The sequence below is a fragment of the Carassius auratus genome, chromosome 13, assembly GCF_003368295.1.
Source record: "Carassius auratus strain Wakin chromosome 13, ASM336829v1, whole genome shotgun sequence".
Taxonomy (NCBI): Eukaryota; Metazoa; Chordata; class Actinopteri; order Cypriniformes; family Cyprinidae; genus Carassius; species Carassius auratus.
In genome coordinates this window covers 9,462,080-9,606,258 of record NC_039255.1, presented here as the reverse complement: position 1 = coordinate 9,606,258, position 144,179 = coordinate 9,462,080, and the positions used below count along the sequence as shown (strand labels likewise).

At 37.6% G+C, this 144,179-nt stretch overlaps 9 protein-coding genes and 2 pseudogenes across 18 annotated transcripts; 6 read left to right on the top strand and 5 right to left on the bottom strand.

Moving 5' to 3' along the window:
* Positions 1-9,543: 9,543 nt before the first annotated feature.
* On the bottom strand, positions 9,544-10,791 carry LOC113112571 (homeobox protein SIX6-like). The gene is made up of 2 exons (XM_026278265.1): positions 10,133-10,791; positions 9,544-9,877 (listed from the first exon to the last, which is right to left on the bottom strand). Exons 1-2 carry the CDS (start codon positions 10,702-10,704, stop codon positions 9,721-9,723), a joined length of 729 nt encoding a protein of 242 aa, XP_026134050.1. The 5' UTR covers positions 10,705-10,791; the 3' UTR covers positions 9,544-9,720.
* An 18,533-nt stretch (positions 10,792-29,324) lies between these two features.
* On the bottom strand, positions 29,325-39,778 carry LOC113112569 (protein phosphatase 1A). Of its 2 annotated transcripts, none has more exons than XM_026278263.1 (6): positions 39,439-39,778; positions 36,829-37,701; positions 35,165-35,282; positions 34,960-35,071; positions 33,996-34,053; positions 29,325-32,644 (listed from the first exon to the last, which is right to left on the bottom strand). In XM_026278263.1, the coding sequence occupies exons 2-6, from the start codon at positions 37,681-37,683 to the stop codon at positions 32,570-32,572; spliced, it is 1,218 nt and encodes a 405-aa protein (XP_026134048.1). In that variant the 5' UTR covers positions 37,684-37,701; positions 39,439-39,778; the 3' UTR covers positions 29,325-32,569. The 2 variants fall into 2 exon arrangements, with proteins under 2 accessions (XP_026134048.1, XP_026134049.1); XM_026278264.1 differs by having other exon boundaries at positions 30,569-32,599; positions 39,439-39,777.
* Positions 39,779-40,471: 693 nt separating this feature from the next.
* Positions 40,472-45,337, top strand: LOC113112568 (dehydrogenase/reductase SDR family member 7-like; annotated as a pseudogene).
* Positions 45,338-51,729: 6,392 nt separating this feature from the next.
* On the top strand, positions 51,730-76,499 carry LOC113112567 (reticulon-1-A-like). 4 transcript variants are annotated; one of them, XM_026278259.1, is made up of 10 exons: positions 51,730-52,176; positions 60,363-61,133; positions 61,392-62,288; positions 70,400-70,414; positions 73,331-73,538; positions 73,622-73,760; positions 74,217-74,286; positions 74,774-74,820; positions 75,491-75,549; positions 75,644-76,499. In XM_026278259.1, the coding sequence occupies exons 1-10, from the start codon at positions 51,987-51,989 to the stop codon at positions 75,681-75,683; spliced, it is 2,436 nt and encodes an 811-aa protein (XP_026134044.1). In that variant the 5' UTR covers positions 51,730-51,986; the 3' UTR covers positions 75,684-76,499. The 4 variants fall into 4 exon arrangements, with proteins under 4 accessions (XP_026134044.1, XP_026134045.1, XP_026134046.1 ...); XM_026278260.1 differs by lacking the exon at positions 70,400-70,414 and having other exon boundaries at positions 51,987-52,176; XM_026278261.1 differs by lacking the exons at positions 51,730-52,176; positions 60,363-61,133; positions 61,392-62,288 and adding an exon at positions 66,226-66,578.
* Positions 76,500-81,890: 5,391 nt separating this feature from the next.
* On the top strand, positions 81,891-84,784 carry LOC113112566 (phosphoglycerate mutase 1-like). The gene is made up of 4 exons (XM_026278257.1): positions 81,891-82,157; positions 82,837-83,111; positions 83,709-83,889; positions 84,273-84,784. Exons 1-4 carry the CDS (start codon positions 82,019-82,021, stop codon positions 84,440-84,442), a joined length of 765 nt encoding a protein of 254 aa, XP_026134042.1. The 5' UTR covers positions 81,891-82,018; the 3' UTR covers positions 84,443-84,784.
* A 91-nt stretch (positions 84,785-84,875) lies between these two features.
* On the bottom strand, positions 84,876-86,401 carry LOC113112565 (histidine protein methyltransferase 1 homolog). Its single transcript, XM_026278256.1, has 2 exons — positions 86,215-86,401; positions 84,876-85,973 (listed from the first exon to the last, which is right to left on the bottom strand). Exons 1-2 carry the CDS (start codon positions 86,314-86,316, stop codon positions 85,107-85,109), a joined length of 969 nt encoding a protein of 322 aa, XP_026134041.1. The 5' UTR covers positions 86,317-86,401; the 3' UTR covers positions 84,876-85,106.
* On the top strand, positions 85,926-92,851 carry LOC113112563 (palmitoyltransferase ZDHHC16A-like). 5 transcript variants are annotated; one of them, XR_003293450.1, is made up of 11 exons: positions 85,926-86,028; positions 88,421-88,669; positions 88,765-88,959; positions 89,061-89,152; positions 89,262-89,290; positions 90,162-90,295; positions 90,586-90,681; positions 91,433-91,506; positions 91,603-91,721; positions 91,894-91,964; positions 92,054-92,120. XR_003293450.1 is itself a non-coding variant. In XM_026278253.1 (11 exons), exons 1-11 carry the CDS (start codon positions 86,011-86,013, stop codon positions 92,154-92,156), a joined length of 1,194 nt encoding a protein of 397 aa, XP_026134038.1. In that variant the 5' UTR covers positions 85,929-86,010; the 3' UTR covers positions 92,157-92,851. The 5 variants fall into 5 exon arrangements, 3 of the variants coding, with proteins under 3 accessions (XP_026134038.1, XP_026134039.1, XP_026134040.1); XR_003293449.1 differs by having other exon boundaries at positions 90,586-90,690; XM_026278253.1 differs by having other exon boundaries at positions 85,929-86,028; positions 90,586-90,690; positions 91,598-91,721; positions 92,054-92,851.
* A 3,608-nt stretch (positions 92,852-96,459) lies between these two features.
* LOC113112561 (RRP12-like protein) lies at positions 96,460-106,812 on the top strand. The gene is made up of 34 exons (XM_026278249.1): positions 96,460-96,684; positions 96,939-97,144; positions 98,216-98,299; positions 98,418-98,494; positions 98,596-98,701; positions 99,348-99,464; positions 99,661-99,799; positions 100,214-100,341; positions 100,440-100,538; positions 100,648-100,739; positions 100,804-100,915; positions 101,005-101,105; positions 101,194-101,308; positions 101,393-101,535; positions 101,631-101,752; positions 101,892-101,956; positions 102,189-102,351; positions 102,498-102,652; positions 102,781-102,848; positions 103,066-103,159; positions 103,237-103,395; positions 103,491-103,571; positions 103,651-103,756; positions 103,861-103,968; positions 104,353-104,510; positions 104,616-104,704; positions 104,812-104,970; positions 105,109-105,272; positions 105,374-105,478; positions 105,552-105,595; positions 105,695-105,770; positions 106,114-106,181; positions 106,270-106,352; positions 106,434-106,812. The coding sequence occupies exons 1-34, from the start codon at positions 96,546-96,548 to the stop codon at positions 106,531-106,533; spliced, it is 3,825 nt and encodes a 1,274-aa protein (XP_026134034.1). The 5' UTR covers positions 96,460-96,545; the 3' UTR covers positions 106,534-106,812.
* Positions 106,813-107,736: 924 nt separating this feature from the next.
* On the bottom strand, positions 107,737-127,983 carry LOC113113235 (anthrax toxin receptor 1-like; annotated as a pseudogene).
* LOC113112562 (PR domain zinc finger protein 8-like) lies at positions 127,862-132,509 on the top strand. Of its 2 annotated transcripts, none has more exons than XM_026278251.1 (4): positions 127,862-128,793; positions 129,148-129,380; positions 129,629-129,860; positions 130,422-132,509. In XM_026278251.1, exons 2-4 carry the CDS (start codon positions 129,165-129,167, stop codon positions 131,471-131,473), a joined length of 1,500 nt encoding a protein of 499 aa, XP_026134036.1. In that variant the 5' UTR covers positions 127,862-128,793; positions 129,148-129,164; the 3' UTR covers positions 131,474-132,509. The 2 variants fall into 2 exon arrangements, with proteins under 2 accessions (XP_026134036.1, XP_026134037.1); XM_026278252.1 differs by having other exon boundaries at positions 127,862-128,797.
* Positions 132,510-136,072: 3,563 nt separating this feature from the next.
* LOC113112560 (growth/differentiation factor 10-like) lies at positions 136,073-139,214 on the bottom strand. The gene is made up of 3 exons (XM_026278248.1): positions 138,734-139,214; positions 136,954-137,861; positions 136,073-136,561 (listed from the first exon to the last, which is right to left on the bottom strand). The coding sequence occupies exons 1-3, from the start codon at positions 138,957-138,959 to the stop codon at positions 136,370-136,372; spliced, it is 1,326 nt and encodes a 441-aa protein (XP_026134033.1). The 5' UTR covers positions 138,960-139,214; the 3' UTR covers positions 136,073-136,369.
* Between the last annotated feature and the right edge of the window lie 4,965 nt (positions 139,215-144,179).

Below are 144,179 nucleotides of genomic sequence, written 5' to 3'. Positions count from 1 at the left end.
CTATACAAACAGAAATAGACAAAATGTGTATGTACAGCTGTGGTTATATTGATAGAATAGAATAGGATAGCATCTATAATATATGGGATAAGATAGGTAGTATTTTGTAAACAAAAGTGGTATTATACTTCTTTTTATTGAATAGTAGGGGAGAGCTTTTAACTGTTTTAACTGTTTAAAAACTTTTCTTGTGCCTGGCAGCCCTGGCATTCGGAGCTCTTTAGCACCGGCCAGATGAGAAGAGCTCAAAAAAGAGAAGGCTTGGATGTGAGGAATTCAGAGTAATTTTCTTGAAGATTGAGCAGGGCAGCACCAATAATCGTTTCATTGTCTCAGTGACAGCTGAGTAGAACTGTGTGAGCAGTTCCAGTGTCAGGTTGAACTTATTCAGCTGGAGAAGGAAGTACAACCTTTGTTGGGCCTTTTTAACAATGTGATATGGTGGTTCCCAGGAACCTGAATGACTCCACTGCAGCCACAGTGCTGTTCATGATGGTGAGTAGGGGGAGTGCAGGGGGGTTCCTCCTGAAGTCCACTATCATCTCCACTGTTTTGAGCGTGTTCAGCTCCTGGTAGTTGATACAGCAACAGACAGCCAACTCATCAGCCTCGCTTCTATATGCAGACTCATCATCATCCTGGATAAGGCCAATAACTGTAGTGTCGTCTGGAAACTTCAGGAGCTTGACTAAGGGGACAGTAGAAGTGTAGTCATTGGTGTAAAGGGAGAAGAGCAGTGGAGAGAGAACACATCCATGAGGGGCACCAGTGCTGATGGTGCAGCTGTTTGACATTAATTTCTCCAGTCTCACTAGCTGTTGCCTATCTGTCAGAAAGCTGTGAACCACTGACAGCTAGGAACAGAGAGCTGGGTTAGTTTGTTCTGTAAGAGTGCTGGGATGATTGTATTGAAAGCTGAACTGAAGTCCACAAACAGGATCCTCACATAAATCCCGGGTTTGTCTAGATGTTGTCTAGGTGTTGTAGAATATAATGCATCATCCACACACCTCTTTGCTCCACAAGCAAACTGCAGGGGGTCAAGAAATAAGGAAAGTAAAACACCTTAGAGATAGAAACATTATAGGAGGTGTCTGTGTATAAATTCAAAGCTTAAAAGTTGAGATATTAGTCCATGAACTGTAGACAGGTATTTGTATTTGTCTCCCTCTAGCGACTAATTGGAGTTATTGCATTATAAAAAACATTACACATTTGACAACACTCTCAGACTCATTCGATAGTTTTATTCAACATTCAGCTAACTAATCCGTCGTCATATCATTAACGTAATTTGAATGACAATGATGTGATCTCAACATTTTTTTCAACAGGGCGTGGTGAACCCGTAAAATGCTCACAGTCCTGCCCGAGAAACTCTAGTGTATTGAAAAGCTGTCAACATCCGAGGCTAAAACTTCAGATTGAGCACAGTTATCGCTTTTCAATAACGCTCGTGCTAATTTTCTTCTGACAGCTTTTATGTTACATTATTTATCTACTTAATTTTGTATGACTACAAGTGACAACAACCATCTGTCAAAACAATATGAATGGTCTCCAACATGGAGACCATTCATTGCGCATTCGTTTTCTTTAAGGAAGGTCTTGATGGAGTTGTTACGAAACCGCGGTCGAAAGGCAATTTTGAATCTTGCCAAACTGAGATAGACAACAAGTTAACACACTCTGATTAAGTGTTTGTCTGTAAATGTCAGACAAGAAACATAGATTTTAACTTTCATTTTTGCTGTAGGGCACTTAAGAACCTTAAATGAATAGACCTATAATTATGAAATATTCAGGAACATTGTGTGACGTGGAAAAACGTATTTACATTTGGCAAACGCTTTTATCCAAAGCTACAAGTAATTAATTAAATACATTAGGACGCTATCTTGAATCGCCAATCTCACAGGCTACCGTCAGTAGGACGATTTGAGTAGTATGGAGCATAAATAGACTATCGCCCAACACTATGACAGAATTTTTTTTTTTTTTTTTTTTTTTACAGATTTTTAACAGATTTAGTCTTACAATTTTGCTTTGAATAGCTTAAAATATGACAAAAGGTTGTTTTAATTTGATTAATAGTGGTTTAAATGAGTATATACAACGCAAGGCTTAAGGCTAGAAAAGTGTTAATTGTGGTCGAGAGGATCGTTCCTGTCGTGTAGCTGTCCACGGTGCTGAATGGCGCCTCTTTCACTGAGTGCGATTTTGTTAATGAATTAAAAAGAAGAACATTTATTTGTGTGAAGATTTCAGACACATTCAGAGTCTGATACTGTAAGTTCAGACCACGATTTTAATCTGTCTGTCTACCTGTCTGTATAGCTAGACCAGCGCAGAGGCAGCTCCTCCGTGCACACTTTAACCATAACTTACTCACACACATTTATAGTTTATTACAATTTTACAGTGCCAAGTTGTGATTTTTGATTTGTGGTTTCTGTTTTAGTATGATGATGTAGGCAAATCATGGCTTAAAAGGCCACTGAGCAGCTGGAAGTCATACCATAGCCCTACCACATTTGGCCACCAGAGGGCGCAGCCAAAAGGCAAATAACAAAATATAAAAACAGAAAGTAAAGGTGTATATAAGATACATTCTATGCATGTATTTATGACAAAGACAAAAATACGAAAACATACGAACCATATACATTTCGAAGAGTTTCGTATATGTTTTAAAGATTGTGCTTGTTTTATATTTATTCGTTTAGCAGTCGCTTTATGTATGACTTACAAATGAGAATACACGAAGGAGCAATTCATTCATATTATGATTAACCCATACCATATAAAAGCAGTGGCGTAGCGGACGGGCCCGCAGGGCACGCACTGCGGGGGGGCCACGCGTTGTGGGGGGCCCCCAAAAATTGACTCGAATAAATAATTCAAGCGTTTTTATAACGTGAACGTATAGGACTTTTATTTTGGTAGTAATTGCAGCCTACCGTGTTTGGCGATTATGACCATATGTTGTCCTTGTTATCCAATCACGATTAAGAATTTCCGCAACTGTTTAGAGAGTGAAGCTTATGAGCGCAAAATGAGTAAAAGAAAATATGTCAGCGGAGCTCAAAAACGGACTAACGGAGATCTTTTTCTAAACTAAAACTAATAAAAACCTGCATGAGAAGCACAATGAGCCACGACAGACTTTCTGAACTTGCAATACTCAGCATTGAAAGCCAGCACGCCCGTCAGATGGACATAACAGACATTGTCAAGGACTTTGCGCAAAAAAAATGCTAAGAGAAAGGAGCGCTTTGGAGGATTTTAAAGGTAATATTACTTTTATTGAATGTTAAACGTCATGAATCTTTGTTGTATACTGCAGATAGAATAATATTTTGATGTGCTCATCAAAATCATGTGCTCATCATGTGCTTCCTTGCATTTTAACAAGTTAATGTAATTGCTGTTTTATTGTTGATGTTTCTTTTATTCTTTTTTTTTTTTTTGTGAAAAGTTCTTAATAAATAAATACGAAATAATCACATACTATTAAATTCCACAGTAGGTACTAATTCACGATTTTGAATGAAAAGGTGAATCCCCCCATCTAATTATGCGGTGAGGGGCCCCGCCTCCACCCTTGCGGGTGGGCCAACGCAGTTTGCGCTACGCCACTGTATAAAAGTACCACATTTCACTGCACATTTGCCTTTAAAAGCACACATGAATATGTGTATATAACACATCATTTTCTCGGCCCATGGCTTTCACCAAACACTTAATTAAACATTTAGTAAAATAATATAATTGAAGGCTTATTTTAAGCATTTTCTCTCCACTTGCCAAAGGATAAACCTATTCTTTGTTCAGTTCCCGAGTAACTTTTCATGCTCTTTGTTCATCAAAATAAATAAATCTATGTCTATTTATGATGTAAAATTTAGGTTTATTATTGTCTTATTGTTATTATTTTAGGCCCACACTTTTAGACAGAGAACTCCTCAAATAAACATCCCAGAACGTCACACACTGACTCAAGCAAATTAAAAAAGTCAGGGTTTCTGTATAAGTCTGGCAACCAGGGAGGTGGGTATTCATGCTTAGGCTTTGGGGAGGGGGAGGCGGGGTGCTTCTTTGTTAGCTCGGCCCTCTCCAACTCGTCATTAGTGCTGATTACCGTTGACCAATTTGACAACCTTATTGACTGCTAAAAAGACTTTTTAATCGTCCCATCCTGCACTCCCCAGAGCTCAAAAGAAACGGAAATTTTTCATCATCCTCTATCCAGTGTTTAAATAAAGCCGTGCTCTCTTCCTTTCCCTTGCTTTGGCTCATATTTTCTCCTTTTTCTCGGAAGGAACACTTGGTTTGCCCCCGCCGTTGTTCAGGCTGAAAGAAAATAGAAAAATACAGCTTGTACTTTTTATTGAGAGCGTACCCAGGTGCGCGACCTGAACCCTGCAGGCAGTTGGGAAACAGAAGCTCTGTGTTTTTGCGCCTGGTCCTTCACTCATTGCGACATAAAAACCTTTTGTAAATTTGAACGCTAAGAAGAGCGTGACCACTTTTAAGCTATTCTGAAATATTTACAAACATTTATTATTTATCAAAATAAAAATAAATATCTGGCTCTTGAAAATGTGAACAAATCACTGGTTTTGAAAATGAGAAATTACAAAAACGATATGCTTAAGGGAGAAAAACTGCTTTGTTGTGACTATAGCATAATAGTCGAATATTTAAAGCCACAAGGCATTAACCCACTAGATTAGCCACGTATGAATTATAGCCATCTTGTGAATTACATATTAAATTAATACTAAACAATCTATGAATTGACAAGAAAATCATTGTAAAATTATTATTATTATTATTATTTTGCAATTAGCAGCATTGCCAAGCATCTTTGATAAACACATTTTCTGCAGCTTGCTTGGGCCACTAGTGCATTCTATTTAAACAGCAGATCACAGCTTGGGTTGTGCTGACATCCGGGAGAGCGTCTCGGCCTTTCGCTGACCCTGTGCTGTCAGAGCGCATTAGGGGAGAGCGGGGTATGTTGTCACACTTTTCACACTGTCTAACATTTACTGAGCACCATACATCAAAATGGTATAAATCTCATACCAAATGAAAGAAGGAAGTCTTGGGCACATATTTTGTATTCATAACATCTTTATATCTTATCTCATTACAGAGTTGTAGACTGTTGAATAGTGAGTGTGCACTTGTGACAATTTGCCCCATCGGAGGGTAAGTTGTCACACTAGGGCGGGTAAGTTGTCACAATAGATTATCTAAAAATAAGAACACAACTACTTAATTATGAATATTGATTTTAATTTTTAAACTCAAAACAAACTGGAAATTTAAACATCCGTGCCTGGAGAATCTGGAAAAACAATTATTTCAATCCAAATAATGCACATTTCAAGACCACTTTACTTTGAACTTTAAACTCAAATGTTCTATGGCTTTCACATAAAACCAGATAACTGAATGAAATGCTGCAGATAACTTGCTTAACTTAACATGTTTAACCTCTGAACAAAACAGATGCCCTGTATCTGACTAATAGGACTCATCTCCAGAATCACAATTCTGACACACATAAATTGCCTGGCCTGAAGTGCAAGCATCATGGGCCCAATTGTTGCATTTTACACATTTTACCCAGGTCTCCTTTGGACGACTCTTTGAAAATGGCTCTACACAGACCAGGCAGAAGCACTCTTCATCATCTGATGATGACTCTTGCATGATTTTTCTTCTTTTAGCTGCCTTGTTTTTCATAGGTCCAGATTTCTGCTTCGCTTTCTTTTGAAACAGCGTTTTGCTAGATTGAGGCTTATTCTTTTCTATTTCTAGTTGCTGCTTCACTGGCGTGTCAGTAAGTATTGCTGTTTTGCGTCGTTTTCTTCCTTTGCTGGCTGGTTTTCGAGGGCCGGCTTTTGGATATGGCCGAATGTCCTCTGGAGTTGGTAGCCCACTGTCAGCAATAGCATTGCTGGGTAAGGGTGAGCTGGTGATAGCAGAAGCATAACTCGGTGTGCTCGGCACTGCAAAGTTGGTGCTGGAGCCTGACATGGAAGGGTTGGTGCTGGAGCCTGGCAGGGCAGAATTGGTGCTGGAGCCTGGCATGGAAGGGTTGGTGCTGGGGCCTGGCAGGGCAGAGTTGGTGCTGGAGCCTGGCATGGAAGGGTTGGTGCTGGAGCCTGGCAGGGCAGAATTGGTGCTGGAGCCTGGCATGGAAGGGTTGGTGCTGGGGCCTGGCATGGAAGGGTTGGTGCTGGAGCCTGGCATGGAAGGGTTGGTGCTGGAGCCTGGCAGGGCAGAATTGGTGCTGGAGCCTGGCATGGAAGGGTTGGTGCTGGGGCCTGGCATGGAAGGGTTGGTGCTGGAGCCTGGCATGGAAGGGTTGGTGCTGGAGCCTGGCAGGGTTGAGTTGGTGCTGCAGCCTGGCATGGAAGGGTTGGTGCTGGGGCCTGGCAGGGCAGAGTTGGTGCTGGAGCCTGGCATGGAAGGGTTGGTGCTGGAGCCTGGCAGGGCCGAGTTGGTGCTGGAGCCTGGCATGGAAGGGTTGGTGCTGGAGCCTGGCAGGGCCGAGTTGGTGCTGCAGCCTGGCATGGAAGGGTTGGTGCTGGAGCCTGGCAGGGCCGAGTTGGTGCTGCAGCCTGGCATGGAAGGGTTGGTGCTGGAGCCTGGCAGGGCAGAATTGGTGCTGGAGCCTGGCATGGAAGGGTTGGTGCTGGGGCCTGGCAGGGCAGAGTTGGTGCTGGAGCCTGGCATGGAAGGGTTGGTGCTGGGGCCTGGCAGGGCCGAGTTGGTGCTGCAGCCTGGCATGGAAGGGTTGGTGCTGGAGCCTGGCAGGGCCGAGTTGGTGCTGCAGCCTGGCATGGAAGGGTTGGTGCTGGAGCCTGGCAGGGCCGAGTTGGTGCTGCAGCCTGGCATGGAAGGGTTGGTGCTGGAGCCTGGCAGGGCCGAGTTGGTGCTGCAGCCTGGCATGGAAGGGTTGGTGCTGGAGCCTGGCAGGGCAGAATTGGTGCTGGAGCCTGGCATGGAAGGGTTGGTGCTGGGGCCTGGCAGGGCAGAGTTGGTGCTGGAGCCTGGCATGGAAGGGTTGGTGCTGGGGCCTGGCAGGGCCGAGTTGGTGCTGCAGCTTGACAGCGCAGGGTTCTGAATGGGGCGATCTGTGGCGTAGGATGGTGCAAACTCGGTTTCCATAAATACATCTCTGTTGTAAGGTTGAACCCCAGCCACCCTAAAGCCAGCCTGAATGTTTAAGGGGGTTGCAGCCACAGGATAGGCAATTGCCACAATCCTAGGTATGTCATAAATCGACATTGTCTTCCCAGGGTTGTTCCTCATCCAGGCATCACATGCGCTGTTGATGTGCCTCTTTAGTGGCCCGTAGACAGACCTGTCTAATGGTTGGAGCCGATGTGAGCAGTGCGGTGGGAATGACAGCATGATTATGCCATTTTCTTTGGCATAATTGAGTCCATCAATGGACAGATGAGACTCGTGGTTGTCCAAAAGGAGTAAACAGGGCTTCTCCTTTGAGCACTTTGTTTGTTCACTGAAATGTTTCAGGAAGTCAACAAAGTGTGTGTCTTTCATCCATCCAGAGGAATTTGCCCCTCCTTTGCTGCCAGGTGGCCCGTTGATCAGGAAATGAGCACGGAAGTTGACACGGGGGAAAATAAAGTATGGAGGTATACTATTCCCTGTGGCTGAGACAGCACAGGCCAGTGTGACAAGGGTTCCTCTTTCCGCTGAGGTCAGTGACCCTATTTGTTTGAATCCACGTCTGGCCACCACTTTGTCTGGTTTATGTACAGTGGTGACCCCAGTTTCATCAACATTCCAAATGTCTCCTGGTCCAAATTCATATTTGCGTAACACAATCTCTAAGTTGTCAAAGAAAGCATTAACATTCTTTCTGTTGAAGCTACTTGCCCTGGCAAGGCTAGTTGCCTCTGGCTTTCTCAGTGACAGCGTTGTATGCCGCTTTAAGAAGCCTGTAAACCACTCTTTGCTGGCCTTTTCTTTTTCTGACCACAAAGGTGCAAAATTCAGCTGGTGTGCCACAGCAAACTGGTAAGCAAGCTTTCTGACCTCACTTGGCGACAGACCAAAATAAATGTCAGCTGACCTGGTAATATACTCAACAAGCTGCTTTTCCAAATCAGGTGAAAAAATCTTCCGTGGCGTTGTATAACCAACTATTGTTGTTGGCATGTCTGTCTGACTTTCAGTTTCTTCTCTGGTAATCTTTTGACAATACCGAGTCAGAGTACGGTAATTTATGTTAAAATCCTTTGCTGTACTTCTGATGGATTTGTTCTGCAACTTTACCTGCCTGACTGCCTTTAACATTATGTCAGGTGGTGTACTGCCATGCTCTGTCTTTCTTTTATAATTTCAAACCATCTTCCTTCCTGTCTTTCCTTCCTTAATTCCTGATTTTCCTTCCTTCCTTTCTTCCTTCCTTCCTCCCTTCAAACAACTTATTGCAATTAGAAATAAATTACAATATCACTATTTATCATGTTTTCTGAGCATGTTCGATGTGTTTGTTTGTACAGGGGCAAGTTGTCACATGTGACAACTTGCCCCAAAGTCATTGAGACAACTTGCCCCATACTTACTTGTGTGCTAATGTGGTCTTAATCTCAAGTTTAGCTCATCATATCACTTTAGCTAAAGTATCAAAAGACACGTTGCTGTCTCCTCTATTTTGTGCAAAATAATCATTTTAAACATTCACACCTAACAAAGTTGTATTACATAAAATGTAAAGTGATTTTTTTTTACTTTTTATGCAGAAAAATAAGAAAATTGTGCTAACCTCAGATTACAGTGATCTTGACCACATGTGAACAGGAAGTTGACTATAGAAGAAGAAGTCACATAAAGTGGCTATTTGATTTTTGAGATAGAGCCTCTAGTGTTGGAGTTATGAACAGTGTGACAACTTACCCGTGTGACAACTTACCCCGCTCTCCCCTACACCACGCGAAGCATTTTAGCCAATTACTGCTCGAGTGTGAGAGAGATTGAGCTCGCAGAGAGGCATTAAAACATGCAACATATTTGATCCCCGTCTGTTCTAAATCTGTTCTTCAGCATATAACATTTTGAACAGCATATGTTTACTTTCGGGTAGACATGGGTTACAATAAAAATAAACATGAAATAAAACATATTTCATGGCCAAACTTCACAACGGAAACACTGGAATAAAAAAAAAATACCCTTTTTACTTTTCGATCGTTACTTCAACAGTTTAACAGTGATTTTATTTTTTTTAATCATGGTTATTTTTTCCCCAGAAATTTCACGACGCGCAGCAATATGCACAACAAAAGTAATAATAAAAAAGCACACAAATAAAAGGCCTAGTGGAAAATGATATTTAAATAAGTAAATAAACATATTTATATATTAAAAAAGACATGTGAACATTAACATATTATTCAGTCTTTCATGATAAAGCACGCACACATTACAATAGCCTACCAGGTTCGGCCCACATACATTTTTTTTTTTTTTTTCTTTAAACTCCCACCTCTCTTCGTGAGAAGTACTGCGCCTGTTTGTTGATCACATCAAAGAATGGAAAATGAAGTTGTGTGACTTTTTTCCATCCTTCATTTAGGCCTCTCTCTGGCCGGTTGCAGGCACTCAAGTTTTTGTCGTTGTTGTTAGATTGTATCTACAGTTCTCCTGTTTGCTCTTTTGAAGCCTGTCACGTTAGACGTCACATTCACTGTCGCTGGAGGTGACGGAGATGGCGGCCTTGCTCGAGAGACTGACATCTGGGCTTGAGGCAGGATCCAGTCGGTCTACTGTGGTGTCATCGTCCCCCAGCGATCGGTCTGAGCCAACGGACATAACCTGCTGCTGTAGCCTGCAGGGGCGAAAAAAGTACAAAATATCAGTGAGGATTACAGCTTACAGTGGAGACAATGGAGGCAATCAGAAATAAATGTCCTCAGCTGTCACATTTGAAAGTTAAATTACGCAAGAAACGAAATTGAATGTTTTATTTTGTTTGTTTAATTTATTTTTATTTTTTAAGAACCATGATTATGACAGTAAAGTAATAAATAATAATAAAGCGCATGATTAGCGCCTTTATGCAGTTCAGTGGAAATCTCTCCACCTGTTCTTGGCTGCTGCAGCGCGGTCTCTCTGCCTTCGGTTTTTGAACCAGTTACCCACTTGTGTGGGCGTGAGTCCAGTCGCCTGCGCCAGCTCTCTTTTTTTGCTCGGGTTCGGGTAAGGGTCCTGCAGGTACCAATCTCTCAATCGATGCCGCGTCCTCTCCTTGAAGCAGTGCGTTTTCTGTTCGCCGTCCCATATCGTCCGAGGCAGTGGAAACTTCTTTCGGACGCGGTACTTGTCCACTGGTCCTAACGGACGCCCACGGAGTTTCTCAGCCTCCTGGTAGTGCGCCTCGAGCCAGAGCGCCTGCAGCTTCGCGTGTGAGTCCTTGGTGAATTTGTGGTTCTCTAGTATGTGGTAGAGCTCGCTGAAGTTACCTCCGTGAAAGGCCACGACAGCGCGCGCGCGCAGGACAGACTCGTTCTTCCCGAGGACTTCGCAGGCGGACGGCGCCACCGGGAGTGACCAGAGGAAGCGACCGAGCCTCTCCACGTCGCCGCTCTCCTCGAGCGTCTCGCATACCCCCGCGACCTGCTGGGGGCTGAAATTCAAGATGGGCAGCTGGAACATGGAGACTGTAATCTCTCTCTTCTTTTGGTCCTTCTGTCTGGTGCTGCTCCTCGTCTGTCCCGTCCGTCTTTTTGTTCAGGGTGTCTGTCAGAAAACGGCAAAAGTTGCAAGGAAGCAAGGTGTTTTCTGGGGAGCAAAATAAAAGAACATTTAGCCCCTGCTGCCGATATTCTATTGGACTTGACAGATTGGCTGCCTGGTTGCCATGAACACACGTCAATCACTGTCAGGTTTGCCAATCACGCGTGAAGCTGCACTAGATTTCAGCACCACCCAGCGCGCAACAGCGCCTTTCACTGACAACATCAAAGCGTAATTTTGACCTTTACGATTGTGCTCAGAGACGCTGAATGTAATGTTGTCATCTGCTGGAAATCTGGAAGCAACCCGCTCTGAGGCGTCGATAAAACGATAGGAAGGGGTGTCTGTTAAAATACAGTATGGGCTGAAAGACATTACTATGACTTTAAAGCATATGCAGTATAAATAATTACAAATTATTGTATTTTAAAGAAGTTAAATTTTTTTAAACGAAAATCACGCAGTTCGTCTTGTGCTCGCTTAAGATAGGTGGTTGTAAGTGTCTGGTAAAATTAAGGCATGCCTCGTTTCAGAGGTAAAGTTCAGTCTGACGGAAGTGTGTGATATCATTTTCACAGATACACAAGTTCAAACAAATGAGCTTTAGCATGTTTTATTATGAAGGAGGATCCAGGCAGGCAGGGTTAGGCATGAACTTGTTTTTCTTTTGCCGTCTGCACTATAGAGAGCTGTCATCATGATGTCTCTCGCGCAGAATAATCAGAATGCCAATTAGATTTCAATGCACCTCATTTATTAAAATAAAATATGCATGTATGAATTTAACGTGTTTAGACTGGCATCCTGACCTCACATCGTATATGACAGGATACTTTCGCACAACGTAAAATGTAAATTATATAACAACTTTGTCTGCAATAACTGGTTACCATATATATTTACGTGATGTATAAAGGATTCTGGGTTAAAATTCTATTGCTTTTTTTTAATCAGGAGTAACATTCAACTAGGTTGAAAAAGTGCAAGGTTTCGATATTAGTTTCTTCATTATAAAATGATTGAATACAGTCACATCAGGATGACAGATTGTCAAAAATAGACCACACAAAAGTATCCATATAATCTAGGCTGATGATCCTCGGTTGTTTGGCAACAGTGTTAATCAATTATCCATAACCTATAGGCCCGAGCAGGTTAACGCCATAACGGTGTAACAGTTGGCCATAATGAGAGGCAGACACAGTAAGATGATTAAAGCGTCAGTTTAATCCATTTCATTACAGTTTTTAAAGCCGAACAGTAAAGTCACTAAAAACAAATGATTTGCGACCCCATGCGTATGGAGGCAGGCACTGGGAAAACCATTGGATGAGCAGCAGTGCTAAAATATTCAGAGTTCTGTAAATATTTTATGCATTATGACAAACCGTAACCTCCATATAGGGAATATTTTTCTACTAAGTTAAGCACTAAATTACACATGGCTTTTGATATGGGAGGGGTTGGTGAGTCAAAAGATTTTTATTTGTTGTCCAACTGGTTTCATAAAACTATTGTCCCTGCTTAAAAACAAAATGAGATATTTAGGCATGGTAGTTATAGCGGAAATAAAATGAGGAGACTCTGCTCCCCGCTTTTGCTTGTGCACCATAGCTTTAGCGGCGAAATGACACTGTACGTCAGGGCAAAGCGCGAGCCCGCGATGGAGCGCGCACGAGCTGAATAATAAGGATTGCACACATAATGTAATGCCTGACTCCGCTATCATTGAACGACTGAGAGAGAGAGAGGGAGAGATTGAGTAAATATAAAAAGTGAAAGGAATAGACTAAGGAGAAGAAGAACTGGACTGTTGCTCAGTGGTCCAAAGTCCTCTTTTCAGATGAGAGCAAGTTTTTTTTATTTCATTTGGAAAGCAAGGTCCTAGAGTCTGGAAGAAGGGTGGAGACAATGGACAATGTAATTTGCTTGAAGTCCAGAGTTAGGTTTCCACCGTCTGTGATGATTTGGGGTGCAATGTCATCTGCTAGTGGTGGTCCATTTGTGTTTTTCGAAAACCAAAGTCACTGCACCTGTTTATCAAGAAATTTTGGAGCACTTCATGCTTCCTTCTGCTGACCAGCTTTTTGAAGATGCTGATTTAATTTTCCAGCAGCATTTGGCACCTGCCAACACTGCCAAAAACACCAAAAGTTTGTTAAATGACCATGGTGTTGCTGTGCCAGCAAACTCACCAGACCTGAACCCCATACATAATCTATGGGGTATTGTCAAGAGGAAAATGAGAAACAAGAAACCAAAAAAGTCAGATGAGCTGAAGGCCGCTGTCAAAGAAACCTGGGCTTCCATACCACCTCAGCAGTGCCACAAACTGATCACCTCCATGCCATGCTGAATTGAGGAAGTAATTAAAGCAAAAGGAGCCCCTACCAGTTATTGAATACATGTACAGTAAATGAATATAATTTCCAGAAGACCAACAATTCACAAAAACAGTTTTTTTTTATTGGTCTTTTTTTTTACTGTTCCTCATTCAAGATGCATCAGCTCTGAAAGGAAACCTCTATTGGATTATATATACTGTACAGACCAAAGGTTTGGACACATCTTCTCATTCAAAGAGTTTTCTTTATTTTCATGACTATCAATGGACTACTGAAGGCATCAAGGGCTATTTGACCAAGAAGGAGAGTGATGGGGTGCTGCGCCAGATGACCTGGCCTCCACAGTCGCCGGACCTGAACCCAATCGAGATGGTTTAGAGGTGAGCTGGACCGAAGACAGAAGGCAAAAGGGCCAACAAGTGCTAAGCATCTCTCGGGGAACTCCTTCAAGACTGTTGGAAGACCATTTCAGGTGACTACCTCTTGAAGCTCATCAACAGAATGCCAAGAGTGTGCAAAGCAGTAATCAAAGCAAAAGGTGGCTACTTTGAAGAACCTAGAATATGACATATTTTCAGTTGTTTCACACTTTTTTGTTATGTATATAATTCCTTATATAATTCCACATGTGTTAATTTAATTCATAGTTTTGATGCCTTCAGTGTGAATCTACAATTTTCATAGTCATGAAAATAAAGAAAACTCTTTGAATGAGAAGGTGTGTCCAAACTTTTGGTCTGTACTGTATGTATATACTTTTATTTAACTTTATTTTTATTTAGCAAGAATGCATTGGGTCGATCTGAAGTGACAATAAAGACATGTATAATATTAGAAAATATTAACATTTAAAATGCTGTTCTTTTAAACTTTCTATTAATCAAATTCAATTCAATTCAATTCAATTCAAGTTTATCTGTATAGCACTTTTTACAATACAAATCGTTACAAAGCAACTTTACAGAAAATTACGTTTCTACAATATTTAGTAGTAGCTTATAAGTGGTGACTGTCAGTGTCTGCACGTATGACAGGATTTTTCAGAAAAATTAATACAAGACGTAGTCAGCCAGATGATGGACATTATTAACAGCAAATATTATATGATGCAGTCACACTTGTAGCAATATTTGTTAGTTCTGTTGTTTCTGACCAAATCAGAATATTAGAATGATTTCTGAAGGATTACTGAAGACTGAAATAATGGCTACTGAAATTTCAGCTTTGTCATCACAGGAATAAATTAAATTTTAGTACATGGTACATGTTATTACTGACACCATTCTGCATACCAGAGGTCTTTTGAAACCATGTTTTCACTGTCAAACTTTGGTTTGATTTAGACAGAATGCAAGCACAAACATTATAGAAATGCCATCCGCTTTGTTGTCCTGTCAGCTGGTTGAGGCCGAATGCTGGATGACTCCTAAATAACAGGGATTTACTTTCTAATTAAGATATCATGTCCGGCAGAGCTGGAGTGACTTGCTAATACTCCACTGGCCCAGATAATAGTAAAGGAATGAGGGATTCAATTAAATATAGTCTTTGCTAGCTTTAGTACATAAACAAATCAGATGAGTTGCAGACCTCTGTGAGTGGGTGGGCATGTCCTTATGACAGATCAGTGTCCAGCCATGGTATTGTCCCGTTTGGATGTAATCTGGGATTTAAGGTAACAGAGAAGACCTCTTATCCTATGACCTTTCTGGCTTATCCTGCTCCCTCTCTCTCTCTGTGATCCAGCAGCAGGACATGGATAAGCAACATCCATTTCCGAACACAACAGGATCCCTCAGACATCTGCTTTTTTTTTTTTTTCTTTGTTATTCGGTTTGTCATTTTTTACTGTGTTATGCTATAAAATATATTGTGACTACATAATTGCTAAATAATGTAGTCATGTGACTACATAACAACATTCTCCAATCTGCACCTCTCAATGCAGACATGAACCCATACTCTTTCATGTACATAAATGATTCAGATTGGGTACAAAAAAGTGTCACGAACAATAGACAGCAGTCGCTAATGTTACTAACTACTACTGGAATCCCCCATTAGCATTTTGATTTGCATTAGAGAAATTAAACACCAACAAAAAAACAACCCTTGGCTTTCAAACCCTACAATGCAATATCTAGTCCATCACAGACACAAATGAGACAGCCATTTTTTTGTCTATATTAACTGTTACCTAGCAACCAGACACACCAGCACTGGAGAAGCTCCGCTTACCTCCGATCTGAAAACCACTACTCAATCACAACACTTGACGTATGGGGTCCTCATATCTTTGCCTATGTTTTGAAATATGAAATATGTTGTTTTTTATCCTAATGGACAAAAGTTTATGATTAACTTCATTAAGAGTTAATGAAGTTAATGAATTTAGACAAGCTTGCAACAATACATATGCATCTAATTATGCAATAACAGACCATCTGATGCATACATAATCTGTAAATATTTTCTGATATGTTTGGATATCTTCTATATAATTGTTCATAGGGACTGCTGCAACATTATTTGAATGTTTTTCCCCATGGCTGTCTATTATTGTAGTCTTCCTATACCAAAAATGTAAAACAAATACATATAAAATACAACTGCTAATGATAAATGATACTATTAAAATACTAATGACAATATGAAAAATGTTGGCAGCCAGCTCTTTTTCTGAGACTTTTGGATAGATCTTCTCCTAAAACAGCAAATACAAATGAAATGAATAAAAAATAAAAAGTATAACAGTTTGTTTGAAAACCACCTTGTGAAATAGAAAACATTATTACATTGTCCAAAGCATTTATATTTTCTTAGATGAGAGGTGAAAACTTTGCAGATAAGTGACTGCACTGAATAATCTCTAAAAAAAGGAATTTGATTAAACAGGGCAACATAACATTCAGATATATGGATGTCTGATGGTGCTGTGCTTTTCAGAGAAATAAATAATCTCTGCCACTGACGCCATACATGCTGAAAGCCTAGTGGATAAACATACTTTTCTGTTGCTGAATGAACTCAGTTTACAAACAGATAACATGTGTGTGGGTGTGATCTCTGTACTCGGGGCGTATGTCAAATGCCAACCTGACACTTTTGATTTTCATGAGAAAGATCTGGGAACTACATGTGTGTGTGCAGGAGAGCGACTCAGACTTGGCTGTCTTTAGGCAGATAGTTCACTGGTCATTGGTGACAGGTATGCTTCCAAGTTACTGAGCTAAAGGAGAAGAGACAACTAGAAACAGGTCAGCTCTCTAAGAAATTACTACATGTGTGTGTGGCAGTGTTGATGTAGTGATTCTGACAACTAGTGACAGCCGGGACTTGTCTCACTTTGACTCCCAGCAGGCACTCACACACAGCACTGAGTAAATGTGGCGTTTGGCTGCACTAGGTCTTCCGATCGTCTACTCTCTGTCCTCTGAGATCAGTCAGGGGATGGTGCTGTGCTGTGATACTCATAAATCTGAGATCAAGCCTTAAGCCCCGGAGCAAGAGAACAATATACTAGATTGAGCTATTCTCTGTCTCACTCTAAGTATCTCACCTGTACATAAAGTTAGTTAAGTAAGTTTGTCCGAGACAGTTTATCCTTGTAAAGATACACAGGTTAATCTTTTTAGCCAATCAGCTAAAAAGACAAAGCCACCTGTTATAGGGTTATTTTAAAGTTTAGCAACCACTTAACAATGCCATGACCCACACACATGCATGTTTGTTTTTCTTTCATGGCGGAGACTTTCCATTGACTGCTACTGAACCGATGATATTATCTCCTAAACTGACTTTACCATAAAAAGCAAGAAAGTAAATGATGGTGAGAAACTGAAGTTACATGTGATTGCAATATTATGGACACATTTCACAAAAAATAAAAAAATAAAAATCCAAACCTATCAAAGTGAATAATAAATAAATCTAACCCCCTCTTGCTTGGGCCCCATCTGCCTCATACGTACACAGTTTGAATGTTTTTGGTCAGTAAGATAATTCAATTAATACTTTTATTCAGAAAGGTGACAGTAAAGCCAAGATTGTTTAAAAAATAATCTATTTAGAATAAATGCTTTTATTTTTACATTTATATTCATCAAAGGATCTTGAATTTTTTTTATCACTTTACACAAAAATATTAAGCAGTACAACTGTTTTCAACACTGATAATAATAAAAAATGTTTTTTTTTTTTAGCAGCAAATCAGTTCATTGATTTCTGAAGAATCATGTGACACTGAAGACATGAAGGAGTAATGGATGACTGATGAAAACTTCAACTTCAAACACAAATACATTTATCTGTTTTTATGCAAAGCTCCATATAAGCGTGCTGATCTATTTAACCTTTGTTTAGTGCCATTAGTGTTATAACTATATTCAACACTAGCAGGAAAAAAGATTCATGTATAACAAATCTACAAAAAAGTACACAACCAAAATTCATAAAGAATTTGGAGATGTGAAACTAGCACATCTATAGAGATACTAGTTTAACTGGGTCAAAGGTGAGCTCTATAAAAATTTGTGAAGAGTCATTGAGCTTTCATTCAGAATCAAGTGTTAACAAACAATGTACAGTTTGGTGGCAATGACCCTAACATTATTCTGGCTCTGTTTTCCTGTACATTTATTCAGTCAGTATCAGAAAGACAGATTTTAGCTTTAGAAACTGCTGTCTCTCACCCAACTCCCCGGCCTGCTGAGAAGGGTCTGAATCTGTGTGTGTGTGTGTGTGTGTGTGTGTGTGTGTGTGTGTGTGTGGAGTGTTTTAGGGGCTGTCAAGTTCAGGGTACTCTACTCCCTATTGACCAGGAAGTCCTTTCTCTGAGCAACGCACAATACCAACACAGACAAAGCAGTCAGGAAAGAGGACAGTCCCTGAAAAACACACACACAGAGTCTCTCACAATAATACGCACACTCTCGCGAAAGAGGCATATCCCAAGGAAACACACGCACAAACAGCAGACCTCCCTAAAAACAAGGGGGGCTCTTCCTTTGTCTGGCAGATAAATGAAAATGATGTTCTTTTTCTATTTGGAGCTTGTTAAGGCTCACAGACTCTTTCACTTTGCTCCGCTCTCAGTCTCCCCACCTGCCCTCCGTGAACGGAGGTGAAGGCAAATACTGCGGAACAGATGAGGACGCTTCCTTATGTGTGTGTGGGTGATATTTTAGTGATAAAGTGTTCTGTGAAAAGAAAAGGGGAAATATATACACACCTCGAGATCACAATTTAGCAGAGTGCGCCTATAATCTCGTGCACATAAACAGACACTTCAAGAATGTCAACGATAGGCCTACATTTAGTTTCAGAAGGAACAAATATTTTTTTTAATGGGCTATATGATTCATATCTAACACATACAATTGCAACAGCTCTCTTAGTCTCTTGAAGATGCGTCTCTTTCCATTATGGTGAGAGTATCAGGAGCGTGGAGAGCTTTCAATGCATAAGGAATATCAGTGGCCTGTATAAAAGCACGCTTTATTCAAGAAAAAAAAAGTCTGTCTGGATTTTTACTACAGATTTTTCTGAGATTATTTCTGAGGCATCTATGGGCACAAATCTGTTGGGCAGCTCTGCGTTGGTGATAAGATGATTTTAACACGTTTAGGGTCACAAATGGGAAGATTTAGTCATCTGGGTATTCCGAGACAGATTTAATCCCTATAACATTCCCGTCATGCAGTTTCAGAGCTCACTGGCTTTACCAAAACCGCTTAATTAGAGAGATAGATGTGAACCTGCTTCTTCAGTGCTAACAACACCTGACAGTGTGACAACCCTATCTTCAGGGTAAAATAGGCTACATCAGGGTAAGCTAAACCACCGGGTAAAATGTAGCCTACGTCAAGGTAACCAATACATCAGAATTTGTAGGATAATATTCATCAGTGAGTCCTAAAACTGACAAGCTGACTTCTGGATTCTATAGCCCTAATTTAATTCATTTTGCGCATTCAAATAAACAGGCCTAGGCTTTTTTTTAAAGAAATCTGGAAAATCTTGGTAATTCATAAGTTGTATAAAATGTAGCCTACATAATTTGGTCAAATTAGTGTAATTTACTAATACTTTTAAATTACCTATTAATAAAAGTAGTTTGAATCATCGCCAAAACGATTCAGTCGAGCAGACTAAAGTGTATTTAATGTGGAGAAGCGGATATTGGCGAGTTTTGGAGATGGCAATCAAAACGAGGCTTATCCTGTTTACCATTTCTAGCACATGATTCTACTGGTCAGGCCAGAAAGATCAGCTGAATAATAAAAAAAAGGCCTACATGTTCATCTACGATCTAATTAAATGATATAGGCCTAACTAAATTATTATGCAACAAAATGTATTGTCTAAAATATAATTTCTTACCATACTGTAAAGTTCTTTGAATGTGCATTTCTGCTTCACTCAGAATGGTAACTGAAGGCGGTTGAACTGCGAGCCGTAAATCAACAACCTTCAAGTAGAAAAACGTCCTCATCATAATTGGGCACCAAGCTATTGTGAGCCGCGGGGGTCTGTCAGACCACCCAAAGCAGCGCCTCCTGCCTCCGGGCTGCTGTGGGACAATAGAGGGCCACTCAAACCGGCCACGCACGGGAACACTGTAATGGGGCCTGACAAGAAACAAGAAGTCTTTGCCACTTATGAGTCGTGTTGTGAGCGGCAGAGATTTCTTTTATTTCCTCCATTTAAAATGTCGCCTATGTTTTACACTATAATTTAATGATTGCGGATAGTAAACACAAATAAAACAAACAAACAAAAGTAAAACTTTCTGAATTTTAGTTCGGTTTTTTCAACTTTGGTGTTTCAGGAAAAGTTTTTTTTTTTTTTTAAACCACATTATGTCTAAAAGAGTAAATGTCAGAGTGATTTATACCAAAGTATTCAACTAATTATCAACAAACGTTGATTTTTTAAAAAGACTTTCTGGTAAAAGGTTTTTAATTTGAAATACATCATTTTCTTAATGAATAATTAATCTGCTTTTTCATGAATATAGGCGACCCCAAAAATGTTAAATATTCTGAAAGATGTAAGGTGATTTTTTTCAATAATCTGGCCTCACCAAACATTCCAAAGTGTAAAGCAGAAGCGTTGCTGTGAATTATTCCCAGCAGGCAAATTAAATCACCTTTGACATTGAGGACATTTTCTAAAACTTCACATTTAAAGTTGGTGAATTGAAGGTGAATTTGTGTTCACCTCCTCTTATCTAGCGGTCTTTGCTCTGTGAATCTAGATCCATTAAAGACAACCCGAAATAATATTTGCCCTTTTCTATTGAATTTTAGTTTTATAGTATTTGCCTACCGATTAAAACAAAACAGCGCTTTGAAGAGACAGCTTCAAAAGACATACAGTACTGAAATGTACATTTAATAAGGAATTGACAGCGTAGTTAAATCTATAGAGCAATGCAAACAGTGCACGTGTCAGATTCATGAATGTGTGTCCTTCACCTTCATGCAGGAGAAACAGAGATGACAAGAAAAAAAAAAAACGTTGGGCTTTACTGGTTCATGTGACCAGCTGTGTAAACTACATATGGACAGCATTCAGAAAATTATATTAACCTGAAATAAAACTTATAACATACATGAGATATGATAAGCTACTTCTCAAAAAAGTTGGCAGTGACACAACTTGCCCCACAAGCCGTCACATACAAAATGGGGAAAACGTTTGACTTCTCAAATTTGTAATTGAATAATTTATGGTTATTGTTAGACAAAATTATTCAAGATTTTATAAACTTCTTACCAATATGCATGACATATTTCAGATCCATACAAATTTGCTTTAACAACTTATTTTAGCTTCTATGTAGGGAGCTTATTGACATGGGAAAAAGTTTACCCTTTTTCTTATCTGTCTCTCTGTCACAGGAAGTGGTGAATGATGATTTCTTCTTAAATATTATTTTATGCAGTAGATCACAGGGCCACAATACCCACTGACTCACCTTTTTACTCCATTCTTTCCTAACAGGTTCTCCTTTTCAGTGATTTAATGTCTATTTTATTATCCATAGTATAAATCATAAAGTAGTCAGAAACTTGATTAATATTACAAATTATATCTTGAACACCAAACATAAGTGGATTTTTAATATCACTACAAATGTATTTTAATTCAGACTTTCACTTCTGTTAGTTGCTATGTGCCTTTAGAAAACCCATCAGCATCAGCTAAAAGACTAATTAATAATTCTAGCTTATATTAGAAATCTAGCAGGGTTCACTTTTGTGAATTATGAGAAAATTAACTGTATAATAAGTATAATACAAATACAAATTATATCTATGTGATCTTTTTGTCATTTGCTTTACCAACATTTTATCTCCAATCCGTTTTGTCCATACAGTGCCATTAAGCTGTAAATGTTGCCCTCTCTTCTTAGTTTTTACTTCCATGCAGTTATTTTCTGAATTATGTCTTTGTGTCTCAGTTGGCTCAAGAATCGTGCAAAGCAGGATGTCATCACAGTGCACAGTGCACAATTTACATATTTACCAACAAGCCCTTACGCTCTCTTGTATAACGCTAAATCAACAAGGGTGATGTGCCAAATGATCTCTCCTATTTTTTCCCTTCCCTCTAACCTATTCCTTCTTCCAAATGGCAAACGGAAGCAGGAGATACCCCACGTGTAACTGAAAGACACACTTAAAGCACCATTGTAGCTGGTCAAAGTGGCACCTGTTCAACAAAGGAAAAAAACACAGAAGCAGAGAGAGGTAGGTAGTCTCATACAAAATACAGCAATATGAATGAATCGAGAGGCATTATGATTCAAATCAAAATCTCTGAAAGTTCATTTAATAACACAGTCTGACAGGACCTCATATCCTGTCTGTGTTCTTGTGAGAAGCACTTTCCAACAGCTATCAAGAATGACACACCACTGTAATCTACATCTGAGAGCTCATATATGGAGTCTATGTGTGTATCTGCCATGGAATGCCACGATGAGGGAACTTCACACCTCAGGGTGTCAGTAGCACTGAACAGTGACCTTTACTGAGAACCACATCCACCCTGAGAGTGAGTGAGTGTGTGATTATACTGTAAAAAAGAAAATATGTGCAGTTGTTACCTTAAGGATCTCTGTCTATATACCTAATATGACTCCTAGAATGACTTTGTGTCAATATAGTCAGGAAGATGTCTAATAAATAATATTGTGACAGGATTATGTTTTTAAATATTTTATTATTATAATTATCTTTATATATTCAGCACCAAAAGGAAGGGATACAGTCTAAACAGCTCTGACAATCTACAGTTGCATCTAAAAAAATGAATATCATGGAAAAGGTCTTATTTTATTTAATTAAAAAAAGCAAACTTTCTTATATTCTAGATTCATTGCACTTAAAGCTTATGAAAATGTAAAATTCAGTATCTCAAAAAAATTGAATATTGCATTTTGAGCTTGATTAGTTTGATTAATTTTGAGTATAATACTGGGTACCTCTTGGGATAGTTTAGAACATGCAACCACAATTATGGGAAAGACTTTTGACTTGACAGTTTTCCAGAAGACAATCATCAACACCCTCCACAAGGAGGGTAAGCCACAGAAGGTCATTGCTGAAAGGGCACTGTATCAAAGAGCGCTGTATCAAAATATTTGACTGGAAGGAAAAAGTGTGGTAGGAAAAGGTGCACAAGCAACAGGGATGACCACAACCTTGGGAAGATTGTCAGGAAAAGCTAATTCAAGAACTTCACAAGGAGTGGACTGAAGCCGGAGTCAGCGCATCAAGAGTCACCACACTCAGACGTCTTCAGGAAAAGAGCTAGCATTGTCACATTCCTAGAACCAAGCCACAACTGAACCAGAAAAAAAAATGTTAGAAGATTTTCACCTGGAGTAAGGAGAAAAAGAACTCGACTGTTGCTCAGTGCTCCAAAGTCCTTAAAGATGAAGACTTGAGAGGCACAGAATCCAAGCTGCTTGTGGAGTCCAGTGTGAAGTTTCCGAAGTCAATGATGCTTTGGGTGCCGTGACGTCTGCTGGTGTTGCTCCATTGTGTTTTATCTAGTCCAAAGTCAATGCTGCCATCTTCCTGGAGATTTTGGAGCACTTTATGCTTCCGTCTGCTGCCAAGCTTCATGGAGACGCTGATCTTATTTTGCAGCAGGACTTTAGCACCTACCCACAGTACCAAAGCCACTTCCAAGTGGTTCAATGACCATGATATTACTGTGCTTGATTGGCCAGCCAGCTCTCCTGACCTGAATCTCACAGAGAATCTATGGGGTTGTGAAGAGGAAGATAAGTAACATCTGACAAACAATACAGGGGAGCTGAAGGCTGCTATCAAATCAACCTGGGCTTCAATAACACCTCAGCAGTGCCACAGGCTTATCGCCTCCATGCCACGCCGAATTGAAGCAGTAATCCGTGCAAAAGGAGCCCCAACAAAGTATTGAGTGCATAATTAAACCTGCTTTGGATATTTTGAACATTTCTGTTTGTAATTATTATTATTATTATTATTGATCTTTGAGAAAATATTCTAATTCTCTTAGATTCTGAATTTTTATTTTCCTAAGCTGTAAGTCATAACCATCAGAATTAAAACAAAAAACTCTTGAAATATTTCTGTTTGTGTGCAATGAATCTAGAATATAAGGAAGTTTACTTTTTAAAACTTTTCCATGATATTCAAATTTTTTTTTTAAATGCACCTGTAAATTGAAGTCATGCATTGACCGATTCTTGAGACATGGGAGGAAAAATTAAATGGTTAAATTTTGTTCAACATGTTTAGAAGTATTATATGTGCAATCTCCTGCATCTCACAAATAATTTTTTTTTTCTGTCACATAAGATGGATCAAGATTTCTAGATAAAAAGGTAAATATTGTCAAATATTATCCTAAATATTTATAAATCTACCTTTTACTTCAATAATCTGAAGAATTGAGACTATTCTTACAAGCAGTGAGACAAAGGCACCATATTTTGTTTATTACACATTAATAAATGTATTAAAAACAGGAGACAGTTTTTCCGGTGTTACAAAATATTAAGGAACGTTTAAAATGAAAGAAATTATTTTTAAAAATCCCAAACAATTATCACTTTACAATTTCTGAGATAGTTGTGACAGAAAATTTGTGAAATATGAGAATGACTTAAAATATATCAAAGACAACAAGCCTCTGTGATGTTGGTTTAACATGCCAATGTTTTTTTCTTTGTAATCTAATGGCAGGTCAAGTATGTTTTGTCCCATGTCTTAAAAATCAGTGGCCTTTAAATTATAATATGACTTAAAAGAGAAACTGGAAGTGTCTCCATCTGCACTAACAAAAAAACTGAATCAACATGACAGCCATCCACTGCTCTAGCTGAGTTATAAAATCACAGAGCTGGATCCATCTGTGGCCACCCTGGTTTGTGGTAAAGTATATAAATTGCTCTGAGCTAATCAGTACCATCAGCACCATTGAAAAGCTCTCTAAAGAGTTTCCCTGTGGACCGGTCCCTTCAGAAGCCCCACGTCTCTTCTCTGTTGAACTGTGGTGCCGTGTGTTCTAATTACAACTACACGAGACAACATCACACCAACCTCCTGCTATCAAACATGGCAGTACTCTGCCTGTCCAACCTTGTTTCATTGGTCTATGCATCATTGTTCCCAGATTTATGTATATTGGATGTTAGATGCAATAAGACAGCTGTTCCACACTTCATAAAGAGGGTAAATCATTTATTTTGTTTTCATGGTACAAATAGTATGTGTACCATGAAATAATAAGCAAAAAACTAACGAAATGTTGGCACACTGATCAAATTACTGATATAATAAACAATTAAAAATCTACCTGAGCAAAAATCTCCCCCCCCCCCCCCCTAGATTTTTGAGAGGTATAATCTATTTCCATTTTGCTAGAGCAATTTAGTTTGTTCTAAGCTGGCTGACTTTGTTTTTGACAGTGGCTTCACTGTCCTTTTATCCAACTCACACTGCCCCCACCTGGCTGCTTAAAGATTCTTTTCAGATCTTCAGAGATTCTCATCATTAAAAGAAAAGCAAAGTGCAAAATATGTTGCACAAAAGATGTACATTAACTTTCCCATTTCAAGACTGATGTCAAAATGAAACATCAATACTCGCAATTCATGAACACATGAAAGGTACATCAAAATCTGTTAAATAGAGAGCAGCCATTCAGGTGTAAAACTAAAGGGTTTTAAAAACTTCTCAAGGACACTGTGGTCAGGCTATAACAAATCACACTGCTGGTTCCTATAAATAAAAAGAGGAAAATACCTCTTTGTGAATAAAATGCTGCCAGCCATATCACTCATATTTAGGATCTGTTACTCTGAAATTAAAATAAATAGTATATTTTTTATAAATTGGACCCCTTTTTCCTACACCTGAATCTCATCTGAAGCTAATTTCTTTATTGGCCTCTGCCTTCAGAAACAAGAGGCCACATCCACTTTAAATCTCAGAACAAATAAAGAAGGCCACATTACAGCTGCTTTTACATTTACTTTAGATTATGGGCCTCAGAATCCCATAAGCTAGTTATAGATGACAGAATTAAGTGCAGCTTCTAAGCACAAACCTTGGGTCAAACTGGTGCTCAATGCAAAGATTTGAAAGACAGAATAACGTTTTTTTTTTGCCCTGGAGATGTGAATCAAGGCTTACATTTATTTGACCAAAATGCAGTTAAAACAATAATATTGTGAAATTTGATTACAGTGAAGAATAATAGTGGTATATTTAAAAAATATATGAAAATTTAAATTTATTCATGTAAAGGCTTCAGTGTCGCATGATACTTCAGAAATGATTCTAACAATAACCATTTATTATTTTCACCTGAAAACAGTTGTGCGACTTAATATTTTTTTGTGGAACCATGCTACATTTCATTTTTCAGGATTCTTTGATAAATATAAAGTGGAAAAACTATTTTAAAGTCTTTTACATTTCTTTACTATCAATTTTGATCAATTGCATTGATAATTTTTTATGCATCCTTGAATTTTGATGTTATATATATATATATATATATATATATATATATATATATATATATATATATATATATATATATAAATAAATTAAACCCTGCAGTGAATATTTCCCAGTCACTGCTTTTAAAATATAAACACAAACCTTTTGCAGAAATTCTATTAAGCATATCCTTCTTTCATTGAGAGCTGTAATTTCATAATATTTAATTGTGACATCAAAACAACATACAACAAGAGCCCTTCTTGTAGAAAAGGCAACAAAATTAAAATACAAAAAACTTTACACAATTTTTTTTTTTTCCAAATAAAATAGGTTTATTTCCAGTCTGAAAAGATTAAAACAACAAAAATGGACAGTGGAACAGTTAGAGGATGACCAGTGGGTCACAGTGGGTCACAGGGAGGAGAGATTATCCTTGATTATTCACTTCATTTTGTGTACATATTTATAAATGAATACAAATATACATATCAATTGTTTAACAAAAATATCTTAGCTTATGAGGACAGCAGATGACTGAAATCAGCAAAAATAATCCTGTTGGTATAGGAGGTGGGATTTCACTAGGGTAAAACACCATACAAGTGTCTATGAGAATGTGTGAGGCCAAACCACTGAATTACACACCGTGCTATAACATTTTGTTCCCTTTAGCACAAAATTGTGGTGTAATTCAGAACAAAACTCTGTAATATAAAAGCCCAAGGGTTTGGGAGTGGGGTTTCGCAGGAGCCATTAGGGCTGCATCAATCACTGGGTTTATACATAGTCAGGTCTGAATAAATCAACTGAAATGACCTACCAAGTTAACACTACAGAGCTAGAGACCACGGAAATAGGATTTCAGAGCTAAACATAAAATATGGGGCATCACACGGTTTGTGATGCATATTTAGCAAAAGATAGCAAGTCTATGCGCAATTACCAAATGCAATGGTTCATGCGTCATTTAAATTCCTTGCAAAATGCCCTTGTCAACTTCAGTGACAAGACATAAATTAGTAAAAACACATTCATAAACATATCTATGATCTATAACTGGGCTTGTATGTTCCAGTGTAAATCATTACATAACCTCTCCCCACTTGATAGACCTGTTGTTATGGCCATCTTGCAACTACAAATTCTGTATTTCTGATACAAAAAGCATCTGGACGTCTTGCAAACAAAGGAGAATCTGTATAATAGCAGTCCATGAATCTCAAAACTGCATACACAACAAAATGCTTTTTTTCAAAATGAGTCACATAATTTGTTAATAATTTAATAATATTTTTTAAGCCCATATAAAACCAAACTGGGGGTTAAGCAATTCAACAGTATCCTATTAAGAGTCGTAGTTCCTCGTGTCTACATTCCTAAAGTGATTCCACACAGCTTTGCGGATGCAAAAAGAACCCCTTCAAGACACATGAACATATCCTGGCCTCTAAGACCATCCTAAATTATCCTGTTATTTTAGATTCATTTCGTAAACCCTCCTGTTATACACGACATTCCAGTTTTCACTGAGGAAAACACACAGCTCACAATTCCACAAACAAACACAATGATCTTTATGCCCGTGTTATAACACAAGCTGAAAGCAGAGAGGATAAAGGGAGATTTTTCCTTTTACATTAGCTAAACACTGTTAGATTGTCATTTAGTTACAATATTATCTTAATAAATCACCCTGTGAGGTTCACGAAAATGAAGTGATCATTTTACCTACCCTTTTTTTAGTACACAAATATACAGATTTAGACTGAAAAAAATGCATTTAAAACTCATTTATATTTATCAGATGCAAGGGAACTCCTGTTGATATAATCTATTCCACAGTCTGGGAAAGTAAGCACAAAAGGGGGTGATTTTACCATTTCACGTTTCAGACAACAGTTCAAATGAATTTAGAACTACGTTACATACAGCACTGGGGGAAAAGGTGCAGGAGAATATAAACTAAGAGCATTCAAATGAATGAAAGAATGATTCGATCACACACTTTAGCAGCAAACAGTACTCTGTTGCGCTCCCTATTGGTCAGAGGAACACATGCAGGCTCTGGCCTAAACCAGGCCAGCTTACTGCATCACACTGTATTTGTTCTTTGAAGAGAAAAAAAAAAAATCACCACATCCAAAAAATAAGAAACGGATAACATTTAAATCAGCACGAGATGAAGTGAATGGTTTATGTCAAAGAAAAATCTGAGAGAGGAGTGTTAATTTCAGAAAGCATTCACTCATCACTCTCCCAGCAGTGCAGATGGGTGATTGAGCACTATAGCTAAAGCCTTATATATTTGTGTCAAAAGCCTAAATATCCCCATTAAACCCACATCATTTTAAACACAACAAACATGCAATCTCACACACCCGTTCAGACCATATGCACTGACAACCAAGCACATACATAAACGCACTTAATTGGGCTTGTCCCAGTTCTGAGTACTTCTTAACAATTCCTTTTTTTCCAGCAAGTGCAGGAGATCCTTTAAGATGCTCCCAGACCAACTTAATCTTAAAAAATAAAATAAAATCAAGAGCTGCGGTAGTGCAGAACACTGTAGAGAATAGTCCTAGTGTTGATGATAAGAGAGATATTCAGAGTTAGCACGTCAGGTAATAGACTCTCACTCACTCACTCACTCACACACACACACACACACACACACACACAAAACCATTGATTCTCATTCACACAAACAATTTCAGCTTAGATTAAGTAAATTAAAGCGGTTTCCTCAAATATAAAAAAAATATTTTTTTGTGGAACCATGCAACATTTCATTTTTCAGGATTCTTTGATAAATATAAAGTGGAAAAACAATTTTAAAGTCTTTTACATTTCTTTACTATCAATTTTGATCAATTGCATTGATAATTTTTTATGCATCCTTGAATTTTGATTTTATATATATATATATATATATATATATATATATATATATATATATATATATATATATATATATAAATTAAACCCTGCAGTGAATATTTCCCAGTCACTGCTTTTAAAATAGAAACACAAACCTTTTGCAGAAATTCTATTAAGCATATCCTTCTTTCATTGTGAGCTGTAATTTCATAATATTTAATTGTGACATCAAAACAACATACAACAAGATCCCTTCTTGTAGAAAAGGCAACAAAATTAAAATACAAAAAACTTTACACCATTTTTTTTTTTCAAATAAAATAGGTTTATTTCCAGTCTGAAAAGATTAAAACAACAAAAATGGACAGTGGAACAGTTAGAGGATGACCAGTGGGTCACAGTAGGTCACAGGGAGGAGAGATTATCCTTGATTATTCACTTCATTTTGTGTACATATTTATAAATGAATACAAATATACATATCAATTGTTTAACAAAAATATCTTAGCTTATGAGGACAGCAGATGACTGAAATCAGCAAAAATAATCCTGTTGGTATAGGAGGTGGGATTTCACTAGGGTAAAACACCATACAAGTGTCTATGAGAATGTGTGAGGCCAAACCACTGAATTACACACCGTGCTATAACATTTTGTTCCCTTTAGCACAAAATTGTGGTGTAATTCAGAACAGAACTCTGTAATATAAAAGCCCAAGGGTTTGGGAGTGGGGTTTCGCAGGAGCCATTAGGGCTGCATCAATCACTGGGTTTATACATAGTCAGGTCTGAATAAATCAACTGAAATGACCTACCAAGTTAACACTACAGAGCTAGAGACCACGGAAATAGGATTTCAGAGCTAAACCTAAAATATGGGGCATCACACGGTTTGTGACGCATATTTAGCAAAAGATAGCAAGTCTATGCGCAATTACCAAATGCAATGGTTCATGCGTCATTTAAATTCCTTGCAAAATGCCCTTGTCAACTTCAGTGACAAGACATAAATTAGTAAAAACACATTCATAAACATATCTATGATCTATAACTGGGCTTGTATGTTCCAGTGTAAATCATTACATAACCTCTCCCCACTTGATAGACCTGTTGTTATGGCCATCTTGCAACTACAAATTCTGTATTTCTGATACAAAAAGCATCTGGACGTCTTGCAAACAAAGGAGAATCTGTATAATAGCAGTCCATGAATCTCAAAACTGCATACACAACAAAATGCTTTTTTTCAAAATGAGTCACATAATTTGTTAATAATTTAATAATATTTTTTAAGCCCATATAAAACCAAACTGGGGGTTAAGCAATTCAACAGTATCCTATTAAGAGTCGTAGTTCCTCGTGTCTACATTCCTAAAGTGATTCCACACAGCTTTGCGGATGCAAAAAGAACCCCTTCAAGACACATGAACATATCCTGGCCTCTAAGACCATCCTAAATTATCCTGTTATTTTTAGATTCATTTCGTAAATCCTCCTGTTATACACGACATTCCAGTTTTCACTGAGGAAAACACACAGCTCACAATTCCACAAACAAACACAATGATCTTTATGCCCGTGTTATAACACAAGCTGAAAGCAGAGAGGATAAAGGGAGATTTTTCCTTTTACATTAGCTAAACACTGTTAGATTGTCATTTAGTTACAATATTATCTTAATAAATCACCCTGTGAGGTTCACGAAAATGAAGTGATCATTTTACCTACCCTTTTTTTAGTACGCAAATATACAGATTTAGACTGAAAAAAATGCATTTAAAACTCATTTATATTTATCAGATGCAAGGGAACTCCTGTTCATATAATCTATTCAATAGTCTGGGAAAGTAAGCACAAAAGGGGGTGATTTTACCATTTCACGTTTCAGACAACAGTTCAAATGAATTTAGAACTACGTTACATACAGCACTGGGGGAAAAGGTGCAGGAGAATATAAACTAAGAGCATTCAAATGAATGAAAGAATGATTCGATCACACACTTTAGCAGCAAACAGTACTCTGTTGCGCTCCCTATTGGTCAGAGGAACACATGCAGGCTCTGGCCTAAACCAGGCCAGCTTACTGCATCACACTGTATTTGTTCTTTGAAGAGAAAAAAAAAAAATCACCACATCCAAAAAATAAGAAACGGATAACATTTAAATCAGCACGAGATGAAGTGAATGGTTTATGTCAAAGAAAAATCTGAGAGAGGAGTGTTAATTTCAGAAAGCATTCACTCATCACTCTCTCAGCAGTGCAGATGGGTGATTGAGCACTATAGCTAAAGCCTTATATATTTGTGTCAAAAGCCTAAATATCCCCATTAAACCCACATCATTTTAAACACAACAAACATGCAATCTCACACACCCGTTCAGACCATATGCACTGACAACCAAGCACATACATAAACGCACTTAATTGGGCCTATCTCAGTTCTGAGTACTTCTTAACAATTCCTTTTTTTCCAGCAAGTGCAGGAGATCTTTTAAGAAGCTCCCAGACCAACTTAATCTTAAAAAATAAAATAAAATCAAGAGCTGCGGTAGTGCAGAACACTGTAGAGAATAGTCCTAGTGTTGATGATAAGAGAGATATTCAGAGTTAGCACGTCAGGTAATAGACTCTCACTCACTCACTCACTCACACACACACACACACACACACACACACAAAACCATTGATTCTCATTCACACAAACAATTTCAGCTTAGATTAAGTAAATTAAAGCGGTTTCCTCAAAAAAGTAAAATAATAAAAAAAATAAAAAATAAAATACCCACCCCACCATAAAAAGAAAAACAGTAGTACTGAGAGAACATACCGATTACTGTCATCTGTGCTGTGAGATTTACGAAAAAGCTTACTGTACTGTGCTGTGAGCCCATATCATTTACCCGTTTCACTTAAAAAGTAACAATACAAAAAGTTATATTTAGTTTAAAAAAAAAAAAAAAAGAAAGAAGTGAAAGGAAATAGGGAGGCAGATCAGTTGGGCTTCAGCTGTTGGAGAGGAAACTAAAGCAGGCAGGGCATAAAGGTGTGCCATTTTTGTCTTTTTTCTATAAACTACAAAATCAAGCTGCATTTAATACAGGCTTTTCTTTGTACAAGACAATTGCACTTCACAGAAATAAAAGCTGAAATATACAAACACAAAAGGAAACGTGAATCAAATTAATTACACCAAAAAAAATACAAATTAAATGTGTTGGATTTTTTTAAGAGGGTGACGTTAAAGTTAAAAGGATTTGAGGAAAAGATTGATTCAGGACAGAAGAGTATGCAGAAAATTTCCAGAAGGTACCATTGCCTAGCACTGAGAGGGAACATTATATGAACAAGGGGAGGGAGCCCTCATTCCCTTCCTCTTCTTCCTCCGAACAATCCAGAGCAGCTGAGCTGGGCTGTGGTAGGGTTCTTGTGATGGTCCTGTAGTAGTTGAGGGTTCTTGTGCAGGGTTCTGGTGCCGGGTCCTGTAGGAAAGCTTGTTGTGCAGGGTTCTGGAGGGTTGTAAACTGTGCAGTGTTTAAAGGGGCAGGGCTACCACATGTCATCCGTGGATGCAGAGTCCTTGAATGGAGAGAGGAGGAGAGCAGCTTGTGAGATCCCGCCAAGCTCCAAACGCCAACCAATCAGGAAAACGCATGTTAGTGTGAGACACAGAATGAAACACAGGTGCTAAATCAAGAATGATTCTAAGAAATGTTGATGGAAATGATGGAGGGATCCAAATCTTGGGTTAAAATGGCCAAACTGATGCGCTGATTGCAAATGACAGAAATTACAGCACTTGAAGTTGTTTGTGTGCCAACTATCCCCTATTTGGGGATTTTGAGGCGCATCGCTAATTTGGTTAGAATGGCGACCTCCAGAGATAAAGTATGAGCTGTAAGTATGAACAGACTTCAGACATATTACAGATAAACAAGAAGAATGCAGGATTAGTTTTTTTTAAATGTTAAATAATAAAGATAGTGTCTGTGATGCCTAAAGGAAGGAAATCTATAACATAAAATTAGGGTTGAGCAATAAATTGCATAGTTATGATTAGCGAAAATTTAACTGATTCTATAAACTACCATTTAAAAGTTTAGAGTAAGCATGTTTTTTTGGAAAGTTGTTGTTCAGAAAGGCTGTATTTATTTGATCGTTTGAAAAAATAATAAAGTGTCATTATTAAAAAAAATTGTGTTTTATGTTTTATTGTAATTCATTCCTGTGGTAGTGAAGCTGAAATTTTCAGTCATGACTATGCACACGATCCTTTAGAAATAATTTTAATATGCTGATTTGGTGCTCAAGAATAACATTTAAATCATAATTTTTTTTGGATGAATGGATTATTTTATTAACAGAATTTTAAAAAGAACAACATTTATTCATGTCTTTCTTTTAAATCTAGCTGATTCCAAACTTTTGAATGGTACCATTTAACTAGTCAAATACTGCTGTTTATTACTTTTACTCGAAAGAATGGTTCCTTTGATTGAGGCTGAACTGCCCCTTATAAATATAAATATAACATGAATATGACATGAAAATATGACAAATATACAAAAACAAAACAATGCTTTAAAATGCCACATTGTAAAGAGCAAATCACAAGTCATGGCAAAATGCAGGTATGTTCATAAAAATTGGAAATTGAATCAAGAGAGCTATTGTCATCCAATCAATCCATGACAAATTATTCAATCACCATTAAAAATTTTCTTTTTATATGCAAAATCAGTTTGCTCAACAAACTTAAGGGGTTCCACCCTGCACTAAACCAAAACCCTTTTCAGAGCACAGCTCAGCCTATCCAGCACTGTCAGATGAGAACAGATAATATGGAACAGAATGGAAACATGCACAAATGAAAAAACTAAAGTTTGGAACACATAAGAAGGTGACAAACAACAAAAACCATGCAAACAAAATTCCCAGCATTTATATCCACACAGGGTCAAGCTGATGTACTCACTGTATCCTCGTTCCTGTATGGGTTAAGTTTGTTGTATACTGCTTCAATTACACTGCGCCTATGACAAACACAGAGACAGGTATGAGCTTCTGAGAGAAGAAACAGAGGGAAAGAAGCATCACCTCTTTTGCAAAACCTACTGAGCTGCCTCAATTAAAGCAAAATGGAACTTTATTTGCAATTATACAAGAGTAGCAACAAGAGCAATGTTATGTAAAAAATAAAACCTTCTTTTGGTTACAAATGGTAGCCGATGGTGTCTAATGTTGCTATAATAACATCTACAACTGTAGCCTAGTGCTGTGTGGTGCAGAAATGTCAACAAAAGACTAAACTAGTATGATAAGTCTATCTACTGGCACCTTCTAAATTTTTTCATTCTGTTATAGAAACTACTGGTCTTGCTACTTGCTTGTCATTGGTCATAAAGGGGCTGGACATAGGGCTTTTTTTTTTTTTTTTTTGAAAAGTTGAACTTTTTTCAAGGTGCAGAAAAAGATGTCAGCAGTGCAGTTAAAAAAAAAAATCGCTCAGGATTTTACTCCATAAAATTATAAAGTAAACGGATGCTGGCTGCTTCAAAAAAGATGCGAAGTTGCATTAAGTTGATTAAAACTGATAGTAAAGATTTTTAGAATGTTACAAAATAATTCTATTTCAAATAAATGTTTTTAATTTTTTATCAATACATCATGATTTCCACAAAAACATTGTACTGTTTTCAACATAAATATAGAAAACTAATACATAAATATGAACTAATATAATAATATTAACAATGCCATGCAATTTGTTCACATATCTTTGTTTTATTCTTTTGAGAGATGGTAAATTTTTTGGGGCTTGGAACTGATAGAAAATTGGCAGGCTTGTGCTGCAGTTCTGTGAATGTTTTGCACACCAAGACTTCGAGCCAGGATGCAACTTTAAGTAAAGAGAGAGGCAGAAATTTTGTGGTACTCACTTGCTGGCCAGTTCTCCTCCAGGTGGAAGGTTGGGGATGCTCTCAGATGCTAACGTACGCATCACATGTAACAGGTCGGGCACACCTTCATCCCCCTGCCTCTTCAGGATCTCTGTTATATCAACAATTAAGATCAATTTAGTTTGGATCAGCTGAATTACAAATTCCATTTAATAGCAGAAGGTTTGTAAAGGTTAGCGCATACCTTCAACTCGGCCCTCTAGGTATTTATCAAGCTCTGCTTCCCTTTTGACAGCTTCAGGGGAAACCTTCGGTGCACTGACGAAACACACCAACACAACACTCATGTTGTCACGACTTCCCTGTCCAAACACAGAAGGTGGGAGGGTTTCATCAAAATTTAAACCAAATCAAAATCTTATACCAATGAAACACTGTGGGAGAATGGGAGGTAACATTTTTAAATCGAAGACTGTTATGAACACTTTCTCAGTGTACAAATTTAAACAACTTGTGTTCAGCAGAGAGCTCTACATATGTTCATTGCACACTAGTGAAATAGTAAAGCTTCTAAAAAATTATATGAAAAAAACAACTAAATACCTTACATTACTCTAGACACCATTTGCTTTTATCATGTTAAACTTCACAAATTTTCCTCATCTTAAATTGAAAAAAAAACAATGAGATGCCTCAATAAAAGATCAAATAATATTGTGATTTTTTATTTATTTTTATTAATGGTCTTCTATTAAACATATTTACAAAATCAGTTCTGTGATGGTAAAGTTAGATTTTAAGGAAGCATTACTCCAGTCCTGAGTGTCACATGATCCTTCAGAAACCATTATAATATGTTGATTTTGTACTCAAGAAACATTTCTTATCAATGCAACCCTCTACGAACACCTTGGCAAATGAATCGCCATTGGCTAGAAAATATTTTAGTTTACTCGCCAGACTGATAGATATATATATTTGTAAAATGGAGCAGTTTTTTTTTAATATTTAGTCAAGCTTTATAATAGCCAAGTATTATTTAATAATAGATCTATAGTAATTAGAAGTAAACTCGATAGCCATGTTCAAATACATATTAGTCATTTTAACTGAACATTTTAACTGGACTGGTGGTGGTGCTGCTTTTTTGGTCATTCAGTGTTTCTGTTAATTAATGATGGATAGGAATATCGTTATTTTGACAGGAAAATACAACAAAGAATATTGTTTAAATGTAGTGCGTCAATTCTCTCTCTCTCTCTCTCTCTTTCTGCCTGTATGTGAGAGAAAGTGACAGATTTTTTCACCTTCACCCTAGAGTTTACAGTACATTAAATACAAGGGCGTTGCGCATCCATTGAGATGAACTGAAAAAAAAAGCACAGATCGCCTGATAGAGAGTGAAACTCTGAAGACCTCAGTCAGAGAGTGTTCGCGAGTGAAAATATATCTTTGCTAAACTTAGCCTCCAACTCACATACTGGCAAGTAAAATCTAAGAATTTATTATCCATTGGCTAATATTAGACATCATTTAGTCGCCAGAATGGAGATTTTGTCACATATGCGAGTGATTTACTAGCAATGTTGAGGGTTGCAATGTTGAAAATGTGGAAGAGATGCTTTTCTTTTTCAAGATGCTTTGATTTAAAAAAGTTGTTACAAATTATCATTTTTATAGCAAGTCACTTTACGGTCACTGTTGATCAATGCATCCTTGCTGAATAAAAAAAAATTATAATAATAAATAAAAATCTTACTGACCCCAATTTTTGAATAAACTTTTTGAACTATCAACAAGTGTGATTTATCTCCAGACTGTGACTTTTTTATTGTATTTGTAATAGACAAAATTTAATTTTAAGTTGCATTTAAGCCAACTATCTTGTAAAAGCCTGTTTATACTCACCTTATACAAACAGGTATCCACAATTTCATTGCAGACCCTCTCCAGATCATCAGTCACCTCCAGTCTTGAACGAACAAAATCGCACAGCTCCTCATTGGCCATCACATCCCAGATCCCGTCACAAGCAAGGACAATAAACTCATCCTCCGCCTCCGACCGCTCGATAGCATACACCTCAGGCTCCGGCGACACCAGCTGCTCCGTGGGACCCTTACCATGCACACACTTATAGTCAAAATCCCCCAGAGCCCTAGACACTGCCAGGGACCCATTGACACGCTGGATCATCACAGATCCTCCAGCATTCTGGATCCTTTCCTTCTCCAAGGGGTTGCTGGGTTTGTGGTCCTGTGTGAAGAAGTGCACAGCCCCTCCACGGCTCAGCACACCCCGCGAGTCTCCACAGTTGATAAAGTAGATGTGGCGGGGTGAGATCATCACACCGACGGCGGTCGAGCCGCTGCGGTCAGCACCACCGTGTTTCTTCTCCGAGATCTGCCGCATGTGATCGTCGATCTGCAGGAAACCAGTCCGGATTCCAGATTTCACGCTGTCCACGCTGGGCTCCACGGCTGGACCCCCTCCTCCGCCCCCAGCCTGGAAGTCAGGGTTGCTGGTGATGTGCTCCAGGAGGTGCTCGCAGCAGTAACGTGCCACCTGCGATCCTGCGTGCCCGTCGTAAACAGCGAAGAATGACCAGGGGTCCAAGCCGTTGGGCAGGCCGATGATAGCAGTATGTGCATCTTCCATCTCTACACGCCAGCCCTGCATGCTGCTCAGGCCATAACATAGGCCATTGCCTTCACCATGAGCGTTGTGCTTCTCCATCTTTGGCTTATCCAGAAATGCACCCATCTTTGTCGGCTTAGAAATCTAGTACAAAAAAGTTTGAGAATGATGAGCAATAAAAAAAATAGTATTTAATTTATATGCCACTTGCAGCACCAAAATATTTCCTATTTGCATCCCAGCTTGGACAGATATATGGCTGCACTATCAATCAAAAAATTTACCAAATTTCAGTAGACAATACCACTAAAAACTTCACAATTCTCAAAAAACCTTCAAATTAGATACGTTACCTACCAACTGTTTTAAAAAACTTCTTTATTTACAAAGTTAAATATCAATATAAATACGACTACAGCTACTACTAATAAAAATAATTCACATTTTTCAGATAACTACAACAACGTTAATAATAATTACTGTTATACTAATTTACAAAAAAAAAATCAAAATATTTAGCCAAATTGTGCATGCGAGCAAGCAAGCACAGTAAACTTCAGGTTGTTGTTTGTTTGTTTTTTTGGGGGGGTAAATAACATTTGAAATTACTAATTATATTTTAAAAATTACCATACATTTCCTACTCATCTCATTTTAACATTAAAGTTACAACGAAACAGGGGTAGTAACAGAGTTTAGGCCATTAATAATTTGCAGTGAAATTGATTACAGAAAAATATGTAGGGGGGATTGATTTATTCACTGGATGTTGATTGACGTTGTATCTGAATGCCAGCATGCAATCAGTTGTACAAACGAGGCGGGGTTTCAGCGGACTAAATGATTGGAGAAGCCTGGCATACGTCACCAGAGACAAGTCTGTCGTTCGCCCGATTAAGGGTTCATTTTAATTTCATGTCGACTTAAAATTATTGTATACTTGAACGTGTAAAACCTTTAATGGTAAATTTAAGGCTTACCCGAATCGAGCGTAAACACGCACACAGCACAAGGCCACTCCTTATAATTAATAACGACCGAAACTACAGAAGTCTTGTCATGCTAGTGGTCACTTCAGAAATAAACTATGGCATGCCAACACGCAAAAGAAACAAATTTAAACACACACACACACACACCACAAAGGCAGGCAGACACACGTACAACGGGTTCTCAGCCATGTATGGCTGTCAGCATACGCATACTACACACTCGTATACTAAAAATAGACAAGTACTGAACCATTCGACCATTGTTCACCACTCACATCTTTCACACTCTGAACACAAAACCAGTGCAATTTATAAAAAACCCAAACACTGAACCTTGTATTCGTTTGCAGCGGACTGGGTTTAACGTTACTGCTAAAGTACATTCGCGTTTTACAGTGAGATATCAGCAATTCATGTTATTTGCCCTTGTTAGTGCTGAAGAGCAGTGAACTAAAAGTCTGCGGGTGCAGACTTGCCGCATGTTCACGCGCCTTTATTCCGCATTACGTCACGGTGTCGCGAGCCTGTTAGCACGTTAGCTCCATGCTAACATTGACGTTTGGGTCCCTTCGGTTTGACTGAAACATTCAGACAACGTGAAATGGGGTAGTGGATGTTACCGGGAAATATAATGAGTTAATAGTCTGGAAGATACACACTGTTAATGTTTGAGGTCAGACAATGTAACGAGCTAAATGCTAACAAGAGGCCCATGTGAAGCATCGGGCTTGTGTAATGAGACCCCCTGTCCTCAGCGCACCATGCGACGGCCACAGACGACAAATCAACCCGCCCAGCGCACACAACACCCGCCTACTCCCTTAGCCTGCATGCTAACAAGCTAGCTCTATCATTCACATAGGCATATTACAAGAGCACAGAAACTTACCCACTAAAAAATGAGCCCTGGAGAGTTCTGTAGTGGAGGAGGTAAAAACAAGATAAAAGAGAAGGACGAAAAGAAAGAAAAATATATAAACTGAGCGCGGCGGTAGTGAGAGAGAGACAGGCTGGTGGATTGTTTTGATCTGCATTCAGTCTGTGAAAGAGCGGATCACCCTTATCTGTTTAAACCAGGGATGCATCATTCCCATTTATTCAGCGTCCTGAACGTGGAAAGTGTCAGGTTTGACCGCTGTTTTGGTCCGCTGTGTTCGGGACCGAATGTCTGCACACCAGCAGCAGCACAGGACCCGGATGTGAATTCAGCAGGGCTGCGCACTTAGAAGAATGACATCATCATCGTCTCTCCCATAGACATCATATAGTCTCTCCACCAACATCTTCATTCTGTCATTATCATCGCATCATTCCCTCACCTTCGTTCATTCATCATCCCTCTGGTCTGTACATAATTATTTTACCACTATGCCTCCATCACCCGTCCTGCACCCTTTATCTCTAAGCACTGGTCATTTTTTAACTCTAACGTGTGAGACTGAACAAAATGTCACATAATAACAGAAACCCCTTTTATACACACTTAAATGGAAGCCAGTGTTAAGTGGGTAAAATGAGAACATATGTCAAATAGTTAGTATAGTAGTCTATATTATATTATATCTGTAATACCATATGAACGTCTAATAACACAATACGACCTTTGATTTGACATATATCTATCTGTCTATCTATCTATCCATCCATCCATCCATCCACCCACCCACCGACCCATCCATCCATCCATCCATTTAAAGCTATTGTAAACGAGTCTGAATATACATATGTGTGTGTGTGTGTGTGTGTGTGTGTGTGTGTGTGTGTGTGTGTGTGTGTGTGTGTGTGTAGATAGATAGATAGATAGATAGATAGATAGATAGATAGATAGATAGATAGATAGATAGATTAAAATAAAAGTGGAACTGTTGGAGTGTGTTGCATTAAGACAGAGGATTACCCCGGAAGGCTTTGACTCATACAGTAGCTCCCGCCGGGTCGTCTGTTGAACTCGATGTTGTTGGTGCACTAGAAGCAGTTACAGCATGTTGTAACACAGACGGATCTGTCAAGCGTTCAGCTTGCGCAAGATTCACCACTGCGTTCAGACACTACTATGTAAAATAGCTACTTTTTACGAAATTTCTCAGCTTTTGTGCAGAAATGATGGATATATGCTGGCTGTGTGTGGTTCTTGCTGGGATCGCAGTTTATTTACTAACGCAGTTTGTACGCTTCATTTTCGCCGACGCTGATTTGACTTTATTATGGGCGGCCAGGTTCGGCAACAAACCAGGTAATATGAATCAGAATCTATAGGCATATACATTAACCCACTGAAATAGGCTTGTAATGTAAAATGTTCTACTTTATTGATCGGGCCATTTATACAACAAAGTCAAGTGTGACACATTCCTCCAAGAATGTGGAATTTGCACTCTATGGTTAATTATGACTGTCAGTCTTCTAACAATCTGTAGGTGTGCGGAGGTCAACATCGCAATATGTGACACGTAGCCTGCTACAATATAGTAAACTATTTATATTTTTAATATGAAAAAATGATAAACGAAAGTCTGTATGAAAAGTGATATTTAGAATCTAATGTAATATTTCATATGGCGTTGACTTACAGCTGATGCCAAATTTTATTTCAGTGTGCAAAAATGTTGAGTTTTCATGCTTTATGACGATTTTCCATAGATATAAGTATTTTTGTACCAACTCTATATTATATACCCTACCCCTAAACCTAATTCTAACCTTCACAGAAAAATACAATCTCATGGAAAAAAAGCTGTCACTTATTAACTGCTGAAGTTATTAACCCATAAAGGGTGCATTTTAGTATTTTATATGTACATATTAGTATACCTTTTAAAAAAGGATACTGCCTCAGTGACTGCTTCTGTAGCATTCAATTTTTTTTCTATGTGTTGGAACCAAAATAAATAAATAAATAAAACAAGCACCTTGTAGTTGTAGTTGCAAGCAAGCCAGGTTTAATATCAAATTAAATGTAGAACTGTAGAAATGTTACATGAACCATTACTGAAGTCACAATTATACCAGCATAATATTTAAATGTATTGATTTAGCTTGAGATTGCACAAACAATTATTATCACCTAAACATATTTAACTTATATAATGTTTAAACCTTTACAAAAGTGTACTTCTCCTTGAAAATGCACCTTTTCTTATACTGTCCGGGTTCTTATCTACACTGTTTTTCATAACTTATAACTTAATTATTCATTAAATAATAGGGTTTTGTTGTAGACTTATTATTATTATTATTATTATTATTCACTTTGTAGAGTCAAAGTTGAAAGGCAAAGTGGTGTGGATTACCGGAGCCTCGAGTGGCATCGGGGAGGAGATGTCTTATCAGCTTGCGGCACTCGGTGCTCGGCTAGTGCTGTCTGCCCGCAGAGAGAATGAGCTGGAGAGGGTGAAGCACATATGTTTAGGTATGAACAGTCCTGAGACATGTTTGACAGACAGGAATAAACTAGGGATGCACGATAATATCGGCACAACATAATTGACCTGTTTTTCAGATGTGAATGTCTGTCTACATTTGTAAAATAATTAATTTATGGTAGAATCAGTACAGAAGACATACATGGATTTCTCTTCAGTAAAATTAAAGTTTAAATATATCAGTATATATTTGTATATATATCGATATCGGTATCGGCATCGGCCAAAATTATTTAGAAAATATTGGCATATCGATATCGGCCAAAATCCAATATCGTGCATCCCTAGAATAAACACTTAATACATTTCACTGTTATGCATGTTATGCTCTTCCCTCAGAGCTGCAGACTGTGACCCTGAATGTGTTTTCACAACTATCGCTGCTGTCTTTACCTAACAGATATTTAAAAGCATCCACACCATGACCCACTGACACAAATTACACTCTTTCTCTCCTTCTATTAGAGCGCTCCTCTCTAAAGGCTGAGGATATTCTTGTTCTTCCACTTGATTTGATGGACCGTGCATCACATCAAGAAAAAACTGCTACAGCTCTGAAGCACTTTGGTGATGTAAATCCCACCTGTATTTCATATGCAATCTTCAGAGAGTTTCTGTTATTCGTTTTATGGATTTTTTGGATTCTATTTCAGTAATGTTGCTGACACCAAGAAGGATAATTTTCAGAATACTGACTTTGATGGAATTTTCCTATTTTTAACACCTAAAAAATAAATGCACTGGTTAAAGGAATAGGTCACCCAAAAATGAACATTTACTGAAATGTATGTTTTCATCAGAACAGATTTGGATAAATTTAGCATTACATCACTTACTCACCGATGAATCCTCTGCAGTGAATGGGTGCTGCCAAAATGAGGGTTCAGACCAATAAAAAAATCAAAATAATCCATTATTTATCCACACAATTCCAGTGTATCTATTTATGTCTTGTACAGTGAGAAGTGGGATGTTTGTAACAAACTCATTTACATATTGGATGGGTAAATATTCAGCAAATTTTCTTTTTTTTTTGTAAACTATTCAAAATAAAATGAACCAGTGAGCCAAATTTCCTACTTAACATGACAATAAAACATGAAAGTCTAAGACTTGTGCAGAAACCTGTAAATAATCATCTTAAAAGCCTGCAAATGCTAGCATTACGTAGCACAGTTTAGAATTTCTCTGCTGACATTGGAACAGCTGCAACAGACTAGCAATGCCATATTGTTTCTTTATACTGCATGTCATCATCTGAGTATCAATCAATTTAATGCTAGTTAGAATGATATAATGCTAGCTCAATAGATCATTCAGTAGGATTCCCACTAAAAATGTCGTAATTTTTTGTGTCTGTATCTGCATTTTCAGATAGACGTGTTGATAAACAACGGAGGCCGGACGCAGCGTTCTCTGTGCATAGAAGCTGATTTGGAAGTGTACCAAGCACTTATGGAGCTCAACTACCTTGGCACAGTATCTGTCACGAAGCAGCTGCTGCCCCCACATGATCCGCCGTGGTAGTGGTATCATAGCAACCGTCAGCAGCGTTGCAGGGTTTGTCGGGGCGCCCCTGGCAACAGGCTATGCTGCAAGCAAGCATGCTGTGCAGGTGATAGCAAATAGTAGACAGAATTCCCCGAGAATCTACCTTAACCTTATGCAGCATTGTCTGGTAAAGGATAATAGTCCTAAAATATAGAAAAAGCTCCTGATTTGTTGTGTGTCTGCAGGGGTTCTTCAACTCTCTGAGAACAGAACTCACTGATTATCCAAACATCACCATCAGTACCATCTGCCCCGGACCAGTAATATCTAGCATCGTTCAGAGTGCGTTCACAGAGGAGCTTGGCAAGGTACCTGCTGAATGTTTTATTAGGAAAAACATAAGACTAAAAGAATGAATGCTGTTTGAAGATGAAGTTCACAGTTTCTGCACTACTAATGTCACCTAGCGGAATTACAAAAATACATTTCAAACACAATCTTTACATGCCCTTAAGATTATCCTTAACATTACAGTATCTCACCATTTTTTTCTGTGGCTTGACTGTAAAGAGCTGAAATGTGTGGCAAAAACTTGACTTTAGCTCTCCTGTCGAGAAGAAACTCTTCAAATTTGGCAAAGTGTAAAAGCATCACAAGTCTTTTGGCAAGTCGTCCAATTTTGGCTTGCACTTCTATTACAATCTGAATTTCTTTCCCATGTAACCAGTCAGCTTAACACCATCTGGCTCAGCCTTCTACAGTAGCCACGCCCCAAATGCTCACTATTGGTTGATCTGAGTGTAAAACTCATGTTTTGAAGGTGCATTTGATGCTGAATGTTTAAACTATAGGGGGAGATAAAACCATGAATGGCATACTTATAGAAGTCAATTAACAATAAAGTGGGCTACAGACAATGTATTTCAACAAAAAAATCTTCACCTTTAAATTGAAGTATTAAATAAAGTACTCAAACTAAAAAGCTCAAAAATGTAACTCAAGGACAAACATTTTAACTATTTAGCAATAGAAAATAAAACATAAAAAGAAATAAAATGACAAAGTTTAAATCAAAAAAGCTAACTCCAAATATTAATACAAACTAAAACAGTATATAAATAATACTTAACAACTATATGCACTCAGTAAACAAAACATCAAATCAAAATACTTTTGCAATTGCTTAACTAAAAAGTCCTTGTTGTTTCTCTTTAGCCTGTGGATACAGCTGGTGATCAAACACATAAGATGTCCACAGAGCGCTGCGTTCACCTCACCCTGGTAGGTCTGGCCAATCATGTGAAAGAGATGTGGATCGCTGAGCAGCCCTTTCTACTCTTCTGCTACTTGTGGCAGTACACTCCCACTCTGGCCTGGTACTTGACTAATGTTCTGGGTAAAAAACGTGTGCAGAACTTCAAAGCTGGACTGGTGAGTAGTGGGACTTTGGGTGTAAACAGATCCCTGAACTCGTTTATTTATGCTACAGTAGCACTAATATTTTTTTCTTACTCATCTAGGATGCAGATTCTGCATACTTCAGCAAGCCCAAAGTCAAGACAACTTGAAAATCGAATTTCAAGAAACACTGATTTGTGAATTTCTTGCCAGAAGGAACCGGGAAGTCACACAAAGTAAAATGTCACACGATTTCAAAACGTCATCAAGTAAATATTTAACACCATTTTGCACGCTGTATCAATATGACGACAAATGGCAAATCTTAAAAAAAAATAAAATCAAAAATGGCTATGCAGTTGATTTATGTATTCTTTGTGTTTAAATGTACATTAGTTATAAATAGGGATTAATATTCTATAATAACAAACATTTTAAGTTTGTGTAAACAAAAAAAGACAGTAAAAAGATTTATACAAAACTTTTGAATTTCTTCTATATGTAGCAGAGCGAGAGAAAATTAATATAGGACCCTAGGAATACTAAAACCCTAAGTTGATGTATGAATGCGGACTACACCACCCCTTTAAAGTGAGGGGAACTAATAAACTGACAGAGTTTTAGACACACAGGTTCGTTACCAGGTAGGGCAGATACTAGAATGTATTAATGCACATGTTTATTAGGTTTACAATAATCAGAACACTTAAGACTAAAAATATAGCTCAATAGAGCTAAACAACTACGACTCAATACAATACACACAAAATGAATAAAACTTACCCGTGGCCAGGTAGGCTAGCTGTAAAGTGATTTATTCTTAACACCTGACACACATCCCTGCATGAGACACATCAACCAATCACGTAAAGAGGAATGTTCCTGCTGCTCAGACTATCTCTATATTCCTTTACACAGTGCTTGGACAACACAATGTGCTCTGTGTTATTTCCACAGCAGGTCCACCATTAAATTCAACAGCATTCATTCTGGCCTTCCCTTCCAAATTTTTATGTATTTTATTCTGTCAGATTTGGTTCCCTCTCTGTGTCTCTCTCTTTTTTTTTTGCAACCCCCCACAATTACACTCCAGAGGAAAACAGGAAGAGAAGTACCCTGAGCGGTGATAACAGGTTTTTACTGGACACATTATGTGTGTGATTGCTTTGGATTTCACCAGACATGTTCAGGTGTGCTGCATATCTGCTCTCACAATACAGCCCACTGAAAATAAACACATCAGACTAAAACCTCTGCTCTCTGTACAGTGTAACAGTCTGACACAAACCACTGTTTGCCATAGCTGTAACGAGAACTATTCCATCCCAGAGAGGGCTTTTATTTCTGATAGTATAACACTGATCCATGTGAGATTTTTGCAGAAGTGCAAAGCTGGCAATAGTTGAAAGCATGTATGTGTGAGTATTATAAATTAACAGGAAATGGTTTTCACTAGTGATCAATTACAAATGTACAAATTACATTATTCTATAAAAAATAAGATTTTTATTATTATGCTTGTGTACAATTATGTACAGACTGTATTATACCCTAAAATAACAACAATAACAACAAAACTGTCATTTCTTTTATTCTATTAGAATGATATTAATATTAATAATGTAAATGTACTATTATCAGAATCAGAATCAGAAAGAGCTTTGTCTTGGTGTCAGGAGCTTCCAGTACAGAAAGTACAAACATAGTGCAGACATATAATTTAAGGTAATACAAAACACTAATAATAAAGAGAATAGGCAATAAGCTACAGTACAAATAACAATATATTATTAAATATTGAGTAAAATAAAATGTCAGTAGACAAAAATGTGAGTGCATATGTACTAAATATACTATGTATATTTTATAGCACATATCTTTTTTTTTTTATTATTATTATTATCTGTGTGTTGTTGTTGTCTCTGTGTACTGGAAGCTTCTGTCACCAAAACAAATTCCTTGTATGTGCAAACATAATTCTGAAATATTAAAAAATTTGTACTGTAATCAGTTAAAAAACAAACCATCCCTCTGGGACCCCTCAATGGACAAGTTTTGCAACTACAGTTTTTCAAGAAAAATGTTTTTGACAAATGTTTCAGTGAACTTTTATATTTGAAGTGACTTCATAACTATCAAATACATTAAAAATAAAACCAAACCACACGGAGAGTGAAAATGTTACATGAACAAAGACTCCACTCTTGAATAACTTAACATAATTTAATAGAATATATACATTCAATATCTTTGATATTGACACAATTCCAAATGATGAATAACAACATGCAAGACCAAAGCTAAAATACAGGACACACACACTGCATCAGTGCGCAGGACACAAGAAACATCAAACTAAAGGTTTTTGTTAACATGTCATGATTTCCACAGAGATAAAGGAATGAGGAGGTAATTCAAAAAAAGATCAGTGAGTCTCATAAACACACACACACACACACACACACACACATTTCTGACCTTCAATCAATGTAAAGTCTGCTTAATTGACCTCTTGGGCTGCAGTTCTGGTGCAGTAATGGCTGTCTGTAATTACTAAATATTCAGGGGCAGGCAAAAGGCAGAGCTCTCACTGGGCCCAACAACACTAATACAAACACACTAAGTGACTGAATTACTCTAATTTAGCAATTACAGTAAAACTACAGCTACACACCTACAGATAGATGAGAATTGAGAAGTGAATAATGAAAGCAAGGCTCAAGTACTCAAACACACACACACACACACACACATCAGGGTTTAAAATAACAGTGTTCCTAAGTTTCTTGGTTACTATATATGCAGCTAATAAAATCACGTGTAGCTCTGACCTACAACACTTAATTAATACAGTAAATTATACCTATCATGAGATTAACTATATCTGACAGAATTTCCTGTCTAACTAATGAATGTTAACCAAACTGTTTGCTTGTATTTCGTTTAGAAATATGCCATGACTCAAATACCAAATGTTAAATTAAATTACTAATTAAACTGATAGTTTGCAGCTTTTTCCAGCATATAACTAATTATAGTCTGTTTCCCACAAGAAGCTTACAAAAGTCTGTTTTTGTCCTTGTACCTGTTTTCATGTAAGTTGTTGAGTATTTTGTGTAGGTGTTATTGTGTCCATCCAGTCCATCTACCTGACTGATATTATTCCCTTAGAGAAAGAGAGGAGGTGCTTAGAGAAGAATAAACAGTATATACACCATTGTTCAAATGTTTGTGCTCGAAAAGATTTTTGGTAACACTTTACAATATGGGTGCAGTAATAAGCATTAATTATTTCCTAATGAAGGCACAGATGATCCTGAATTAATGCATGACTAATTAAAGGGTTAGTTCACCCAATAATCAAAATTATGTAATTAATAACTTATCCTCATGTTTTTTCAAACCCGTGAGACCTCCGTTTATCTTCGGAACACAGTTTAAGATATTTCAGATTTAGTCCAAGAGCTCTCAGTCCCTCCATTGAAGCTGTGTGTACGGTCTACTGTCCATGTCCAGAAAGGTAAGAAAAACATCATCAAAGTAGTCCATGTGACATCAGAGGGTCAGTTAGAATTTTTTGAAGCATCGAAAATATATTTTGGTCCAAAACTAGCAAAAATTATGACTTTATTCAGCATTGTCTTCTCTTCCGTGTCTGTTGTGAGAGAGAGTTCAAAACATTGTAGTTTAGTGATATCTGGTTCGTGAACGAATCATTCGATGTAACCGGATCTTCTTGAACCAGTTCACCAAATCGAACTGAATCGTTTTAAACAGTCCGCGTCTCCAATAAGCATTAATCCACAAATGACTTAAGCTGTTAACTTTTTTAATGTGGCTGACACTCCCTCCGAGTTAAAACAAACCAATATCCCGGAGTAATTCATTTACTCAAACAGTACACTGACTGAACTGCTGTGAAGAGAGAACTGAAGAAGAGCCGAGTCAGATAATGACTCGTTCACAAGTTCACTAATTTTGCTGCAACGCTACGCGACACAATTAATCCCTGACAGTAAACTTATGCCCATTTCTATTTCTGACTCTCTCCAGGTGCTTTCGCTACTTCCAATATGAAGGGCGAATGGATTTGGAATTGTCTATCATGTCCAATAGTTCAGATTCTGTTGCACTAATATTCTTGTGCAGCTAAACTTACCCATCCTTAAAAATATTCTCTGACATTATGTTTACTGTGCACCTGTCCAAACAGTCCCACAGACCTCAAACTTTGGTGGGGATAGCAAAACCCCTAACCATAATGACAATTACTTAACAATGTGTTTACTGTCATGTGCCTCAACAAGTAAAGTCATAACATAATGATCTCTTTGCAAATCATTAGCTAATGATTCATTAAAACTACATATCATTAAAACTTCTCCACTTATACCACTGCCCTGCTTTGCTGCAGCACTGTGGCCCAGGAACACTTTGAACATACACAAATGCATGAAAGCAAAACACTTAAATATCAGTGACATTACTGAGATATTCATAATGTATGTATACTACCGCTGAGTTTAGGGGCAGCATTTTTTTTAAACAGAAAATCCTAGCATGGACGCATTAAATTAATTTATAACGTTACACAGGATAACTGTTTCAAGTAAACGCTGTTCTTTCATGCTTTGTATTCATAAAAAGTCTTTAAAAAATCTATAAGAACATTATCATCATTGATAATAATAAAAAATGTTTCTTGAGCATCACATCATCACATTAGTATGATTTCTGCAGGATCATGTGATACTGTAGACTGGAGTAATGACTTTGGAGATTGATGTTGGGATCCAGATTATGACCTTAGACATAAACATGTTAAATATTAGAGTATATTGTAACATATTTAAATGCCCATGTATATTCTAATATTATAGTACAACAATTAAATGCAAAAATGGCGAAAATGTGGTGTATTACAGTGGACCTACCAAAAGTCTCAATACCATTATCAGCAAGATTCAACTCCTTAAGGTTTAAAAAGGGAAAAAAGGGGTATAGACACAAAAATAATATAACACAAATTTCATTTAGAGTATCTCCAGACATAAACATATGCTATACCTGTATGTCAGAGATCTGGTTCTTATTAAGCCACAGAATGTGAAAGTCGAACATCTCTAGATTCGTGATCTGCTGGATGTGGTTTTCGTACAGAAATAATTTCTGCAGATTCACACAGTTATGTAGGCCACAGATTTCTTACAACACATAAACAAAACCAAACAGATCAAAACATATTAGATTTATTTGCTGATTTTCATCTTAATTAGAGTAAACAAGTCAAAGAAAATAAGCATTTTAACTGAACAATCTTGGCAAAATGGCAGGAAACCCTGTAATCATACTGAAATCTAATCTGGAAAACATTTTTGGAAAATTAAACTAGAAACAAACCAGATCTTTGCATTAGACACACACTGAGGAAATAAACAATCCAAAGAAACTTCAGCACAGACCAGTACACGTGGCTTAGATTAGAAAACCACACAAAGGCAAATTGCACATTAACTTCATTCATTTTAACTAAAAAAATAAAGAAAAAAGAAAAAACTCACCAGCTCTTTTAAATTCTTCATCTCCAGTTAGTCTCTGCTTTTCATTGTCATGATCCCCATAAAACAACATTTTTGAAGGCTTATGGGAATTCAATAAATAAAACATAGTCACTAATTCTTTACTAAAAATACTACACCTGTAGCTTCTAAACATACTAATAAAATGTATCTACATTTCTATCCTAGTTAATGTTGAACAACAAATATAAAAAAACATATTTTACATATACCTTATACTATAATGTATATCACAAAATACACATTTCTAATGTTTTACTAATTTTTACTAAAGCGTATATGTATATATTGTATATGCATATATATATATATTGTATATGTCCAACTGTATACTAGTCCAGAGACCATGAAGTGACAAGTGAAATTCCTTCATATTACTACAACAAATCAGTTATCTACTCACTATACCTTTCAACAGTGAAACATTTCAAGACTCCAGTACCGAGCCGCACTTGTGATTTTACTCTTTATTTTGCTCACTGAAAAGTTTACATCAGACTGTTGCTAAAGAAGCCCTGTTGGATTGTGTTGTTGTCCGCCAGCAGATGGTGCTCAAATACCGGATCATCCACAAGTAAAACTATATCCATTGTGAATGTGTTTCAAGGCAATGTGCATATTGAACGAGGTTTAAATGGAAGCTTCTCGTAGCATGGCGATTTTAGAATTATTCCGTGTTTAAATATTTTAATTTAGGAGGAGTAAAATCTTTAATTAAACTTTTTTTTTAAATTATTTATACAAAAGAAAAACGTACAGCCAATATAATATAGAAAGAAAAAACACCTTAATAGTGATTCCCAACACAAATTAAAACAAACGGAAGACAGAAAATACAGAAAACACCTTAGAACATAACACAACAATGCTAGCCACTGGTAATGGTGGAGCAAAATGAAAAAGAAAACTAATAATCACAGTTCTGAAGAAAAAAGATCAATGAAAAACAATCAAAATTCAACCAATTTTATCTATTTTTTGCTAATATGTTAAATTAAACTGGGCAGAGTATAAATACTAGCAAACAGCTCCTATAAAATATTTAAATAATATAAAATAATGTAATGACTAATCAGTTTAGTCAAAAACACTCTTTCTGCAAGTGCAGACAACTAAATGTAGTCATTTCAGGCCGCAAAAATAAGGAAAAAGTCATGTTAAAAGACTGTTTCCTTCATCGCTGGATGTATTTTTGTAATTTGCGCCGAAGTCTATTTAAAAAGCTTAAATGTGGCTAGCGGGTTTTGTGTACTGTGAGGTATCATGAACCACGCCCGTGGGGTGGAGGCGCGCGCACACGGACCGTCCTCCAACCGGAATGTCGCTCTCCGTCCTAAATCCGTGCCAACCGCGAGCCGCACAGAAACAGTGACGTCAGCGCCGAGACACTGAACCAAACGCATCGAGCCCACTGGCTCCGCTGCCGCGAGACGGGAAGCATCGGTCAGGATCGGCCATATTAAGCGTCACGTCTTTGAATTTCTTCTGCGATCTCACAGAATCGTTCTCGCTTCGAAACAAACTCCCTGCGTGCGATTACTGCAAGCATGTCCGCCAGTTCGAGCGAGGGGCCGGGTTTGGATGGGAAATGGTTCGAAGAGGAGGAGGAGGAGAAGAACGGGATGTTTAGCAGCGCAGGGCCCCGTTTTGATGAGATGCGGGACGATCTGCACGCGCCCAAGCAACAATTCCATCCCTTTGGAGGAAGCGACGTTGCCATGGAAACTGCATCTACAGGTAAATTGGGGCTTTTTATAATTACGCATTGTGTGTGTCTGTGTGTGTGTGTGTGTGTGTGTGTGTTTAGCGGCGACATCAGATAAAAGAAAAGAAGAAGCAAAAGCTGATGATGATGATGAATCTGAGATGAAGAGAGCCAGACCAGGCCATGGGTGTGACAGCGACTGGATGTCTCTGCATACACAGACGCACAGTATGCTTCCAGGCAACTGTGGTAGTTCAAACAACATGATCAAACAAACGACACACACAATAAAACAAACAAAACATTCTTCTGTTGCTCTCTAATGGTATTAGAGTTAAGCAATCATGAAGAGAGAACTCTTAGGATCATGATGTGTGTTCATAAAGCCACAATAATGTAATCATCATTTCTTTGTCTTTGTGCTCGGCCTGTCTCACTGCCCTCTTTCTCCTCGGCCTGTCTCGCTGTTCTAAATCACAGGGCATGGCTCAATAATTGAGCATTGTCCACCCCTCTAATAAACCTCTTCATGTAGCACAGCTAGGCTATTAACACTTCTCATTTTAACAGCTTATACAGTATTGACAACAGCGGCACAACCTTAAAATTCACAGTCAGACTCAACCCAATCTAATGAGAAAATGTAACTCTTTTACACAATGGCGAATGTTTTTTTGTAAGGAAAAGGTCCACCCCAAACCTATCTTGTCAGTGGGGCGTAAGCAAGCATACGAATTAAGGAAACAGTATAATTACAAATTGCCATGAGAGTGTGTTGTCAGCCCTCCTGAGTCGACCTGCTGTAGTATACTAAGCTTTTAGAAAAGACATTAGAACTCAAATTAGTGTTATATTTTAATATAGACTAACTGTAATCTGGATAGTTATATCTGGTTTGCTGAGTGCACTTAAAAGTGCACTTAGTTTTTTTCACTTAAAGTTTTTAAGAATAAATAAATGAAGTAGCACTTGAAAATTATATCCAACGAAATTATGACTCCAGTAACATCAGTAGCCTAATCTATTTTACATGGAGCACCATTTTAGGGGGGCCACCATGTCGAGATCACATGACCAGCCAAATAGTGTTCATGTTGTCTTGGTAAACCCCTGTTATTGGACACATTTGCATACTGAATAAATTAATTATGGCTGGCTGTGTGAACTGCACATTTCTTTCCAGGCCTCTGTAACAAAACTATTGTTGCTTACATGTTAAACGTGTCAGGTATTGGTAAGGGAGGAACTCAGGTGCAGACAGGGATTCTCAAACAAAGGGTTTATTACCAAAAAGGGGAAAACAAAACCCACGAGGGGTAAAACACGGAGCAAGGTAGAGACTAAATAACTAAAACAGGACTGGACTGACAAGATAAACAAGGACTCTAAATACTAACTATAAACAAACACTCACGGTAATACAAACACTTCTTAAGGAACAGTCACAGAGTGGAACAATCACAGGTACAATGAACCGACGCAAGACAGAGCACACTAGGAGATCTAAATAGGGGTACTAATCAAGACGCGACAGGTGTTACAGATAGGACAATCAAGACACGACTAGGTTAACAAGGGGGGCGGGGCAAGGGAACGAGACAACACAAGCACATGGCCCAAAGACAAGGCCATGCGCTTGTACACAAAACATGGGTCTGTCATGATCCTGCCTCAAGACTAGGAAAAATCAAGGACACGAGGGCAGAATCATGACAGAACCCCTCCCTTAAGGAGCGGCTTCCAGACGCTCCTCAAGGGAACATCAAACACGGGACACGACTGACATGACAGACTGGGACACAGACACAAACCAACAGGACATGACAAATAATAACAATGGCAAACATGAATACACAACAGCAGGGTTGGGGTGACAAATCAAAAAAAACAAACAGGGAAGGGGAGGGGGTGGGACCACAAAGTTCATGGGGGACAGACCAGGGCGGGTGGGAGGGGTAGGAATCTTAGGAGGACAGGACAAAGGCTGACGACGGGGGGTACGGGCAGGTCTGGGTGGTGAGGGGCGGGGAGGGGTCTCGGGACAACTGACAGGGGACATGATAGGAGCAGACAAGGGACGCGGGGCAACACTTACGGGACGCGGGGAAACGACAGCTGGACACGGGGGGACAACATCTACTGGACATGGGACGACAACATCTACTGGACACGGGACATCTACGGGACACGGGGCAACATCTACTGGACACGGGGGGACAACAGGACACGGGACATCTACGGGACACGGGGCCACATCAACAGGATACATGACTTCATCAGCAGGACACGGGGCAACACTCACGGGACACGGGGAGACGACATCTACGGGACACGGGGAGACGACATCAGGACACTCGGGATTTCTGGGGACAGGGTCTGAGGACAAGACAGGACTGACGGGGACTTCTAGGATACGGACAAGACTAGACAAATAATCAGAAAAGGCTTTAGCCGCTAAGACAATTGGCATCTCCTTACGAGATGAGATACACTGAACTAAAGTCTTTGCTGCAGAGTCGGCCGCGGCACTCTCCTGCGCTCTCACGACTGCCGACTTGCATACTGCCCTCTTCTTTGCCGGCTCGGGCACGCCAGCGCTCACCGCTGCTGGCTCGGACACGCTCACCGCTGCTGGCTCGGGCACGCCAGCGCTCACCGCTGCTGGCACGGGCACGCCAGCGCTCACCGCTGCTGGCACGGGCACGCCCACCGCTGCTGGCACGGGCACGCCAGCGCTCTCCGCTGCTGGCACGGGCACGCCAGCGCTCTCCGCTGCTGGCACGGGCACGCCAGCGCTCTCCGCTGCTGGCACGGGCACGCCAGCGCTCTCCGCTGCTGGCACGGGCACGCCAGCGCTCTCCGCTGCTGGCACGGGCACGCCAGCGCTCTCCGCTGCTGGCACGGGCACGCCAGCGCTCTCCGCTGCTGGCACTGGAGGAGACAGGGTCACAGGACCGGCAGGCCCCCTCTTCCTCCTCTTCCTCCCTGGGCGCGGTGCAGAGGCCACAGCTGGGTCAGAGGCGGGTTGGGGGAGTTTGGTCTCGGGCAGGGCAGTCTCGGACGCCGAAGACTCAGAAGTTGACTCCCATGAAAACCGTCTCCCTCGTTTCATGGGGAGACTGCTGGCTGAGGAGGGCACCTCAGGACTCTGGGAGGGGCTTGCCTGACCCCCCAGGGTTGCCACGGCCAGGACACGACCCTCCGGGATCGCCGGCAGCTGGGTAGGTGGGAACCTCTGGGGCTCCTCCTCTCGCCCGCTCACTCCGGAACGACCTCCCCTGGTCCCCCGGAACACCACAAGGCGAGAGCCCTCAAAACAATCTCGCTGGCTGGCTGATGCCATCCAGCATTGCCTCCTGTCTGCTGAGTTCCTTGGTGGTCGGTTCATTCTGTCAGGTATTGGTAAGGGAGGAACTCAGGTGCAGACAGGGATTCTCAAACAAAGGGTTTATTACCAAAAAGGGGAAAACAAAACCCACGAGGGGTAAAACACGGAGCAAGGTAGAGACTAAATAACTAAAACAGGACTGGACTGACAAGATAAACAAGGACTCTAAATACTAACTATAAACAAACACTCACGGTAATACAAACACTTCTTAAGGAACAGTCACAGAGTGGAACAATCACAGGTACAATGAACCGACGCAAGACAGAGCACACTAGGAGATCTAAATAGGGGTACTAATCAAGACGCGACAGGTGTTACAGATAGGACAATCAAGACACGACTAGGTTAACAAGGGGGGCGGGGCAAGGGAACGAGACAACACAAGCACATGGCCCAAAGACAAGGCCATGCGCTTGTACACAAAACATGGGTCTGTCATGATCCTGCCTCAAGACTAGGAAAAATCAAGGACACGAGGGCAGAATCATGACAAAACGTGACCATATAAGCCAGTGCTAATGTATAACCAAAAAAAAAAAAAACGACTGAGTTTGCCATAAACCTTTTTAGAGATCAGTATATTAGAAAGTACATGAGAGATTTCTTGTGTATTGTGTGATTATTAAAACAAAGAGGAGTTGAAGAAAAGGATCCCAGACTTATTAGTTCAGGATGCCAGTATTTATAGAAGCATGTTGGGTAAAGTTTGTGTTATTGCTATAAATGATGTTGATTCAAAATTTGAAGCAGTAGCTGTTTTGATGCTATGAACAACATCTGATCAGGAAATGAATATCCTGCATCATAAAGCTAGATTGTTTCTCTTTTTTTCTGTGAACTCTTTCTTTCTGAGTATTTCTGAGCTGCTAAACTAAATCCTCACTGACTGTAACAAAAATAACAGTGAGTTTATTAGATGAGACGGTCCGGTGTTCGCCTGATTCCTAAACCTTAGACAATAATGTGGATTTAGTACCGGACAATAATAAAACATAAAACTACCTTATATCAAGAAGGAAGTGTACATGTGAGGTAGACATCCAAGCACTCATAGTGCTACTTTAATTGTACCACATGCTGCAGCGTTTAATGTGCTTTTAGTGTTTCTATGGATCAATGTGACACATAGAGTAGCAATGTTTCTATAGAAACCATTTCAGAGTGGAGATAAGTGACTACAGCCTATCACACACATATTGCATTTATAATACATAAGGTAAAATACAGACACATGCTTTTAAACTTTCATATGGAAAGCCATCGCAGCTTACTTTCATGGCTTTTTCCTGTTGCTAATTGTCAGATTTTGCTTTTGGAGGTGCTCCTCGGTCCAATAAGAGTGTGATTGAGCCCCCATTATGGCTCAGATTGCTATTATTAGCTGGGGAAACTGCATGCACACATACGCCCATGCATAGTCTCTCTCACATGCTCAAATATTCATGAGCCAGCGCCTGAAATCCCTCAGCTACCACTGGTTAGCTCTAACACACACATACTTGCACATACACAAAAACACACAGTCTTTCCTCCTCTCATGGACAAAAGAATTAATATGCATATTCTCTTAAATACATTCAAATGCACTCACACAAAGAGTCTTTCACACTCTGGTTATGGTAAGGTTCTTTTTTATTCCCTTCCTCTCCTTCTCCCTCTCCCTCTCTCTTTCTCTCTCTCTCTCTCTCTCTTTCTCTCTCTCTCATACAATGTCGGTTAGGGCTGTAGTTGGCTCAATCTTTAGCATTCTCTGTTTTTAAATAAACAGAGGGAGGTCTATTTATAGGCCGAGTAAGAACGATCCAATGCACATCACCATCATCTTTTTACAGTAGCCAAGCCAGTGATCTCTCAGCTCTTTAAAAGACAGGCTGGAAAAAGATCTGTCCACGTGGTTTAGGAGCTCAACACAACAGAAATCCTGTAACTCTGATCGCACCATCATAACATCACTCACACATGTCAATATGTCCACCATAATCCACTTCTGACTGTCTCTCTCTCCCTAGCTGTCTCTCTCTCTGTCTGCCTGTCTGATATGCTCAAGGGAAAGGCCTAGACGAGGAGGAATGCTGGTGTGTGTGGACTGTCTGTCTGCATTCACAAAGTCACTCGGGCATGAGAGAGAGAGGCTGAGCGAGATCAACAAGCAGTGCTGGGTGTATGTGAAAAGACCGATCCTTCTGTCACTTTCAGCCAAAGGCGGTCAGCATGCAAGGACCACTCGAATAGAGCACAACACTAGGGGCCTTTGTAGAGAAATTGATTGTATAAACCTTTCCAGACAGACCTACTTAGAAGTTTGAGGTTGTAAAATGGTGGAAGACAATTCAGCGTGACATCAGCTTAATTCTAAAATAATGTTGTTGTTTTTTCCCTATCAAAACTCTGTCATTTACTCATGTCATTCTAAACCTGTATGACTTTATTTATTCTAGAGAACACAAAAGAAGTCTAAACAACATTGTGCCCAATTACTTTCTATTTATGGACAACAAAACAGTGTAATTTTTCACAGTATCAATTTTATTCCACAGAACAAAGTCATTTAGGTTTGGCATGGGGGTCAGTAAATTACATTTTTGAGCTTACTATCCCCTTTATTTCTGGCTAAGAACTACACTACCCCTAATTCTCCAACAATCAGAGAAGTCACTGTTACCATGGAAACGTGAGTCTTGTCATAAGAGCTCAGCAGTTTACGCCTACTCCCAGCATGCATTGCAAATGACGTGATCGAGACACTGGCTGGATTCATACTAGCATTCTACTTTTAAAGATATGATAAATGGTAAATTTAGGATGCTACACCGAATTCAACCACACCCATAAAACAAATTTTGTATTTGTCAAAGAAGTTTTTAACTTGTGGCCATTTTGGTCTGTAGCTTAGAATTCTGTTTAGAAAAGAAAATGTCTATGGCAGAAATTAATGTGAAAAATACCATAAGCAGGGCGGCAGTCATTGTTTGGTATTGGCATTTATTTATTTTTTCACACATTTAGTCCTCAAATAAGTAATAAAGGCAACCCTTTAATGCACTTTCCAGTGTAAAAAAATCCATCAAATATGGTGGTGGAAGCAGGATAAATATTGAAAATAAATATTATACTGAAAAGGATTTTTAATTAAACTGTTTGGTCTGACTGGTTTTCCCAATATTTCTATGTGCAATATTTTGTATATTTTAGTATTGGCTTGTTAGCAACATATTAATGGTAGAGCCAATTACTTTTATTTTTCATTTTAATTTTAGTTTATGTTTTGATAATTTTGTGTGTGTTTGCTTTTATATATATATATATATATATATATATATATATATATATATATATATATATATATATATATATATATATATTTCTATTTAGCTTTACTTTTTATTTTATTTACTCAGTTCAATTTGTCATAAGGCAGCATTTCTAATGGTAATTGAAATTGTTTTATGTTTTTCATCTATTATTTATATTTTAATTCATCTTTATTTCAGTTACCAAAGATGATTTGTAATATTTTTATTGATAGGTGCCATGATAAGTTTTGGAATCACATCGTTCATTTCCACAAAATGCAGTTGATCCATTACGATGTTATTTCCTACCGTAAATTTTAGCACAGGCCGGTGTGCATGTGTAATTGGAGATGTAGCAGTCACAGGATTCCTTGTCCAACTTTCATTAATCCTCTTAAGACTCAACTGATTTCACAGAGACGGAGCAGATGTTTCCAACTGTGTCTCAGAGGGCTGTGTAGTGTTCACAGTACCCAACCGGTCTGAATGTCACCACATGCTAATCTGCTTTTCCTCTCAGTCCAGTGGGAATCAGATTTACATCACTTCTGGAAAAAGAATTGACTTTCATGTTGATTCTCTGCATGGATTCTTATTCAGCTCTATTACTTTGAGTCTCTGTCTATTTTCTGTTTCTTCAACTCACATTATTGAGTGCAGATGCCCAACACTAAAATGTGTAATCTTCTAACATATTTTATCTATTATTGCCATTATTGCCTTGGTCATCACAACAGAACAGATTATGAGGAAACCCAAATTTTTTGTAAGGGTAGGTTTAGGATTAGGGTTAGTGTGTGTATGTGTGTGTGTGTGTGTGTGTTCCTACTTAACCATATTTTGGGGACAAATTGGAAGAGGGCAAAACCTGAGAAAATCACCAAAAAACTCCTTCTGAGGACATCCTTATATATAAAAAAATCTGTTTTGCAATTTGTAAACACTCAACAGGATACAAGGGAGAGGAATTGATCATAAATGTATCAGAAAAAGGGAGTGTATTTTCAAACATCACAGATATTGCCTGTATTACTGTAATTATTTCAGCAACAAGGGTAATTTGAAACATGTATCTTGTATTGTTTGCTCTTCAATGAACTGATTCTTAAAAGTACTAAATTGAAAGAAGTTCAAACTGTTATGTTTTGGGGATTAAATCAAATGTTCTCGATATATATTACAATAATCTTGTAATACAAAATGATTATGTTGATTGAAAACGTATAATTGTAATGAAAGCATGAGATCAGTTTTTAAAAGAATGATTAGCGATGTCACAAGTGTGATCAGTTTGGATTTTTGTACTAAGAGATTTGGAAATATACACCTTACTTGTAGAACTAAAGCAGGCATGGGGGTAGACTTTAATCACAGAGCCATTTCCTGATTTCTAGGGCCAATCACAATGACCTCAGTTTTATCATCCTTTAAAAAAAGAAATAAACCCATATTAAAAAAGAAGAAGAATTTGTTTTCTATTAACATTTTTTTCTACATGTTGATGTTCATTACTTCTCTCTCTCTCTCTCTCCAGGTGACTCATTATCCGACATGTTTATGAAGTCATCATCAGGAGAGGGTGATCTATACACTTCTCTCCTTTCCTCAAAATCCTCCTCCAATCCTTTCAATGATGGTGCCTCTCTCTTCTCCACGGAGGGCAACCGCTCTCCACCTGCTCCCACTGGGACCGACTCCGGCATTGGCATGACCCCAGGTGACCCCTCAGACCATCAGACGACCCTGCAGGGCTCACACAAGACTGACCATTATAGCTACATGGACATGGGGGATGACCTCTGTGATTTTGGCAGTGTGGGCAATACCAAGGACAAGCAGCAGCCTCCCATATCTGGCTATGGAGATGACGAAGACGATGAAGAAGATGAAGATGACATTCAGGATTTGAAGCCCAAGATCCAAGAAAAGGAATCCAGCCAAGACCCCTTCGATCTGGGTCGCTATTTGGAAAAGAGTCCTCTTGGATCTGAAGATACAGAGGTGAAGACTCCGGGATCAGCCGGTGGGCAGCACACATTTCCGTACGTGGAGGACCCTTCAGATGAAGAGATGGCAGATTACCGATCTTACCATAGGATGGAAACGCCACAGAGTGCCAGTCCTGTAAAGATCACGGTTACAACAGAATCCCAGCCAGTGAAAGTGTCTCCACAAGGGGGCATGTCCGAGAGAGAGAGCGTGCTCGGTTTCGGTCAGCAGAGTCTTCCCACAGTAACACTGTCAGAACCAGAGGATGATAGTGCAGCCTCCTCAGCTAGCCACTCCCCTAACCACTCCCCTACAGGTAGATCCCTCCCACTCGTGAGGCACTTGCTGCACTGTTCAGAACTAAATTCAGAATGCCTTCTGTTTTCAAGTAGATTGATGGATAGAAAATACTGTTCCATAGTCTTGATCTTATTGTCTTGCCACTAATCGTTTAAATCATTTCAAATTGTGCTATTTATTTCAATACATAATTTAGAATAACATGTTATAATCTTTCGCGCATAGTTTAGGCTTTTTAAAATTCTGACATTTCCATTTCTTACCACTTTTCCAGGGCGAGAGTCTCCATCTGATGTGCTGTTCAAGCCTGCAGGAATGAAGTCTGTGAGCTCCACTCAAGATTCCAGTGGCATCAGCTCTCATCCCAGTCTTCCTGAAGCCGAGGACATCAAGAGTTCACCCAAACCCACCTCCCCATGGGCTCAAGACCTTCAAGGCAGTGGAGATGAGTCTGGAGATTCAGAAATTGAGCAAGTGACCGAAGAATCTGATTCGCCAGTATATGACCTGACATCTAAGACCCCGCCCGCAAAAGGCGGATTCAGCCAAGCAAGCAACCCGTTTGAGCAGACCAGCTACTCATCTGCCACTGATAAGGCTAGTAACCCATTTGATAAGCAACAAACCAACAAGGTCAGTGCTAGTAACCCATTTGAGTTGTCTGGTGGTATCAAGGTGGGCTTTGGTCAAGCCAGCAACCCACCACTCTACAGTCTGTTGAGAGAGGAAAGGGAGGCGGAGCTTGACAGCGACCTGCTAATCGAATCAGCTTCTGAGGAGAGTCCCAAGAGGGAGCAGGAACATTCCACCCCAAAACCTCCTGAAATATCTTCTCCCCTGACCACAGGCATCACGTCTTCTAAGCCCATTACGACTTCCTGCACCACACCCTCTCCCTTCATCGACCCCCCAGCTAGCACCTTGAAAGTAACAGAGAAAGAAAAAGAGAAGGAAAATGAGAAAGCAGCACCTGTTGAGAAGCCCAAGCCACAGCCAGAGGACAACTGGTCCACCGAACCCAGGCCTGTAGTAATGGGAACGTCAACAGTGACTCCGGAGCAGAATTCCAGTCAGGAGAAGGAGAATAAAAGCAAAAGCACTATCGTGAGTTCCACTACAGAGGAAGAGGCTGATCTGTCCTTGCTGCTACAAAGCATCAACAAACAGAAAGGTAAGAGTCATTGCTGTTAGTCTTCCTACAAGCAGCATTATTTTTTAACTAAAACTGAATCTGATTAAAAAGCATTTTTGTTCATTTAAATAAAGTGGAAATAAAAGAAAATATAAATAGTAGATAAAAAACTTTTACTTAAGCTAATTAGAATATATATATATATATATATATATATATATATATATATATATATATATATATATATATATATATATATATATATATATATATATATATATATATATATATGGAAGAACTATAACATGATTGTTTAGATCAAACAGTAAAAAACGATTTACCCTAATAAGTTTATCTAGGATGCCTAAGGTTTATCTTATTTATTGATTGATTGTCTTTTGGGAACATATATGAGTTTTTCCTCATATTAAGCCACAAAAATGAAAATTCAAGGGAAAAATGGCTTTGGGTCTACTTTACATAGTGACAGGTAAAATGACTGTCATAGAAACAGAAACAACTAATTTTTAAATAAAACAGTGATGAAATTAATAGATGATACAGTTTTATATCAGAAATATTTATGGACACTAACTTTTTTCAATTAGACGGTACACAAAATTGATTTGAAATCCTAACGTAGATTTGTAAGCATAGCTGTTCTTAATGCAACAGCCAGAGTTCAGGACTAGAGAAGTGGTTCTCACCCAAGGCTCAGCAAACTTCCCATTAATCTAACAAACTCATTAAAATGCTGAAAACACCCACACACAAATTCAGACGTAAACTGACATCATATTTATTTTTCCCCTTAATAACTATTATTTCTGTTGAAAACCATACAGAATCAGAATGTTGAATTTTATAGAATCACAAAATAAATTATGTTTAATTAACTTAATATATTAACATTCCCAGTGGCAACAAGCAAAATGCAAGAGGAAATATCTCTAATAGCCAAAGGGGACTTTGGAATATTGTGTTGGACAAAGTGGGGGCCTTGGAGACAAAAAGTTTGAGAGCCACTGTTCTAGATGATTGTAGGTTTGGAACCCAGCTAACATTAGCCCACATGAGTTTGTGGCCTATTTTGAATGTGAAGCAATGAAAATCATGAACCACAAAATAATGGCAAGAAATTGATTTCTGTTGGGTTTTGTACTAGTTCAGACTCACACACAAATGACTCTTATGAGCCATCTCTTATTAGTGAATCAAACACATAGAGTATAACACAGATACTCTATAGCCTGACCCCCAAAATGAATGACATTTATATTTCAATACAACAAGTTATACTCTGAATCAATCAGAAACGCTGTATGGTTTACAGCATAAGAGACCATTTCTTTAATATGTTATCAAAACAAACCAGATTTTTTTATTGTGTTGAACCCAAAATATTAATTTAAATCATGAGTATCCTGGATTTCCTTTGTAATCCAGCTCACTGATCTCATTCTTTATCATCTGTTCTTTGAACACGTAGTCATGCCACTTCATAATTCTGCAACGCTCAGAGGATGCAGTGCTGAGGAGATTATTGTCACAGCTGGTGTTTTCCATGAAAGTTTAATTAGAAAAGCCTACTTATGTTGCAAGGACTATTTTGATTCAGTGGTGGGGACTCGGAGAGACAATGACCGTGTCCGAAAGCACTGCCTTTATGTAAAGAGCATCCCATTTTTGTGCAACATCCTGTCTACTAAGATGCCTTCATCTGTAATTATTTTGAAAGCAGCATAGATTCAAGATTCGATGCATATTATTTGGAGTAAATGAATGCATAAATGTTAACATTTCTACCAATAAATGCATACTTTAGTCATTAAATGCTTTTTTATGACTAAAGCTCACTTTATTAGTTTATTAAACCATGACATCATGGTCCCTTGAATGCTGGTATGAAATCAGTTTCATTGTGAAGTACCTTCATGCTGCTTGTGATGTCATTGACTCACCAGGCACACAGCCACAGACAGATCCACTCTATTCTGGGGTCGATTGAGGCTGAATTAAGGGGATAATCTCCCTCTAGTGGTGGGTTTAAACAACTGCACTGTGTCTTATTTTTACATAACTTCACAATACTAACACAGAAACAGCAGGAAGGCTCAAGTAATGGTGTACACTGACCCAAAAGACATCGAAGGTCTTTAAAATTGTGCAGTTTATTGTTTTTCAAACCCTTTATGATTTAAGTTAAGGCACATTTAAACAACATTTAAATGAGTGCCTGAGTGCCTTGAAATCGTGATAGAAGTGGAAGAAATGAACATTTGAACATAGCCTAGGCTACTAACTGTTTGGCATGAAGTGGTTCTCACTAGAGAAGCAGATTCTCTTGTTGCGAACAGTATTTTTATATAATTCTGTTTTAAAATGAGGCAGTGCAGATATGATACTTCAAGCACTGTGAAATTATTTTATTATTATTTTTTCTGAAGGAACAGCAGTTGATTATATATTAATTAATTTGCTATTTTGCTTCCTTTATTCATTAGTTTTTAATATTACAAAAAATTGCAGGCAACTACAGATAAACTGACGGATAGGCTGTGTGTAAAGCTAATGTTTTGAATTGCATTTTACCAGACATATATTCCATTCATTGTCTGGTGATTGAAACTGAAGGTTCTAGAATGTAAGAAAAAGAGGTCAACGCCTTTTCAGTAGCGCTACCGTCTATCCACCTGCAGAGGGCGATAGAGACCGCCGGTTTATGTACACAGCTTTTGGTTTTTATAAATGAAAAAAAAAAACACTTCATTAAACCATTACCAACAGATCACAATAGCGATAAAGTATATCTTCGTGTGAACAGTTCGGGTGTTTCTAATGTTGTGATGTTAAAACAACTGCGCTCTACATCACATGCATTTCTGAGACAATCTGGATCAGCACAGATCAGCCTGTTGCCATAGTAACACGGGAGCGAGGGAGCCCTTAGAGAGAAGATGCTGAGGGAAACAGAACAGAAGAAGATGATGAAAATGAATAAGCCAAGACGGAAACCATCGAATTCCAGTCCTACTCACACGTACCGACGCATGAAAGCATGCATGCATCTGAGTCGGCTCTTGTTGTTGAAATACCTTTGAACAGTGTTTATTTATTTAGAAACATTATGTTGCAAAATCATCATCATCATCATTATGATTATTTAACAACATAAAAAACAATACTACATTAATTTACAAACGACTGTGAAGCGTCCAAACAGTGTTATTAATATCCATTACAACACAGAAACTAAAGACAAAAATAAGAAAAAGGCAAAATAATTCAATAAAAAAAATTATTTGTATGTAATTATATTGATTTATTTTGCTTTTTGTTTCTCTGCAATGAGAATGTTAATATTTTACTATAATTTCCTCTATAATTCTGAAGAAATATTTGTTACTCAGTGTGTAAGGATATATTTTCGCTTATGTCAGCCTGCTATTCAGTTTAAGTCTGAATGCAAAAAAAATAAATAATTATATATATATATATATATATATATATATATATATATATATATATATATATATATATATATATATATATGTATATATATATATATATGTATGTATGTATGTATGTATCTGTGTAGTAGTTTAATATATTGTGTATATTTCATTATTTGTATTTAGTTATCTTTTTATCTTATTTTTTATTTATTTTTTTCAGATATGTCATTATTTGTATTTAATTCTTCTAATTTTTTCTTCTTATTTTTTTCGTATATTTCATTTTTTGTATTTTCTTTTATCACAGTCTAAAAAGAGTATGCCAGACCTACATTTCACTGTTTATTGTATGTCAAATAACTTGTACATGACAAATATATGTATAATATATATATATACGGCAGACTCCGCCCATTGTGAGCAGACAACAGTGCCAATAATGTCACATGACCTTGCTTATGTTTATGCATTATATTTGTTAGATAGGGTGGGGCCTCTTTAATCTGAAACACCCCCATCTCGTCCCGTGCGTTGCATATGGTACGCTCCTCTCTCTGCGGTGGAGGCTGCAGTGTTTACGGTTTCATCCAGAAGATCAGCGCCTCTCTCTCTCTCTCTCTTTCTCTCTCTCTTTCTTTCGTTCCGTTTCTCTCTGTTTCCTCATTAAGTAGCAGTAGCTTGTCTCTCTTCTGCTCTCTTCTCTCTGTTCTGTCCATTCATGCCGTTCGGACGTGTGAGATAGTGGGTCTCGAAAAGACACAAGATCTGCGAAAGAGAAAAGAGAAAGACGACAGCAGCGAGAGAAACGCCAGAGGAGGGGAAGACATGGATAAAGGGAAGAAAGAGTGCAACTGGAGCAGCTGGAGAGGGCAGGGTACACACTTCGTGTTTGTATAAAAACCGTATTGTATGGTATTCATTTCACAGCACCGTGTTGTTCGTGTGTATTTCGTGTGTTAGGTTTTGCGTTTCACGTGAAGCCTGCGCTTGTGGGACAAAGAGAAGAGGGGAAAGGCAGCTGTTTTGGAATGAGGGGTGGCAGGTGGTCCGTCTGCTTCATAGTAACGCTGAAATGGTAACCCCGCTGTGTCGTTAGATTAGGCTCCGGTTGCCATGGAACACAGTTCAGACTGTTTTTATCTTCAAGCGCTGGATGAGGCTGTCGCTATAGCAACCAGGTCACACCCATCCTGATTACATCATTCTCTCCAGCAGGCATCCATGATACCTGGAGAAGGAAAGAGCGAGGGCATGCGAGACTAGGAAATTGTAAGCTAGGCTATTTTTAAAAGAGAAAAATGGTTCTCTAGGCTATTCTAGTACAATGGCAAGCACATTTTGAATGTCCACTAGGTCAGTGGTGTTGGGAGGGGATGCAGACACTCTAATTATAGGGATTGCATTGTGTGCAGTCTGTGTTTGTAAAGCTACAGTATTTGTGCATGGTTGTGTATGCTGAAACTACTGTCTGTGACTAGAGGAAAAATTCAAAACATTATGTCTGGCCTGACAGTATTCTCCGTATAAGGCATTCTATATGGTTTCTAGGACGTTGCTAGAGTATTCTGCGTGAAAAAGGACTCCACATGAGGGTTTCCATTATATTCTGTTGCCTAGATATGTGTGGGGCCTTTTAAATGTATTTTTTACCATCGATGCATAGTAAATAATATATCTTAAATCCATTTCTAGCATAATGCGTTTAAACAATTTAGAAAGTGTCTACTCATGATAATTTAACAGCACAAACATACATTTTTACAGTTTGTCTCTATGCTATTTGTATGACATCACATTTTCCCTGCATTACGGTACGAGATCTCTATGAAATAATTTCTTGTTTGTTGATGATTCATAACAAACCCTCTAGTCCAATCTACATGCATTCTCATACACACAGTGACATGCATAAAGTAGCCTAACACATACATAAATAAAACATTCAGTGCTGTAATTCTAAACCACCCACATGCATGAAGACACTGTTTTATTTAAACTCATCCTTATACATTTGTCTTTATTGGGAAATTAAGTAGTTAAATGAAAGTAAATAAAATAATTTTTCTAATGTGCTATTTATTGGATAAAGCAACAGGGTTTTTAAAGTCAGGACAGAATATTGTTCCTGATTACACTTTACAAAAGCGAGTACAGTATTTGTAAAATTTGCATTAACATATATTTCCTCCAGATTTCAATTATATATTTGTATCGTTTGGTGGGGCTGGATTCCATTTCCTGTTTAGCTCTGGAATTTTCAGGCTTGTGTGTGCCTTGATTAGGAGCACAATCTATGAGAGAACCAGGATTGTGATCGCAGTAACTCTGGTGTCTGGGTCACCTATTTTTGAGATTTTTGTGTCAGCAGCCCAGATCATTAACCAATAAGCTACCATCAACCCTAATTAAAACGTAAACTGGCACAAAATGTGACAAAAACAGCATAGTTCATGTGGATACAGTGAAGACTTAGTCACTGATAACTTGTTTTTAAAAAGATTCGACCAAAACCAGAAAATGCTGTGATCTTTTTACTCACTTTTATGTTGCTCTAAACCTGCATGGCATTCTTACTTTAGAGCATAAAAGAAGGTATTTTCAAATTTTGTATTATTTACTTTCTTGTCAATACTGTGGAAATCAGTGGTAACCAAAATGTTGGTTTACAGCATTCTGCATAATATCTTATTTGTGTTCTGCATAATAAAGAAAGACATACAGATGATGACATGAGTAAATGACAGAATTTTCATTTTTAACTTACATTTTCACTCAGACACAGTGAAAATGTACATGGAAAGTAAAAATTAATTGTGAGGGTCGGAAGTGCAGAGAAGGTTTTAAAGCAGTCACACATGCTCCCTTCCTGGTCCATGATTAATTTCATAGTGTAGAGTTTCATTTGAGTACTAGCTTAGCATATTGCTAACTGATTAAGGCAATCTTTTTATGATATATTAAAACAAGATATCCAGTTGTTAAGCCATTTGAATGAACATTCTGGCTTTCAGTCCCAACAGAGGGCTCACTTTTTTAGCTGCCTTGGTTCCAGAAGCATGTTTCCCATTCATTTTTCCCTTAGTGATTTTTAAAAAGTCTTTGATTAAATGTTAAAAGCCACAAATCAAACCAAACAGCTACAAGGTAAATCACAGTATTGCAAACTTTAATAATAATAATAAAAACAACTATTTTAAAATAAAAAGACAAAGGTACAGTACAAGACTATTTACTGTGTAACAGCTTTAATGAACGTCAATTCCATGGAGCATTGCAAATATAATTAAATTGTATAAATACAAATTGTGAATGTAATCGAAATAAATAGGCTATATATAAATATTTAAGCGGGCCTAGTTTGAGAGCATAGTGAGATTAGCTATAATTTACAGTGTTTCATGGGAGGGCTTTAAGTATTGCAACTTTGATTTTATGATTTGGTGCAGGTTTTTTTTTTTTTTTCAGAACCATGGGTAATGCAGTTTTTCACCTGGATTTGTTCTGTTGAACACATTTATTTAAAAAATAAGCTGAAATAATGCAAGCTATAGTGGCTTCAACAAAATCATGCCATTGATTAACAACCTTTTAGCTCACAATAGGTCTGTTTTATAAGCTTTATGATTATCGATAAACATTGATTCTGCTATGAAGAAAATGAATGTGAAGTTTACATCTGGAATTCAGCTGCTCTCCATAAAGGACTTTGCCCTTGGCAGTGACCTTTCACTCAGGAAGTGAATGGTTGGACATAATGTTAGACTGGTTGTCAAGCTGGATGTGCATCTCTTATGCTATAATTACACTCCGACATTTAAACACCAGCACACACACACAATTACCCCCCACCATCACCTTTTTATTTTAAGCTGGCCCCCTAAGCAATGTGTGTAAGGGAAACTGGAACACTGTATCTATAGCAACCACTGCTGCCCCCTTTCTTTCTCTTCTCACACACACTTGCCACATAGGACATATGAAACAAGGTGGATTAATTAGGTTCTGTGAAAGGGTCACACATAATTTTCATTTTTGATTGTGTATGTGTTTCAGTCTGGGCTTAGGGCTGCACGATTATGACAAAAATCAAAATTGTCGATTATTTCCTTTAAACTGTAATTTCGATTATTAATTACAATTATCACAATTGACACTGAATGACGTTTATACTATTGTTTGATGCAACTGCATGCTTTATTTTTATATGAAAATAACAATTAAAACACTCTTACTGAAAACTTTTAGTGCTGTTCTATAATATTAAGCCTCAAATGTCAATGCACATCAAATTCGTTTCTTCTTTAAATTACAAGTAAAAATATGAATGGTATTATAATGTTATACTAAAACTAAAATTTAAATAATGGAAAATCCCTTAAGATAACATGTAGAAAGAAAAAAATGCATCTTAAGCGTGCAGAATAATATAAGTGGACTTTTAAGGATTAATTGCGGTTATGAATGATTACGTAAAAGTGGCATTCATTATTTTAATTGCAATTAGAAATTAGATTAATTGTGCAGCCCTATCTGGGCTATTTGTTACCATGTATACTGAATTAATATGTGTGGTTGTCCATTATTATCCAATGGTGGTATGAGCCGCTCCCCCTCCTCTTATTCTCTGCCTTTCTCTCTCTCCTTTTGTGTGCGCTTCCACTCACTGTCTCTCTCTCTCTTTCTTGCTATCTGCAGTCATGGGTGGTTCAGGTCAGTAGCTCTCTCTGTCTTCTGATAGCTTTGGTGTTTTAGGATCAAAAATCAGGGATCTCAAAGACTATTTTTTATATGATAGAATTAATTACAGATGTCACTGGTTTTGATGGAAAACTGAATTTAGTGGTGTTTTAGTGTCCATATGTAATTTAACAGCTCATGTTATGTCACCTAACCACTGGATACCTTTAAACACTAGTATTATACTAGTCTACATTAGTTAAGTAATATTTAAAGGTGTGTGTAAGGAGAAAGAATGCAAACGTTACTGCTTTTAGTCTTTAATTCTATTAGAGAGTCAGTTAGCAGAGGGATTTACCAGGGCAGGAAATTATCATCAGAGCTAATAGTTTAATAATTATGTTAAAGTTTTTTTGTATATATTATTATTTTTTTTTTTTACATTATTATTGATGAGATACAATAAGAAGTTATTAAGAATAACTGACAGTGTATTCAGCTCTCAGTGAAACGATCAGTTGAATCTGAAGTCTGCACTTCATCTTGGACTCGAGCAAAAACTGGATATAAAAATGGCTGATATTTCTGCCCTCCTCTAAGCTCTGCCAGGCTAAATTTAGCCCTGTGGGACTGATTGGAGAATCACACAAGGGAATCACACTAGAGTGTGACAGACCAGCTTCTGTGAGCGTGTAACAGTTTCTTCTGAAGCCGCAACAAATACAGGTGTTAAAAAAGGAAACACTCATAAGTTACAGGGAGCTCTCGCTTGCCGCAGAGACTGAAGAGATGATTCAGAGATCTCAAACTGCTGGTTCTCATGGCAACAAGTTCTACTTGTCTTTGTGATATTTGGGCAGAGATGGAAAGGTGAATGTGTTTGCCTCCAGCAGTTAGAGAAGAAAGATCTGGTTTTCTTAGATACCTGCTTGAAACCTGTCCACCAAGCTTTACACCTGCTTGGTAATGAATATCTGAGTGCTTTGAACTTTGATCATAAGAAGAAATGTTTCTTGAGCAGCAAATGCACTATTAGAATGATTTCTGAAGGATCATCTGAAGGAACACTGAAGACTGGAGTAATGACTGCTGGAAATTCAGCTTCATCATCACAGGATTAAATTACATTTAAGATATAAAATGGGAAACATTTTGAACTGTAATACTGTTTTACAATATTACAGTATTTACTTTGTTTTTAAATAAATGCAGTCTTTATGGGCATAAGAGGCTTCTTTCAAAAACATTTAAAAATTCTTGAAAATCCAAAACAGTGAAACAGCAGTGTATTTGAACTATAGTATGGCTAGAACTCTATACTGACCAATCAGCATTCAGGACTATAACGATGACTGCATTGCTACTTCCCTGCTAAATATTGTATGGAAAAGAAGCACATTAAATGAGTAGTACAAGACGTTATTTCTTCAGATGGGAATAATTTGTAGGTTTGAATGGTAGTATCTGGATAATTGTGAGATGTATGTTGGGGCCGGTATCCAAAAAGTTTGAACTCTGCAAGAGCTGATACTTGAAAAAGACACTTAACATTAGTTTACTCCAAGGGGGATACCACTGCAATTTAAGTTGGTACATATGTGTAGAAATGTTGTAGAAATAAATTAATCTCCTGTATATAGAGTGATGATAATTTCAAGGTTTGCATTTTACATGGATATACTCTACCATATGCCAAACTAAACTTGCAATTAAAAAGTTGTCACCTTCATGCACCTCTCCATTTCACTGCTATAATTCTAAAAGTTTACATTAGAATGGTGAAGGCTCGTAGCTCATAGTGTGTGGTCATTATATTACAGCACTTCTGATAACATGACCATTTGTACTGTCTTACCCAATAGTAATAATTAACCCAGTACAGTGTGTGTGCACACAGATGGTTAGGGTTAGATAAGTTGACAACTGGTGCTGTGAGAGGTTGACAGGTGTGAACTGATAGCCTCAAGGTTACAAATGTCCTCTTCATGGAAAATGCATGATGAAAACAAACTTCAAAAGAGAATTACAAATTGATTTGCAGACCTGTAAAAGTCACAATTATGGAAATTAATAAAAAAAAATTCTGATAGAGTTTGGGTTCCATTGTCACCTTCTGGCTTGTTTGGTGGGCTTCTGAAAAACTCTTAACTTTAAGGATCTGTATGACCCCACTACTGACTGACAAAGCCTGAACTGAATTAAGATGGATGATGGCATTATTGTTTTCTGTAGAGTTTAGGTGCTTGAGGTTAGTAATTTGGATAAAACATGCCCATAAATCTCTATAAATTGACTTTCTGCACAACCTTTCCTTTACAGCTTTTTGGTCACCAAAGACAAACTCTTGCCAAAGTGCATTTGATTCTCTAGCAATTCCACTTGTGCCATCCTTAAAACCAGTTCAAACACAGTTATCGCCTTTTATACAGACCCAGATTAGCCAGCTATACATATCTAAATTTTTTATGCAAAGGAACCTTGCAGTTCGAGCAATGACACACCTTTTCTCACTCTTTTACTATGGTGAAATATTTATGTATAAAACGTTATCATATGTTTATAGATCCACCCCGAGTATGTTTTTGCATGTGTTTCTGCATTTTTTCATAATTTATAAACATTTTTGTACTAAGGTTCGTAGGTATATTTCACATACAGTTAGTGAATAAGACCCACTTGTATTCATTTCTTTTAGATGATTTAATGGCCAGTGCTGCTACTACATAAGTGTAACAAATACTAACCAGCTGCAAATTTGAAATGGCTATGTAAACAATGTTTAACAGAGTAGAATTACTGAACTAAAATAGAACAAGCGTAGAGAGACTTGCAGCCTGTGACTGTGTAGATTTGATGCTGTAATGTCTCATTGTAAGATTTGTGTACCTAAGAACTGACATGGTTCTTGTTCTCATCACTTTTCTTCTTGTTTTTTGTCCCTCTGTTCAGTGGTCGATCTGTTACATTGGCGGGATCTAAAGCAGTCTGGACTGGTTTTCGGCAGTGTGTTGCTGCTGCTGTTCTCTTTAACCCAGTTCAGCGTGGTGAGTGTTATAGCATATCTGGCTCTGGCTGTCCTCTCCGCCACCATCAGTTTCCGAGTCTACAAATCAGTCCTGCAGGCAGTGCAAAAAACCGATGAGGGCCACCCCTTCAAGTTAGTCCAACACTCAGTTTGTGTCTTTTGCTTCGGTACGTATTGAGAAATGAATCTGTTCTCATGGCTTCTCTCTTTTTCAGGGCCTATCTGGAGGTGGAGATCGCTCTCTCTGGAGATCAGATCATGAAGTATGTGGATAAGACTCAGCTGTACATCAACTCCACCATGAAGGAGCTTCGCAGGCTGTTCTTGGTTCAGGATCTGATCGATTCCATAAAGGTGAAAACACACTAGCTGTTGAACATTTAATTCCCCAATTTTCGATGATACTATTTCAGTTTCAATTTGAAAGCCAAACTTAGTATTAAAGGTGCACTCATTAATTTTGTTCCACTGGTTGATACTACAATGGTCTTGGACTTCATGCTGAAACCTACTGGCATGGAGTGTTGCACAAAATAATTCAGTTACAGATGCCATGATAGAAATAACTGTTTTCGGGCATATTTGTCACATATTTTAGAATCAAGGAAGTGGCCAATAATTTTCAAGCTTGCATGTGATCTCAAACCAAGAGAGGCCAATGTAGAATAAAACAGCATTAATATGACTGTAGTCTTCATCTCATGTAGGTTTACATTATTTTTATTGTTAGACAGTGGGAAAAGTTACTGAGTGCCCCTGTAAAGCATTACAAATCTGTGAAGATAATTTGATATATGTGTATGTGTTTAGTTTGCAGTGTTGATGTGGTTGTTGACGTATGTTGGAGCTCTGTTTAATGGCCTGACCTTGTTGATTCTGGGTAAGAAAACAACACAAATATACACTACCATTCAAAAGTTTTGGGTCTGTAAGATTTTAAATATTTTGTAAAAAAAAAAAGTCCCTTAGCGTCACAAGGCTGCATTTATTTTGATCAAATATACAGAAAAAAAGAACAGTAATTTTGGGAAATATTATTATAGTTAGTGAAACCAGTTGGTGCAGAGAGCTAGTGAATGTCTTGGAATTTTAAATGAAAAGTTAGATAAACTTTCTCCAATATCCGTGCTGATTCTTAGGGAAGAAATTATTTTCTAAGAAATGTTCAGCAGTTTCTGTGTGTTTGCTGTCTGATTTGCTTCCATATCTTAGGTACACACTCAGAATTCCATGTCACAAACACACACTCTGCTGTAGGTCAGGCTGTGATAACTTCAAACAACTGTCATCAGATGACACCACACAACATTCTGGGAGAGCTGCTCAGTTGTCCTGACTGTATCTCTCCTTGATCTTTCTCTCTTTAGTGGTGGTATCCATGTTTAGTGTGCCAGTGGTTTACGAGAAGTACCAGGTAATGTTTTCCCAGTCTCCACAATTATCTTTTTTTAAGGTACATGTTTTGACACTTTTTTAAATTTTCTTCCCCTTAGCAGACACTTTTATCCAAAGCGACTTGCAGTGCATTCAGGCTATACAATTTTTTTTTTTTTTTTACCAGTATGTTATTACAAGGTTATGATAATTACATTATATGAACCTAGGATGTCAATTCCTGTACCAGTGAATTTTCATGATACTCAATACCAATTTTGAGCAATAACTAATATGCTATTAAACATACACCTTTATTTAAAAAAAAAAGTTGCATTAAATGAAAACTTTTATTTTGAAATTATTCTTATAATTCTGAATTAAGTAAACAATTCAATTAATAATTCAAGTACAGTTAGTTAAAAAAATAAAAATAATCAAAGAAAAGCATGTCTCCACAAAACACACACACACATTCTGAGTTAATATCTTACAATTCTTTTAGTTTCTGCCACAGTTTTAAAAGGTAATTAAATCTGAATTTTGAGCTAAAAATTTGCCGTTACATTTTTTTTTTAACATCCCATGCTGGAAACAAGCTTCCATAGTGAATAGCTTTCTTTTGGTATTGTTGTTTTTGTTGAAGTATCGATTCTTTTGGCATCAATATTGTGTATGGTGAATCCTCACACTCGTTTTCTCCCTTTCAGACACAGATTGATCAATACTTAGGACTGGTCCGCACCCAGGTTAACTCGATAATGGGAAAGTGAGTTCTGTGTAAATATGATTTCAATTTCTAATGTATTTATTTATATATTTTTTATATAATTAACCTGCTTAATTTTCTGTTTGATTTTCAGGATTAGAGAAAAGGTTCCAGGGGCCAAAAAGAAGGAATAAACTCTTTGCTTCTGTACAAGTAAACACTATAGCCAGTAAAACTACAACTTTGCCAGCACTTAAGGACCCCAACTACACAGGAGGCCAATGTCACCTCAAAAACTAATTTAAAAAAAGCATAAACAAAAAAAGATCATGTAAGTATAACGGCACCAATAAAAGCCCCCACTGTTGCCAGTCACAGGTGAATTCTTGCATAACTTACACCGATTCACATAAATAACACCCTGTGGGCGGTCGTAGAGCTATAGATATACCAGAGGGACACACAGCGATTCTCTCTTCCATTGCTTCTGATTTAAGTGCATGAAGTCCAGTCTTGAGTAAATATTTGCTATCTCTGCAGTGCTCTTCCTCTCTCTGCTTTATTTTGCAGTGCATATTTCCTGCTGTAAAATGTAACATGAAAATGAAAATCATGCCTGTCATATAATCTCCTGCTGCCATGTCTAATATTCGCTTCAATTCACCGTCACTGGTAGAGTGGTTCTGTGTACAGACATACTTATTAATATCGAGTTGAATTGTGGATTGTTTTTTGTTCTTTTCTGTGTAAACGAGCACAATGATAATTTGAAGATGTTATTACTAAATGTGTAACTGTGATTTTTGCAGAACTGTAGGGATACATGTAGGTGTTTAAAGACAAGCTTTGTGGTCCTTCTCTAGGGCACCTGATTGTCAGACTGCAGAGCTCCAGCTGTACTAAACTCTGTCCAACTTTGTACAATGTTCAGTGTTGTTATTTTAAAGTCTTTAACTATTTGCACTCTGTATTTAATTAACGAATGGGAAAAATAAATGTTCCTTAATGTAGGAGGGTTGGTGTTTTGTCATTCATAGCAAAATGATCTTAGAGAAAGTTGTTATAGGACAGACAGATGGCATTATGAAAAATTATTCTGCAAAGCATTAAAGACACATAAGGCTGTGATTTCCTATGCAGAAAGTTATATAGGTTTGAGTTTGTAGTTACAGCTAAATTAAAAATACAACTACTTTTTTTTACCTGGTTCCACTTCTTCAATTTCTCATAATACACAGGTATGCACTCAGGTCTGGGAGGTTTTTAATAAACAGTCTAAAGAGAAGGAATCACAGATGTTACTATGTTCATATTCCCATGCCATGTATACAGTGTCATTCACAGGCCTCCTCCTGAAGTCTGCTGATCTTGACAGGACTCGTCAGGTTCATCAGGCCATTTGGTCCGTCACACACCAAACTGTTCATTGTGCCTCTAAACACATTTATCTACACATACACATCATTCGTCACCACATGCATAGATCAAACTATATGCATAAACCAGACATTTTACCATGCAACTTATTCTATCTAAGAGCCTGCTTATACTGGTAGAGCCTGAATGTGAAAGCTGACCTCTGAATGCGTAATCACACACACACCGCAACATACATCTGTAATGACTTCAATGTCAAACTTAACATTTGTACTGCAGAGTACATCTCCATGTAATATAATGCAAAAAAGGACAGGTATGAAGATAAACAAGTGTGGGTTGCAATTTGTAGGGGTTCAGAAGGATGGATGGTTCATCTTGTGAAAACATGCACTTGGTAGGATTGCATGAACATATTTTTTTCTTTACAGAATGATGTAAAGATTATATAGAATCTATGTAATTGAGAGCAAGCATTTCCATGGTGACAGTTACCACAGTTCCATGACGGGGTGAAGAGCATAGTTACAATGGAAGGAAGGCCGTGGATGAGGCATCAGAGAGTTTCCTTCAGCAAGATACGAGAACCTGTACAGTCAATTGAGCCATGAATTAAGAATCAACAAGAGCTTTATCTGAGAAAGTGCAGGTACCACACTACCATTACTAACCTTACCAGATGTGGTAACTTAAAATTAGCCACCACTGACATAAATATAAATAAATAGAAAAAAAAATACTATTATAAGTAAAATAAATAATCTGAAAATGTATGTATCATTTATTTCTGTGAAGTCAAATCTGAATTTCAAGCAGCCATTTCTGCAGTCTTTAGTGTCACATGATCCTTCAGAAATTGGGAGTTCAAAAAACATTAATTTGAAATATTCATTTATTTACTGAGATGAATTTAATGCATCTTTGACTATTTTTTTTTACTAACCCCAATCTTTTGAATCGTAGTGTGATTACATTTACCATGACAAACCCAAATAATCATTATCAGATGATCGCGTGCGCACTTGAGACACTGAGAGCAAAGTTGAACCCACCAACATCCTCTTAGTCCTGTGGATTTTCATTCACCATTACCAAATTGATACTGTCCCTCTCAATGACAACATCGCTGCAAACAAAACCAAACTCACAACACTCACCACATCCTTCCCTGGGATGCAACCTGTCTGTTCTGTGGAATGGACAGGCAATCGTCAGAACAGAACTTAAGGACCCAGAGGAAACACAAATCACAGTTTATACAGCACAGTTCAAATGCAGACAATCACAGGGAGTTCAAATGCAGGCAAAGCACCTTGCACTTGAGGAAGCTGCTGCTGGAGGCACAAAAGTACTGAAGGAGCTTAGTGATGAGCTTGTCTTCTTCCATCCAGCTGTTCAGGGTACCACTAGCAGAACTAGGGATGAAACTGCCGCTGGCCATGTCCTCATACAGAGACATCAGAACCTCATGGATATTGCTGCAGATAGACAAAAAGAGAAGCATGGACATTGATTTCAGGTCAGGATATTTTTAAAAATGTTAATGGATGAGGAGGTGTGGGTCTTATGCATTCTGAGTTATTTACACTGTTAAAGAGTTGGATTCTCATTCTAAACATGACTAACATTTCAAAAAACGATTTCTGTGCCAAATACACTCTGGATTTGCTCATCATTTGATACTGAAAGATAGAGCGGTCCAAGAGATAAAAGATCCAGGTCATGAACTTTATTCGCAGAGGGTGAGTAAAACTGCACCAAATTTCTGTGTTTTGTTGCCAATCGGTGGGCAAGTGCTCAGGACTCTTTAGCTTCACCCATGGCACTCCTCCAGGAGATCAGCTGTTTTCGGAATGAATCGTAAGGTTGTATCCTTCTTTTATAAATCTGATAAAACTAAAGACTCTACAGAGATATGAAGGGTGCAATACTACTATATAGGTACCCAAAATTAACATGAGATTGGTGAAAATTATGCCCCCTAAAATATGTTTTCACATCTATGAAAACAAGGGAGATATAAACTCACAATTCTAACCAAAAAAAAAAAAGAGAGAAAAAAAGTCAGAATTGTGAGATTCAAACTCAGCTGGGAGAAAAGTAGGAAAGTTGTAATTATCTTTGTTTTACTCTGTGTCATATTACATATTTCAGGAAGTATTCATTGTTACTAAGCAACAGAGGACTATGAAATGTTAAAAACTTAAAAATAATGCCAAAGAAAACTTGGTGTTTCCATGGTGTTTCCAAGGTTAGAAGAGTGCCCGCTTATAAGAGTCTTAAATCAACCGGTTACATGCCCGACTGAAACATGCAGATACAGCTTATGGCTCACTGAAATTCCTAAAAAAATAATCCAGGTGTAATAGAGAGCTGGAAGATAAATGACAATTATGCTAACACATTTAAAAAGCTTCACAAAGCTCGATAACCATAATTAAAGTTAATATTTTTTTTAAATTCTATAGGAATTCTAGTGATGTCCACAACACAATTGTTACAATGATTGTGGAGCGATGGATGGCTAAGACTGTTTTGATGCTAAGTCTCTTTTTCACACCAAGGCTATGCTTATTTTATCAAAAGTACAGTAAAAAGTGTTATATTCATGCTTTATTGCTACAATTACAAAAAACAACAACTCTATTTTAATATATGTAAAAAATGTATTTATTCCAGTGACCACAAATCTGAATTTTCAGTAATCATTTTATTAGTCTTCAGTGTCACATGATACTGCAAAAAAAAAAAATTCTTTAATAATAATAATAATAATATCTTGCTGACTCAAACTTTTAAACAACAGTGTAATGTGGTGTGTGTTTGTTTATACTTGCAGGATGATTATCTGTTTGTGCAGGCTGGTGTAGTCTGTGGGGTTCGAGGAGCTAAATTTAGTTACATTTTGACACTCTCTTCTTCAGATCCTCAAAGAGCTCTGCCACCTGTAAAACACACGGGTATAAAAGGTAAATTCTGTATAAAATGAGCATATTTTTTTATGTGTGTGCACAGTGTATTTACCTATCTGATTAGTTTGATTTGAATGCAGTTCTCTTTGCCCCATTCCAGTTCATCCTGGTATTTTTGAGTGTTGGAGTGTGCACAGGACACATTCTGGTCTCATATTTAAGATGTTGATCTATGTACACACTGCACTGTGGCATTATTTTTAAGCATACTGCAGCATGAGTGACAGTGTGTCAAGGTAAACATAAAACCATATCTTGAGAAAGGCTCCATCTAGCGGTTTTTAAGGGCAAAACCCCTAAAAAGAAGAATATTCTCGTTTTCAAATATATGATCAATAAATGTTTGTACCTTTGGGTGTCTGAGTTCTCCTTTAGCTCTAGATGTGTATCAGGCCTGAAAAACAACAACAAAAAAGTACAAATCAGACAAATTACATTTAAAATAAAAAATAAAACGTTTGATGTTGGCCTATAACAATGTTCTCATCAAACTGAGGTGTAATAATATTTTACTATTACAGACACCATAATTTATTAGATTATAATCTATACCACATTTGGTATATGTTATATGTTCATACCTTGAAGGCATTGACGAAAGCAATGAAGTCACTCATTTTGGGCAAAGGTCAACTTAATCCTGTAAGGTCAAACAGAGACAACAGTACAGAGACGAATACCAGGATCATGTGTAAACCTAGTTCAGATTTCCTGTGAAGTGTATGTGGGGTCAAAGGTCAACCTACCTGTAACTGGTCAGCTGCTGCCAGTGACGGCTGAACAAAAAAGCTCTTTAGTGATATATATAGTATATATATATATATATATTAATATTAATATATATGTATATATATATATTATATATATATATATAATAGTATATATATATAATATATATTAAAGAGAATAGAATCACGTGATTGCGTCATTATATTATACATCTCCTTTTTTGTTTTCATTTACATTTATAACACTAAATGTATATAATCCTTTTATAAAATAACAAAAGTTTTGAAAGTTCATGAAACATATGTTGATCTCGCTATTTGAGCAATGGAAAAAAATAAAATATTTGTGGTAGTCTCCCATTCACTGATTTGGAAAATTACACAACTGTGATGATGACTTCTGATGCTGGAAAAACCTGGAAATGTGACAATTTTCATTAAAAAAAGAAGAGATGAAATACAAAAAAAATATATATATAGCATAATAATAATAATTTTGTCTCCATTAAAATATACTGTAATTTTTCCATTCGAGTACTGACTTCTCCGTAGTGTTTACTCAGTCAGAGTAATGGGCAACAAACATCTCCAGTATGTAGACTAAAGTAAGCAAAGCAGTTTCTTGAGTTTAATGGAAGGATTAAGACTGTTTTTATTTCTAGGCAATAACGGTGGAAAATGTTCAATGGCTTTTTGTTGGCAGGACTTTTAAGTAATAGTTCTTACAATATTTTCAAAAAGAACCAACCTTGAGAAATATCCACTGGAAATATCCACTCACAATGAGTGATCATGAGTCATTTATGGTAATCAGATCTGCAGTTAGGTACATACATTTCGAGTTCTAAAGATTTATAGTTACTATCAAAATACTGATTTTTTTTTATTTATTTGTTTAATTCATACGCCAGCAACATTATTTATTCGAGTAGATAAACACGCTCAGATCAGGCTTCAGAAACATCCGCAGTTCCGCGCTAAACCCCGCCCACACCTACATAAGTAACTTTTGATTGGCTCTCCAGAACCTCATCTCCAAGATACACCCAATGACCTTTAACGGGAAGTTACTAATCCGCCCAAAATTTAATAATTTATTGCACGCATATCTCTGGTAGGGTCGATGAACTATGAATGATTAAATATATTATACTCCTTATTTTTGCTAAAATATTTTTAACCCCAAAATGCTACAGGAGGTTTAATATAAAATATGCAGAGGCGTTACAGGAAGGTCACGGTTTTTTTTCCATTCCAGTTTCACTTGTTGCGAGGCTTTGATTGGTTGAGCGTTGAGATGGGGAGGTCGGAACGTCATTCATTACGGACTCAGATGAGAGAGGAGGGTCTTTTTTACAGTACGCTCTACAGAGCTAAGCAACCTGTTCGACCAGAGCACAGAGCTCACCGCGCTGTCTTCAGCTGCTTACGTTACCTCTGTCAATATCTCAGATGGCTGCATACAAGCTGGTTCTCATTCGCCACGGCGAGAGCTGCTGGAACCAGGAGAATCGCTTCTGTGGCTGGTTCGACGCGGATCTGAGCGAGACAGGGGTTCAGGAAGCAAAGAAAGGCGGTCAAGCTTTAAAGGGTTTGTATAGTATTATATTTTCCAGCATTTTAAATGAGTGTTGTAAATCTGCTGTCCTAAGTATATTATAATTTTAGATCTAGATTCGTTTTTGAAAGAACATGTACATTATTATGACTAAATTGAGCATCATTTTGCCCGCCTGCTTTGTCTAATTGATTTTTACATTGAAAGTTTTGGGTTTTAATGAGAGAAATCAAACCAGAAAATTCAAATAACTTTCAGAAGACCATGCATCCCCGCCTCAGACATGACGCGTGTACGCTCTGAACCAATGAGCTGGCGGTTTGGATTTTACTGACAGGGCGGGACCTACCCGTTGCGAACGTGCAACACAGGACGTGATTTTGTTCATGTGCTGAATTTCTCAGTCAGGTATGTGTAAAATGACTTTTTGGCCCGATTAGTTATGCATTTAATATAATTTAATAATATTAATGTTAACATGTTCTAAATACAAAACTATTCTATTTATTTTGTATTTATTTAAAATAATATTCTATAATAAAAAAACTAATATTAAATTGTATAGTTTTTAATTCCATATTAGGGCTATGCTGTATTAAAAATAATTAAATACAATTTAAATAATAAGAAAAATAAATGAGGATCTCACTATATTAAGTTGTATTATGTTGAATTCAGTTTTTCATATTAAATCTACACTGTGTCTTTGCAGATGCAGGGTTTGAGTTTGACATTTGTTACACCTCTGTGCTGAAGAGGGCTATTCGGACGTTATGGATTGTTTTGGACGGTATTGATCAGATGTGGCTGCCCGTGCACAGGACCTGGCGCCTGAACGAACGCCATTATGGTGGTCTCACTGGGTTAAACAAGGCAGAGACTGCGGCCAAGCACGGTGAAGCCCAGGTTAAGGTTTGGAGGCGCTCCTACGACATCCCTCCACCAACTATGGATGCAGATCATGACTTTTACAGTATCATCAGCAAGGTGGGGTCTTCAAGCATCTTTTATTCATTATGGTAATTTAAGCAACTAATCTGTTGCATTCAAATGAATATTTTAGATGTATTTGTCATTCAAATTAGTCGCTCCCCCTCCTTAGATTCCATAATTTCTCAAATGATATAAGAAACAATAACTTGTAAGTGTATACAAATGCACATGGTGTCTAATAGCTGCTACTCTAGAGGATATGCTCAGTTTTGAGCTTGCAGAATGTATGATACAGTGACAGCATGCCTATCCTAACTTTTTTTCTTGCATCCCTTACAACGAAAATAACAGCGCTCATAAATCATCTTAACATGCATAATCCCAACTCATGAGTTAAAAAAAAAACAAGTTTTGGAATTTACCTAATAGTTAATAAGTTCAAATAGTCGGAAATCAAAGGTCAAACCTTATTTGCATAGAAAGTGCATACAAATGTTGAAAACATTCAAGCGCTCTGGTTTTTTGACCTAGAACAAACAAATCAAGAATTTCTATTAGCCTAAAAGAGCAGCACTGTTATATAGTGATATGTTTTATAACATTTGATTAATGCCCTAACTTTATATCTTGTGTGTCTTGCTTGTCCTAAAGGACAGACGTTATGCTGATTTGACTGAGGACCAGCTGCCTTCTTGTGAGAGTCTGAAGGATACAATTGCACGGGCGCTACCTTTCTGGAACGAAGAGATTGTGCCTCAAATCAAGGAAGGAAAGAGAGTGTTGATTGCCGCTCATGGAAACAGTTTGAGAGGCATCGTGAAACACTTAGAAGGTAATTATCCCACATTATCATTTCAATCCCACCATCATTTAAACACTTTAAATATGATTTCCAGGTTTGGAAAAGTCATGGAAATTAATTAAATCATTAAATCAATAAAATTTTATATGTAGTTTTTAATAAGCAAGAAATTGAAGAGTTTCTCTTCATAAAATTACTTAAAAGTTGACATGAAATCAAAAGTTGCTAGATGCCAAGGTATTTCTCATTTTCATTTAATTAAACTTGATGCAGTAAAGTAACTAATATTAAAACTGAGTAAGTTAATAAAAACTATATAGATACATAAAAAATAAAAAAGACTTGTGGGGTCACCACATATTATTCAGATTTAATTTTTTCCATAGTCTCATAGTTTGTTTCCTCACTCACAGGTATGTCTGAGGAGGCCATCATGGAGCTGAATCTGCCCACAGGCATCCCTATTCTTTATGAGCTGGACAAGAACCTGAAGCCCGTCAAGCCCATGCAGTTCCTCGGAGACGAGGAAACCGTTCGCAAAGCCATGGAGGCTGTGGCAGCACAGGGCAAAGCCAAGAAATAGAGCATATACTTTTTAATTATACATCAGCACTGAAGTACTTTAAACAAGACTCCCATATTTGACATCAATGAGGCAGAGCTCTATGGAGGAAGTATATACAAGTAAAAATATATATATATAATTATGGGGCCTATATGTAACCAATTTGAAATATTAGAATTTTGGAATGGTTGTGAGTATTTATTAGTTAAACAGTTTACAGGGACTACACATTTTTGTTTGGATTTGTCTTTATGTAATTCATTCCATAATTTACTTTGTCTCCACTTTATTTTGAAGAATGTTTGGTCAGTGTTGTATCTTCAAGTACATTTCTTTTCACATTAAACCAGTGTCGAGTTTATCTGTTGGTCTGTGTGTTCCAATTTAATAAGTTGTAGAGATATATATAGGGTGGTACGTGTAAACTTATGCCAATTCCTGACTTTATTGATGATGGTTTTGCAGGGCTTTATTGCAGACTGAACATTGACTTGAACAAATCATCTGAGAGTGTTTCAGCAAACTCCAGTTTCACTGATAGCGCTCTTGCGGTTTTAACATTAGTTCTTACACCAAGCACAATTTAAGATCCCATAGCCAAGCCTTCTGGCCTAAAAGGAATGGGCATCCATTATCTTAACTGGCACCATAATAACATCGACTTATCAATAGAATTGAAATGTCACTTTCTGAATGTCAATGATACAACATGCCTCTTCAGGCCTTGTTCCACATCCTTCAAATTTCTGATCTGAAAGACATTATTCTTCTCCACAAACTTCTCAAACAGATGGAGGCCACCTCCTACTCCAAAATAATGAGATTTGGTTGACAAATAAACAATACCATTCTCATCAAGCAAGTCACAGAACACATTATGAAGCGAAGAGTAGTAGTCTGTGTTGTATATGGTTTCTGATGTGAAGATAATGTCATATTTCGGCGATGGGGTTTTATTTTGCATAAGTATGAGAAAAGACTTCCAGTCACCTGAGAAGAAACCACAATGTTCTAGTAACTTCTCTGATGCATTTAGGGCTTTCCTCTTTGACGGTGGGCTGCTATTTTCCTCTTCGTTCTCATCATCTTCTTCACAATTGAGAAAGACATTTGGCATTGTTAACTGCTCTATCACAGTGCTGTTATAATCCTGGAAGTCAACTTTGGTGGCTCCTCTCTTCAATGCAAGTATGCCAAGTAGACCTGCTCCACAGCCCAAGTCTAACACTCTTTTCCCAGTGAAGGTCTCTCCTGCATCATCAATGTACTCGAGAAGGTCATAAGTGCATTCCCATATTTTAAGTCCACCCTCGTAGACTCCAGAGATGAGGTCAGAGTTTTGAGTCAATGTTTTGGCCAGTATCTCCTCACTGTCCTCTCGTTCAGGAGCAGTCTTCTCAAATACTGATTCGTTGAGACAAAGGAGGGGAGGCAGGGCACCTATGGTAATGGTTTCAGGCACCCAGTTCTCAATGTGGGACAGAGGATCCAACAAAAGTTGGTGCTCCACAGCGTCCTTAATCTTCTTTGAGAAGGTTGCACTGGCTGCCTATGAAAACACCACAATGTGCATTTGATCTTGACAGATGCAATCAAATCTTACTGTGAGTAACTACACCCACATATTACTGATTCACGCTTTCACATGAACTGTTCAAATTTTATATAATTTAGTCTTAGAATTTAAAGTGTGTTGTACATTTCAAGCATGTAGATCTTAAAGTCAGCTGTCTTCAAGCATAAGCAAAGATATAGCCGGGTATTAACAAGCTAATGATAAATTCTCTTACCGAGCACTTAAGATGCACATCTTTTGCTTTGTCGTCTTTGCTTTCTTTATCGTGTGTTTCTTCTGTCTGTAAAGGAATATCGAAGTTGAAACTGAAGGCCATGTCTTGCACTATTTCGACCCACGAAGAGCCTTAGCACGTGTGAACATCTACTTTCGTTGTCCGAGTCCTGAACTAATTGTTCATTTGAGTCGGATCTTTTCAAAGCATTGGTTGAACAGGTTCAGAAGTATGTCCGATTTATTTATTAAACAGCTTTTTATAAAAAACACATTTTCAGCCAACAGATTGTAAAAGTAGAAAAAATAGATTTAAAAACTTTTTATGGACTGGTTATTCATGACTGCAACAAACTGGGACACATTCGATTTCACACATAAGTTACTGTAATAGTTCTACGTTATAGCAAAGAACACATAAACCGTAAACACGTAATATCTCTTTATTGGGCTGTTCTAGCGAAGATTTGAGCAAAGCCATTTGATGGCTATAAATAATAAGACCATCTCTGATTTCAGAGCCACGCTCGGATGTAAAAGAATCACTGAATTGTTTCTTGAGCCGTTCCTTTGAAGGAGGTGTTTGAAAGAACCGATTTGTGAATCAGATTTGGGTACGAATCAAACTACAATTCCCACAATTTTGTACTGCCGTTTGTCTTAAAGCTTATAGAAACCTAAATGAAGTACCACTAATTCATTAAATAACTCATAATTTAACGTACATTTGATAATTAAGAATACAAAAATATACATTATAAAAAATTCCAAGATAATATTTCTGATTTCCACGCCTTAAACTCCGATTCCCAGAATCCCAAGCGTGACAGCTCACATCTATGAGCGTCAGAGTCAGACGGAGACACAGATGAAATCAAAGGAATATAAATTATTTGTCTCCGCCTATCTCGAAATAAAATAAATAAAAACATTCAGCGATAACATGAGTTGATTTTATCGCAGGTTTAGGAGATCTTGGGCAGGTAGGACAAACGATTGTACAAATTTTTGCCATGTCTTGTTCTTTGATGCTTAGCTCTTGCTGTTTTATTGAGTCTGGTCGAGGTAACGTTACTTAACATCACTATAAACCACGCGTAAACAAACCATCACGTTAAATTGTGTGGTATTTAATGAATACGTCGTACTTAATTTCTATACGATTTCTGTATCTAGATGATAGATTAATGAAAGATAGACAGACATATAGATAGTATATTTAAATATGTAAATATCTTTTAGACATTTTATTTTGACGCTGTGTTTTGACCAGTGTACTAACTTAACAATATCTGTGTATGTTTTTCTGTTAATTATATTTTTAAAGTCACAGACTCAGAATCTGTCCCTGAGATTATAGTCTGTTTATGACAGGGGGGATGGTGTATGATGTTGACCATTTTTACACAAATCTCACAGTATCTATTGTCCACTATAACTATTACATCTCTTTCTGCTTATGTCTGTAACAATTACATTGTTATATCGTATGGGTGGTGTTCCCTTCACATTCACTGGTTTAATCAGAATATGTAGTCTGTCCATATCAATAGTTCATATGTCTGAATTTTACAATGTCTGGTCATGCAATGCATACTAACATCCTTTTTTTTTACTGGGGACACAGCTGAATGATTAATACATTGAAGCTGGCCTGCCATTGATTACGCCTTACCTTTGTAAATAACATAGTTTCTTTTCATCATCACAGGTCCTTGTTTATGCATATTTTAATCCAAATTCACATCTAGCGAATCTTTATGGGATGGTTTTGACACCCTTCTAAGATTAATAGTTTGATTGCAACTACAAATCCATGGAAACACGCATTAATCACTAGCCTAGCCATCCCTGTTTTTTTTTTTGTTTTTTTTTTTAGTAAAATTAAGGGGCGGGTGTTTTAGGTGCATTGTTACCAGTGCAATCATGTAAAGTATGCAGATTTTTTATAGACTGAACAAAAGAGGTCATCAACCTTTTGTACATATCTATAATGGTTGATAATCCATGGGTATCGGAAAAATAACTCATGCTTACATTATTGGTTTGGATCAATCAGTGTTTAGGTGGATACCTGATTAATCTAATTGGATTATAGGTTTTGCATGAGGGCTATTGTCAGTGAGCAAATTGTAGGCCGTAGGCAGAGGAACTTGCTTGTGCTGATGTTCGAACAGGTTGATAAAAGATAGATCTTGTGTTTACAGGGATTTAACATGCGTCCCTGCTCTACTGTCATGCACCTGCTGCTCCGATGCATGCGCAGGTGTTGCAGGCACAGTCACAGGCACAGTCGCAGTCGCATGGCCAGAAGACTAAGGCAGCCTGTTAACTACATCAGACTGATCTTCAAATCCCTTTATTTTAACTCCCTTACCAACTCTGAAGTGTTGCTGGACTGCATCCTTGAACCAGTGTTTTGGATGGTGGAGGTTGTCACACGCTGGTTTGGAATGGTAAATCTATTCATTTCTCATGATTACACTCATATTATTTTGTTACATTTTCTGTTTCTCTTACACCCTGTGTTCTCTCACCCCCTTCTCTTCAGGTTTTTGTATTTTTAGTAGTAGCTCTTACCAGTTCTGTGGTTTTCATCGGTTATTTCTGCCTTCTACCGTTGGTCCTCCAAACATACTCTCCTGGCTGGATGATTTGGCACATTTGTTACGGACATTGGAACTTGGTCATGATAGTCTTCCATTACTACAAGGCCACAAAAACTCCCCCTGGATACCCTCCAAAGGTTCGGCAACCTTAAAGATGCCACAATCCAGTAGGGCAGATGTGTGTGTTCAGTGTTATTCATGACCTAACAGCTCATCTTTTTTTCTTGTTGATTTTCAGACGAAAAATAATGATGTCCCGTTTGTGTCGTTCTGTAAAAAGTGTGTCATTCCTAAACCAGCACGAAGTCATCACTGTGGCATCTGTAAAACGTAAGAGACTGTTTTCTCTGTCAAAACCGGTTTATAAATTATAACTGGTGACTCAGTGTCATTTATACAATTTATGAATGGATAAACATCCCTATATCTTTCTCTACAGCTGTATTCTAAAAATGGATCACCATTGCCGTATCCTTTTTAAATCACAATAATCCAGACATTTTGTAAAAAAGTGCATCCTTGTTTTTAAACAGTTAAACATTCGGTTTAAAGGAATAGTTCACCAAAATTAAAATTCTGTCATTTATCTGCACTCATGTTGTTGCAAACTTGTATATGCACAAACTGTATTGCATTCATTCACTAGAATTCACCTCCCTCTGTTCCCACGGCTCTCGGCCCCGCCACACTCGTCACATATAGCTTTAAAGACAACTTACTGCTACGAGCTACGAGGTTGATCATTTAAGGCATATGCTTTTGTTTAAAACCATCAGCTTACATTATTTCAACTTATTTAAAAAAAATCATGTTTACCAACATAATTCCTTGTGTAAAACTACTTTACCCATGATTCTGAATTAAAAAAAAGACCTTTTAATCAGAGAAACTAAACCAACCCCCCCCCCCCTCCCAGATGACACTAAATATATATATTAATTTTGCAATAAACATTAAATATATTTCAACATCTTTAAATCAGTAAATGTATAATATATTTTATTTTGATTTTTGATTATTTTGAATCACCTTGTTGCTGGTTGGTTTGGTTCATGGCTTATCATTTTGTGACAAAGACTTTACAAAAATCCCTGTTGGAAAAATACTGAAAAGGCAACTGTGAACTGGACAGGCATTGTTTCTCTCCAGTTTCCCTTTTGCATTCCACAGGATAAAAAAAAATTATTAAAGCTTTAGAATGACACAAATGTGAGTGAGTAGCAATTAGATTTACATTTAAATTGAATTTATATATAATTTAAATTCCATTTGCTGAGCCCAGATCCATTTAATATATTTCCACTTCTGTGTAGTTAAGTCCTTAATTATTTATATTCAGCTTGGCTTAACAACTGTGTTGGTCATTACAATCATCGTTACTTCTTCTCCTTTTGTCTCTGTTTGACTTTGGGCTGCATGTATTGTAGCATCAGCGGTCACAGTCTGTTTATCGATGCATACAATGCCATAGATGTAAGACTTCGTTTTTTTTTAAATACATTTTTAGTTTTGTCTTTTCCATTTAGTAAAAGTTATTCTTGGTATCATAACATTTTGAATCTTTCACTTGCTTGGAAAACACTTCAGTGAGACACATTTTTTCTCTACTTCTTCTGAAGAACAAGGTGTTTTGTGTTCCTGTTAATATAGCATTTAATGCATCTCTTTCTGAATGGTTGTGTCTCTCCTTTTGTCTTTCTGTTCTCAATGTCTGGGGTAGTGAGCATGTCTTAACCTCCAGTTGTCTCTCTGCCATTCCATAGCAATTCAGACACTTGGAAGCGGAGAAACAGGGTGTCCCGGTGACAGGGATTGGGTTGCTCATCGGCATTGTCCCATCAGAAGGCATGGCTGGGAAGGTAGTGCAGGTGCCTCGAGTCTTTTTCCTGCTGTTGATTTGGATTTATAGCTGGGATTGGTTCATTATTTAACACTCTTATACAGCATGCCATGAAGCACCAATTCCTTATCCCACTTCTAACAGCACGTATTTAAATAAATATTACTGGTTCACTGGTGAACATAACTAGATTTTTTTAATCTATGCTTGGTTCGATCTTGCACACTATAATTTCCATTTGGAGCAATGAATCAGAAAAATGTGCATGTGTTGTTTTCAGTTTGATGGTGAGAAGAAATGTTTCTTCAGCACCAAGTCAACATATTTGAATGATTTCTGAAGGATCATGTGACACTGGAGACTGGAGTAATGGCTGCTGAAAATTCAGCTTTACCATCACAGAAATACATTTCAGTATGAAATAATATTAAAATAGAAAAGAGTTGTTGTAAATGGTAATAAAATTTCACAATATTACTGGTTTTACCGTATTTTAATTGAATAATTGCAGCCTTGGTGAGCGTAAGAAACTTAAAAAAAATAAAATAATTCTCACCAACCCCAAATATTTGAACATATGTGTGCATTTCTGCATATACACACATAATATTATTTTTTATTTTTATTTATTTATATTTACAAAATTGTATCTCTAAATAATACCCATAAGTATATATTTTTAATGAGTAAAGTAATATTTATTATTATGCTTTATATTTCAAATAATATAAAATATTTTTGCTTTTGTGATGCTTCAACGGACACCGGAGGTTTCGCAACCTCCATACACCTACAAAGACAGAATGTTTCACAAGAGTGTTATGTACATGTGGGTCCTCACAAGGTACGTCTGTTCTTTCACCATGGCCCCAATACTGGTTTTACTGTTTTTATAGACTGGCATTTTTTGTTATGTTTGCTGTTTTTTCCATCAGCACAGTGGCAGTCACCCTAGGAGCTCTCACACTGTGGCATGCTGTACTTATCACCTGTGGAGAAACCAGCATTGAACGCCATATAAACAACAAAGAGGCCAAACGTTTGGCGAAACGTGGAAAGGTAAGGGTGTATTCAGGCCATTCAGAATAAAAAATGTGACTTTTCTAACTGTTTATACAGGGCAGGGAGATTGGGATTTAGTTTCTTTCTATTATGTGATCTCTGATAGCTATGTCAATTTTTGTTTTATTATTTTTGATCTATGATTTACATTTTTCCTCTTTTTTTAAAGGTCTATCGGAATCCTTTCAATTATGGTAAACTAAACAATTGGAAGGTCTTCTTTGGTGTAGAAAAGAGAAGGTAAAATTACACATTTTACATGGTCTTTGTTATCTTCTGTAGTCTGTAAGCTGTGATTTTAATGTAAATTATCATAATTGTCTACACAGTCATTGGCTGACACGAGTTCTCCTACCCTCTGGACACAGCCCATATGGTGACGGGCTGACATGGGATATTTACCCTCTTAAGAAAGACATGATGCAAGTCTGAGATATTAAAAACTTGACTGTTTCAGTTGCTGATGAGCAACATTCTCATCAGGGTGAGTCTCACCCACTGTGCCAAGACTGAATTCAGAACCAGAGACCTGGGAACACGGGAGTCTGCAGAGCCAGGATTTAGGATCTTACTGGATGCAAAATGAAAGGGCTGTTCTCCAAAAAAAAAAACACCATGCATATTTTGGATATTTCTATCAGTATTCTGTAATGAAATCCATGACTGTTGTCTGTGTGATCTATGAAAGATAATGTGTTTAAAGGGATATTTCACCCAAAAATAAAAATACTGTCATTTACTTACCCCTAAATGAACCTGTTTGAGTTTCTTACTTCTGCTGTGCACAAAAGAAGATATTTTGAAGAGTTTTGGTAACCAAACAGTTGATGGTAGCTAACATCCTTAGTATGGGCAAAAGTTACTAATGTACAATATTTTGTGTTCAACAGAAGAAAGAATCTCATACAGGTTTGAAACAAGTGGAGGGTAAATAAATGGCAGAATTTTTTTTTTTTTTTTTTTTTTTGTAAACTATCGGGCTTGTAGCCAGGTTGAGATTAAGTTTGACTATGTAAATATAATTTTTTAACTCATTATTTATGTCACGTACAGTATCATTATTTAAATCCACTGAAATCCAATACTTCAAAGTCAACCACATCTGAATAAACTTGGCTAGAATTGTATTATTGATTAATGTTTTTTACAGCATTTCTTGTTTCATCATCACACAATTTATTTCTTTTGTTTGTATTTTTTTTACATTTATAAATACATCACTGTGCATTAAATATATTACTGCCTTTAGATGGCAGTGTACCATCATTTCACCATTTAATGTTTTTATTTTTGTTAATAGTGGATTAATAGTCCACTATCCCAGAGTGTCACTCCGCCATTTTCAGGAAAATCTGATGTTGCATTACAAAATAAATGCCCTCAAAAATCTCATTTATGACCACTTTTGTATTTGAATAGCTATCAAAAGAAAATTCCCTGTTTCCACAAACCAGTTTAAATTCCGACTGACAGTCCACCACCCCAGTTTTTCAATGCAGAGGCTGGAATGACCGCAGATTCGGCGGAATACAACGGGTTTGTGCATTTGATAACCTCAATTAAAAGTGAAGTAGACACACTCTTTCTTCTGCAAAAACAAAATATAATTTGTTAACGTCATTGACTGGAACTTTTTACATTTTGGATCATGTAGTAATGCATTCATTCAGGCATCCATGCATCAGGGGCTTGGTCCTGGTTTTGAGTGATGGGAAGTTGTTTTGAAATGATACGTAAAAGGTCTCACTTGACCTCCAGGAATGCATCCAGATACATCACCAAATGAGGAGGTAAAACTTGGTCTGTCAAGGAATCCTGTTACAAATGGTGTTCCTTGAATGAGAAAATTCTGCTACATTCTGATATTTTAGAGGTCGTATCACTGTAAAAAGGATAAAATCTGGGTTACTTTTCTATTTTAGTATGAGGTTTTCTATTATTTGAAATGCCATGGACCCCCAAATATGAATTATTGTGCAAGAGACCTAAATCCCCTAAAACTAGATTCTAAAACTCAAAAGGAATCCATATTTTCTTGTATTATAAATTAATATTAATGTGCCTAAATTATTATTTGTTTCTATTTAATAAAATTTTTTAGTACTGTTTTGTTAAATTATTTATTTATTTACTAATTTATTTATCTATTTATCTAAACATTTCCATGCACTCCCTTGTGACCCCTTGGGGATCCCTGCCTGGAACCAGTTTTGAAAACCCCTGCCTTATATCACCAAAATCATATTAAAAACCTCTAGGCACTATTTCAAAGTGGGCAGGTAGTGGGATTTATTTTTTTATTTTTTTTTATTTTTTTTACAAGGACAGAACCTACACTGTGGAAACATAATGGAATCGCTAGGTTGCACCTGCTCTGGACAATCCTAGGCTTTACAGTTTATTACTAACTCTTTGTCCTGGTCTAAAATAGAGCCAGCTGGATTAAGTTTGTTGTGAAAAGTACTCATACATCCAAACTCAGGTGAGGGATTGTAAAGGCAAGGATTATTTCTTGATGATATTCTCTTGATCATCTACTTTGATTCATATTTGTTCCGTTGTTATTTTTAGGTTTAGAAAACAGATGATGGCCGTGTACATTTAGCAAGAAACTGGACTAAGCTACTAGCTGAGAGTCAGAGTATTTCTGTGAATGGACATCTTGTAGCACCATGCATGTGGAATTGGTCTGTCCCTCAAACCCCTGCAAAAAGTCGTAATAGTGACTATACAGTAAATTTTCACTGATTAAAGGAATAAGTCACCGGTCAGACCATGGGAGTTGCAAACTTGAGAGACTATCAACCAACGATAACAGTTGTGCTGAAAAGTAAGTAGCTTACAACACACAGTTCTAGCAGTGTGCAAGATAAGATTGTTTAGAGATACTACTAGAACTGCTGAGGTTGTTGATATACAGTAACCTACTTATTTTTTAGTACAAGACCCTAAATCTAAAAAAAAGTTTGGCAGATTTTTTGGTCACTCAGCTGATACTATTTTGTTTAAAACCATTTCATACCTGTTCTGTCACACCAAAGTTCCCTGTTCTGATTTATCCTACCATGGGAAGCCTAATTAAATGAGCATTTTAATCTCCTGCATTTAGTAATTGAAAAGAATTTGTAAGTCTGTAAGATGTAAGATGGACTGGCTGTGTTGACTTACAGAGTTAGTTTGATTTCTGTGAGTGTGGAATTCCAGTATTACTTTAAATGTGTGTGAAACATGCTGGTTATTACAGTACATCATGGACTTGGACTGTATATGCCAGCATACATTTTTATGGTCTTTGTTTATCAGAAGAATGCACAGTGAAAAGTTTAGTAATTAAGGATAAATGGTTTGATATGTTTACTTTTTCAAATTTAAAGTGCTGAATGATAGTTTGTGTTTGTTTTGTGGCGTTCTGCTGTTGTAAACTCTTATCTGACTAGTAGTGATGCATGATGGGAAAGAGGCCACTAAATCCCGATTAAGGCTTTAATCTCAGACACTATAAATAATTTGTTTTTGTTTTGCTTTTTTCCCCAGTCTGTCACAAGTGACCTCTGCTTTGACTCGAAAGCAGGTTTATTACAATTGAAATTAAGTATATGTTTCTTTTTAAATTTGTGCTGTGATTCTGTGACGTTTTGTTTGTATACAAATGATTCAGCCACTGCTGGTCTGAACCAATAGCCTTCAAAGGGATTTCCCTTTGTCCTACATGAGCTCTTCATCTTTATAGTTGACGCTGAGCTGGCTTGACTGTTGGGACTAAGGTTGTGGTTTAGATGCTGATTTTTACTGGATTATTACATTTGATCTAGTTCTTTAACAAGATATCAGAACCCTTTTTGTGAAACAGGATTTTTACAAATGTCACCCGGCTACATCAGTCCGACCACTTAGTGCATCTCTAAATGACAAGGACATTGTTCAGGTTACATTTCTACCTTTATGTATTTTTCTTGGATAGGACGCAATGAGCCCCTGAAGAAAGATAAGCCCAAGTGGAAAAGTGAATATCCTATGACAGAGGGCCAGCTGCGCAGTAAAAGAGATGAATTCTGGGACACGGCTCCAGCTTTCGATGGCTGTAAACAGATCTGGGACGCGCTAAAAGCTGCAGCTGTAGTGATTGAATGTAATGACCATGAGCTGGCACAGGCTATTGTAGATGGAGCCAGCATCACACTGCCTCGTGGTAAACATTTAAACAGCATTTTAATATACGGATCTAGTGAAAATGCTTATGTCATTACAAAATTATATCATTATAATTCGATTTGCTTTAAAGGAATTAATACATTTAATTCAGCAAAAATTTATTAAAAATACATTATATGTAAAAATATAATGCTGCACTTTTGACTTTTCTGTTTATCACAGACTTCTTTTTCTATTCTGTTTTCTTTTTATTTATTATATTATTTAAAAGCCTTGTTATGTGTACTGTGTTTAAGCTAACTGAGACTTGTTATAGCACTTATATATTATTGCTCTTTTGTTGTTTTTGATTGCTTCCATTGTCCTAATTTGTAAGTCGCTTTGGATAAAAGCATCTGCTAAATGTAAATGTAAAACTGTTATGAGATCAATAAGTAACAGTTTGATTTTAAACGTAGGATCTAAGGATAGAAAATCAGCACATGGGTTTATTTTTATACAATTTATTTCCATACTCGCACGGTAGATGGTGGTAGGCACATATTATGTTCATTCTAATAAATCCACTGAAGAAAACGACGAAGACGCCCGCTGATGACGCAAGGCCAAGCGCGACACACTGGAGAGACCAACGTGACTGCAGCGCTGTAAGGATTTCCAGCTGCTAAAATGGTGAAGTCCGGAAAAGTTCGATCCGGAACAGCCCAGAAAATCAAGCGATGGAAGAAAGGTCACAGTAGCGACAGCAATCCGGAGACAAGTCGCTATCGAAAGGCAGCGAGAAGCCGAAATTTCAGCCGTCCCTCGGGTAAGACTCTGGGCTGTCTGACAACACATGGGTAGCTGGTCGAACTTCGTAAACAAGTTAAAAAGTTATTCTTGGTTACTTTGGTGGGCGATGGCTAATTTAATTTCGGGTTTCTTGTAAAGTACTTTAAATCATAGGTCGTTTTTTTTATTTCTGACAGGTTGACTGCCCTTGTTTTGACTGTATTCATGACATAACATTGTGTTGTGATGATCTGAATGTGAGATTCATCAAACATCTGTCTATTTAAACAGAAAAAAGAGATCTGACAGTAGATGCTTTGAAACTCCACAATGAGCTTCAGGCAGGATCTCTGCAGAAAAGCAGTGATGCCATGGAGGATCAAGCCCTGACAGAGAAAACCTCAGGGACTTGTCTAAGTGGACTGTCGGACTGCTCCAACCTCACTTTTAGAAAAGTAAAGCGCTACTGGGAGTCGAACTCCGCGTCACATAAAGAGGTTTGCATTCAGTTTTATGGTTAGAGAGTCATTAAGGAGAGGTAAACCAAAAATTAAATTTTACTGAATGTACTTTCCCTCAGGACATCTTAGATGTCGATGAGGTTTTGTTCTTTGGAAAACCGAGAAATGTAGCTTTACATCACTTGCTCACAGTGGGTCCTCTGCAGTGAATGGGTGCCGTAAGAATTAGAGTTCAGCTGATAAAAACAGCTGAACAAACAGAAATAACAAATATTGCTACAAGTGTGACTGCATCATATAATAATTATTAATTAATAATATTAATAATGTTCATCGTCTGGCTTACTACGTCTTGTATTAATTTTTTCAAAAAATCCTGTCAAACATGCACAAACTGACAGTCACCACCATAAGCTACTTCTAAATATTGTATAAACATAATTTTCTGTAAAGTTGCTTTGTAACGATTTGTATTGTAAAAGTGCTATACCAATAAACTTGAATTGAATTGAATTGAACTGATAAAAAATCAACACAATAATCTTCAAGTAATCCACACGACTCCAGTCCATCTGATAGAAAAAGTTAAAAACCATCACTTATGGCCAAAATGCCAATCAATAATATTGCTTCCTCCAGTGAACAAGTTCATCTGTTGTTCTCTCACATCAAAATCAATTGACTTATTAGTTCTGAACAGTTTTGGACCGTTTTTGCTTGTAAATGGTGCTAAATCTGTGCATATTTCCCTCATGATACATGCAAAACATCTTTTTTTTTTTTTTTTTACTGGAGAAGCAATATTATGGTTAAAGTACTATTATTTTAGCATGTAGCTACAATATAAGTTAAAAACATCTTGATGCATTTGTTTATTGCAAACACTTTATTTCACAAGATTTTAAATGATAAACTGATGTTGTGTGGGTTACTTATTGTTATGTTTTTTTGCTAAAATTCTCCAAATCTGTTCAAATGAAGAAAAAATAATCTACATTTTGGATTGCCTGAGGGAGAGGACTTTTTTTTTTTTTTTTTGAGCAAATTAACATTTTTGGATGAGTTATTCCTTTAAGTTGAAACCAGATGGCCTTCTTTTTTCTACAGATCTGTGCTGTATTGGCAGCTGTAACTGAAGTCATTCGCTCTCAGGGAGGAAAAGAGACAGAGACAGAGTACTTTGCAGCCTTGGTAAATTAAAGGCACCCTGAAATCAGTTGGTTTCATGACTATTTGACTGTGTCGAAATGCTTTAAAGTCTATGCTTTATGTGGATCAATCTTTCCGTTTTGCATTTTTCAATCGGAAGATGGCAACACTTGAAGCTGTAGATAGCAGCGAATCTCTGGCAGCCGTTGCCTACCTCCTAGACCTGGTCATGAAAAGGTGAGTTATGTGTCAGGAGACAAATAAACAGCTGCATAGTAAGATGTTAATTTCTGCGGCAGCTGTTGATCTGAATAAGTACATGTTCTTATCTTCTAAAGGGTGCCTGCTGCAGTGCTTAAGAAAAAGTTCTCAGACACGGCCAAGGCCTTCATGGATGTCATGACAAACCAAGCCTATTCTGACTCTTTGTCCTGCCTGCGATTGGTTTGTACACTCTTAAATCATAACCATAATCATATTGAACACTTTGATCATCGGCAGAAGCTTTTTCTTTTCTTTTAATGAAATGAATGAACTATATTTTGTTATAATAATATAATGTTTTATTTTGAGAGGATTTCATGGTACTTGACAGTATACACCTCTAAATTTATTCCTAGATAAAATCATGCATATTTTAGGAAAGCATTTAATTTTTGATTTATACAGTATTCTTGTTAATAAGTCAAAGGTATTTAAAATCTAATGCATGGTAGGTAGATTATCAAAGAATACTTCATGGCTGATTTGTAAATTGCACCAAAATAATGCTATATATTGTGTTTTTCTTATTCGTATTAATTTCCTGTAGCAATCGCTTTTGACTACAGAGATTGTAATTGTGACTTATTTTAAAAGAGCATTTAGCTTTTTCTAATGTCCATGATTTATTTTGTTCATATAGCAAGTGCCACACAAGTCACTGTTAAAAAAAAAAAAAAGATAAAAATAATTCTAAAATGACTGAAGATCACCAGAGGGAAAATGTATGTAATGAGATTGTGATGTGAGGAGGATGTTTGTATTGTGTTTCTGCTTATTATTTTACACTTTTATACTCTAATTTGGTCACGTCTAAATTCTTTTGCAGATCATATCCTGTCTAGCGACTTTGCTGCGTAAACAGGATCTGTCAGTCTGGAGTTACCCTTCAACTCTGCAGATGTACCATGGCCTTTTGAGCTTTACAGTGCACTCCAAACCAAAGGTCTGTCTGTTTGAGTTGGAATGGTACTGTTTATAAAAAGATTCATTTCATGCCATTTAAGATTTTAATCATACTATCCATCACTTATTGTTAAAGTAATACACAACAGTAACCCTATTTTTGTGCTCTCATAGTCAGTGACTAAATCTGAATTTTTTTTTATATGTTTTGAATGATGTTTGTCCATGTGCTGCAGGTGCGAAAAGCAGCACAGCAGGGTGTTTGCTCGGTCCTTGGCTACAGTGACTTTGTGTTGTCCGATAATGCCCCGGTCCATCACCCAGCAGCAGCCGCCACAGCCAAATTCTGCTGCAAAGAATTGGAGCAGTCAGGAGGTCAGTAAACTCATGTTCTTACTGTCGAGATGCTCAAAACGGACAATAACACCTGCTTGTGATAACAGGTGAAATCATCCAGCATCTGAGGCTTCTACTAAGTAATTTAAATATAAAATTAGGAAAATCAGCAACAGTGCATTTCTGTGAAGAACCCAAGTAAAGGACAGATGCATAATTCCTTGATCTTTTTTTAAGTGTGTAAACTAATAATTGTATTTTTCAAAGGCATTTAGTTTTAGATAAAATATACAATTCAAATTTTTAAATCAAACTGCATGAAGTTATTTTCTTGACCGTTTTGTAGCAAAAAATGGTCCCCTAGCAACTTACTTTTTTTTTCTCTTTAATTTCATAGAATAAAAATAATTTTCTACTTATTGATTGAGTGACTGTCTTTCTATCCAACTCAAGGCAGCAAAGAAGACACTACCACTCTCCACGTGCTTGGTCTTCTAAAAGACGTGCTGTCTGCTTTTCCTCCGAGTTCTGTCAAATCTTGCTGTGAGACCCTTCTTCGTGTGATGACCCTGAGCCATGTGGTGAGAGACCAGTTTAATGGATACATTTTCATTTCAAATTGATAAATCAGTTTTTGTTACCTTATCAGCTCATAACACCTGCCTCTGTTTCTCTGAAGCTGGTGACGGCAAATGCAATGCAGGCTTTCCACAAGCTCTTCAGTAGCAAGCCAAGTCCTGCCAGTATGTCTGCAGAACTGAATGCTCAGATCATCACCGTGAGTGTTATAATCGATAAACACATGCACATGATCTCAGAATTATGTGATTCTGCATTTTCATTTCCTAATGTGTGGATTGATACATGTTTCAACCCCTTACTTCCAGGCTTTATATGACTATGTTCCAAGTGAGAGCGATCTGCAGCCTTTACTTGCATGGCTTGCTGTAATGGAAAAAGCCCATGTTCATCTTTCCAGGTAGGCCTTTTTCAGTACTTAGTCTATTGTTTTGATGAATCTTGGTCTAATTTTTGGCCTCTAGTTTACAGAGCTCTCTGAGTATCGGTCATCTTCCTCGCCTCTTCTCTGTCACCATGTCATGTCTTCTGTCCCCACACACACAAGTAGTTTCTGCTGCCACTCAGACTCTGAAGGTATCAGCAGTGTTTATTGTTATTCATTAGAAATTAATTTATTACTGTTATGTGTGTTTTAAAGAGTTATTTTCCCCTTTTCCATCCAGATTTTGTTAAATGAGTGTGTGGCTCCGCATATAGCTGAGATCGGTCCTGTTTTACCAGGCACATCAGCTGGAAATGGGGCTTGCATCCTAAAGATGTTTCGGTGAGCTGCTTGTGACATTCATCTCTTATAATGTCATCTCTTTCTAGAAGCACGGTTTTTCTAAAGTCTGACCTTTTGTCTCTTTCAGTGTCGTGGAGGAGGGGTTGTCCTATCGTTTTCATTCCTCTTGGCCGTTTGTGCTGCAGATCCTAGGCTGTTTCTACAGAGCTGCAGGAAGACAGGCTCATCCTATTATGATAAAGGTGGACTGAAATACAGTTTTTTCTGTAGTTTGTGTGTTTCAATGTAATTGATAGTATACTCAGATGTGTGTATGTGATCCTCAGAGTCTGCAGTCTCTCGGTGACCTGCGGGCCACCCCTCGGTTCCCCTTCTCAGGGGAGCTGGATCTGGCTGTGGGCAGTGCGGTGGAGGGCATGGGTCCAGAGGTGGTCCTGAAAGCTGTGCCCCTCCTCATCACTGGAACAGAGTGAGTTACTTTGCTTGCATATCTCAATGTAGAGACGTAATCTTTTGAATTAAAAATTAGTTTATTAATGCTGTGAAATGTTTGCTTGTTTGCAGCGATGACCTGGAGTTCCCACGTAGCTGGCTGATCCCGGTCATAAGAGATCATGTGAAAAATGCTCAGCTGGCTTACTTCACCTCATACTTTGTCCCTTTGGCAAACAGACTTAAACAGACAGGTTTTTATCAGTCACAGATACTCACACAGTGGTTTACGTTGCAGTTTATTTGAAATGTCGCTTGTTGTAAGTATTACTGTATTAAATTAAGTTACATGTTTGTGTATCCATGTGCATATGTCGATCTCTGATGTTTCAGGTGATGAACTGGAGCAGTCAGGACAGAAACTGATGGCAAAAGTCTACCAGACTCTACAGATGCAGGCACGCTAAGTATTTTGACACATTGGTAGATCATTTTGACTTACTATCTATGCAGTGACTGCAGTTTCTCACAGAAATGTATTTTTATTGCTCTTGAATACTGTATATACTATTTTCTCACACTGAACCTTGCTACGTACTGTATATACAAACATTTGGATTGTCATTGTGTGGAATGAATAATCCATTTGACTTTTTTCCAGTGTTCTGAATATATAATTTGTTTTTCCAGATTTGGACCATGCTACCTGGATTCTGTACTAAACCCACTGACCTGTTGGCCTCGTTTAAGGGCATTGCTCGGTCTCTGGGTATGGCCCTGAATGATCGGCCTGACCTCCGTCTGTGCATCTGCCAGGCTTTACGGACTCTTATCAACAAGAGCTGTGAAACAGGTCTGCTGGGTTGTTAAATCCATCACTCAAAAACTGAATTACATTGTTTTTTTGTTTAGTTTTTATTGCTGTGGCACTGAAGACTGCTCATTGAGATATATGATTGTATATTAAATGCATTTTTTTTAATTCTGGGTCATCTGCAGAGGAGGCAAAGGCCGAATTAAAACGATTTTCCAAGAACTTCCTTCCCATCCTGTTTAATGTCTACAGTGAGCAGCCAGATCCTGGAGAGATGGTGTCTGCTAGAATGGCTGTCCTAGACACAATCAGAGTCTACCTGAGCATTACAGAACAGGAGGTTATTAACTGACCATATTAACAAATTAATTACATCATAGCAAGGATGACATCATTGCAATCTCTCCAAGATGTCTTGCAGTTTGCATACGTTTGTGTCGGTTCTAAACATTTGTTCCATTGTTTCAGATGGTGTGCACGTTTCTGCAGAAAGCATCAAAGAGACTCAACAGTGCAGACAACTCTGAGTTCACACGGTAATACAGCATCACACCTGTATTGTCTTATTTACAAGGCTCTTGGTATGTTCAACAGATCTTTGAGACCTACATAGAGCCCTGAAAAATGCATAATTTGAGAACATATTTTTGTGGCTGAACTATAAGCCTAATTTGTTTTTTTATTATTAGTGTAATGACACCTTAACTGAAGTTCAAATCATGTTTTGGATAATAATTGGCTCTTATTTTGTAGGCTTGCAGTTATCGACTTGATTGTTGCAATGGCTCCGTTTGTAGATGAAGCATCAATGACCCAGACATTCAGTTTGATTAAACCTTTTGTTGAGGTGAGAATCTTCCTGTTACTATTTTTAAACATATGTGTGATGAGTGTACTTCATGTGATGTTTGTCTGTCTAAGTAGAGCAAGGATGCTAGCATCCAGAAGAAAGCTTACCGTGTGCTTGAGGAAATTTGTGGAGGAGAGAGTGCGTCTTGTAAGGCTTTTGTTCTGCAGAACCTTGAGCAGCTGAAAGCAATGTTAATGGACAGCCTGACAACAGCTGCCTCCTCTTCCAAACGGGTGAGAGAGATCTGTGAAAAACAGCACACTGTAATCCTGTTTACACAGAGGATGTATATTGGAATAACATGAGGTGTTCTTTTGACACTTTTCAGCCTAGACTCAAGTGTCTAATTCACATAGTGAAGCAGCTGAATGAAGAACACCGTGGTTTTATTACAGCTCTGCTTCCTGAGGTTTGTTTGGCATAAAGCACAATCTTAAATCAGAGTTTAAGATTCTTTATTTAATATTAGGTGATTTTACTGTGTTTAGGTCATTCTTTGCACTAAGGAAATGTCTATTGGTGCCCGCAAAAATGCCTACTCTCTTCTAGTTGAGATCGGAAATGCATTTGTAAGGTTTTGTGGGAACACAAAAGGTGAGAAGAAATTATTATTATTTTTTTTAATTAATTTATTTGTATTAAGATGTATCTTGCTGAGTAATGAGCTGAAATCATTTATTTTAATCATGTGTTTTCAGATGCCATAAATGAGTATTTAGGCCATGTGTACATTGGACTAACTGGCTCTGTAACGATGGTCATCTGTACAGTTCTTGCTTTAACAAGACTAGTGTTCCATTACAAAGGTAAGAGTGACTTCTGCTGCCCACTTTATTTTGCAAGATAAAATTAAGCGATTTTCTTTGAATGTGCAATACTTCCAATTCATTTGCTGCTATAGGTAAATAACTGGAAGAATAACTGTTCGCATACAAACCAATGTGTTTATGATTGATTTCTTAGAAGTAGAATGGCAGGAAATGTCTTTTTTTTTTTTATATATAAAGCAGTGTAGCATGCATGTCACAGGAAGCCTTGCACATTTAAGTTATAAATATCCATTCTTGCATGAAAAATAGTGTGGGAAAACTTTTTTTATTTTTTATTATGTCATTATTTTGTGGGCAAGCATTAAATGTTCGTCATTTTTGATTGTAAAGCAAAAATATTGTCTGTTTTTTTATGGACAGATACCATAGACGTGTCATCACTGGAGCTGCTGCTGCAAAATGTGTGTCTTCTGCTTTCGAGCAGGACACGAGACGTCCTCAAAGCCTCTCTGGGATTCCTAAAAGTCTTGCTCTTTTGTCTTGATGTCAAGGTTTTAGCCAGCCATATTACGGTTATTGTAAGTGAAGAAGAATGTTTTCAAGTTCATATTTGAACATTTAAAACTGTCTGAGAGGTGTACATTAAAATGACCGTGTTATGTTTTTACCCTGTCATCTTGCAGATGAAGGGCATCAGCAATATGAATGATATGCGAAGACATTTTAGAGGGAAACTTAAGAGCATTTACACCAAGCTGATTAAGAAATTTGGGTAAGCCTAACAGCTAAAAGCCAAACATGACCACACAGTCCTTTTGTTTATTAATGCATATTTTCCTTTCCATATCTTTGTATGGTTGTAATGTAAAATTTGTTCAGGTTGGAGCTGGTCAAAAGCATGTTGCCGGCTGATCAACACAAGGTCATAGTGAACATCCGTAAAACAGAGGCCAGAAATAAGAGACGCAAACTCGTGAGCAAGACAGAAGAGGATGGCTCAGACACTGAGGATGAGACCCCTAAAGTGAAAGGAGAGAGGTACAGCACTTTCAAAGCATGTTTTATGACTTTTAATGTGGTGTACGTCAGAAATATTTTCAAAGCTTCGTTGACTGTGCTGACCAGGAATTACTTCAGAAATGAGTAGATGTTTTGCTTTTATTTTTCTTTCTGTAGTATTGAGGACATTCTGGCCGAGACAGACTCTGACTCCGATGAAGATGAGAAGCCTAAAAAGGGTCAGAAGAAGCCAGTGAGAAAGGGCCAGGCCTGGTTAAAGGAAGGCATATCTGATGAACCACTCAACTTCCTTGATTCAAAAGCAGCGCAGAGAGTTTTGGGTAAGAGCTCATTACATATGTCCAGTTAGATTCAGTTAGACCTTCAGTTGATCAAGTACATTAATATAACTGTGAATGCATTTCACAATGTATCCATGTAGCCACCAACCCTAATCTAAAGAAGGCCAGGAAAGCAGAGCATGGATTCAAGGTGAAATCCGATGGAAGACTGATCATCAAAGACGATCAGAAGGATAAAACAAAAGGTGGAACATAATCAGCTTTGTTTTTTATAATTGTAATAAACCACAGTATAATCATATCTGTGTCTCTCTACAGATGCTGAAATGGATGATGTACTTGAAGAGGCTGGAGTCAAAACTGTAAGAATTTATGTATTTCAGATTTGTCAGAGGAATTGAGAAGTATAATAAAGGGTTTGCAGTGTGTAATATTAATTTCTCCTTTTCCCTGTTGAACAGAAGAAGAATCCAAAGAGGAAAATGCGTGACGAACTATATGACGATATGGATGTGGAGCCTACGATGAAATATAAAGGTAGGTTCAAAAGTGCCATAATAACTTTCCTTTACAAATAAGTGATATCATGTGTGGATGTGGAAAATCACATACATTGACTCCTAATTAGACATGTTTCTTGCACTTGCTTGTATCATTATATAATGTTAACTATATTCAGACACCATTGCATTCCTAGATACTTAAAAAATGTAGTGAAATTACCATAGTAATTGTGTTAAAAAAAGAATAATAAAGCTATTACTGTTGTACCATGTCCAGGAATGGATTTTAGTACCATGACACATTGTGATTCTTTCTCTTAGCATTAAAAGTAATGTTTTCCCGACATTTTAACATTTGTATGTATTGAACTCCTCAGCTGGTGGGATTGGAATCCATAGGCCTCTGGATAGAAGACCGGAGCTTGGGACCGAGTATAAATCTAAGGTTAGAAGGGAAAAGTCGATTTCTTTTAAATAACTAACATATAAAATGAGCATCTGAAGAACCTCTGCTAAACATCTGTTTGTTGCAGAAAGGAAAAGGTGATGTTAAGAAGACAGGCAAGTGTGACCCGTATGCTTATATACCACTGAAGAAGGCCCAGCTCAACCACAGGTAAGGAACAAAGTCTGTCTTTACACGTGTCTTCAAATATGAGTGGTGAAGCTGATCAGTCGTTACTTTTAACTTTAACAGGAAAAAGGCCAAACTGCAAGGCCAGTTCAAGGGCATGGTTAGAGGGGCCAAGAAAGGAGCACTTTCTGGATCAAAAATACTGAAGAAGAGGAAAGCCTAAAGTGTGTTACAAGAGTTATGGTCTTCCTAGATCTGCCCCCGTTTCCCATAGCATGATCAAATTAAAGCTAGAGACTTCTTGTTTTCCTGTACAAATGCTTTGGGAACTTCCTGTCGAAGCATTTCTTCAGAAGATGAAGTCCTAGTTGGTGTTTGCTGTGGTTGGATTAAAGAACATAATATGACAGTAGCTTTGTGCTAAATGTATTTATGGACTTACAATGTTGGACAGAAATGTACAGACTGTACAGAAATCCCAATAAAAACAACAAATCCCATATTCATGTATGCTTTTTGCTCTTCTGTTATTCATGTGCTGAACCCCAAAAACACTGTTTCATGTTTCTACAGTTGAACGGTATTGCTTTCTTAAAGCATACCTAGAATTATTTATAAGTTACTTTATTAAAGTAATAAAAACATAGTTCCCATGTGCCCATCAAAAGTCTTTTAAATCATAAATGGTACAGAGTGATGTTGATATTATTTGCTACGGTTTTTCAGCAGATGATTTTGGTGGTGTAAATGTAGATCCCATCTGTGTGTTTGTGTGTGTGTGTGTGTGTGTGTGTGAATGAGGTCTGCTGGAGGTCAGACGTGTCCTCTTACTCAATAAGCTCAGCTGGATTTTCCCTGACGGTCTCAGTGAGAATGGAGTGATACAGACTCAGTTTATGGTGGCGTCTACTGGCTTCAGCTGATTTTGAGCGCTATCTTTCATTAACAATACATGACAAAGGTTTATTATTAAAGGGACAGATCACCGGAAATGATTGTCATGTTTTATGTCCCCTTAAGATTCTGTATTCATTTTTGTTCTGTCATTAAAAAAAACAACCTTGACTGAAAAATGGAAATTCTGCTTCCACTCACTTTTTAGTCATAAAAGGACATCAGTCTGCTAAGGTTATATAGATAATAAAACTTAATTGTTTGGTGATTTTCAAATGTTCTGCCAAATTCAATTTCTAAAGAAACTTTGACGTTTAATTTAATGTAAAAAACCTGTCTGCATTTAATTGCTATTAAAATGTCAGAACCGTAATGAATTATTAAATCGAAGACTGAATCCTGTCTGATGTGCTGCAGTAATTTTGGCCAACAGAGGGCACTGTTTCACTTCAAAGTGAGAACACTGGGACGTCAATGAGGTGAAATTCATTCTGAACCTCCGTTATTTGCAAATTTCAACCATTTTTTTTTATTACATTTGTTTAATTTTTAAACATATATCATAAATTACTCATATTTACAATACAATTTGTTTTTATTTACTTACACTATCTAACCGTTATTTAAAATAAATATTTAGGACAAAATCTAACTTTTTATTTAACTTGTAAAAATGTGTGTACAGTGTTTGTAAATATTATTGTATGAAATAGTAGATAAAGGTAGATAAAGGGATTCAGTATAGTAATTATAAAATGTAAAATTATGCCAATGCATAAATCGTATTTACACATTAGATCATGAGAGGCAATAGAGCCTCTCACAAGAGATTCATCAAGAAAAGGTAAAGCAGCAGAAAATAATTCTGCATATGTTTAAACTTTTTTTCATCAAACAAAAAAAAAAAAGTTATATAGTCATATGACATCAATTGGGTCAGAATGTGCACATGCATTTTTAAAACAGGCAGAAGGATATTAGTTATAATGTGTGGCTGTCAGAGCCTGTAAAGGGAACATCTCCAGTGCTGCCACAGGGCTCCAGGTTTTGTAGCCAGTAAACACAGTGATGTTTCTCATGAGTGTTCAGTGCACCCAGCCAAAGGAGCTGCAGTCATCAGACCATATGAATCATGTCACTTTACATGATGTGAATCGAGCTCCTGCTGAGTTTTAAATCCTTGTTCAGAGCGGAATGAGGTTAACCACGAGGCCATGAGTGGAGATAAAGGGAGGCAGGAAATAATGCTACAACATGCACCTCCTACATTATAAGTCATTATCTCTATGGATTTTGTCTAAGCGTTAGTATGGATGTTGTTTTTCAAGAATATTCATATCATAAGCAGTTTTGTTACTTTCACACTAGGGCACTACAATGTGTCCTAGAAAAACTGAGCAATGATACACAACAACGTCAGCAATCATGCAGATTGTCCAAAGGAAAAAGATGATGCAATCTTAAGAAAATTGACCCATTTTTTAAGGATGGCTTCGTCAAAGAAAAATATTATTTTTATGTGTTTATGCTAGAGAATCCATGTTGCTTTCTCAGCTGCATTCGTAAGATTTTGAAAAGTTTTTAGATTTGTCAAAAAAAAAAATTATATATATATATATGACATTTAGACAATGGGCTTTTATAAAAATTTCACGAAGGCATGTGAACACCTAGAGTCCAACCCATGAACATAATATTTATTACATTAATGTTTTCTTGCTGTGTAGGACTACTATTAATTACCATGATCCATAAAGTAAAACACAAAATATATTACATAAAATATAATGATGAGTGACCTGTATCAGTGATGGACACCCTGTCATTTTATATTCAAGTGCCTACCAGGAACCCAAGGCTTATTAATAAATTAGTGGTTTGTACTGCCCTGCAGTCACAGCACATCTGAGTTTCCTTTTAAAGATGTGACCAATTAATATTATGATACAAATTAAAACAGGGCATAATGTATATTATACATAACAAACTGAAACATTAACAACATGCTAAATCTGATATACAAATACCCAGAGTCAACATTCAGTGCTCTTAAGTGCCTTAAAAATGATTCATTTGCATGTCTAATAATTTCATGCATTACTGCAGTTCCTCTTTCAGTGCCTGTATTTACAATAAAAACTCCAAATCTTTACTCCAAATAAACAAACGCATCAATCTGAAACTGTGGGAAACCAGCGGCTTTGGCAAATATCACCAATTTGAATTAAGACTGAGCTTTTAGGGTAGCTGTGAAGGGCCTCCATTGTTGTCAATGCCTGTTTCCAGGGCAGGGGTCATGAAGGAGGGGGTCGGGGGGACCTGGGGTTGTCTGGGCTGGTGGAGGTCCTGGGGGTGAGTGGTTGATGGAGGGTCCCCGGGATGGTGGTCTTTTGGGCGGAGGTCACATGAGTGGATGATGGTCTGGAGGGGGCGGCGGAGGTGGAAGTGGACAGTTGCTGCGTGGCGGTGACCTTGGCTCCTCTGCTTTCACCCGGGTAAAATTGATGCATCGCCCCTGTGGAAACAGATGGTGGGATCACTGTCAGTTCAAAGTTGAAACTACATTGCTTCAACAGTTTTAACTTATGGGGATAAAACATAACTTATGGTCTTTACATACTTTGTATGGACAGGTTGTATTTTCAACCCCAGAGGTGACATATTCACTGTGAAATGCGTGGGATTCAAAAACAAAAGCTCGGTACAGCTGATCCTAGGTTGCATTCCCTTGCTAGCTTTCGATCGAAATGCCCAGGAGATGAACCCACAGCACTTCAGACATCCAGAAACTCAGCTGTCAACTGCAATTCTGTCCCTAAAATCATGGGGGTGGGGTTGAAGAGTTGCAGCACTGCGCTCAAGGAAGAATAGCTATTTGTGAAAACGGTGTTGGAACAAGAGGCTGGACTCTGAGAAAACGTACATTCTTCAAGATGAAGTGATTCATTGTTGTAAGCAAGGCTGATCATTCAGGAAGAATCGTCAGAGAGCGTTCAAACTTAGGGGCAGACTGACCAAAGCCATTCAAAACTCACTTTATGCTTCATTAGGTGCAAAAAATGAAACTCTGGATGATGCAGGAATCCACTGCAACACCCACTTTTGTCAGGACTTAAAGAAAGTAATGTATTCATATGCAAGTGCTTAAATGGAGGCAAAGCTCTCAATGTTTTTCAAACACAGTATACTTGGCTACAAAAATAAATAAATAAATAAACAAACAAACATTTAGAAATTGAAGCAATAAAAAACTGCTTGAACTTTTAAACAGCACGTCATTGCATCATTTTATAAAACAAATGTTCAGGTTCAAATGACATCTTTAACATTTTTAAATACTAATATTGCTCTTGGATATTTTCTATTAATGTAAGTAAATATTTTATTTTATTTTTAGAAATCTCCTGCTCACCAAGGCTGTATTTAGTTGTTTAAAAATACAGTAAAACATCAATATTGCGAAATATTATTACAATTTGGTATGACTGTTTTCAATCCTATGATGACAAAGTTATATTTTCAGCAGCCATTGCCCAAGGCTTCAGTGTCACATGATTCTTCAGAAATCATTTTAATATGCTGATTTTGTGCTCAAGAGATTTCATATTATTATCGAAGTTGAAAATAGTTGCTTTGTTTTATATTTTTTTGGAAACCATGGTTTCTTTGATAAATAGAAAGTTCAGTAGAGCAATATTTATCTTAAATAGAAATATTTTGTGATATATGAAATGTCTTGCAAATGCTGTCACATTTGATCAATTTAATGCGTTCTTGCTGAACAAGAGTATTAATTTCTTAAAATAAAAAAAATACCAACCCCAAACTTTTGAATTGTAGTGTAAATAATTGTAATACAGATATAACTATAATTTAATAAAAAAAAAAATAATAATAATAACAATAAATGAATAAATGATAAACACACAAATATTAGCTAGCATGGCAGCCATTACTAATCAATCTCTAGAACCACAGCAATTGTTACTATCACCTTCAACAAAATAAGCTCAGCGGGAACTAATTTGTGTCCAACTCTGATCTTGCTGAACTTCATTTAAATGACTTTCACTCGAGTGGAAAGGAGAGCCGTTAAGGGGGGAGTCAGTCTGACATGCTGCTTGAGCACATATCAGACAAACAGATGGACAGTTTAAAGAACACTAGCTTAATTATCACAGGAGAGATTACCTCCGTTTTGTTCAAGGGTCTGAGAGGACTGAGGGTGGGATTAGATATTACTTTTATTGTATTATAGTAATAAGGGTGGTGTTAGTTCACTGATTATGCAGGAATGATCTGCATAAACAGACATACAGAGAGGTCTACATGTCACATGCATCTGTTTTCTAATAATGTTGTCTGACTGAGTTGGGATGGTTTATACAGATATAAGATTGCCAGGCAAAGCTGTCAAGTCATTTATCTTTCTGTTCAGATGTTCAATCATCACATAACAGTAAACAGAGGCACTGAAAACTTGGATATTTGTCATGGGTTTGAGTCAACATATTGCTTGCACATATTAAACACTACATTTACGTTATAAATACACCTTGCGGCCATAGCCTATTGTTATTATTAATTAGTTTTTTTTTTTTTTTCAATAAAAACTTGTTCTGACTCTTAAACAACTTTCCATTTTGGTTGACCGCACCAAGCCCTCTAATTTTTAAGCCCCTCCCCTCCAAGCACCTCTCATATAGAGAGCACTTGTCACAGATTATCACCTTCTGTATGGTTGTTTTAGGTTTGTTTCTGTTGAGGATTGCCATAATATAAACACACAAAAAATAGCTAGTATAAATATAAATAAAAATATTCTCATACACATACATATTTTAAAATTAAACAATTATATAAATGTTAAATTATTTATTAAAATAATAAACACAGTTTACACATGTATTAGTCATATATGTGTGTGTGTGAGAGAAAGAGAGTACAGAAATTTTATTTATTAATAATAATACATAAAATAAGAATACTATATAAATATATATATATATATATATATATATATATATATATATATATATATATATATATATATATATATATATATATATATATATATATATATATTACATAAAACATTTAGCAATAAAAAATAAATAATTATAAATGAATGCATGTTTCAATGGTTGTTAAACACCTGTACTGGTTGCAATGTTCAATGGGACCCTGGTAGATAGCACTACCTTGCTAGTGGCCCCCAGGTAATTTGTGTTTGAGACCCCTGATGTAAAGCCTGTAGAATCTTGTAACCTGCTGGTGTCCATCCACAGCAGTTAAAACACCATGTGGACAGATTACTCTTCCCCACACCCACATCTGCACAGTATTCATGAGTCTCCATTCTCATCCGGCCCATATGCTCACACTTGTGCCGGCCTGTTGCTGTGCTGCTTGCCAAATTGTCTGGCAAAATAATGGTTTTGCCTTACAGCCAGACAGATGTGAATCAATCACCAAAATCTGACAATAGCCTATCACAATAAAACAGTACGTGCCGAATGGGCCCCATGTCATGTTATGCATTGGTCTAACACAAACCCACATGAGAAGGGAATCCCTTGACAATCAGAGGATGTCACCTAGACTCATAAATTATGTTAAAAAGCCTCTTCTTCTGTTAACCAGAGCCTTTCTAGTCAAAACTTTTACATCTCTGTGGGTCATTAGGAAACACAAAACAAAAACACTCTCTATTCCACAGCGTTTCTTTGTGTGAAATGCAGATGGCACTCAGACGTGAAGGGGAAGATACTGAGCATTTGAGGTGAAGATTGTAAACTGGCCAGACAAAGACTTTCAACAACAATGGCTTCTTTCTTTACAGAACTACTAGTGAGCAATAAAACAAGGCTGCCACCTCTGCATCACAAATGCATGCACTAAGGCCTATGGGTAAAAAGTTTGACCCGTACTCATTCATATTACTCATTCGGTTTACTGTTGCCATTGCCCTTACAAAATATTACCATGCGGTTTTTTTCAGAATTCTTTATTTATTTTATTTTAATTTTTTATACAGTTCCTATAGCAGTGTTCTGGGAGGCAAAAGTCACCCTTTTTTTCAAACCAAGTCAAATTAAGATTAAATAAAGATAACTTACACTATCAGAAAAAAAAATAATATTTTATTTGATGACTTCAGTTAAGTTCGGAAACTTTTTTTTTCCTCAGATCATCAGTCATCAAAGCTCAGTAAATACTGGTCAGACACAGAGACTTACTTTAAATTCCACCAAGCTGATTACTCACTAATAACCTTTTAATGTCATATTTTGTAATATTTGGATTGTTTTAGTTTTGTACTAAACTTTTTTTTTCTTATCCAATGTTTTGCCTGCTCGGAGGAAACACCCCTGTGCTATAGTGTACTTACAATGAACTAATCAATGAACTATCGATACAGTGATGCTAAGCAAGAAATATGATAGTCTGTTTAGTTGCAGTCCATCTTTGAACTCTTCAAAACCCTAACAAATCACATAAGCCTTGGAAATGCAAAGAAAGAGATGAGAGTGATCATCAAAGAATGAAAAGATGGTTAAGAAGGACTAATATAGAGATTAGGCCATTTATAGCTGAGCAGAAGTCTTGTTTGGGCACAGCGAGTTGTTTGTGTCTAGGCATTGTGCTGCAGGTGGGCATGAAACACACAACTACACCCCAAATCTTTCTGAATAGCACAGCTGTTTCCACCCAAACCCAGTTCTTTACAGAGTCTGCTGCCTTTACCAGAACCTTCTAAAGCTCATGCAAAATACATTGAGTAGCTGGACACTAGTAGTTCCTCCAGTGACAAGCAGCCTATTATGGAGCCATGAAGAATTAAACCAAAGTAAATCAGATTGGTCCCGTGTCAATGGGATCATACTGTACCGCCTGGGACACTGCAGCCCAAATGAAAGATGCCTTTCATAGACACACAGATGTGTTGCCATGACACAGCTTGTGCTAATGGAATAATGCAGGGTGCAGAGAGCAGGGCGCAGACACTGAGGGACGTCTCTTACAAAAGGCACAAGAGAATAAGACTGTGCTCAGCCACACCGCTGCTCCATGTGAGGAGGAATTAAAAGCAGCACAATTCAACTGTTTTTTCCTGTCCTGACTACTGAGCATGCTTAAAAAGAACGGGAAAGTCATAACAGCTGTATTCCAAAAACAAGTGATCTGCCTCTCCTCCTTCTAAAGCAGCACCCAATGAGCACAGATTTACACAGAAACCACAAACTATGGATCAAATATTCATATTTACTTACAGCTGAATCATATTTAATCAGAAATAAGTTTCTTATGCTCATCATTGCTGTATGTATTATGTAAGGCACTATGAAAAATGGAAATGTTATCTATGATATTCAAACACAATTATGCATCTGGTCTCTATTCTGTAGAGAATTATTCGTCTGTATTGGAATATCTATAGCTTGAATGGTCATTGTACCTGATCTCTGGGCTGAGGTCTCATGAGTGACACCTGGTCGTATCCTCGACAGAAAAGTGCCCACAAAGCATCCAGTTTATCTATTTAAATAAAACCATTAAAACATTTTGGACTATTATAGTGTTTCTTTCTACTGATATTACAGAGCAAATTTAGTGAATACAGATGCATTTCTATGGAAATAAAAACTCATATACCTGAAAAGGACTGTACCACTTTCTATGATGGTCATAGACATTTCTGAGGTTAGGTTCATAAGGCTCATATTCATCCTCAGGCATTTTCATTACAGCATTCTTTGGCTTCTCCAGTTTAGCTCCTTCCTTCGTGGAGCCCTTGTTCCCCCAATGCACCTAAATACACGGGAACACAGTCAACTTAAAACCCACTAAGACTATGGAAAAATGGTTGTTTCATCATGAAAATATTATTAAGGAGCTGTGTTAGTGTGGCTATACATATATAGAGCTTTTTCTTGGTGCAGTGGAAAGGCCTGCATGTTTCAATGATCCAGAGACCAACAGAGCAAAACACACTTCACACAAGCTTGCATTAACACTAGTGTCTTTAAGTAGTGCACTTGACAAGTAATTGGCACTGGAACTGTGCAAAGAGTGTGCTTATTTTACAAACATCAATAATGCACATGTTTAGTATTGCTACCTTTGGAAATTACAGGAGTAAATCTACAGGCGTCAGCTTGTCTTGTGATGTCACATGATCTAATTTTGGCACCAGGCAGACAGGGACCATTTAAGGTCACAGTGATGTGTTCTGGTGTCTTGAGGGTTCATGAAATCATTCGTCATTTGTGGTCTTCATCCCACTGCAGCCCAGGTTAACCTATGATCAAGACACCCAATATAAAGTCAAAACAGACACACTGTGTACATAAAAATGCATCACCTCCATTCTTTTGATTCCACCGACTCCTCTTCCTCCATAGTAGGATGCATCTACTGTAGGCCATTTCTTTTTGGGCATGCCATCTTCATCATCAGGTTCCTGTTGAGTGCACGAAACTTACATAAACCTAATATCACACTAGTAATAATCAGCATAGAATAACCATGCTTTAAATTAATGTTGAAAACAGCACTCTTTTTCTTTTTAGCATACTCAACCAATTAGTTTACTAAGATAGAATAAACACAAAGACACAGTCAAATAATGTTAGCTGCGAAAGTAGCAACCACATTGTGCCTCCAAATCAAAGAGAAGCTTCAGAGACAGAGTGCCTTGTTTTGGCTCTCAGTGTTAAGAAGCACAGATGCACGCTCTAAAGCCATTTTCCACAAAGCTCTTTTATTTCCCATCACCCTCAGTGACTGCTTGCCTTTGACCTCTGGGAATAAAGTAAACACAAGAGGATCATTATGAGCCCCTTTTCCAGAATTTTGCTATTCAGTCATCCTACAGTTGAGCCTGTGGCTCTGCTGTGTCCATTTTCACTGCTCACTTGTCTTTATTTACACGGCCGTGGCATAGAAAATCCCCTTAAACGGTGATGGACAGTTTTGCAAAGCAGTTGCACTCCTAGCTAGCTGCTGATATTGGCAGCGTAAGGGAATGTGGTTTACAAGGAATTATGCCATTTCTAGGACACGCTGGATTCAGCTTATAAGAGCTATTCATTTTTTATTATGTGCTATCTGTTTTCTCAGTGCCCTGATTCATATCAGCTCTAAATTTCCATGGTGCATTTGGTTGGATGGTTGTGCCTAAACACACACATACACAAACATTGACAACAAATGAGGTTTGAGGGAGTTCAACTCACAGACTCATGGGGAGGGGGTGGGGGCACTTCCTTGACCTGAAAGAAAAATAATTCCCAGTGAAAGAATGTTATCTAAGCTGAGAGCAGTACAGTATAATGTTATTTTTATTTGCCCAGATGACTTTTGGGGCCACTATAAATGTTACAGCTTCAATCTTTAAGACGTACCACTGTATAGCAAAGAGGCCAGAACCACCACATCAGCACCAGACCAAGCAATAGGAAAACAGCCAGTAACGAGAGGAGCAGGACCGTTCCATCATACACATATACATCTTCATGAGTATTTGCTGGCATAACACAAATGAACAGGTAAGGAGACTAAAGAAGAGGGCAAATGATTGCTCCAAACGATGGAACTTTTTTTTTACTGCTGATTTGAACTTACATGGCAAAAGCGCACTTCTGATGAAAGGAAAGCAGAGGAGACCTCATAAGAGAAAAAGAAAGTGAAAGTGAAGTGACATTCAGCCAAGTATGGTGACCCATACTCAGAATTTGTGCTCTGCATTTAACCCATCCGAAATGCACACACACAGAGCAGTGAACACACACACACACACTGTGAGTACACACCTGGAGCAGTGGGCAGCCATTTATGCTGCGGCCCGGGGAGCAGTTGGGGGTTCGATGCCTTGCTCAAGGGCACCTAAGTCGTGGTATTGAAGGTGGAGAGAAAGCTGTTCATGCACTCCCCCCACCCACAATTCCGTCCGGCCGGAGACTAGAACTCACAACCCTTCGATTGAGAGTCCAACCCTCTAACCATGAGGCCACGACACGTTGAAAAGACATTCTGAATCACTGAATCACTATCACATCAATCCACCATTCATATTTTTACAGGCAGAAGTGGTCTTGACAAAAGAACAAAGATATACTTACACATTCAGCAGTGGTGATACGCACTGAGCTTGATAGGACAAACCCTCATTCATGCTAACATGCAGACGTATCACCCTATAATACACACACACACAAAAACACTTCAATCACCCCTGCTGTAAAAGACATATTCATTGCATTTCTCAGATGGACATGTGTGAGCTTGTGATGGGGTTATTATTAAAGCCATTATAAGCATTTTCTTGTTCAAATTTGTAATGTGGAGTCAGGATTAAACTGTTTTTTTTTTATACCAAAACATGGCAAAAGAAACTGGACAAAATGATTAGACAAGGTTTGTGGTTTGATTCTGAGATCTGTTAAGTATTTCAAATGATTATCAACGTCACAAATAAGACTGAATGGGAATCAAATGGAGACTTTTGCTTTAATTCCTTGCTTTTCAGATTTTTCTTCCAATAAAAGGCCCTTAAAAAGCCCTTATTTTTTAATATATAGTATATTCAAAAATGTAATTTATTCCTATTACATTTCTTATTCTATCATAAATTTCTAAAAGTATATAAATAAAATATATTAAATATAATTCATTTGTAATGTTATACTGTACATGTCTTTACTCTAACTTTGGATCAATTTAATGCATCCTTGGAGAATAAAAGTGCTAATAAAATAACACTGACTGACCCCAAACTTTTGAATGGTAGTTTAAATATATATTATAGAAGAAATATTATGTTGGTTCTATGTAATAGTAATAAAATGTGATGTGTATTATAATATGGATAAAATCTTCGGTGAAACATATTTGTCATCTGGAGATGAGAAAGAGATGAAAAAGCAGAGTTTGTCATGTGACGGATAACAGTCAATGAGACATGTTTGTGGACATCAAAACTGACAATGTGTCCATTTCCCCTGACAACTTTCTCAAAAATGTAATTTTATTTCCAACATCAGGGATGCTGCCATGTCTGGCTCTACCATGGGCATTCAGAGCGCTGGTATGCCGGAAAAGTCTCAGCTTTCTTGATTTAGGCGATCCCTCTTCTTCTGCTTTGATGGGGGAGAAGACAGAGCTGAAAATAAGTTACTGAAGGGGTATTGCCCCGTCTCCTCTCTGTCGGTCCTGCACACCCCTTCCAGTGCCACTCTTTGGGCGGGATGGGGGATAGGCTGAAAGGGGGCACAACAGGAAAACAGGGGGTTGGGTGGAGGGGGGTCCAGTGACAGATCCATCTCATTTTCCATCAATCAGGGAGCGACTGGCTCTTTTTAGAGCACATCTTCAGGAGGCCACTCAGTCACCATGCGTTTAGGTGACAGCACTGACAGCTTCGTCTCACAAGATGTGAATACAGAGGAGAAGGACAGGGCAAACTTTTCCTCAAAATCACCTTTTCTAAACCCCTCAAAAATGAATGAACATCACTCACATGGTCTTCTTACAATCAGATTATACAGACATCACTTGACTTAATCACTAGTTTGCATAAGAGGATGGCTTTTTTAATTTCAGGTGATTCTCCATTGACTCTAATTAGCCTGAATAATTCCACCCCTCTTGTAACTCGAGTATGATGGAATGTTTCATCTCCGTTTTTCCCTTATATGAATACATACCACATCTGCTTGACTTTTGATTAATTCAGTAATCACAAAATCAGACTCTAATACCACAAGATGGTATCCAGACATGTCATCGCAAAATAAACATCATCTTACTAATACAAGACTCTCCCTTTCCCAATTTTGGCTGCTATAATAAAATATTTTTTAATGTTAACTAAAAACTAAAATTAAAAATGGTCTCCAATATTTGAAATTAAGCTTTAATTAAATAATATACACATATCAAAAACCTACAATTAAAAAAACATAAATAAAATTAAAGTAAATACAAAAATGTACTGATAAATATAAACTGAAAAAAATGACAAAAGCAGATAATTACAAACATTTCAACCAAAAAAATTACTATAATACTATATAAATAATACTATTATTTACTATTAATTATATTATTAAGAACTCTTACTAATAATATTAAGAAATATCAGACTGCTGGATGGTGTATTCTAGTGAGGCGTAATAAATAAAAATAATATGCATTATTATATATTCTATATTCTTGGGCATTATTATCATTAATCAACAATTAAGCATTTTGATTAAATCCGATAACAAATATTGCTAAGAACGCATGAATTAATCAAAAGTTTTGTATGAATGGAAAGTGCTGAATATTGATATACCAACTGCTTTTGTGTCACATTAGCAAATGCAAGGCAATACAGTATGCAGTGATGTAGGCTGACCAAGAGTAGAAAAGCAGCCCTGTTTTGCTTAAGGTGCCATGAGAGGCTCCTTTATTGGCATCTCAAAGAATCTTCCTGACAAGAACAAGACAGATGAAATCCTCAAGGTGTCTACAGCCAGCGGTACACATAATTATTCAGAGAGCTTGCAGGGAAATGAGCTGCCACCAGCAGCTCATTTGTTGTAGAAGGCCTGGTAAGTAACCTGTAGTGAGACTCTGGGGCTCAGCTCTGGCTGATGTGGATATGAGCGGCTCTGTAATTCACTGTCTGTTCTTTTCTCTCTCAGCACAGAAAACCACCAGTGCCCTGGGCTAACATAGACACTCACTGGGAACTTTTCACGCAGGTCAAGCCCATGGTGACTAATCTCTCAGAGAGGCTAATTATACACTCAACTTGGGCTTTTTACACCACATGCCTGTTGCCTCGATGTGTTAGGGAGCGTGGAGATTGACGGATAAGAATAATTCCAAATGGCATTGACCCTATTTTTTCAAGGGTACCAATGCATTAAGCTATAAAATGGCAGGATAAAGTGCACTTACTTTCCAGCCTCATTTATGATTGGTGCAGGGCAAAGAAGGAGTGTATCTTCAGCAGTGACAGGTCTTTCATTTAAAAATGAATTGCATGAAAAAGAATAAGATCCATTTTCACTGATAATCAACATTTAGACCTACTCTCAGGGTAAGAAATGGTAGTACATAATGGTAGTATATAATAAAGTAATGTTGCACACATTATTCTTGTGTTTTCAATAAAGCTTAAAAGAAGAATTCAGAATTAAAAATACTGTTTGTAAAATAATGTTACTTACTCAGTGTAGCTGTATCATTCACTCTAAAGCTGCACAGGACCTGATTGTTGTTTCTGGCATGCTAAAATCCATTTCCTCTCACAACCACTTGGAAAGAGAAACACAAACCAAAATGTAATAATTTTAAAAATAGCTGCACAGTAAAATTCCTGTTTTTTTCTCTCAGAAAAAGAAATGTAACCAAAAATTTGATTAAATTGCATTTTTATGTACTTTTTATATTTAAATATTTTTAAAGTATGAGAAAAATGGCCACATAAGGCTGTGCTGGCTTTTTAGATCTTTGTTTCATGTAGGTTTTCTTTTCTTTTTTTTACACTCTTAACTTTTCAGGAACACTCAATTCAACTGAGAAATTCATATGCTCCAGTGGTGTTAATAATAAAAGTGAAGAGGTTCACAAATCTCTAGTAGTCATGTAGCTGGAGGTGCAGCATTGGTGGCCAACAACACTGGCGTCCTTTGAGACCCCCCAGGCAATCATGTAGACCCTATGACGGCTGCTAAGCAGCATATGTTTGAGAGAAAAACACGCTCACTTAGAAGCTGTCTCAGTGGGCGTCAAAGGATGCAGAGTGGATGTGACCATACTTATGGCACTGCACACACCAGTGTGCATATGAGGGAGATTTGAGTGGATTTGTACTTATTCTGCCGTTCATCTCTAAATATTGCTTCACCTTTAGAAAATGTTCTGGTTGTAAGCCTTTAACATTTAAGTGTGTAAAGTTCACATGATGAGAAACATTCTGTATAGTGTGCCATCAGGGAGAGACAGTTGTATGGAAAGGTCAGGAGAATATCACTGCTCTGAGAAATAACACCATACGGTAAGTCTCAGTTCTCTTCTTCTGTATCACAACCAGCATTTGAAGCTTCAAATCATGAATGTAATTTGCCATTCACAACTAATTTACTTTCGTGAAATAATGAAAATCAACAAATATGCTAAAAATATGGGACGACGCTTGGATGGATTTTGTTCATTAGGAATTGTTAAAAGTGGGCATTAGAAACCAGGAAGGAGCCAACTCTGAATATGAGATTGCCAAAATAATGCCTGTTTTAATATCCGTTCAGATTATCCGATTTCCCTCATGGCCTTAGTGACAACAGCATAAAAGTAAAGCTGTTTCAGAGAAAGATTTATTACATTTTTAATAAAAATGTGATGTAATGGAAGTAGCAACAGATGTTTTATCCTGGGACATATATACAAGTGATTATCTAGGAAAAAAAAAAAAAAAGAGAGAGACTAATGGACTGAAGAAGCCTGGCACACATCACTATAGATAAGTCTGTTGTGTCACTGGAAGATCCATTTAAGATATTTTTAGGTTCAAAATAAATAAATAAATAAATAACGTATGCATAGGTGAATTGTTCACAATAAGATCAAGATTTATAAAATAGATCTGAATTTTCATTTCATGCGAACTTTCAGGATAACAAAGACAAATGTATTCTTTGGAGTAACATCATGCAACAAAAAATCCATCACAATAAGGCCATGAGTGTGCATTAACAATGTAAACAGGTTAGTTTACTTTAAAGATCCTTCTTTCAGTATATGTACATAAGACCTGGTGAATTGAAATGGCTGATCATGGGGAAATTAAAAAAAAAAATGTTCAGCTTGTCTCTCGTCTCATCATGGATCTTCCAAAACAAATTCCACTCTCATCCGATCCAATTAACCTGTCATTTCCTCTCTAATTATACTAATCCTGTCTGCCATGCAGAAGCCCCTCTCCACCCCACCTCTGCGTCTAAATTTGCCCAGCTCTCTTGCTCATGCCTGCCTAATGTGACGTCCATACAGCTGAAATGGCTAATTCCATTTAATTTTGGAAGCCAGGCATCAACATCCATGTCCTTTTCTTCTCTCGTTACTGTCAGACATGGTGTGCCGGGTTCTGACAGGACAACGCAGGGGTAAAAAGGTCAACACTGGCTTGGCAGCGGGCAGCGCTGGCAGCGAGATGGTGGGCAGGGGCTGGTACGCTGACTGCTTGCGCCCGTTGTGCTGCACGGGAGAGCTGACACTTCCCATCCACACCTGAGAGCTTGATGGCTTGGGCTGTTTAGAGCAGAGATGCCACGTCCGAGCACGGACACTTCAATCACTGTCCTAACTGGGGGATGGGGTCCAGATGAATCACAAAGGTTAATCAAAGCAACGATTGCTGTCATGTTTGATGGCTGGGTCTCCTCACAGAACAGCGAGTGATGGCCTGTTAGCAGGCTGCACGGGCTGGTCACTTCTCATCAGTTTGATCGCTGAGACTGCGTTCACAACACACTAAACCAAACCACACCAAACCAAACCACTACCCACAATCAGATTAGCCTAAAAGTAACCCAAAATTGTACCAGACTGTCCCATGCTTCAAATGAATCTTCAGCTAAACTGTAATATTTAGAGGAGTATAATGCACTTATGGATGTATGAGTAATTCCTACAGTGCATTACTTCACAGATTGATTTAATTACAACAATATGTTTTAACATTTTAATGGACACTAAACCAAACAAAATCAGTCAACTAAAACAACAAAACACTAACCACAATCAAATTAGACCAAAAATAAGTCCCAAGCTTCAAATGCAACTTTGGCTAAACTGCCATATTAAGAGGACTATACTACATGGCTGATGGTAATTTCCACTGTGCATTACTTGAAGGATTGATTTAATTACACAACAATATATTTAATTAATTATGACATTCATTGTCATGCTATGTTTCCTTTAAGGATCATATTCATTAATCATGCTAAGTGGCTTGGGGTCATTAACTGTGTTGTTTTGGATTAGTTGTTTTAAAATAAAGAAATAATACAAGATGATTGTTAAAGGGATCGTTTATTGTAAAATGTAAATGATTTAGCCTTATGTTGTTCTGAAAGTATTTTTTTTCTTTTTGCAGAACACAAAAGAATACATTAAAAAATATTACTTTTTTTAGTAGCTTTTTTGTCCTTACAGTGCAAATCAGTGCAGTCTATTGTTGTTTTGGACACCACTGTTTTTTATCGTATGGACAAATACAGTTAAATGAATATCTTCTTTTATGTTCCACATAAAAAGACCTATACGGTGTGGAACAACATGAAGATACTTATTTAATACAAATAATGACAATGATATTAATAAATGTTATTTAAATAAACTCGTAAACTAAAATATATCTTAGTGCTACGCCACAAAAGTATAAGTGTGTGGTCAAACTGCAGGGATGTTGTTTTAACCACCATCTTTGCCACTGGTCACTGCGTGCCCCCTCTCTCTCCCTCTCTGTGCTTCAGGGTTTGATGTCCCATAAGTTGACAGAGAACTTATTGTTAGAAATGCTCAAGTGAAATTAGAGAGCTGTTTTTTTGCCTGGCTGGTTTTTCCTGGCCTAGTTTGACACATCGGATCTGTTGTCTAGCCGAGGTGCTGCAGAATATCTGCGCTGCAGTTCCGCTCTGCCTTTACCAGTGAAATGCCCATTTGTTTAATTGGCTGCTGCTCGGCAGACAGGCCTGACACATTGAGCACTGGTGTGTAGGCCAGAGAGGATGGATGTGGCTTGACATGACCTTATTAGCATGCACTTACTGCGCAAGAATGCACTTACAGCGCCGTCTCCTTGGTGATGCAAACCGGCGGATTAGCTCTGCCCAGACATTATCAATTTTCATTTTCTGGTGAGTGCGAGAGAGCGCAACTGGCAAGCTTCTATTAGGCCGCTCAGGGCTTTCACACAATTAGCACAGACAAGCTTTTTATGTGTTATGGTTTGCACACTGTCCTCTAATATTCTTTTAAAAACAGACAGATTTAATGAATCAAGGTGTTAATTACATTTATTTTCAAATGATTACAAAAACATTATCATGGTGAGTCTTGTGGTAACTTTTACAGAAACAACGTTTACAGAGACACCTCTAATACAGACAATATAGTTACATACTGAGGTGCCACAAAAACTAATTATTGTGCAGTAGTGCTGAGTTACCTGTGTCTGGTTGAAGTCTTTTACACCCACACAGTATACGATAACTCCCAAAGGTACAGTAGATGGGCACCAAACAGTCAGCTCTATTATTGAGCAAATGCCAGTGTCAATTACACATCTGCCAAAGAACGTGCCACATCCGTTGTGACATCACTGGCTTGTGTACTTGCATCTTGCTGTGCTGTGACAAACTGAGAGTCATTTAACTCCCCGTCCGTGAGTGCTATGATCACACTGGCTGTCCCTGTGAAATAAATATCATCTCATTGAGGCTTGATTTTCGCAGAACAAAAGCAGAAGTGTGAATGAATTGCATGGCAATTCAAAGTGGCATTTACCATAATTTCCAGGATATATCTGCTCATTTGGCTGCAGTTTAAAAGCAGATGTTTACAGCAGGAATTTTAGCCATAGTAGAATCAAAAGATTAGAAGATCGGTGTTTGAGTGATTAGTACTCAATATACACAGACGTTTTAAAGGAGTAACTGCATTCTGCAACCAAATTAAAACAGCATTAATGCAAGTATTCGAACCGTAGTAAATCAGAAGACTAGAAGATGATTCAGTGATGGATTTAAATTTACTCCTTTGATTCAATAAGAAAAAGATACCTGTTTCAGTCCAAGATTCATATATGTATCACCTCCTGGTATTTCTCTCTTCAAAATATTTAAGCCTTTCGTAATTTAATTTCTGAATGACAGATGGAGGAAAGTTATTAAAATGCAAACAAACAATATGTGTATTTCTTTGCTACATTAACATTGCTTTGGATGCTGATGTGTGTGATACCTGTTCTCTGTGAGTTTCATAACTGTTGTTGCGTAAGTTGAGAACACAATGAAGGACACCCACAACATTGGGCTCTAAAAAAAAAAACAAATATTGAAATCACATTATTTCTTAAAGGTAACACAATATGCATGTACAATAGTACATCAAAACTAAAGCAACTTTACCTTATACATTTTCTCTGCAAGATGCTCCACAAAGGAGTCAATTTCAGCCCAGTGGTTTTTGATGCTTTCTGACATATAATAAAGACAAACAATTACATAACAATTACCAAATTTTCTTACACTATCTGAGAGTAGCAGGTCATTGAGTACTCTATAAAATGCACACATGCCACTAATTAATTACAGCCCCCAAAGCATTCCCAACACAAACTAATTGCCTTTGTGCCAGATGAATCTGCCTCCTGCTAGCAGAGAGCAACACCCCTTCCTCCTGGAGACAGCCATTTGAATGGGAACAGATGGTAATGGGTGAGTGTAACAGGTTGGGGACCAAAATAGAACTGGCATCTACATAAGCATCCAAAAAGGCTCACAGCTCCATCTCTGACAGGGAGTCAGGAAACAAAAACCTGGACAAGTGGATCTAGGAACAATAGCTGCAATCAACACTAATCTTTTGTCAGTTCTAAACAAACCTGTAATGTTATATATTGATATACCGTGGCTCCGAAATGGACATTTGGCCCACAATTGCAAAAAAAATAATAATAATAAAAAAAAATACATCACATAAACACACTACTGGTGTGTACTAAATTGGAACTGACTCCATGTACTGCATCCAAATCACTTTAAGACAAACTGGTTAAAAAAGTAAAACGGCAAAAATAAAGTAGTTAATGCAAAGTCGAGCATAATTTGTTTGCAGATGACACATACATTTGATATTTTGTTATACAATGAAATTACATCTAGACATTTTAAGTGTGGCTAAAGTGTCTAAATACTTTTTGGGGCCACTGAAATAAGTCATTAACTTGAATACAATGTGCAGCAGTCTAGAATAACAAGACTGTGCTGGTTTCCTTTAATGCAGCTTGACCCTGGCTTTATCTCTTATAGGCTACTCTGAACTAAAATCTATCTTCAGCAAACCACTGACTCATAATACTTTTATGTTAAGAAACATTAGCTCCGTTTACTTTAAAAGAAGCCATAAATTAAAAAGAATCGTATATAGTGACATAAAACCAGTTCTCGTTCCACTGATAATCGAAGGTATTTTCTCTCTGAAAAGCAATGGAGCTGCTTTTCTTGCCAAAACTCTCTGAACCGATGGCCTGATATTTACAATGAGTGTAGGTTCACTCACTGAGTGGCATTTAAGGCCTTGAAAAATCAGCCAGAACCATTTAGCTCATTAAAAGTGTGGAAGTGTGGCAAAAGCCTGATGATGCATGTAATCCCTTAGGTCTCTAAAAGCATTCAGAAGTGTAGCATGCATTTGCACTCCAAACACAGTAACAAAAAGGTTGTAGCTGGAAGAAATGTCTATATATTTTTTTCATTTATGTTAATTTTGTTCTGATATAGCCTACTTATTTAACGGGATTCCTTCAAATTTAACAAGTTTCACTAAATGAGCAAAAGTATTCTCTAAACTTTAAAGACAATGCTAGTTTTTACTTCATATTTAAGTAAAATCGGATGGCCACAAAAACTTTTTTGGGTATTCACAATGCTTTTTTGGGTATTCACAACTTCAAGGGGCTAAAGAATTATGAGCACTAGCAGTATGCCACCAGCCACTTACTGTTCACTTACACTCACTAAGACCTCATTACACATTTAAATCTGAATAACTATTTGCATTCAGCAAAAAAAAAAAAAAAAAAAAACAAAAAAAAAAACGTAAACAACTGTAGTTGTAAGTTGCAAGAAAAAAATGCAATGTATGCAGTTTTATTTATCTTGAGACATCTTATTTTTTAGAAACGGGATTTTGTATGGCGAGTAAGAGTATGAGTAGTGCATGCTCTTGTATGATTGAGAGGGCTGAGATTGTGATGCGCAAATGTGCATGTGAACTTCACCAGGTGAAAGAAAATATGCTTGTTAAATCATCGCCCGAGGCAGAGTCTTGTCCTTGTATCCGCCACTTTCTAAAGCCATTTAACATTAGACAAAAACCTTCAGGAATCCACATCAGGAAAACCATAAACACATTGCATGTTAATAGAGACAGTGAATAGTTCGTTGTTTATATGGCTCTGGAATTTTGCTAGATTTTATGTCCTCCTGCCATATGCACCTTTGGCTGCATGGTCTCCTTTGGGAATAGATATTTCATAGATATTCCCCACAATATTTTGCCAGGGGTCTTCTGGTAGAATATAGCTAAAATGACTATCAGTTTAAAAATGGTAATGAATAGTTTTCATATTAAAGCATTTGGAACAATTCAATTCTGTTACCCAGCTGTCTAAACGAATGACTGTGGTTATAATAGCTGTGCCGCGCGTGCGTCAGAGGCGTCGCGCAGCCATGCGCGGTGAGGAAAATAAGATGCCATAAATAAGAAGGCCACTTACTTGTCGAGGATAAAATATAAGTCGAAAGCACCTTGACAAGACCTCTTCTCTTCCTCAAAATAAAGCTCAGCTTTTCCAGTACGAAGCTGCATAAAAAACACTAAAATACCCACAGCAACATACCCATTTCATCAGTTTATTCTCTCCAAAAGCACACGGCTAAAATTGCATTTCATGTGACTCCTGCAGAAAATGAAAAACAACTCTTTTCCATGACATGTATTCCTTATCAAGATATTTGAATGTCTTGTCAGAGTTATATGCTTCCAAAACACAGAAAGCTCCTCCTCAAGGAGAGATGTTTGGAGGAGCGACCACACACCGGACGGCGAGCAGGCAGCCAACAGCTCCTCAGACGTCCTCTTTCCGGGAGAGGGAGAATATTGGCTTCAACGAAAATCCTTACATTCTATTTGATATTAGCCTGTTATTCGAATCACTCAAGCTTTATAGAATGAGAAAAGTGAAACCTTTTTGAATGTATATAGTATTTGTTTCTTCTAAAAATAAAATTATCAAATAGGCTAATCCCTAAAGTAGCTAAACTTAAAAAATCAGAAACAGGTTGAAGAGACACAACTGAATATTAAAATATTTATTTCATTTAAGTCATCCTACATTACATAAAAGTTTCCATAATTGGAGAATCGTCACCAAATCGAACAGTTATATCGGTATGTTTTACTTGTTATGTATCTGGGTTTAAGATACGTTTTAAATGTGCATACAGAATGAGACGCTGTCTTTTGTGGTACTCCTCCCAATCTAACGGTCTCTGACTTCTGTCGTTGATTACCCTCTATTTTAATTAACACTCCAGCAAAGTCAGAGAAGCACCAATCAAACTGGGAGGGACTGGGGGTTTGGGGAGAAATGGGGCGCGTAAGCTCCGCGTCCTCGGCGTGGATAAGTGCCTGTCAGGATCAGGAGACAGACGATCGTGAACGCGCGCTCTCCGAGCGGATAACTGCAAAACGCGGCTCCTTGTATTGTGCACCTGCTCCTGAACATCCTCAGCTCAAACCTGCTGTAAGTAAGTCGCAATCTTACTGCATTTAATGGTGTGAGATATTACATTTTATACGAAAATGCATGCTGATTATGGAGATTTAAAAGCTATTTACAGAACACCAAACCAAAGGTAAAATAACAGGAAAAAAATGTTAAGTTCTGAATTATCCATCGATTTCGCGAAATACATCCAGCTTAATCCAGCTGACTGAATCACTGAATACATGCAATATTTTTCCAGTGTCCCAGTGTTTCAGAAGAATACTGATCAAAAGCATTAGGATATTTAAATCCAAATTGCTCCATTAATCCAATTTAAGTATGAAAAACATGTATTGACTTTTTTTTTTGCTTTTCATCACTTAAATCCAGATTTTCAGGAATAAAACATGGAACAGAGTATTTTTCCTCGCTCCTTGTGGACTAATGACAGCAAATTTCTCCATCACCATGTGGCGGATTTCTTCACCAGTGTACAAGTTACACAGGATATACCTGCTGGTACATCATTTGGACCTTGTGTTCTTCATAATACCTTTTATGACACTATAGCCTTCATTGCATTGAAGTCTTCTGACAAACGGAATAAATCACATGTATTTCGGGTGAGTAATTTAGTATTTACTGCATATTCAAACATGCGCATACTCACATTTACATTTTTACACCTAGATTTTAATTTTAGACTGCAGAATTTGTCTAGATTTACAGAAATTGTCATCCTTTAAATGAAACGCGTGTTATCCAGACATATACTTTGTTACACACTATATACTGCAAAACAAGCACTTGTTACTTATTTTATTGTAAAATGTAATTTCTTCTAATGTCAAATATGTCCCGAAATCAACAGATAGATCCTGAGGCTATGAAAGGTTCTCCATTAGTAGTTCCTTGGCTGCGGTTAGTACAGGCTGCAATGAGCGCAGAAGACCAGAATACTGAGGCCTACTTGAAAGGAGGACAGCTGCACTTTCAGACTATTCGAGATGTGAAGCAAGGGGAGGAACTGCTTGTTTGGTACGATGAGGAGCTGTCACATCTTTTGGGGTTCGAAGACATAAAGACAAAAGCACTGACAGATGGTGAGTATGGGTTGCTAATCTTGTATTTTAAGAATAAAATCATTATTTAATGCTCAAATAATTTGATATATTGTACCTTCATATTGGTTAGAAATATATTGGTCAGTGACTAAAATATCTGTAAAATTAAAATGGGTCTAAATTGCAGCTCTTCAAAACTTTTGCACAAGTGCTTTGGTATTAGCCTTCAAGCAATTTTGCTGTAAAATATTTATTTGTAAATTATTATTATTAAAAAAAAAAGAAAAAGAAAAAGAAAAAAAAGCTCTTTATACCAGAGCAAAGCTGCATGCAGGAAGCCATTTTACTGACACGTAACACTGAACACAGAGGGTCTTTTAGATCCTTATGAATATTTGGCAACAACACAAAATGAACGTTTTGTTCAGATATTAATGATTAAAATGCATTACATTTGTATTTAATGTGCAAATGTAATATTTAAATGGATTGTTTGTAGGCTAATAAATGAGTTTGTTGCTTAAAAGAATTGTTGCTTTATTGTTAAGTATTATTATTATCATTATCGTGGTCTGACAGTGCTTGTATCTTCATACGCAGGCTACACATGTTTGAGATGCGGCCAGGCCTTCAAGAACGAAAACCCTTTCCTTGCCCACTGTCGTTTTTTATGTGCACAGGAAAAAGTAGATATCATCAGACCAACCAATGAACAGAAACAAGACGTCAAGCGACAGCGCAAAATCATAGATTTTCACAACATTGCAAGAGATCTAGAACACAAAAAGGACGGTTCTCCTGAAGACATGGGCATACCTAGGAAAAGAAAACAGGAGGGTTCCTTAAGTCCCCAGAGCAAAAAAACTGCGTTATTGGAGAAAACCAACATCACTAATTACAGCAACACTGCCAACATCAACAAAGATGGTCCAGTTTTTCAGGATTTGTCAGAATCAGACAATTTATCAACAATTGAGTCAAAGAGAAGTAAAAGCAGTGCGTTTACCGAGGTTAGAAAACCCTCAGGACAGCCAAACCCCAAGCAGACATCACGGGATGGAATGGCTTCTGAAGTAGGCCTGCAATCCGACTGCAGCGCGTTCTCATTTGTTGTACCCAAGAACGCGCACTCAGAGCAGAAGAGCACATTCTGTGACTCCAACAAACGCACCATCACTGAAGTTCAGAATACTTCACCACCAGATTCGGATAATATCTCAAACTCTTTCAAATCAAAGCCTGCACTAGGATACAGAAATGTATTGGCCTCGCACCTGTTTCATACTGACTTGCCAAGCGCTCATGCAGGTGGAGTGATGTCCGCTCCTCTGGGTACAGGGGGATTTTATTACCCGCCCGAGCATTGGACCAGAGCTATAGGTGGCCAGCTACAGTCTACTTCTTCTTTGACACTTTTGCCCTCTACTTTCACACCACTGAGTGTTTCAGTGCAGAACTGGTGCGCCAAATGCAACCTCTCATTCCGAATGACCTCTGACTTGGTGTTTCACATGCGGTCACATCATAAGAAAGAGTTCGCCACAGAGGCTCAGGTGAGGCGGAGGAGAGAAGAGAAACTCACCTGTCCCATCTGTCACGAGTACTTCCGAGAGCGTCACCACCTTTCACGTCACATGACATCACATAATTAAGAAGAAAAACTCTATCGCATTTTAACCAGGTACATTACAGAAGTAATTATTTAAAATGCATTGCCCATAAATAATGCATTGATACTGTGATTTAGCTTTATAACACCTTTGCAGCTATCTAGCTGACAAAAATATGTACTAAGACCGTTTTTCTAACGTTAACATTGAGTTATGAAAATGTTATTTCTTAGTGTTCTCTGACTATTCGAAACGTCCAGTTTTTACATGTCTGACGTTGGTTATACGAACAATAAGGGAACATTCTATTTTATCATATTTCAAACGTGAAAATTCTCTGAAACAAGTTCTAAAACAAGTAGTTAGATGACATGTCCAGCTAAAACATTTCAGAAACATTCAAGCTAAAACGGACATTCATGTTTTGAGAACATTACTAAATGCCAGATAACGTTGTATGAACTTTATATTTACATTACTGGTTCGGAGGAAAAAACGAGAGTAGGAGAGAAGCTTGCCTGCATGTTTTGAGAACATTTTCTGTTAGCTGGGTAGATTGTCTTTTTCTTCAAAGGTCATAGTCATTTCAGCAAGGTGGGCTATGGGAGTGCAATTCAGGCGAGGACTACATCGCCACCAGGTGGCTATAGACATGAATAACTTTCTCTTTAGAAATAGCTATACCTAGGACATTTAGTTGTGACTAATACTGTTGAATTGCCTGGTCATTTTCAACTTAACAGTGCCTTTCAAATGTCAGGATGAGTACATAAACGGTAGAATAAAAGGCTCCAGCATTTTTAGGTTTGCTAACAGCTGACTAAAACTATTATAAACTGTGCGTTGTAAAGAGATTTTATATTTGAAATATACATCACTTCATAATGACAATTTTTTTTACAATGTTCTTTTCAGATCTACTTCTTTTAAAAAATTTTAACAGCACAACGACAAGGGGGATGTATTTATTTAAATATAGCTTGTTCTGTTGTTTTATTTATCGTTTCTTTTTAGATAAGTACAGTCACTGTATTTCATTAAATATTTTGAACATATTCCCCAGGTGTTTGCCTCTGATTTTAGCCATCCAAAAATATTAATCATATCAATAACTACTTTCCTTTAGAGAACAGTTACACTAAGATGAATATAGAAGTTCAAAGTTGTTTTGTCTAGTCAATGTAGTTGTTAAATCATTTTTAGAAGTATGTTTAGGAAATAAAGTGTCAGTTTGTATTTAAAATAATAATTTACAGAGAGAACTTTCTTTAAAAATAATGAGGTTGACAATTCTTGCATCAGAATATGAAAATAATTTTTTGAAACAATGGTGTGACACATTACACTCGCCTGCACTAACACTGAGTGACCGGTAGAGTGCACTCTCAAGCAATTCTGAAATCCCTAAAGCCTCATGACTCTCACAAAGCAGCTGTTGTGACGTGAGAATGGTGTTGCGTTCACATTGACCTTTGCCACATGCACAGTTCCTAAAAAGTTAGTTTGCTTTTTTGTTAAAGCAAGCCTCCCTTTAATTATGCTTAAATAATAGGTAATAAACTCAACACTCAGAGAAAGTTCACCAGTTGTAACATAACCACGAAGTTCAAAAGGACGCCCATCTGTATTTAGCTATAAACATTCTGCTCATTCAAGAACATAAATACTGAACTTCTGAAGACATTCGAGACTGAATGAAAAGATGTGTATATACTGGCCTAATATTGGTGCAATTAGATGCGGTAATCACTTGAGGAGAGAGACATTTCATACACAGAAAATCTGTGTTAGCTCTAAACAGCATCTTTCACAGCTGCCATTAATTGATTAGGCCTCAATTTGGAAAATTAAATATTGACTTTGGTTTTCAGTAACTTTTGAGTTTTTACTTTTTGACCAAGCCTCTGGTGTCCTGTACAACTGATTTTAATATTAAACCCCAGGAAACTAAACATTGCCTAAAGGGGACTCTGGTGAGAGTCAAAACTGAGAGTTTCCTTCAGTGTTTCTGGGCAGATTTAGTGGATGTTGGCATTACATTCTCACATTCTTCTGTTATTTTATGGTCTCTGTGGGAGAGCAAGTGATCTACAATTTAACCAACCTCATTCATGCTGACACTGTCAAAACTAGCCTGAGAGAGAGAAAAACAGCTTTTTGATTACTTTTGAGACTATTTATCATCTCATCAGTTTGGTTGCCGCCAAATTCTTAGTAAATCAAGTCAGTTGTTGATATCTCTACTTAAAAACAGTTTTACATATTCGTGGTTTGCTATTCTTCCAACCTGTCGGGTGGTTTTAGAGAGGATTGTCTAATGGTGAGGGTTGAAAGCTAGCTGGATGACTTAAAACCAGCATTAGGCAGGCTTAAACAATTGTTATTTTAAGCTAAATAAAAATTTAAAATAATTGTATCAATTATTTTAATAGAAAACAAGTTTGATATTTTTGAATTCACATTGTAGCGATAAAGTGCAGTGTAGTGGTAAAAGCAGGAAACACATTCACATCTCTTCAGCCTATACACACCCAAACATGTTGACATCTTCAAGGGTCTTTTTTTAGGCACCGCACAGAGAAACCATTCAACACTCAACGTCACACAAAGGAAAGATACAGCAGACAGCAACTGGGTTCTCTTCTGTGAGAACATGCTTTCTGTTTTCGTTCACGGACTAGTGGGACTAAAAGGGTTTACATCAAATTAGTTTGAGCTGGGTGACATCATCTGTTGAAGTAAGAGTTGGAACTTCCTGCACTTTGAGACCTGATGCTCTTGAAGTGGGTTGGAGGTGGGAGCTGTGGGTTAGAGATGTCTTTGATGTCCAGGTAAAGAAGTAATGCACCAGGCTGGTTTCTGATGTCAAATCTGACTAGACATTCTCACTTCTTTATTCATTTTCTTCATTAAGTGAACAATGCAGAAATATGCAGCAGAAAATAAACACTGGTGGTTTAACATTTTATTCTACTTATAAGGCTAGTTTTCATAATTTAAAAAACACATTTACAAAAATACATTTTATAAAATATAATATACTGAATACAAGTGAACAATTGTTTATACACACCGACACATTTGGCCCAGATATTCCTTGCTTATGGCATCAAATTGAGATCATCAAATGTGTCTGAATACAAGAAAGGGACCTTGTGTAATGCCTCTTAAAGTAAAACAAATGGACTGGAAATATGAGTCCACACCATCCATCAGTGACCTTAGCGGTTAGAAACACTCCACCTTTTGCGATCTTTTAAGTTAGTTCTGTTTCAAAACTAAGTTAAGATCAGTTAAAGGGGGGGGGGGGGGGTGAAATGCTATTTCATGCATACTGAGTTTTTTACACTGTTAAAGAGTTGGATTCCCATGCTAAACATGGACAAAGTTTAAAAAAATAAGTTGTACGTTTGAAGGAGTATTTTTGTTCCCAAAATACTCCTTCCGGTTTGTCACAAGTTTCGGAAAGTTTTTTTCGAATATGGGTCTGTGTGACGTTAGATGGAGCGGAATTTCCTTATATGGGTCCTAAGGGACCTTCTGCTGGAAGAGCACATGCTCCTGTATAGCAGAGCACTGAGAGGCTGAACACAGACATTCATTCACTGATCAGAGAGAGAGCGTCGCGAAAAGTCACAAAATAAGTGTTTTTTTGGTTGCCAGGGCAAGACAACCCTGCACAGATTACCAAAAAAAAAAAAAACAGCATTAAGGGACCAGTGGATGTGGTTTATTTTTACAGAGCATCAACAGAGTTGTGCAAGTGTTTTTGTTTGTTCCCTGCATTTCGAAGATGCTTGTTTTAAAAACAAGGCCCAGTTTGACGACGGATTTGCGTATCGTTTATTTCTTAAGGATGATGCAATCCCAACGAAAAAGGGTCACGATCGTGTGTTGGAACCGCAGGCGGTGAGTAAAACTGCTTCAAATATCTCTGCCTCCTTGTTAGTGCGTCCGCCTCCCATGCCAGACCCGTGTTCGAGCCCCGCTCGGAGCGAGTCGTTGCTGCTGCTGCTCTCGTTCAGTTTCAGCCTCGGGATCTGATTCTGGATCATAAATAAACGGCTGAATCTGACTGTTAGCCATGGTTTGTTTTGGATGATGTTTTTTTTTCCTCATGGTAATTTCACAACTTCCAAAGGCTCTCAACACAAAAGACTACTCGCGCTCGTGATTCTTTAGCTCCACCCACACGTCACGCCTCCAGCCAGTCGTGTTTTTCCGGGAAAAATCGGTACAGACTATTTTTCTCTTATGAATATAATAAAACTAAAGACTTTTTGGAGTTATGAAGGATGCAGTACTACTCTATAGGTACTCAAGATTAACAGGATATTGAGTGAAAACGAGCATTTCACCCCCCCTTTAAGACTGCTTTGCAGTCACACTAATAGTTTGATGTAGATGAAAGGGTTCACATTTTTGTATTTCATCATTTATACTTTTAAATGACCCAAATATCAAGTTACACTCGGATTTCTAATGAACACCAAGACATTATCTTAACTTGTCACTACAAATTAATCTGAATAATAAAATAATTCCTTATTCTAATTTACTTTCCAATGTAATTCAACAGTTCGGACACAAAATGTTTATGTTATATGCAGCATGCTTTAAAACCTCATTGTTACATCCAGTAATTTACAAGCATGAGTCCATTTATGTCACAGAGATGACAGCAAAACTGACAATTTTTAAGTATTGTTTATAAGAGTGAGTACTCATGTAGTACAATGAAAAAGTTTATGACAGATCCTTTGTGGATAAACGGAGGAAATTAAAATATAAGCATTTATAAAAGATGAAATGCAGTCCTTAAAGTGTGTGCACTTTCTGACAAGTGCAACCTTAAGACAATATGCCTCTTCAAGGTAAATTTGGATGTCAAAACCACAACAAATGCCCATTTGTCTTTCCTTTCTTTGACCAGTGAGTCTATCTGCAAGTGCACGTCTCCACAGACATGTTGGGGTAGATCTTCAACACAATGTTTTTGCTCTCATCCAGAAATAGAACACTGAGAGGTTTCATCTTCTCTGGAACACAGCAGGGTTCTGGGATACCTGGAATTATCCCAACAGCCTTGACTATGCTCTGGATGGTTGCATGGTTGGAGGGGCGGACTACCTAAAAAAGGCAGAAAAGAGTGGATAATGAGGTATGGTAGCATTTAGATACGCATCTTTTGTTTTGCTTTCTTCAGTGAAGCAAAGGATATTACGTCCTACAACACCCTTCTATTATTCAGCACAGAGGAACAGCAAACCTGGCTCATTTCAAAAGAAAATGTGTCCAGAATGTGCTTAAAACCCCTATTAAGCGTACAATTATTTGACTGTAATTGCACATAAAGTTATGTGCTTTAGTTGTGCTGGAACTGAAACATTTTCTGAAGGGATTCTTTGTTTAAAATCCCTGGCTAGAAAAAGCTGTATAAACCATAGTCATTTTTAAATATTTTAACATGTCTAAACATTTCACATTCGCATACGCTGATCCTCGCCATGAGGTTCTCTGACCTTTGGAATGGGGAATTCACACGTTCCTGCGCAGTAGAAGGCATCGAAAGACTTGGGAGACAAGATCCATTCGTTCCACCCGATATCTGCAAAGTCCACCTTCAGGTACCTCCTGGAACAGCTGCGAGGTTCTTTCCACTGTCTCCTCCGAGCCTTCTTCATGGTTTTCTCATTAAACCGTAGAACCTGAGACTTGCCGAATCTGTCAGCACGCTCCTGGCCTTTCCTCCGATGTTCTTTTTTAAAGGGCTTTGGCTTGAGTGCAAAGTAAGCACTTTCCCACATATTATGCTGTTTGAAGCTGTTGTACTCCACCTCCGGGAGCTCATTGTTCTCAGTGGGATCGGAGAAGTCCAAGTCCAGGTCCCGCTTTACACGTATGTCAAGTGAGGAGTCAAGAGATTGAGTTGGCTGCTGGTCTGCAATGAAAGGGTCATATCTCTGTAGGCTCACAGCCACACTGTTGGGCTCTGAAATGGCCAGGTCATTAGCATACACCAGCAAGTATGGAAGGCTGGAGAATGGGAGCTGGTCCTGATACCTTTGATACTGCTCTCCATAGTCAAACTCCACGGTGATCAAAAGATGATTGTTATCTCGGGCCTCTTTTATAATGACAGACACATCCTTGCTCTGCCAGGTCCCACGTCTGTGAGGAACTACAGTGATGTTTCCGAGTAGTGATCCCTGGGCTGAGCTGAACGAGGGAGACCGGAAAATAAGATGGACAGAGGGTAACAGATGGAAGTTTGGGATGCGACAAGAGGGGTTCTTGAAGCGCTTGCAGAACCAGGATCTCTGGCGTTGCCGTTTGTCAAAAAAGAAGTGAAACGTAGATGTGAGAATCAGCTCAGACCTCTGAATGGAAGTAATGTTCAGCCAGTATGAGACCCTCTCCTCCACATTCTCTGCAAATATATTAGAGAGTTAGATATTAATTATGAATATGGGCTCAAACAACAGGCTTTTTGTTCTGTCTATGGGGATGGAGAAAGCACAAGGAAGTGAGGAGGCATGTTACTCCTAGAGCATACATATGGAAATGTTTATTTAGGTTCCCTTAAGAGTTAGAACCTGCAACAATGTCAGTATTTTAATCGGCACTGATTAAATGCTTTAGCAAACTGCAGAAAAAATGACTGCATTGTTTCATGAGGGTGTAACAAATTTATTTTAAACTTAATTTTAAGTTATTCGAATTTTCTGGTTTAAAAAGTTATGTGAATGATAATGTGAAATAACAAAAAGAGAGCCACAGCAACTGTAAGCCTGCTCTTGAAAATGCAGTTATCATGCATAGTTCACAGATATGTTTGTATAGAATAGTTATAGAATGTATAGAATATAATATAGAATGTATATAATAAAAAAATTCAGGAATGGCGATAGCCTGCGGTGGTAACCATAGCAACAGATCCGTTTGGTTTTGCACAATAAAACATAGCTTATTATTGACATTATTTATCATATACCATATTGTTATATATTTACACAGTACAGATATATGGCATAAAACCCTAGGAATAACACATTTGTGTTGCACGAGACATACATCAATAGAGCTGAAAATTAGCCTACTGACAGAAATTCGTTTAATTCTGACAAAATCGTTTAAAATGACTTAGCGTTTTCATGTAAACCAAAATCAAGTCACTCAGATGACATAATTAAGCTAAAATAAATACTGTAGAATTTTCTATACATATCAAAACTTTAAAACGTAATATAAATGCAGTGTCTTGTCATTGTTATGCATCATGTATTTTTTTCATGTACTTACCAGGTTTTGCTTTAAAACTTCTTACAGTATTTCCCTCTTTGAGTCGGTTAGGTTCAATGTTGTACTTCTCATACAGTTTAAACATGTGCTGTGAGAGCGCATCTGTGGTCACGAGCGCGTCCGACGTGCTGTCGCGCGCACTTCTCCATACAACTTCAGATGCGCCAGTATCGGAACCAACCCAAAGCAGTAACAGGTGCGTCAAAAAAACATATTTAACCGTCATGTTGCAAACAAGAAAAAGTTTCCAAACGATGAAATGCCGTGTACACGCTAGAGCATACTAAAACATACTAAAGGTGTCCAGTCTAACAACTTCGGAGTGACGTTTTCCAGTGATGCGGTTTGTAAATTATTTTAAAGCACAACAGAGAGGAAGCAATGTTTCAGAAGTTCTGTTGGTCTCGTGCTTAACCTGTGATACATCTTTTATGTCTTCTGACCTCTACTATCCACGGGAGCAGGATAAAGCAGAGTGAGATGCTGAAGTATCCGCCCACCAGCCAACGGGAGCTGCTGCTACATTACACCGATCTAGCAACAAGAGGACACATCTAGCTATAGGAAACATGCACATTCATATACACATCCGTTTTGTGTCAGTTTCTTGTTTTGAAAAATTGTTTTGTAATTCAATAGTTACACTAAAATGTACTAAAATTTAGGGTTTTTATAAGCTATATTAAATATGCCATAAAACATTTTGTATGCATCCAGTAATCTACAATCATAACATTTATGACAGCAGAGCTGACCTGCTGTAAGAAAGCAAGCATAAGAGCTCATGTTACTCTTCTAGAACAATAAAAAGTTTACAACAGATTCCTCATGGAATCGAGGGAAATGAATATATCACAGAAAGCTGAATGTTACATTAATTATTTTAAAGAAAGATGAGAGGCTGTATGTGCATTTTACCTTCATTATTAATTAACTATAAAGTAAATATGAGAGTGCAAATGCATAAATACAAAAAATATAGTGGCTTTTCTTGATTTCATAATAGTGATTTCATTCTGTACATGAAGCACACTTGGGGAACAGCCGTCACTTCTGTTTTTTTTTTTTTTTTGTGTGGAGTGTCTGCAGTGCCATGCCAACAATGCTGGTTCTGTGAAAGCCCGGAGCTCCAGTGGAGAGACCGTAACAAGCCCGGCCGTTTGGGTCATTGCGTGCCATTAAACACCTTTTGTGGCCCCTGGGGACCCTACTGGAGACCCCCTTTTTACTTCACACTTGAATGTGTCTTAAATCTGCATTAAAAATCTGACGTTCCTGCCCACTAGGACACTGTTACTGAGTGAATCAAGGGATAAAATGAGTAGGAGGGGAGATACCTCTGCTCTGCTTTGTTCCCATCCCTCTTTTTATTGTCCAACTGTGGGAAGACGAAGCCATTAAGCTTCAGAATCCTACACCGCTTAAAAAAAATGAATAAAAAACAGAACAAGGGTGAAAGAATTCAAATTAACTCTGGTTCACAGAGACCTTTGATTCTTTAATATGAATGCATCACTTGCTCTCTATAGAACCTGGGAGAGACCAATTCTGTCTCAGATCCTGCTGGGTCTGGATACTGAGAATGATTTTTTAATTAACAAGCTAACTATGGAATGATGCTAATAAGCATAGGGTGTTGTTTAAAGACTTGTCTCTCCATGACAAATTCTCTTAATATGTTTGTCCTGTTCTTTGAAACAGCTAGTAGTCCTGGGGTCTTGTAAAACACACTATTATTTTACTTGCCTCCTTCCTTGCCTCCCATTGACAACTTTTATGTGGGCCTTGTTGCAAAAAAAAAAAAAAAAACGGTTTGTGGAAGGGGTAAAAAGAAAAAAGTAAAAAATTCTGTGATTGAGAGAAATAAAACTTTGATGCCAAGGGTTTTACCTCAAAATCGAATTATTTTAATTAGTTTTAGTTCAATTTTCTGTGTTTTTTTTTATTGAATACATAAAATATGATTTTGTATATTCTTCAGACTGACACACATTCATTTCACTCTTTGTGTAAAAAGGACCATTTGTCTGGGCCTAGCTGCCTACTGAAAAACCACATTTAACCACAATGTTCTGACTGTGATTCATATAATGGCAGCTCAATTCTTCCATGCCTTCTTGCTTTTAGTTGTTTGCTCTCTAATCAGTACACTTGACTTCATCAAATTGAAATTATTGTATTTTTTTTACATTTATGTATTTATTTATTTTATCTCACACCACTGATTACCACGATAGATAACATTTTTAATTGCTTGTAATAAAAAACTGACTCTGGGGAATCGCTCATATCTCAGTGGATTTGTTATTTGATATGGATGGCAAAAACAAATAGTGTTGCTTAACTCAATTGACTGTACTTAAACAGTTTACTTGGTTTGCTTCATTAATGGCAGACGTGTCTTTGATATCCTGAGGCTGTTTTTTTTTTTTTTTTAATTAGGGAAGAATAAAGTGTCATTTGCGGTCAGACCAGAAATAGCATTAATTTTATTCTAGTGACAAATGCTAGATCATCATGAAATTAGCATTTGTAATGGCACAGAGATGTCTTTAAGCAGATTTGTGTAGCTGAATCCTTCACTTCCTTATTGTTAAGAATACTTTTTCTTAACATTGATCAGTATTATTTGAAATAAAAGCTCTTAACTTTGCAACTTAAAAAGAAATGACTTACTTCTTTTTATGTATTATTTGTAGTAAAAAAATGTGTCTTTTGATATTAGAAAGTACTTTGGCACCAGGACAAATATATTTTAAGCATCCATCTGTCAGCCTCAGGATTTCTGAAAGGCAGAATTCAAGTAGTTGCTTGCTGTCTGTATTTTCTCTTACCCGTTTGTATTGGCTATGTGTTTCATTGCTCAAGTGAAATACAATTATCCCTGCAGTGCTTTGAGTGATCAATCATGTCTCAAAATTCTGGTGCTCTTGGACCTGCACAATATCAACTTGCCAGTCTTGCCAAATGGAGCTAATGGCATAGACCATTCTCTTCTGGCTTCAGTTGCTTCCAGTATACTTGCACATAACTGAGTGAAAATGTTTAAAAAGTACTGTTTGTTAGACTCAGACTCAGTCTTGAAGGGCAAAGCACTGTATGTATTACTCTAAAACAATTTTCAGCAAGTCAAATCTATGCAAAGCATTAATGGAAAATCTAACAATTTTGTTAACATTAATCAGAATTTCTCACTTATGAAAGTATAGTATAATTCTTGCAGGAAAATTCATATTTGCAATGTGCTGTTTTATTTTCACAAATTCTCAAAATTCTCCATTTCGCCACTAACAAAATAGAGTAGAATAAAATATAATTTCATACTAAGCAAATAATTACTTGGCTTTTTGTCGGTAGGTTTGTGTATATGTATGCTTTAATAACATGCAATATGTAATTTTTGTCTCACTATTGGCTAAACCATATACAGAGCATCTTTGTTTAGCACAGAAGGCATTATACAAACTGGATCCAAAAAGGAATATGATGATAGAATATACTGATCTGAATCTGTCCATGGTCCTGGTACACATCCCGTACACATGGCAGCTTCCCTCCTGTCTGTCCAGTTCTGGATGGTGGCCCTGCACTAAGGCATGAGCTCACTTGGCTTTAGGAAGAGATGCAGTGCAGTCCATTGTTCTGGTCCAGAAGCAATAAAACTCCCTTATGCTGACTCGTTTGCAAAAGTCCACTGCTGTCGCTTTATGGCTAACATGATTTCACCCCTGACTGCTGTGATCAGTAGGTCTCCTGGGCCAGTTTGTCTTTGATCTATAACTCTCTGTCAATCAAAATTAGTTATCCTTCAATACTGACTCCTCCTCTCTCCATGCAGAATCCTGTCTAAGAACAAGCACGGCTTTGTCTGTGCTCCATGTCTTCATGAAAACAGCCACATGCCGAGTTTGAGTTGCTTCACACGAGTGCCACATGTCACCTTTGAGTCCACTGTTCCTGTGCTACTGTGACAAGCTGCATTTCTATCATATGATTAAGTTGTGATCTGAAGACGAGCACTTATCTAGCCTGTTTAGGAGGTGTAAAATGGCTTTTGGACACATGAAAATAAAGCCCACTCACATGATTCAGTCCCAGTCCTTTCTTTTAAAAACATAAAACATTCTCTCAACACCCCATCAGCTATTTCTGGTAAAGCAAATACATCTACGAAAGCAAAAATAATATCTGACAACAATGCCACTTTTAAGGCTTTTTAAACTTCACATAGACACTTTATTAAGTATCATGACAACTTTATAAGGCAACTGGTTCTTTTAACTTTAAGGTCACCATGCATATTTAGTGCTAAGATTTCTCCATTTAATGTAAGAGGCTTGTCTCTTCTCTTGACAACTGCCATGCTGAAGCCTATGAATGGGTTTTAAAGATTTGTACTTCTGAAGTTATTCTTAAAGGGGGGGTGAAATGCTCGTTTTCACTCAATATCCTGTTAATCTTGAGTACCTATAGAGTAGTACTGCATCCTTCATAACTCCAAAAAGTCTTTAGTTTTATTATATTCATAAGAGAAAGATAGTCTGTACCGATTTTTCCCGGAAAAACACGAGCGCCTAGAGGCGGAGCTAAAGAATCACGAGCGCCAGTAGGCTTTTGCGTCGAGAGCGTTTGGAAGCTGTGACATTACCCAGAGCCGTTGAAAAACATATTTAACGACTCTGACATTGCCTTGAGGAAAAAAACATCATCCAAAATAAACCATGGCTAACAGTCAGATTCAGCCGTTTATTTATGATCCAGAATCAGATCCCGAGGCTGAAACTGAACGAGAGCAGCAGCAGCAACAACTCACTCCGAGCGGGGCTCGAACCCGGATCTCCGGCATGGGAGGGGACGCACTAACAAGGAGGCAGAGATATTTGAAGCAGTTTTACTCACCGCCTGTGGTTCCAACACACGATCGTGACCCTTTTTCCTTGGGATTGCATCATCCTTAAGAAATAAACGATACGCAAATCCGTCGTCAAACTGGCCCTTGTTTGTAAAACAAGCATCTTCGAAATGCAGGGAACAAACACTTGCACAACTCCGTTGATGCTCTGTAAAAATAAACTCCATCCACTGGTCCCTTAATGCTGTTTTTTCTTTTGGTAATCTGTGCAGGGTTGTCTTGCCCTGGCAACCAAAAACACACTCCTTTTGTGACATTTCGCGACGCTCTCGCTCTGATCAGTGATTGTCTGTGCACAGCCTCTCTCTGCTCTGCTATACGGGAGCTGCGCGCTCTTCCGGCAGAAGTGCCTTAGGACCCATATAAGGAAATTCTGCTCCATCTAATGTCACACAGAGCCATACTCGAAAAAAACTTTCCGAAACTTGTGACAAACCGGAAGGAGTATTTTTGGAACAGAAATACTCCTTCAAACGTACAACTTAATTTTTGAAACTTTGTCCATGTTTAGCATGGGAATCCAACTCTTTAACA

Bases quoted from the DNA above. Each gene is read 5' to 3' on its own strand.
- LOC113112571 (XM_026278265.1), bottom strand. From the start codon at position 10,704: ATGTTCCAGCTGCCCATCTTGAATTTCAGCCCCCAGCAGGTCGCGGGG. The intron at 9,878-10,132 runs GTGGAGAGATTT...TCGCCCCTGCAG, and splicing joins GCTGCAGCAGCCAAGAACAG to GCTACAGCAGCAGGTTATGT.
- LOC113112569 (XM_026278263.1), bottom strand. From the start codon at position 37,683: ATGGGTGCATTTCTGGATAAGCCAAAGATGGAGAAGCACAACGCTCAT. The intron at 35,283-36,828 runs GTGAGTATAAAC...GTGTTTGGACAG, and splicing joins TGGATACCTGTTTGTATAAG to GGAAGTCGTGACAACATGAG. The intron at 35,072-35,164 runs GTATGCGCTAAC...TTGATATAACAG, and splicing joins CCTAGAGGGCCGAGTTGAAG to AGATCCTGAAGAGGCAGGGG.
- LOC113112567 (XM_026278259.1), top strand. From the start codon at position 51,987: ATGTCCGCCAGTTCGAGCGAGGGGCCGGGTTTGGATGGGAAATGGTTC. The intron at 74,287-74,773 runs GTAAGAAAACAA...TTCTCTCTTTAG, and splicing joins CCTGACCTTGTTGATTCTGG to TGGTGGTATCCATGTTTAGT. The intron at 75,550-75,643 runs GTGAGTTCTGTG...TTTGATTTTCAG, and splicing joins GTTAACTCGATAATGGGAAA to GATTAGAGAAAAGGTTCCAG.
- LOC113112566 (XM_026278257.1), top strand. From the start codon at position 82,019: ATGGCTGCATACAAGCTGGTTCTCATTCGCCACGGCGAGAGCTGCTGG. The intron at 82,158-82,836 runs GTTTGTATAGTA...GTGTCTTTGCAG, and splicing joins AGGCGGTCAAGCTTTAAAGG to ATGCAGGGTTTGAGTTTGAC. The intron at 83,112-83,708 runs GTGGGGTCTTCA...CTTGTCCTAAAG, and splicing joins TTTACAGTATCATCAGCAAG to GACAGACGTTATGCTGATTT.
- LOC113112563 (XM_026278253.1), top strand. The intron at 88,670-88,764 runs GTAAATCTATTC...CCTTCTCTTCAG, and splicing joins TCACACGCTGGTTTGGAATG to GTTTTTGTATTTTTAGTAGT. The intron at 90,296-90,585 runs GTAAGACTTCGT...GCCATTCCATAG, and splicing joins ATGCATACAATGCCATAGAT to CAATTCAGACACTTGGAAGC.
- LOC113112565 (XM_026278256.1), bottom strand. From the start codon at position 86,316: ATGGCCTTCAGTTTCAACTTCGATATTCCTTTACAGACAGAAGAAACA. The intron at 85,974-86,214 runs GTAAGAGAATTT...GTGTTTTCATAG, and splicing joins ATGTGCATCTTAAGTGCTCG to GCAGCCAGTGCAACCTTCTC.
- LOC113112561 (XM_026278249.1), top strand. From the start codon at position 96,546: ATGGTGAAGTCCGGAAAAGTTCGATCCGGAACAGCCCAGAAAATCAAG. The intron at 101,957-102,188 runs GCACGCTAAGTA...TTGTTTTTCCAG, and splicing joins ACCAGACTCTACAGATGCAG to ATTTGGACCATGCTACCTGG. The intron at 103,396-103,490 runs GTGAGAGAGATC...GACACTTTTCAG, and splicing joins CTGCCTCCTCTTCCAAACGG to CCTAGACTCAAGTGTCTAAT.
- LOC113112562 (XM_026278251.1), top strand. From the start codon at position 129,165: ATGGAACAGAGTATTTTTCCTCGCTCCTTGTGGACTAATGACAGCAAA. The intron at 129,381-129,628 runs GTGAGTAATTTA...CGAAATCAACAG, and splicing joins ATAAATCACATGTATTTCGG to ATAGATCCTGAGGCTATGAA. The intron at 129,861-130,421 runs GTGAGTATGGGT...CTTCATACGCAG, and splicing joins GACAAAAGCACTGACAGATG to GCTACACATGTTTGAGATGC.
- LOC113112560 (XM_026278248.1), bottom strand. From the start codon at position 138,959: ATGACGGTTAAATATGTTTTTTTGACGCACCTGTTACTGCTTTGGGTT. The intron at 137,862-138,733 runs GTAAGTACATGA...ATATATTTGCAG, and splicing joins AAGTTTTAAAGCAAAACCTG to AGAATGTGGAGGAGAGGGTC. The intron at 136,562-136,953 runs GTCAGAGAACCT...TGCCTTTTTTAG, and splicing joins GTGAATTCCCCATTCCAAAG to GTAGTCCGCCCCTCCAACCA.